This window comes from Lissotriton vulgaris, chromosome 1_1, assembly GCF_964263255.1.
Source record: "Lissotriton vulgaris chromosome 1_1, aLisVul1.2, whole genome shotgun sequence".
Lineage (NCBI taxonomy): Eukaryota > Metazoa > Chordata > Amphibia > Caudata > Salamandridae > Lissotriton > Lissotriton vulgaris.
The window spans coordinates 1,894,511,504-1,894,655,682 of NC_141685.1; the positions used below are offsets into that span (position 1 = coordinate 1,894,511,504).

General features: G+C 45.3%; 1 protein-coding gene and 1 pseudogene across 2 annotated transcripts; one reads left to right on the plus strand and one right to left on the minus strand.

The window, feature by feature from the left end:
• Nucleotides 1-23,113: 23,113 nt before the first annotated feature.
• Nucleotides 23,114-112,130, minus strand: GXYLT1 (glucoside xylosyltransferase 1). Of its 2 annotated transcripts, XM_086919476.1 has the most exons (8): nucleotides 111,740-112,098; nucleotides 89,975-90,067; nucleotides 70,212-70,386; nucleotides 54,275-54,400; nucleotides 48,170-48,421; nucleotides 41,687-41,810; nucleotides 33,440-33,612; nucleotides 23,114-25,458 (listed from the first exon to the last, which is right to left on the minus strand). In XM_086919476.1, exons 1-8 carry the CDS (start codon nucleotides 111,961-111,963, stop codon nucleotides 25,297-25,299), a joined length of 1,329 nt encoding a protein of 442 aa, XP_086775602.1. In that variant the 5' UTR covers nucleotides 111,964-112,098; the 3' UTR covers nucleotides 23,114-25,296. The 2 variants fall into 2 exon arrangements, with proteins under 2 accessions (XP_086775602.1, XP_086775606.1); XM_086919480.1 differs by lacking the exon at nucleotides 89,975-90,067 and having other exon boundaries at nucleotides 111,740-112,130.
• Nucleotides 99,165-99,595, plus strand: LOC147751355 (histone H2A.Z pseudogene; annotated as a pseudogene).
• Nucleotides 112,131-144,179: the final 32,049 nt, after the last annotated feature.

Genomic DNA, 144,179 nt, shown 5'->3' on the forward strand with positions numbered 1-144,179 from the left:
ATGCCACCTGTGGAACATATTTTAACAGAAGGCAATCATGATGTGGACAAAGATTCAGAGTCTCCAGTGGCTGCAATGGACAGCACGATCCTTAATATTCACAATGCAATGTTATTGTGATCGCCAAGGTGGAGTAAAGGTCATAGATTTTTTCTGATGCAAAGTGGACATGAAGAAAAGACTAAACCTTGCGCATATATTGAGTTAGAGCTGCTACTAAAATAGCTAGGTGCCTCCTTCCCAAAAAAAAACTTAAAATACTTATGAGACAACTTTGTTCCACATATTTTCCACAGAGAATCATTTTACACATCAGAAAATATTCTGAGGCAAATGTGCATTTTTTTTAGTACCTTCAACTCTGTAGAAAATGGCTGTAACACAAAAGGATTACCTGGGTGCTGGGCCGGCTACTCGAGTCATATCTGGCTAGCCAGTCCAGGTAGGGGTTTCTGTTGGCTGTTCCCAAGCAATGGTAGAACTTACAGGGAGATCTCTCGTATGCACTGTAAGTGGAGGATGAAGGGGTTACAGAATTTTTTCTGAATTGGCACTTTCCAGGCAAGAAACAATTGTGAATACTCTCTTATCTCTGGAGTCTTATTCAAGGGGCCATGTGGGTGCTGACATCACAACTGTGTTTTACATAGCGCAAGAGCCTGTATCTACTGGCATGGCTGTAGTGCTTTCTATGTGTGTATACTTGTAAAGCACACTGCCGCCCCATCTCGGGGCATCCTGGCGCTGTATACCGCTGTGGAACCCTTCCTGGCTTTCCCTGTGAGATGCCCCCTCCTGGGCACCCCCAAGGTGAAGCCAGGCATCTCAGCGCTGTTGGGGCCGTTGTGGAGATCAATCAATCAATCAATCAATCATGACATTTGTATAGCGCGCTACTCACCCGGAAGGGTCTCAAGGCGCTTGGGGGAGAGGGGTCCGTTACTGCTCGAAAAGCCAGGTCTTGAGTTGCTTCCTGAAGGAGAGATGGTCCTGGGTTCGCCGAAGGTGGATGGGGAGGGAGTTCCATGTCTTGGCTGCCAGGTAGGAGAAGCATCTTCCACTGGCGGTGGCTCTGCGGATGCGTGGAACGGCGGCGAGGGTGAGGCTGGTCGACCGTAGCTGGCGGGTGGGCGTGTAGAAGGTCAGGCGGTTGTTGAGGTAATAGGGCCCAGATCGTGGAGAGCCTTGTGTGCGTGGGTGAGGAGTCTGAACGTGATCTCTTGCTGACGGGGAGCCAGTGCAGGTCTCTCAGGTGGCTGGAGATGTGGCTGTGTCGGGGGATGTCCAGGATGAGTCGTGCGGAGGCGTTCTGGATGCGCTAGAGTCTTTTCTGTAGTTTGGCTGTGGTTCCGGCGTAGAGGGTGTTTCCGTAGTCCAGTCGGCTGGTGAAGAGTGCCTGGGTGACCGTCTTCCTGGTTTCGGTGGGGATCCATCGGACGATCTTTCGGAGCATGCGCAGGGTGTTGAAGCATGATGATGAGACGACGTTGACTTGTCTGGTCATCGAGAGGGAGGAGTCCAGGACGAAGCCCAGGTTACGTGCGTGGTCCGTTGGCTTGGGAGTGGTTCCCAGGGCAGGGGGCCACCAGGAGTCGTCCCATGCGGAGGGAGATGATCCCAGGATGAGGACTTGTCTGAGTTCAGTTTCAGACGGCTGTTCTTCATCCACTCGGCGACGTCTTTCATCCCTTCGTGTAGGCTGGGTCTGGCGGTGGCTGGGTCGTTGGTGAGGGAAAGGATCAGCTGGGTGTCGTCGGCGTAGGAGATGATGTTGAGGTTGTGTTGGCGTGCGATGGCTGCGAGGGGGCTCATGTAGACCTTGAAGAGGGTGGGGCTGAGCGATGATCCCTGTGGTACGCCGCAAATGACTTCGGTTGCTTCGGATCTGAACAGGGGAAGGCGGACTCTCTGGGTTCTTCCGGCGAGGAACGAGATGATCCACTCCAGTGCCTTCTCATGGATTCTGATGTTGCTGAGGCGCTGCACTAGGGTGTGGTGGCAGACAGTGTCGAACACTGCGGAGAGGTCCAGGAGGATGAGGGCCGCTGTTTCTCCGTTGTCGAGCAGGGATCTGATGTCGTCAGTGGCTGCGATGAGGGCGGTCTCGGTGCTGTGGTTGGCTCGGAAGCCGGACTGCTAGTGGTCGAGGGAACCGTTCGTTTCGAGGAAGGCGGCAAGCTGTCTGTTGACGGTCTTCTCGATGACTTTGGCAGGAAAAGGGAGGAGCGAGATGGGGCGGAAGTTCTTGAGGTGGGTGGGGTCTGCAGTTGGTTTCTTCAGGAGGGCGCTGAGCTCGGCGTGCTTCCAGCTTTCCGGGAAGGTGGCGGTGTTGAAGGAGGTGTTGATGATGTCCTGGAGATGGGGTGCGATGATGGAGTCGGCCTTGTTGAAGACGTGGTGGGGGCAGGGGTCGGTTGGGGATCCGGAGTGGATGGTGTTCATCGTGCGGGTGGTGTCTTCGGTGCTGACCGGGGTCCAGGCGCAGAGGGTGGTGGTGGGGGGCGCTGGTTCGGTGGTTGGGTGCGTGGTTGGTGCGCCGAAGCTGTTGTGTATTTCGGCGATCTTGCGGTGGAAGAACGAGGCGAGTGAGTCGCAGAGGTCTTGCGAGGGAGTGATGTCGTTGTTTCCGGCGCTGGGGTTGGAGAGCTCTTTGACGATGCTGAAGAGTTCCTTGCTGTTGTGGGCGTTGTTGTCCAGTCGTTCTTTGAATGCTGTCTTCTTGGTGGTGCGGATCAGCTGGTGGTGATTGCGGGTGGCGTGCTTGAGGGCAGTCATGTTGTCTGTGGTCTGGTTGTTGCGCCAGGCTTTCTCAAGGGTGCGGCAGTTCTTCTTGGAGTTCTTAAGTTCGTCGGTGAACCAAGAGGCTGTGTCTGCTGGGGGGGGGGGGGGGGGGGTCTTCAGTGGTGCGAGGTCATCTGCGCAGTTGGTGATCCACTGTGTGAGGTTGCTGGCTGCTTTGTTGGGGTCCGTTGTGCTGGCGGGAGGGTTCTGGCTGAGGCAGGTGGTGAGCTGGTCGGCGGTGATCTTGTTCCAGTTCCTGCGAGGAACCTGTTGTAGGTGGTGGTGGGTCGTGGTTCTTCTGAAGCTGAAGTGGACGCAGCTGTGGTCAGTCCAATGAAGTCCAGTGGAGTGGCTGAAGGAGATGTACTTGCTGGAGGAGAAGACTGGGTCAAGCGTGTGGCCGGCGTAGTGGGTGGGGGTGTTCACCAGTTGCTTGAGACCGAGGTTGGCGAGGTTGTCCAGCAGGTTGGTGGTGTTGCTGTCCTTGTTGTTCTCCAGGTGGAAGTTGAGGTCCCCTAGGAGGATGTAGTCAATTGTGTGCGTGGTCCCGGGGGTCTGTAGATGAGGGTGCCTCAGATTGTGGTCTTGGGGTCAGTGTGTATCTGGAAGTGGAGGTGTTCGTCGGCGGTGAAGGTGTCGTCAGAGCTGGTCGTGATACGGATGGTGTTCTTGTGTACGATGGCGATGCCTCCTCCAGTCTGGTTGACGCGGTCCTTCCGGGTGATTTTGTATCCGTCCGGGATGGCGATGGCGATGTCGGGCGCTGATGAGGTGTTCATCTAGGTTTCCGTGAGGAAGGCGACGTCTGGTGATGTTGTGTCGAGGAGGTTCCAGAGTTCGACGGCGTATCTGTGGACGGAGCGGGTGTTGAGCAGGATGCACTTGAGGTGGTTGCTGCTGGTGCTCGGCTTGGCGGGTGCGGTGCAGGTCCGAAGGCAGGTGTATTTGCAGGCTTGGCAGGTGAAGGGTCCGTGGGTGCGCATCGGGGTGGCTCGATAGCAGGCTGGGGTAAGGCCGGCGTTGAGGGTGGCGGCGTCGTAGGTCCGTCATGTGGTCTGGCGTCAGCGGGGGCCAGGGGTCCTGGCACTGGGCGCGGTCCAGGCGCGGACAGGCGTAGACGGGCTTGCCTTTGGCGTGCCTTCGGCGCACAATCGGCGCGCCCGCTGCGCGTACGCGCGGTCTCCATTTAAGGCGAAGTGGGAGGGAGGAGCAGCTGGGAGGCGGGAGCGGGGAGGACACAGAAAGAAAGGGTCAGGCCGCGATGTAACAAAGGCGGGAAGCGGAGGGGGGGTCACATCAGGGCACAAGCGCTAACCTACAGAAAAAACAGATTTACAGTGCAATACAAAAACGAAACAAAACAGAGGCACAGGAGGGGGCACCGAGGTCAAGGGCGGACCTGAGGTGCTGGGCACAGACTCGCCTACAGCTGGAGGGCCATGCGGCGTGGGGGTGTCCTGAGGTCAGGTCACACTCACCTTAAGCAAGCTCTTGCCCAGAGTTCTATGCAAGCACTTTAAGGATGCTGTCATTGCCATGCTGCTTTACATGCAGAGGGCAAATGAGAACCTTCTAGTGTCTGGAGATTTACTTGCTTGGGGTTAGTTGCAAGCACTGCCATGAATCTGGTGGTTTACACGTTGAGAAGACGTGTGAATATTGGCATAGACAGGGTGCTTTACATGGCAGCAGCACCTGCAGATACTGCCATGGCTCTGGTGCTTTACGTGTTTGAGGAGGTACAAGAAACTGACTGATGCTGTTGCGGTCTATTCTATGTGGGGTAGTAGTTGTCATCAAAATCACAGTAAGGACATTTCGTGCACACAAACATACACAACAGTAAAACTGATAAAACATCCTAAAGACACAGTGCTCATGGTCACCATATTAACAACCAATCACAATCCTCCATCACATCATAAACAAAATCCACAACTGATTAAACAACTCCTTTTCATATATCAAATCAAGACATTGTATGCTACAAAAAACGGTACAAACAATGTGTGCCGTCCTCTGACAAACTCTGAGATTGCATAACCACCAAAAGGTAAACACATTCCAACATATTGGTTCCTAACAACCGGCAGTGATAGTCTGCTGGGGTCTTTCTCTGGGGGAGAGGGCCTCTGTTTTCCCGGCAAGGTATTATCCTTACCTGATAACTTCTTACCATGTTTTGTAAATCATCAGCCCTCCTCGCCAGGTCACCCAGTGAGCGAGATCACAGCGTGTGTGCAAAAGCTGATTTCAGGCCGACTCGGATTCCCAGGTTGACATCTAGCCCCAAAGCGTTCAAGGAAAACCTTTGCAAACTGAACAGCTTGCCAGGCCATAGGCACCAGAATCAAGGGTACCAAAAAGGAGGGAGCAAAGCAAATATGTGGGGGTAATGGGCGATCTGGATGTGGGATCTGACCTGCATATTTCATATTTCTACACCCCTCCCACGAACATTCAAGGTCTCTAGCTGATCTACTGACTGCAATCTCTGGCCCTCTTGCTCATTCTGATAACATTGCAAACTTTTGCTGATTGTTATAACAAGAACTCCAAGAAGTAACTTCACAAATACAACGCTCAAAATGTTATATGTGATAGAATAAAATCTGATTTTTTTTTTAACTGACTTTTTTTATATTATGGCTTTCAAAGGCGTGCAACATGCAGGAGTACTAAACAGCTAAACCGGTGTCTGGATGACTGCAAATTGGAAGGGTCAATACAGCCTGCCCTTTTTTTAATGAGACTATTTTTAAGTGGTAGACCATTATTTTGTTGTACTAAAGTCAATGGAAAATAATTTAAAAAGAAAACTGTATTGAAATGAAGCGTGAATTAGTTAAAAGCAACTGCTTCTCGATCTCGCAAAAGCATGTTAGGATTATTATAGGCTTCATTAATAAAGTTAATTGGGGAGAAATGCTCCGCAGTTACCATGCTGAGTTACCGTCACATGGGAAAGGGATTACTGAATTTTCCCTACACTTACTAAAATGTTCTAAATAATACACGAGTACTTCTCTTTGCTGTGATTTTAAATATATTTAGTTATTAATAATTACAGAGTGTATTGTCAATTAGAAAACTTGAAGTGGTGTTGCTGATGATTATCTCTTGTATCACTGCTGTGTAATCGATGTATTGTTATTAGGACTAGAACATAATATTCTGAAAACATTTATGGGCAATTTTGGTCTCAGGTTCAGCTGGGGCACCAATCAGTGTCATTGTGGGATTGTGCAGCTCTGGGATTATAAAGAGCCCAAATGATGAGAAAATACTATAATGTAGCTACGACTTTCAAATACTGTGACCCCCAACCTCAGTGGCGGCCGGTAATTAAAGTATGGGGGGACGGGGAAGGTCACACAGGCACAGTTGCTCACACCCATGCATTCACTAGCACATTCATTCAACCACCATACATTAAATAAAAACAAATCACTTGCCTTTTGCAGCGTGTCTGGAGTGAAGTATCGGAGGTTCTAGGAGAGTTTGGACTGCTGCCTCCAGTCCCTCACCGTCGAAAAGTGGGATGGAGTCAGTGAGAGTTGGTGCCCCACCCCAATCTGTGACAAGGTGTAAGTGGTAGTAGACCCTCGGCGCTGGGCACTATAGAGCTTAAAACGGAAGCACCCAGGTCCAACGCTCTCAATCGCACTCCACCTTACCATGAGGGGGAGGACCGGCAAGCGCTTTGCTAGCCTGAAGATGTCACGCCACCAAAATCTGAGACAATTTCAGCCCGGAAGAATTGAGCTCAGCAGTTAGCAGATGTATAGTACCTGGCTGCCTGACCTGAACATAAAGAGTACCTGTCAGGCAGACCTTACCTCAGCCTGACAGATACTCTTTATGCTGGGGAAAAGGTGGGGGCGTGGCTCCTCCGCCTCTAAGGATGGGCATGCTGCTCGATAATTAAATGAGCCCAAAATTGATCGCACATAACACATTTTAATGCTTTCCAAGAAATCTCTACAGATGAATTAAAACAGCTCATCAACACATGCAAATCTGGCTCCCTTTTAGACCAACTGCCTATGTTACCGAATTATAACATTAGTTTAGAAGGTCATAATGAATTGCTGTTTGGAAGGGGTATGTTTAGGGCGCCCAATCACAACAGCAATTTTTTACGCTATGCTGTAATATTTTGCAGCTGTAATTTGGTCAAAAAAGTCAAAAAATGTGCGACTCCCAAGGTGCGGTGGTAACACATTCGCGAAAGAAAAGAGGTCGCCATGGGACCCTACAAAAAAAGTTTGATGAAGAGTTGGCAGTGGTCCACAGGGCCACTGCAAACTCTCAAACAAACTTAAAACAAGCATTGGCATAGCCAATAGGGCTCGCCTTTGGGACCTTATAAGTCTTTAGTTATGCAGCACAATATCCTGGTGCAACAACGTCAACTGTTGCATGGCAAAACACTTACATAAGGTCCCAAATGAAAGACCTTTTGGCTATGCCAATGCTTGTCCCTGTGAGGAGCTGGAGAAACGTTATCAGGGCAAGTCACAGGTTAGGTTGCGCATGATGCTTCCGGTAACGGAAGAACAAATCACTACTGATGAAAACACAGAGGCAACGTCTGACCTGCAAGAGCGACTCAAGAGCTGAAAAGCCACTAGGGCAGGAGCTTGGCACACATCCTGTACCCACAATCAACTATAGCAAAGCTTTGTGGATGAATGTAGCGCTTACTGTCACAGTAGAGGCATTGAAGCGCTTCACGGACCTATAGCACGTTAGCCCGTGTAGCCCACAGTTGGACTGTAGGGTTACTTGCAAGCATTGGAACTAATTAAATCTTATGCATCATTATTAGGGTTGTTGTACTCATTTGTAGCACGTAATTTTTAGTCTAGCAGTAAGATAATTGTAAATTGATAAACAATTTACAAGTACGACATAGCTCATGAATAATTTTAGAATATCAAGAACAGGCAGGAAATTTAAGTCGTCTTGGGGTGCAAAGCGGTCACGTATTCAAACATTTGTGGTCCCTATTTGATGGTATGCCATCAGTTACTGTGCCAAAGAATGAATGGGCCTAAAAACTCAAATGGGGTGGCTCTAATCAGTATGGCTGAGCCAATATCTAGAAAAACAAAATGCGGATGCCAGTACTGATGCAAAAGATTTAGTTTACAAATGTCAGAACCCTGGACCTGAAAAATTCATTCAAGGCTGGTCGCTCATTTGTAGCTTTGTTTATTTTCTTTGATTTTATCAAAACACATATATTAAAGGCAGTCAACAATATTACATGCTAGGTGCAAAAAGAAGGTTGTAGAAAAAGGGGGAGCCATACTGATTAGAGCCACCCCATTTGAGTTTTTAGGTTCTATTAGCGGGCGCTGGCCCGCGAGGTTCTGTTGTTCATTCACTTGAAGTAAGGATAGACCTTCCGCTAACCTTCCATGTTGCATTAATTGTGTGAGTGTTTTCCACGTACATGCTAATTTTTACCTTTCCCTCTTTAGGTTTTTGTAACCTTTCCTTTTCTCTTATTTGTTCCTCAGAGTAATGGCTGAAAAAGACACTTTCGCCTACACAGAGGATCACATTAGAAGCTTCCTCAGCGACCCACCTGTCTTCTCCTCAGTCACCCTAAGTGAAACAGCTACTACATCGAACGAATCGGATAAACTAATCCGCCTTAAAAAGAAGCAGATAAGGACAGACCTCCACGGTCACTTCTTGTTGCAACACCTCCGGGAAGGCACTATTCCTTCTGGTTTACAAATTAAAAATATACCGGTAATCTTCACAGAAGACCCAATATTTAAGAAAGGTTTTTCCATGATAGAGACCAAATGCAGTAGAGATTTGATGATTCTAACAGTTGAGACAGCTGCCCGAATATCCAAAGAAGAACTAGCCGAAATCTCTAAATTAGAGTCAGAAATAAGCACCAATCCGACCATAGCTGATGCTAAGGCACTCTTGGACAAAGTTAACAAGGAGGTCCAAGAATTTAAAGACTATACGATAACCCAAAAATCCAACCAATTTGAGAAGGACAAAAAAGGTTTTTCATTAGATAATATATACCCCTACTTGCAGACTGATTTCTACTCCAAAGTAGAATCTAGACGTTTCCTCCAAGGAAACCAGGGAAGGTCACGAAAGCAGTTTATTTCCTTTAGTGACACATCGTCATCGGGGACTGACAGTGATTCCACCGGAAACTACACCCGTCCGAATAGGAATCGCAACTGGAACGCCAACCAGCAACAACAAAACCAATCGTCAAACCCCCATTTTTTAGGGAGAGGTCAAGCACCACCCAGGGGCAGAGTGAGAATCAATATCCCATGGGAAATGAAAACCAGGAGGCAACATTACAAAAACTAGACGCTTCACCGATTTTCAACCTATCCAAAAAAGTTTTAACACCTGACGAAGAAAGCGTGTTGGCAAAAGGTCTGTCATTTGTCCCCTCCAAAAGGACTGACTTCGTTAAAATGAAGTCAGAATTCATTGAATTTTGTAGGAAACTAAGATTGACCCTTTTCTTTAAGGAAGCCCCAAATAACCAGGCAATGGAAGTCACTGGTCTCAGGAATAAATCCACCTTCTGCCCCCCAGCAAGTAAGGTCCCAAAAAACCTTTTGACCTTTGAAAAGAGTGTGTTATCGGCCATATCAACTATGGAAAAGGAAAGAAAATATGTAAAATTTAATACCACCAAAGCACAGATGACAGCCCTAAATAACCTCAAAACAGACAGCTCTGTCGTAATAAAACAGGCCGACAAGGGTGGTGCAATTGTAGTGTGGGACATTAATGATTACACCACCGAAGTCATGAGACAACTGGCAGATAGCAACTGTTACCGCAAAATTAATAAAGACCCGACGTCAGACCTCCAAAATGAACTCTTTAACATCATACAAGAAGGGTCTGATTTAGGTTTTATTGGGCCAAAAGAACTTGACTATCTAAAAATGCTACATCCGAAAGTGCCGATGTTTTACGTATTACCTAAGGTCCACAAAGATCGTGACCATCCCCCCGGCAGACCCATTGTGGCCGGCTGTGGCTCTTTGCTCGAGTCAGCAGCGAAATATGTTGATTGTTTTCTAAAAGAATTCATGATCAGTGTTAAATCCTATCTCCAGGATACAACTGATTTTATCAACCGACTAGAAAACATCGAATTCATTGAAAACAGAGACAGACTAGTTACCATGGACGTAACTGCTTTATACACTCAGATCCCTCAAGATGAGGCGATAGCAGTACTTACACACTATCTTGATTCCAGACCAAGGCCTATGCAGGTACCCACCGCATTCATCGTGGACTTGGCAGCCTTCGCCTTAAGGAAGAATTATTTCTGCTTTAATGGCGAATACTACTATCAAGTCAAGGGGGTAGCCATGGGCTGCCCCTTTGCACCGGAATTGGCGGTATTATTCATGTCAATGTATGAGGAGGCGTACATTTATCAAAATAATCCTTACACTCAATACATCGGAGCATGGCTCCGGTTTATTGATGATGTTTTTATGATTTGGACAGGCGATAATGACACACTCAACCAGTTCCACCAATGGCTGAATGATAGAACGGCTGATATAAAATTCAGCATGTCTAGTTCAACTGAGAAAATTGCTTTTCTAGACGTGGAAGTGTTCCCTGTTGAAGGGAAACTGGCGACGACCCTATACAGCAAGCCCACTGATAGAAACAAGTCTCTTTTGTTTTCAAGTAATCATCCGAGGAACCTCAAAAAAAATCTCCCATATGGACAGTTCCTGCGAGTTCGCAGGAACTGTACTTTCAAAGAAGATTTTCAACAACACGCAGCTAAACTAACATCTAAATTGTGTGACAGGGGATACCCCAAGAAACTTGTGAAAAGCTGTATGAGGAGAGCCCAATGGACACCACGTGAAACCACACTAGAACGCAAAACTAAATCAGAATTGAAAAGACAGGTTTGTGTCACGACATATTGCCCTAATACCAACCAGTTGAAAAAAGTCATAAAGCAAAATTGGCACTTAGTAAAAGATCTGGATGACAGTCTTGTTGACATACCCCTATTTGCCTTTAAAAAGGAAAACAACATCGCTAATCATATTGTCCGGGCTGCCATGCCAGCACCCAAACCGGCGACGTTGCGCCAAATGATGGGGATGCCCCCCATAATTGGGCATCATAAATGCGGCAAATGCCTGTGCTGTGAATCCTGTATTGAGGGTTCATTGTTCCAACATAACGGAATTTTCTGGAAACACGAGTCCTTCAGTAACTGTAAGAGCAAGTTTGTCGTATATGGCATTACCTGCCCTTGTCGCCTACTGTACATAGGCAAAACCAATCAGGAGATCCGCCAGCGGATCTCACAACACAAATCCAGAATTAAAAGAAAAATTGAAAACGCTCCTCTGGTGCTTCACTGGACGCGTATGCAACATGCAGTAAGTGACCTGAAATGGACCGTAATTTCCAAAGTGGAAAAGAGTCCTCGTGGTGGTGATCAAAATCTTGCATTGTCAAAACGGGAGGCCCTATTAATAGTTAAATTCGACACCGCGGTGTCTGGACTGAATGAATTAAGTGAAATATTTAAACTATAACTAAGTTTCACCCATATTCATTTCCCCCGCTCTGCAGGCTAGAGTAGCCCTTAGGAATTATATGTGGATCTGTCAATCCAGTTCTGGTTTTCCCTTTCCTAACAGGTACTGGGGAAACTCAGTGGGCGTGCACCTTTGTCACACCTGATGTATATATAGGCGGTCGTTTGGCAGCCCAGACAGCTAAGGTGCTTGAGCCAGAGTGCAGCCTTTTCGCCACGCCGTCGTGTTAGGACTTTGACTAGTTCTTTAACTGTAAGTACCACGAAGCGCTCGTCCCGCTTTTGCAGTCAGTATGATTTCCTCATCTCATAACTAATTCCCCCCTCCGTCTCCCCTCCCTTCTTTTACTACAGCAATCCAGCCCTTTTTAATCAAATGCCTTCAGCGTGCAGAGCCGCGTTGCCGGTAAGGTTTCAAGCGTTTTGTTCTCATCCTCGTTCACGCTAAGTAAGCTGAATAGTCTTTGAGGCCTGCCTTGTTACATTGTTGCAGGGCCTGTAACCCGTTGGTACCAAGCGAGCCGCGCTGAGCGGCCCCAGCCCGTGCAAATAGTTACGGTTTCTCCAACCTAAAGAAAAAAGCATCGGTGACTTGAATTCACACGTTGGACGTGCAACTAATAACGGTAAACCTAGGCTTTTCGCATGTCTGCCGTGGAGCCTTTTACAGCTAAGATTTGAAATGTACTGACATGCGGTTGTTAACTCCCCCCTCAGGTTTCCCTAACATCTGAAAAAACAAGCGCCGGTCATAAGAACTTTGGACGCTCCATGTGCTTCTAGCAGGTAAAAACTTTCAGCAGCCACTATATAAGACTCTAGTGTTTCTAGACCTTTTCAGTGAACTGAAACTTTCCTCAAACTTTCTCCAGATTTCGTCACCTCCCATGTTTCCTTTCCCGACGGTGGTTCACTGGATAATAAAAGCTCCAGTCGATTAGGTATGGATTGCTCCTGTGCGCATAGAACTTTTTGCCGCTGGATCAATAAGAACATTTTACTGATTATACATGATCCCACTGTTCCTTAGGTGCTACTGCTTTTACCATAACTGACTTCATCCCTGACAAAGCAGCCCCGCCTAGGCAGGTAAGATTAAAAGTCCTCCTTGCTGTTCTTTATGCTGTGTTCCTGAATAAGTTCTGTAGGTACATTATGCCCCCCTTAAAAAAAAAACCTCCCAGCTAGTCAGCTGCAAATCTGGTATTCAAACTAAGATGTTATTTCACTAATGTGGCAAGCTGTGGAGCAGTGGGTGTGACCTGAGTGAGGAATCTTATGTTGATCCTGTTTAAATCACTACTCTTATTATTTCCCCTAAAATCTCCCTTTTTTCTTTTCTCCAGAATAAAGGCCCTGAAGAGAATCCTCTCAGATCAGCAGGATTCGAAACGCGTAGGCCCATAGCCACCTTTGAGTCTGCATGGATGATAAGCTCATATGAATTGTCCTACTGCTTATCACTACCCTTTGTACATTACTTAGTATATGTTATTATTTTTGTTCAACTAAACCAGAGAATATTTAAAGCTGTTGAAGAAATGTACATGTGCTAAAAATAATTTTTCATGAATATCATCTAAAATATTTTGCAGACCGTGGCTTTTTCCAGAATTTTTGTGTTTGTTTGTCCACTGTAAATATTGTTCACTGTAATATATTACACATTGTCTTTTTTGTTCTTGAATGGTTGATTTTTGTATGCCTGAGACATGTTTGATTGGATGAAAGAACTCCCCCTTTTTCTACAACCTTCTTTTTGCACCTAGCATGTAATATTGTTGACTGCCTTTAATATATGTGTTTTGATAAAATCAAAGAAAATAAACAAAGCTACAAATGAGCGACCAGCCTTGAATGAATTTTTCAGGTCCAGGGTTCTGACATTTGTAAACTAAATCTTTTGCATCAGTACTGGCATCCGCATTTTGTTTTTCAAGAATGAATGGGCAGCACATGTCCTCGCTGGTTCTGGTGGGAGGGACAGGGTGCTGTGCAAAAATGGCTCATGTTACATTGGATGCCCTCATTACAAGTGCAAAATAAATCCTGATTCAGGATTCACATGCCAAACACTGATTACAGCCAATAAGGAAATTCTGCACCTGAATAATTTTAAATTCTCATCTCATTATTGTCCCAAAGATTTCAATTGTCGCTCAGCATTCCTTGGACCCATCAAACATTAAACGTAATATAGCAAGCATAACAATTTTCCAAAAGCTCATTTTGATTCCAAAAGCTCATTTTGATACTTATGTTGTTTTCTTTTTTCTCATATATAACCAGAGAGATAAACCAGAGAGATAAACAAAGGCATTGGGAACAAGCACAGACTGGGTGACTCGCAGCAGTGGAACATGTTTGTAAAATAAACAGGACCCTGCAGCGGCGGGCACGAAGCACTAAAATTAACAGGCATGGTGGGCAGGCGAGAGAGGGGACCATGGCATGGGATATTAAGTGACTGTGATAAGCACACGCGGCCACACTAATTGAAAACAGATGGCCCCTGCGCGCCGCTGCTCGCTCCCGTAAGGTGGATGCCTTTTCAAGCACGAGTGCTTGAAAAGAGTTGACCGATTTCTAAAGGTCCTCCCTTAGAGCAGCACGCTCGACCTAAACAATACACTTTTATTTTAAAATGCAGTCCCTTTCATTTCCATTGACATTTCATTTCCGCAGACAAATTAGAAAAATAAGTGGGCTTTTGAATAATGAGCAAGAGTGGCAATGAGGCCCATTTTAAGGCTATGTTGGATACAAAATATCTGTTTACGACCAGATAACTCACACTAAAGCTATGTTTTCCATGACCGCATACTGCACAACTGGAAGTTGGAGTTGTAAGAAAATAGTTGTTTTAGTTTGAAGGATATATGAATGCATGGAAAATCCTCCCAGCAGTAGTGGTGTAGGCAAAAGTAACAAATTAATTCACAAAAGCTTGGGAAAGGTACGAAGAACAAATGTTTTGAGTGAGCAAGATTACATCGGCAAGAAATAGAATGACTGGTTGCAGGGTGATTGATAAACCAGCATAAGGAAATACTTAGTAGAAGTCTGAGTGTATTCTGGGTTTTTGCCAAAAGCAGGGAAGAGTGCCATTACCCATGTGACCTTGTACCTATCGCCTTGATTGCAGACCCAGCAGCTGCATCTACAGAGCACTGCCCGGTTGCACCACTGCTGCTTCTTTTCCCTAACAACTCCCAACAAACAGGTAGTCAGGGTTTGCTGCTCACAGCTTCTTCCATGTTGAGCTGGGCCTCGGATAGGTTGACAGGGCTTGGGTTGTTAGTGACTACTGCTCGTCTCACCTGATTCTTCAGCTCTAGGACAAACCAATGGGCCCAGAAAAAACAGGGAGTGATCTGTGGACCTCACAACCAGACTCTGCCATGGCCCACAACAATAGGGTGCACCAAGGGTCCAGCCCAGCATGGCCTACTGACCTAGGACACGATGGGGGCACACTGCAGCTTGTAGCCTGTTACAGTGCCATGAGTCAGTCCGCAGGGCCTGAAAGGGGGCTCAGAATTGTGGTTAGGGACTCCACCACATAAGATTGTGTATTTGATTGCCCGATGGGGAGCGAAGCATATTAGCCTTTCAGGGTAAGTTCCTGGGTCAGGCTTTAGATACACTGTATTGTGTCACCAACTCCTGTGAAAGGGAGGGAAATAGGAGAAGTGCTACTACTCCAGATCAAGACTTAATTGGTAGTAGAATATAAGATATCGCTTATATGAAGGGCATGTGAATGAATGGAATGGTAAGTGCCGGGTCATGGGCATCCTGCATCATGAATATTTTAACTAAGACTGCCTTTGTAATCTACTATGCTTTAGAATGAACATGTTACTTACCTTCCCTAAAAATCTTTCTGGTGGATAATTAACCAAACCACAGACTCCTCACATTGTGAATACTCCCCCCTCAACCCCCAGGCGTCAGACTTGTTCTTGAATCTTTTTAGTAGTATATCTGCGTGCATTAAAGGGCATCATCCAGCTCCGCGCTAACGTCGTTTTGATCCAGAAGTGATGTGCTGAGCCAAAAATAAGCTCCATCCATGCACACTGACGTCAATTGCTTTCTAGGCTGTTCGCAGAATCCATTGGCAAATTAGTGTGCAGATCTCTAGATTGGGCATAAGGGAAAGAATTTGCTAAAGACAAGAACTGTGTTATTACATATACATCCCAGGCCTAAATTTAAATAGGGTCACTTACAGAGTACATATGCACATATTACACAAACACTTCTTATTAGATATTTGTTTCTTTTTTAAATAGTTTCTTCTTTTGTATGATTCATTTTCTCTTTTTTCTGTTTGTTATTCAGTTTCATGTTTCAATTTGTTCTTAATATATAATGTGCAACCTCATATATTTACAACATATACACAAATACATATACATTACATACAATACATAACAATACTATACATGTATAAAAAATGAGAAAGGGGGTTCCTAGAATTAACAATTCATTGCTATGGCCGGCGGTCGGATATCAAGATTGGGACCTTTTTAGATGGTAGAGTTCAATTCACAGAATGAGGAGGTGAGAGGGTCGATGAGTGATCTGTGGATAGAATAGCCACCAGAAAAGTTGTTAGCAAAGAGAAGTACCTGGTTCTTCTCATGGATACTTCTAACACCGAATTCCTCACATTGTGAACAGATATCAAAGCAGTATCTCCCAATGTGGTTGGTCTGTGAAATGGCTCATACCAAAATGTCCAGCAGGACCAATCGGGAAAAATGCCCTTCGCAATGGACCGGACTTTCGAGGCAGTGGTGCTTTGTGAATGTGTTTACTGAAGCCCACGTGGCAGCATGACTGACGTACAGAACAGTCACTAAGTGTGTGAGCATAGTGGTTGAAGTTTTGGCCCTGGGGAAATGAGCCCGTAGGCCTGGAGGCTGCTTCTTAGCCCATATATATCAGATCTTTATACAGAAAACAATCCATGTTTGCAATGACATACTCTTCTCTGCTCTGGAAAAGGCTACCTAGAACAGATCGTCCAATCGGTGTTCCTTGGTACGTTCAATATAGAAACTCGATGGAGGCTCTCTTCCTCTTTAAAGGCATGAGATGGAGCAAAGAATGCTAGAAGGGTGATAGCCTCACTGACATGAAAAGGAGTGATCACTTTGGCAGAAAGGAGGCTTGCTCCTCAAAACCAACATATCAGGAAAGAAAGTGGTATAATGTGGATTGACACAGAGAGCTTGATGTTCGCTCACACACCTGGCTGATGTTACGGTGATGAGAAAGTCTACCTTTAAGATCAGAAGTCTCAAGGTACAACTGAGAGGCTCAAAAGGAGTGCGCATCAAGAACATGAGGACTAAGTTCAAATCCTACAGCAGCATCACAAAAGGTTTTAGTGGGAACAAGTTTTGCAAAACATCAAAACTGGAGATTGAAATAACAAAGGTTGATCGGGCAACCACAAAAAGGCTGACAAGGCCAATAAATATCCCTTAACAATGCCCAAAGCAAGTCTTTGATAGGTGAGGGGCAAAACAAATGGCAAAACTTCAGACAACTTTGCCTGTAAAGGGTCAATTTGTCAGGTGCTGCACCAATCCAAAAATTTCTCCCAAAACCTGGCAACATACAGATTTTGCAGAAATATGTCTTGCGGCGAGGATGACCTCAAGAAATTCAGGTTGCACTTCGAAGAAGGTCCACTATTGCTGCTCAATCTCCAAGCATGGAGATACAAAGTGTGCAGACCCCGGTTGCAGAGCCCTGTCCTGCTGCTGTGACAGAAGATCCTCCCATAGTGGCAGCTTGATTGTAGGACAGTGTCACTAGAATTTCCTGGAATTTCAAGTCCCATTGATTTGCCTGTAAGTGGCATGAGGCACGTGGCACAAGCAGAATGTAGGTCAACAATCCCAGCAGCCTCAGAGTCATACGCACTGAGATCCATGATTGAGGGTGCAACATTGGGCTCAAAGCCCAAATGACCGGAAGTCTCCATTTAGGGGTAAAGGCACGAAAAATTACGTTGATGAAAGGGAGGATTTGCAAAGGAGTCAAGTGTGACTTCGGCTCATTCACAGGTAATGATGTTTGGAGGTTAGCCATGGTCTGGAGGCGGTTGACTGTCTAAGGTAAGCACACCTTCCGCAGCCAGTCATCGAGGTAGGGGAAAAGTGGTACCCCGGCCTCCAAAGATGTGCTGCAACCACCGCCATCACTTTCATGACCATCCAAGGGAGCACTGCAAACTGAAAATACTCTTGGCCCACCGTGAACTGCAGGTAGCGCCTGGGGGCCTGTAGGACAAAGATGTGAAAATAGGTGTCTTGAAGGTTGAAAACTGCCATCCAGTCTCCAGGGTACTGGGCCGACAGGACTTGGTGAAGTTTGTCCTTCCAGTGGAAGTTTTTAAAAGGACAGATATCTAAAATAGGTTGAAGGCCTCTGTCCTTCCTTGGCACAAGGAAGTAGCAGGAGTAAAACCCAGTTGCTACGTCCACGGCTGGAAGCCTCTCTACGGCCTATTTGTCCAAAAAGGGCCAACACATCCTGCCGTAATATGGACAGGTGATCCTCAGTCAACTTCCCTGAAGAACAAGGAAGGGCAGAAGGGTATACAGGAAAGGAAGAGTGTAGGTTCAGTGGGCAATTTGTAGCACCCACTTTTCTATCATGATGGCCTGCTACCCTTGGAGGAAATATCCGATCCGGCCTCTGAAAGGCTGGCTGTGTGCCAGAAGCAGCTACGGTGTAAGGGATTAAGCTGCATGTTGCCCCTACTGACCATAATGGCTCTGGAAACTGCATCCTCAGCCATGAAAAGGCTAAAAAGCCTAGTGGGCTTGAGGTGGAGTCTGGTGTTGATGGATGGGAAAACCTCTACCATAACAATGAAGAGGTCAACATTGCTGGTAGAATTGTCTCATGAGAGTACACAGGACCAAGGAACCTGCTCTTTAAAGAGCTGAAAGACTGAGTCAGCTTTATTCACAAAAAGGCAGGATCTGTCAAACGCCATGTAGATTAAAGCTACCTGGCTGTCACCAGAAGAACCGGTGGATCTCCAGGCATGGAGACGGAAGGCCACAATGGTGTCCATGGCACGTCACAAACAAACAGTTGTGTACAGTCCTGAGCGTATCACAGATGTAGCTGCATTGCAGCAGTCCTGAACAGCCTCGGTGAGAGATGCCCAAAGGTCACCTGGAACACTCACTAAAACCTGAGCCACCGTATCCCAAAGGGCATGGGAATAAAGGCCAAGGAGATAGTTGGTATTGACAGATTTAAAAGCATGACTTTTGGAGGAGAATATCAGATTGCCAAAGAGCTCAGTTCATTTGTTCTCACAACCGGAAGGTGTGGTAGGGAAAGTGCTTGGATTGACCCTGCTGATGGAAGGTACAACCGGAAGGTGGTGTAGGAAAAGTGTATGAATTGACCGTGCTGATGGAAGACTAGACTACCAGTCTCTCCAGACTGAGATGTTGTGTTAGGAAGACAGGGTCACCAGGAGCAGGTCAAGGTTGATGGGCAAATTGTCTATTGATGAGTGGTCCCGGATAGGTTTTAGCCCAATCTGAAAAGGATTGATTCACTGAACAAATAACCCAATCAGAAAATGCCCCTAGAGCTGTTTTCAAAATTAAGTCCGTTTTAAAACCCAAGTCTTGTAAACAGTGCACTCCGCTCTGTCAGCAGTTCACAGAAGATGTATCTTATTTTTTCCACTCTAAAGTGGAAACAATATGTGCAATCTTTGATCAGTCTGATAAGGCACTCCCCCAGGTCTACTTTTGCCACCCCTCACAAACAGGAATGTCCGGAATGCTGGAATCTGTCCAACGGATTTCTCAGGCAGATCCAGAATTAATCCTTGAAAAAGTGAAATCGACATCCTACCTTGATCCATGTCCCCTCGACACACTATTGCAGGTAGGTAACAGTATAAATCCTCAGATGAACTATCTCTTCAATCACTCTCTTGTTGGCCACCTTTTAAAAAAAAAAATGATTTGATCTACTCATATTGAGTAACTATAGACCATCTCCCATCTCCCTATTTTAGGAAAGATGTTGGAATCTCTAGAGAATTGTCAATTGCCAATTATGTTGAGTGGAACAACATCCTCCATCCTTCCCAGTCTGGTTTCTGTGCTGGGTTTAACACAGAAACTGTCCTCATGGAGGTCTCATATGCAGGTGATACACAGCTTATGCTGCCATTCAACAGCTTGATGATTCTACGGCCAGTGACTTCCAGGGCTGTCTTAAAGCCGTTGCGGAATGGATCAATAATACATGCTTAACACTGATAACATAGAAATTCTGAGATTTGTTGGACCTTCTCCTATTGATTCTTTAATACTCCGACCTCCTAAATTGGGTCAAATATCTACACCTTCGACAGTTGCTAGGAATCTTGGAGTGTCGTTGGATCCAACTTTATCCTTCAACCCCGAGTACATGCAACGTCTGCTTACTGCTTCAGGCTGTTGAAATCACTCAAAAAGCTTTTAAAATACCTCCCTTGTGTCACCTGGATTATACATGCCCTGATTACATCTACTTTAGATTATGCTAATGCTCTCTATCTGGGAAACTCTCAAGACCTGCTTACGCGGCTTCAGCGCATCCAAAATGCTGCTGCCTGTCTTCTACTGAATATTCCAAAAAGACATTGGACATAGATCAGGCATAAAATCACTTCAATGGCTGCCAATTGGGAATAGAATTCTGTATAAAACCCTTTTGATCATGTACTTTAGATTTTTCATAATGGCTCATCCTAAATTCAGAACAGCTAAAAAAATATTCACCCTCTTGGGCGCTTCGCTAGGCAATTCATAATTTATTTCATGTCCCAAAAGTGCGCAGAGCCGAATCGGTGGCAGATTGTTCTCTTTTCGTGCACCCAGCCACTGTTGCTCTTCAACGAGGCACTTACTGAAACCCATTGGGCACTTGAATGAATTAAAAAAAATGTATCGAGCCCAACTGCTGCTTCATAAGAAGTGTCCTGGTGCTAAAATATTTTCCTGACCAGGTTGCAATACTTCAGGTAGTACAATCATTTTATTTCTAAGGTCAGAGGGGTACACAAGAGGTTGGACTCCGGTTAGCACCAGGTACGACTTCATTTGAAGTTGTGACGGATTTAGACGTGTAGCACGATAGACAGCCCTTCCTCCTCCAGCACGGATGTGAATTGGATGGCAGGGATTTTAATGGCGAAGCAAACCACTGACGGAAACCCAGAGGGAGGTCATATGGTTCCTTGGGGCCCGAAGGCACACCAGAGGGAGAGGGAGTAAAGTGCAGAAGATCCGCAGCCCAACCCTGAATGCTCCTACTTGCCGGGACGTCGGTGCCTTCGCAGACACACCTGGAAAGTCAGGGTGCATCAGGTCCAGGGATGAAATCGACAGAGATGGGGAGTGAGAAGGAGGCACATTGATGACCGTGCGAACTCTATAGAATTAGAGAGTGGCAGAAGGGGCTGTTTCCTAATAGATTTTTTGATGTTTCTTCTTCGAGTTAACCAAAGATTTCAAGCACAACAAGGACCTGCCACTGGAATTCATTTGGAAGTGGGGACGGGACCTGACTTTTGAATTCAATCGGTCCCAGCAAGGTAGATGCATGGCGATGTAGAGCATGGCATCACATTACCGAAAAGCTTTTGGGTTCACCTGGGCACAGTCACTACAGGCTTTAGAGTTGTGGTTCAAACACAGGAACTGAAAACAGACTCTGCGCTTGTCAGTCACAGACATTTGAATGAGACAAGGGCAGCACAGATTGCATCCTGCCATTTTAGGGTGTGATATTTCCCTTGCACACGGAGTATTTTGTGAGAAAAAATCTGGTCAAAAGAACACGGAGAAGCTCTGGATCCGCATCTGGAAGGACAGAAAGAAAGGAACTGACATCAGTGCACATGGGTGGCGCTTACTTGAAAATTCGCACATCGCTTCCGGAGCAGAATGAGGTTGACGCAGACCCACACAATGCCACCTATCATTGCACAGGATTTGGAGAAAAGTTTCAGGGTCCAGTCTGATGCCTGGGGAGGGGGGGTGAGTAACCATAAGGCGAGGAGTCCGCAGTTAGAAGTATCCACCCGAATTAAGCAGCTCTCTTTCTTTTAATTTATGTATTTTTAGAGTTGTATATAGCAAACTAGACCCGAGACATCGGGTATCAAAGCGCTTTACATGAGCTCCAGTTTCGTTACAGATGAACACATTCATTTTTTGTTAGGCACGGCATTTTTTGTTTCACACATGATTTATAATTGAACTCTCCTGCTGTGTCCCAGCAAGTAGATCCAAGCACACACAGCTGTATTCCTACGTTTGAAGATAGCGCTTGGAGAAAATGCCAAAACTGATCTTCACAATATTAGGACTTTGCAAACAAGGCTGGGAGCACAAGTGAGTCGCCGTTGCTCTAGCACACTGCTAAACAGTCACAAAACAGCAAACTAGAGCTGGATGCGAAAAAAGCAAAGGTTATTTGCTTTCAAATTGCAGATAGTATCTCTTAAAGTAGCTGCCCCACCCGGTACCCAAAGAATATCTGCTGTTTGACCTGCATAGTAGTTAAACCTTCAACTCCATCCTTTAAAACAATCATACAGTGGTGGCAATGCAGCACGCCACCAGTCACTAACCATCTTAAGACTTCACAACCCCAAAGACAAGATGCATTTGTGCATCATTATGCAAAGACCAACAATGACTTTTTATCCAAAATACATTAGTGACATGATGTGGTGGCAGTCCGTTCATTCGCCCTTCAGCACTCTCCTTTCCTGTCCTCATCTCTGCATTGAACTAGGTTGTGGACTGTGCATGAGAATATGGTGCTGTCCACAGAAGAACCCGAACACTACAGACAGGATACACTGTGGCTTCTCATTCCTCCCGTACGCCAGGACTGGAGCTGCTATGCCCCCTGCCTCAGTCTACCCTCCCCGCAGTGAAAGACTTCTTCCTGTAAAAGCCACCATGCAGTGTGAGGGATATGTAGGCAGCCTTGGTGTCGGCATTTGAGAGCTCTAAAAATCCTCCCCCTTCCATCCTCTGTATGAAGCCGCAGTGGCTCATGGGTGCTGCTGACTGAGTCAGTCAACCGCCTGTGTGTATGAAGTCCACGCTGGTGTCCCCGGCCTCACCGTTCCCTTGTTTCACAAAGCATCTCCACAGAAGGCAGGAGGGGAGGCTGAAGACAGACCTCTTTCCAATCATGATGCAAAGTATATAAGAAAGCAGTACACCACAGGGCTGGTACAAAATGTGAAGAAGGGCTCATCAAGCAATAGCTGAGAGGGACGGACCGAAGCCAACTAATGGCTGAAAGTCGTTGACTTATGTCTCTGTGCATTAAATACAGGAGGAATTTGGCTATGCCTGGCCGAAAAAACAAAACAGAGAGAGGAAATAAGAGAGGTGGCGCCGCAGTGAGGATAAAATAACTCATCAACCAACAGAGAGCAAAGGGCTGGCACCAATCGAATACTTCCTGAGCGGCCCTATAACAGTAGGTAATGACTAAGGTTAAGGAAGCTAAGGAAGCATTGTGATTGACTGGCCAGACCTGAAGGTCAATTTCAGATGCCAATTAGAATTTTCACAAATCACAGTTAGTATAACAAACATCAAGACAATGAATTAAAATGAATTCACCATAAAACCAAGCAAAAACAATAAACATGCAATATTATTTTGATATCAAAATGTTTATATAAAAAAATATTATATCATATACATCTTCCAATAATACAATCAGATTTAAAATCTCATTCGGCTTCAAACATATTTCAATATTTGTTATAAAATATAGTTAGCATATTCCACACTTCAATAGTAAACTCACCTGTCTTTAACTATGTCACAATTTGTCATGTGCACAAACATTATCCAGAAACACCGAAAAATCTAAAAGTTAAAATAATTTGCAATTCTTCCACAGTTTGTATTGTATCCCATCATCATATCGCAAGTTGCCATTTACAACAGGTAATAAAATAGTTTAACAGAGTTTCATGGTTCAATTTCATGAATTAACATTTAAAAACACAATTTTGCTCTCATATCCCTCCACAACTGTATCAGAGTACACTCTAAAAATATTTCGACAGAACACAGTGTTAAAAACGGCATTCTTTCCTAAGAAACTATCACGAGGTCATGGAGATACAGTACAGGGATTACTTAAATATCAATTATATGAGATGTACACTGCAACACAAACGTTTAACAAGTACTTCGCTGTCCAACTTCGGACGATTACATAGCCACCTGAAGGGAAAACTACTGTCTAGTTGGTAAGTATGGTAAGAGAAGACAGTGTATGCCAGGAAGCTTCTCTAAACAGCTCTCTGATTGGTGGATGTAAGATTGCAGCATACTGGTCGACACACCTTAAGGAGCAAGTAGGAATGGGCGAATGTTATTTGTATGACTCTTGAGAGTTGGTCTTTTATATTCATCTGGAAGGATTTAATGACATTTTGACAAATACGTGCACTCTGAAGCAGCTATACATAATTTAAAAAGGGATTATTCATTTAAACTTGAGCCTGGGATGTGGTTAAAATGTGGACGCAGGTACGTCCAACAGTGTTCAAGGAGTAATTCAAATTATACTATATGTTCAAAAGTGTAACATGAAGACAGAAAAAAAGGAGTTGGAATTCGAGACATCAATCACATGAGACAGTGGGACAATGCTTGCAAATGGTGATGACATCGCAAACAAGCAGCTCCCCGTCCAATTTTCAATTCGATCAAATCATTCGACAATTGTGACAAATGTTATTTAAACATGCGCACATGTCTAGGTAAAAGCTCAAATTAAACCATCTACTCAAAGTAGTAAATATTTTCATTATTTAACTGAAGGTTTAAATGCCTCATTCATCACGGGTTAAAGATGATGTAAAGTTGTGGGATAAGACCACAATCAAAATGCCGGAAGCAAACTATGCTATTTTTATCACTAAACAGCACCTAATAAGGCAAAAAAGGATACATTCTTTTGCACTGTGATGAAACACCCAACTATACATTTTTTTAATTCTTTGTGATATGATGCTACTAGGACTTTTTAAAAATAATTTTTGCTAGGGAATGTAAACCTCTGCCTTAATTTGATTTGAATCTTTCCAGTATTGCCAGGATAGCTGAAAACTTTGCCTACATTAGCACGTATTTCCAAATCAATAGTGAAAACAAAATTCAATATAATGCACAAATAGATATATATTACTAAAATCATCCGAGTCGGTTTTATATGAAGGCTCAATGAACATAACACTTGTATGTTTTGTCACAGATTTCTGTAGGTAAAACAGGAAACACTTTCCCGATGGAACTGTCATTCCAGTGCTTTTTAAAAAAAACATCTAAAGTTCACTTAAGAGCGGCATAACATTTCTGAGATAAAATGATTGTCAACATAATGGTAGCATAAAAGGCACTTATGGATTATCAAATACAAAACACAATATAATACATTCTTTGATTGTAAACAATTCTCATCTCACGCTTTTAAAGTGAGGTTAGTGCTGAGTCCGATCACTGCTGCATTCACAGTTTAGCTGAGTGCTGAGGCTCGAGGCATGCAACCCATTGTTCACCCACCTGGACACGAGCCGCGGGGCATTAAAAGATGGAGTCTGAGTCTGGGTCTGCAGTGCCCTTTCTCCTAATTCCTCATACACCAAAACTACAGTCTAGTGTTTTCATAATTCTTTCTTCATTTGGTTACGCAGCAGCACATCAGTCAACACGTAACAGATTCTTTGAAACCCAGCACTTTGTCTGAGGGTTTCCATCTCAAACCACATTACGCGTCAGTTTCTCCCTAATTCCAGTTCTTCCTTCGTTTTCCGCCCTGTAAGATCACCCCCCGTTCGGTGTCCTATTGTAAATGTCTTCAATGCTTTTTGTGAGCTGCTTTAAAAATACGCTTGGTATTCTCCCACAGTAAGTGTGCACGGTCCGTCGCAGTTCCAGTTTTAAAGGGTCTAACAGGGTTTGGACGAGATCACTCCCAAAAGAGTACTGTCGAAAAAGGAAGAGATACATTTACTTGAACACATATAACATCAAGCAATTTGTCAGGAAAGATTATCGTAAATTCATGCACGACATAAAAAAGAAGGTATTTTCACATTCCACAATAGGAACACATGCCACTATCAACTTATTTTTTATTTTAAGTAGTTATTTATTGAAATATTTTTCCCTAGTCCACAATAATGATTTCACACAAGGGTCAATAGTAAAGTAAGATCTATGTATATATTGGCCATTCCTTTGACTATCGTACTCTTCACACATTTGTAGCAGGTCCTAAAATCCGAGGTGCACCATTGCCAGATCTATAGTCTTTACTGCCGTCTTGGGACCTTTGACTTTAAACTGCTTTAGACTATTGTGCGATTGATAGGGAATCAGGCTACTGGGGTAGATAAATGTGGAGAAGAGGGGAAAAGAAGTGCTTTGGGGGAAGGTGGGAAGGGACTGTGTGTCCCAATTTTTTTATTTGTGATTATCCTGTTTTAAAGTGATTGTGTGGGTGCTGGAAGAGTACAAGGATAAACCATTTTGCAGTTGGTGTTCCTCTACACGCGCAGTAGGTATATGTAGTTGGCTGATGGTGTATTAGGTCCCGCTAAATTGTTATTACTTGTCCTGTTTACAGTAGCTATGAAATGAGCCACAAATGGTCTGTCGCAAGACATTACAACTCTGTAGTCCATTCTATACCTGTTGTTTTCCAGTGTCAGAGGATACATATGTTGGCTCTGGATAGGGCAGTGGAAATCAATATGTTCCAGTGAGAATTAGAGCCTTCTGACCTGGTTGTGTCTTGTAGAAGTGTTAGTGTAGCTGAAGGTTGAGGGGGTGTCGTACTTGATTTTTGCAGTATTTGCCGAACGTCGTGCCAGTAGATGTTCATTTTGGGTCAAGACCATAAAAAATGTAGAAGGCCACATTTCTGTGATCTGCCTCTGCAGCAGTGGTCGTTTAGATTTAAACCTGCGATAAGTAAGTAACCTGGGCGGCGTCCAGTGCCATTCAAGCAGTATTTTAAAGTAGGTGTATTTAAGGTGTTCTTCTATTAGTTCTTTCTATAAGTGGGGTCCACACTTGCGTATGCCCACTGTTAGTACGACTGCCTGCCAATTGTCTTTAGATTCTTGCTCTACTGTGCTTGAGTATAGGAGGTGGGTTGGTATAGATGCCCAATACTACTCATTTTCTGTTTCCCAATGTCATCACATATAACTGCATCAGTGAGGGTTGTAGATCTGTGTCTATGAGATTCTGTCCTAGTTTACTCCAAAGACTGCGCATTAGTTGTCTAAACCACCAGCCCTTTGAGGGAGATATATAATTTGTTGACCTGATGTCTCCAAATACATTTATCTTTTCACTTTGTTTTATGTCACCTTTTGTTATAAGTCCACCTGCAACCCATACGTCCCAACAAACTGTTTGGCCTCCAAATAGCAAGGCGACGTTGTTCCAGTTTGCGGCAGTCACTGTTGTTGCTTGGATCCTGCTCATACACAGAACTGTGCACAGAGACCTAGGACATCAGTGAATTGTGGTGTACCAGAAACTCACCTCAGTACCTAGAAAACCCCCAACCAGCTAGCATCAGTGTCACATTAGCTCTTCGTCCTATAGTAAAGTAACCAATGATTAGACAACCTAGAACATACAACTTAGGACCATCTCAGGAATGGTGGGAAGTGAGAACACCCTTTTGTTATACTCTCATACCAGTCCACAACAGGAGTTAACGGCGTGATCTCATGTGCAGTATTTTAGCCAACATAATCAGATATGATTAAAAATAATATGGTAAGCATGGTTACAATTCCATAAAATACAAAAGGAGAAATCATATTACAACGATGGTGAAAACAGGCCCTGTAGCAACTAGTTTTAACACCCTCCCTATATAGGAACTATGTATTATAAACTAAAGAAGGTCTCTTAGGCTTGGTTTAGGGGACCCCATTACCTTTCCGCTCAGTAAGAGTAAATTACATCTGGCTCAGCATAATCTCTCTGCATCCCTGGAAACGGAAATCTTCCAAGTGTGTGAAATCATGGCAAGTGTGGAATAATAAAGGCACCAGAATCTTACTTGGCTCACAGCTGCCAAAATGTTGTGTCTAGAATGCGCTACACGGACATGTTGAAAAACAGCTAACATGTTTTGATAACCTTGACTACTCAGCACTCACTGTTCAGACTAGGGGCACGATGTAAGTCTAGAGATGTCGAAAACAAACATTTCCTCATGTGTAGACCTTCGTGAAGGCTAACATACAAAAACAGCTATGCAGTGCCATGTGCAAAAGCAGCAAAAGGTAAAATGGCGTTTAAACTTCTAATAAGCCATGCTAACGTAACATGCACGCAAAAGCAGGCCTTAAACCATACTACACTGTATAAATATCTGTGTCCACTGACTGCTTAATATTCTGTATTCCAAGCATTCAACAGGACTTCTGTGGTTGGTGGCAGTGAGGGTATAATATTTTGCTGTGGTAGATGCAGTCAATATTGGGTATGTGACGCAAGTGTGCTCTTTTAATGTCTACTCACATTGGAGGATCTTTCAGGTCCTTCAAAAGACAAGGGAGTTGGGATAGTAGGGGGTATAATGTGGTATATTCCGATACCAGGCAATCGCAGGCCCTTTTGAGTTTGTGGCTGCATTGAATTTTGATAGGTAGAGGCAGGAATTTCTTTCTGGCCACACAAAGTTCCATATTATGATGGTAATGCTGTTCAGAGTTTTGACAGCTGTTGGCATACGTAGCATTCCGAGTATGTAGTTGTATAGAGCTGCAACCATCATCTTCAAAATTAAGCCCTTCCCTTAGTGACAGTTGTGTGATATACCCACTGACAGACTATTGAAAGAACAAGGGAACCCACTTGGTAGGTAAGGACCAAGGGTATCAGTATCAACAAGCAACAACGGTCCTTACAGAGGGAATTACGGTGTCAAATAATTATAGGCCACAATATGCACTATAATGAAAAGAGAAGTCCAGCCGGACCTCAAATTTAATCGATAAGAAGATCAAAATTATGTCAAACAAACATAAATACAGTGGGACACAATCCTGTACCCAACAAGGCTAGACAAACAATAAACAATGTACAAGGGTAAGGAGTTTCTCAGGCAATTAACATATTGTGAGCAGTTTCGATCCTATCTGCTGGGGGTCGCGTAACTAGTTAGCATGGAGGAGTCTTGTTCGTTATCGGAATTAACCAGACAAATCGCTCCACCAACTAAGTTACGCGACCCCCAGCAGATAGGATCGAAACGCCGTCGACAGTATATGTAGTTTAAACATGAGTTCACTATTATGTGGCATCATTTTGTGCTTTTTCTACATGAGTCAAGCTAAATCAATTTTCCCAATTCTGTAGCTGCTCACAATATGTTAATTGCCTGAGAAACTCCTTACCCTTGTACATTGTTTATTGTTTGTCTAGCCTTGTTGGATACAGGATTGTGTCCCACTGTATTTATGTTAGTTTGACATAATTTTCATCTTCTTATCGATTAAATTTGTGGTCCGGCTGGACTTCTCTTTTCATTATAGTGCATATTGTGGCTATAATTATTTGACACCGTAATTCCCTCTGTAAGGACCGTTGTTGCTTGTTGATACCCACTGACAGTCACTCTCTGTTTTATCAATCAAAGGTGGCAGTCCGTCTCTTACCATGTGTTCTAATTGCCTATTTCCCCTAAAGTCAAGGTATTTAAGACACGTTTTCCAACCAAAGCTTCTTCAATACGTCTGGCTACTCTCGCCGATGCGAGTAGTATTTTGCTCTAGTCCCAAATACTTTGGTATCTAGAGAAAGAGTTAATTGCATCATGTAGAAAAATACTCAATGAAAATCTAATCTGAACTGTTTGTGCGCTCATAAAAGGGGATTCTTCTAAATCGCGAACACTGTTGAGGTGAACATGTGACTGTGTCCCAGCCCTCCTGGTGAGTTCATATGGGTTTTTGCTAACAAGACTGCTGGATTCATCTGAGAACATGTTACTTAGATTTCTGTATGTGTTTCATAGGGTGCGAGAAGGAAACAACAGATTATTTAATATGAAAAGACAATGAAAAACAAGGTCTATAGTCATTCACTACAGGTACACGAACAGAGCACATAAAGCATTTGGGTTCTTACACAAGGCAGCTCTGGCACTAATAGTTGTAATTTGTTAAATTATACTGCAGTGTTCCACTTGCCGGACTGGTACGAAACACGTTTCCCACTGTACCATATAGAATGACATTCCGACAACACAGAAGTGCAAGCACTCAATCTGTGGTTCACACATGTTTTTTTTGTAAAGATGGCTAAATCCAATAGAGCAAATGTGCTAAAGAGCACACATTAATTACTACAGTGCAAAGGTCAAATTCCAGGTTATTACCATAACAGAAGAAACTGAGATGAGAAGAGAACAGTCTACTGCCTCTCAGACAGCATGTTACAATTACTTTACAGTTACTTTATTAGTCAGGAGGTCTCTTCAATGTCTCTTCAATGTAATTTTACCTTATTGCACAAATGAGGCCCTCGCTTCCTGGTATTGATTAAATACCTTTCTTAAAACGAATACTCATGAAAAAAGGCTCATAGGTGGGGCAGTTGAAGGCCCTCAGGCAGACAGAATGCCTGCAGTAGAGCTTAAGACTGGTGGAGGTATGCAGTAATAGGGTAGAATTGTTGTGGGGTTCAGCAGGGCCCGTCCACAAAAGCTTCCATTATGCGAATAGACATTTAAATTAACATATTTTTAGACGGCAATTTTTGACATACTTTGCACATACATAATAACCTTCTCAGAGAGTGTTCTGCTTGCAAACACATTTCTTTGTAAGCATATTACAACATGTGTACACTCTGTTCAAGGCTACAAGGCTACAAGAGCACTGAGGATACAGCCCCTGCATGTTGTTGTCCGTTTGGAGGCAGCTTTGAATCGGAAAGATAAACACACACATAACCACAGCACCTCTGACACAGTGCAAGTGACATGCGGTTATTATTATATAAACTGCCTCTGAGGTAAGTTCCTCAGAGGAGAACTTCAATGGATTATCCTGGAACGTTCGCCTATGACTGAGATCTAGCCCTCCTGACTCCAATATATATCCTGCATAGGAGGGTGGCATGTTTTACACCAGACTTGCTTCCTGATACCTCACACACAGGACTTGGGGAGTTAGGTTGCTCTAAGCAATCTGGCAGAACACAGATAACGAAAGGGTAAATCTGTTTCCACAATTTCCTTGCGGGATAGGAGTGGTCATGTTCTACGGTTGCAGACACCACTTGGGAGAGGATGGGTTGGGTTTTTGGACACCTAATCAGTCTTGTGAGAATAAGTCTCAGAGTGTGATGATCCGCATACATTTTGAAAATGAGGAACAGAGGCTGAGTTGCCCATGGTTCATAAATGCCTCCTACATCATACATATGTGCAGCTAAGGACGAATCAGACCTTTTCAGTTCACGATATTCCATGTCCAGAGAAACTCCTGGATTCATCCGGGAGCATGTTAGGGAACAGGGACCTCACTGACCCAGGGAGAGTTGCTTATTATGGCGACCTTGAAGGAAATTCAACACACTTCAAAAATAATCAAGGAGAAGGTGTATGGTGGAATAACTGCTGGAACTTGTATGGTTGACTGAGTATAATATTGAGAATCTCAATCACTGCGCTGTAGTGCTTGAGTTATTAATCATGATGGTAAAGTTCAAGAGTGAGAAATTTGAGACGTGCACATTCCTCATTGGCACAAGATAGAGCCTCTGGGAAACAAGGCGATCGGACAGTCAGGATTTTGGTTCTATCCACTTCAATAGTAAAGGCTTCTACATTTAAGGGCACATGAATCAACCTAAATACCAGTTGTAAACGGGCTGATTCGCAGAATCGGCCCCTTTGCGACCGGTATTTAGGCAATTGAGATGCATCAACCCAAAACCCATTTACAATATACATAATCGCAAATTTTGTGATTACCTAAATTGCGAATGTTTTCAGGGAATCGCAAATTGTGGTTCCCTATTTGGGACGTCGCATTTAAGAAAGGCTAATTACCATTAACTGCAAGTTGATGGTAATATGCAAAAACTTTGAAAGATGCACAAAAGTGCATTTTTCAAAGTACCATATGCGCCCAGCGCACACATATGCCCCTAGGGCATATGTGTGTGCCCCATGTGCACACATGCCAAATTTGGGGGTGCAGGAGGGTGGCCTTTAAGGCTTCCTAGCACCCTTTAATTTGCATTCGCAATTTGCAAGTACCTACTTGATAATCGCAAATTGCGAATGACTTCCCATTCATTCCTGTGAGCCTCTAGGCTCATAGGAATGAATGGGAAGGCATTCCTTAATAGCGAGTTACAATTTGTGAGTCGCTAATAAGGAATATGTAGGAATCGAAAAAAAATGTGCGATTCCTACATGCATAAGTAAAGTAATTGCGATGCCTAAATAGCGATTTCTTAAAAATCGCTGTTTAGGAATCCCAATTCTTTACTTTGATGCATGTGGCTCATAGTGCTGTTTCATGACACAGAGTAGCCAAACATCATAGTGACAAAGGCAAAGTCTGTACTCACCAGGGAACCACTAAATAGAGCATTTGATTTACAGGCCCTGAGCACATTTAGTGCACTTTACTAGGGACTTACCAGTAAATCAAATATGCCAATCCTGGATAACCAATCACCAATACAATTTAGACAGAGAGCATATGCACTTTAGGACTGTTCAACAGTGGTAAAGTGCCCAGAGTCCTAAAACCAACAAAAATATGGTCCGAAAAATAGGAGGCAAAAAGAAATAAGTTTGGGGATAAACCTGCAAAAAGGGCCAGGTCCAACAGCATGTAAATCTACCTACTCCACTATGCACCCTTACAAGTATATGTGTAGTCATCTATTTCATTTAGGCCTCACCTACAGGTAAATGCTTATGGTCAGTGGGTAGGCATATATAGGACACCTTGGGATAATACTGAGCATCTTTTAAAATACATAACATTTAAAAAACAAATAATTTGAGTCAGGGACACAGAGTAACTAGATATATGATTAAAAACATTAGAGGGCGGCAATAATTAAGATTGAAAACAAAACACTAATTATACGGTTTTAATAGAATATTTAACATGTTTTTGTCAGCTATGGTATTTTTCTTTCGTATGTGCAGTAAATGAGTTCTGATTTACTGGCAAGTGGACTCTTGCAAACTGAGGCCGTGTGATGGGACTACATTAAGATGAGTGAAGAAAAAACAGGATCCTAAAATATAAGTGTATTGAAATCTCAAGTGCAATGCTGTTTTATTCATATGTAGAGTTACATGGTTGTTTGTGTGACTTACATTACATTAGGCGATATTTCAAAGGAAAATATTTGAACATCTTAATTTTCCCACAAGATCTAGTTGTCATAAGATTTCTCCCTAAACAATGTTAACATTCAAACATGAATATCGAATGGTCAGTGAACATTGCAACTGATTGACGTTCGAAAAATAGATTTTTAATTAACTATTCTAAGAATGTCAAAATCCGGTCAAAGAGTAAACTGTTTATTTCATAGGCAACACCTTATTGGGGAGAATTGCCTTAACTCCATGGCTGCTAAGGCAATTCCCCTCCTGTGCTGGGATTTGCTCTTTTATATTGTTTTATGACGAGCTGGGCTCGTCATCAGTGTATGAGAAGGCTACACCATGACGAGCCCAGCTCGTCATGAGTGTCGAAGGGGTTAGAAATAAAACTACAGGAATACTGGGATGAACTTTTTTATAATACCACCGCCAAATGTCACTGCGAAATAATAGTGGTTCATCACAATATTGTTTTAATGTTCACATATTAGAGATGAATTAAACATACTTAAAGAAATGTAACAACAACGTAAAAAAACTCTACTATTCATAGGGATGAAAAAGCCTCACCTTGTTTATAGCTTCGTATACAGCTCTAAAGGCTGGCTGCTTGTCATCATGGTAGACACCCCTGTTCCCATGTAGGATGAAGATTCCTTCTTCCTCTGATTCACGGCAGTTGCTTCCATAAATACAATGATCAGGGCGATAATTCCATTGGCAAGGGAAAACATAGAGGCTTTCTGTTGAAAAAAGAAGAACTAAGTTTCGGAACAAAAGTCTCTAAAAACCTGAATGTACCACAAGGTGGCTTTTTGGCACATGCAGTTGAAATATTTTGAACTTGCCCACTCTAATAAGTAGCATTTGGACTAGAATCAAAAGATGGAGTTTCCCAAACTACTAAGAGCAAAAAAAGAATATTAGTCCTTTGTGATACTATTCAAATACATAAAGTGAAGTCACTCTGCATGTTGCTTTACATTTTGTTAATTACGGGTTGGTGTAAAAAGCACATTAATCCGCCACAAAGGGCCTGGTGAGCCTTGCATTGATTCGTCTAGGTCTTCTGGCGTAGACTACGTAAGCTACAGACCAAGTCTTGATTCTGTTATTGAAGGTCCTTTTGTCTAGAACCATTGGGAGCATGCCCCATCAATTCACACTGCAACTGCCCAGTTCCGTCTGGGATGTGCAGTTTTGTTAGTGTTAGAGGGGCATAGTGCTATGCCATTTTGCTGGTCTTAAAACAGTGTGATTTACGTGCAACTAAAATGCATTGCTGTGTTTGTTGCCTTGTATGGCAATTCACTGCCATCAGCACTGTGGCCTTCATCACTGACCGGTATTTCAGGCCTGTGTAAGAGCTGACCTAAGGCCCATGGTCTCAAACCTCTGGTGTGTAATCTTTGTTTTTACATCATTTCAAATAAACTACCACAATGTATTGCTTATGTTTTATTATTGGCATCAATGTTCATGATTGTTTTCCCATTTTCTATGTAAACGCAGGTAAAAGGATTTTAGTGATGCTTACTATTGCAATATTTACTATCCGGTACATGAGACAAATGTTACAGGTCAATACAAGCTACACAAGTCTATTCTCACGACATCTCACACTACTGTTCTCACTTAAGTTATGATCATCAGAACACTTTCTCATGCATCCTTGTAAGGACCAATACAAATAGGGCTCATTGCTTTGTATAAGGGCAGAGAGGACTGATCTAACCAGGTGCCAGCATCTTCAAGACACCTTCCCCAGACACAGCTAGTGCAATTCATAGGCTGCGTGCGCTCAGGCTATATTCAGGCTTGGTGTATTCTGTGCCTCATCTAAAATACTGTTTTCCGGCAATTAAGACTGAGGGCCTGATTTAGATCTTGGCAAACAGGTTACTCCGTCACAATGGTGACGGATATCCAGTGTACTGAATATAAATCTCATAGGATATAATGAGATTTATATTTCAGTGGATGGGATCTCCGTCACCACTGTGATGGAGTGACCCATCCGCCAAGATCTAAATAAGTAATATAAGAGTCAAGGTTAATCAGTCCCTATCTAAGACCACGCCAGTCACACTATGGGCCCCGCAGGGTTCCTCCCTCCCACCCCCTCTCTTTAACCTGCGCATGGAGCCCCTAACAAAAATTCTGAGCTCATCCAACATCACCTATCACATGTACACTGATGACACTCAATTATACCTGAAAGTTTCCTCCCCTGAAGACATCGGATCCCTCAATTCAACTCTACAAAAAACCCCAACACTCAACACCATCAAAACAGAATTCCTACTAATGGCTCCATCCTAACGGTCACCCATCATTAAGGAATGGCTGAAACAACGAACAGCCATCAACTGCCTGCCCCAAGTTGTCGATTCAGCGAGGACATTGGGAATAACTTAACATGCAGAAGCACATCAGAGCAATCACTAAAGGAGCAAATCACCAAAGGAGCAAATCTCCAAATGAACATCTTGAGGAAATTAAAACCCTTCCTCCCCCCAATGACTTCAAATCGGCAGTGGAAGCCCTAGTAATTCCTAGGTTAGACTATGGAAGTGCAATACTCTGCGGCCTGTCCAGACTCAAAACGGCGACTCTAAGGGACTCCCTTAACTCTGTGCAAGAATCATCATGGCATCAAACAGAAACAGCCACATCTCCCCTGACTTTATATCCCTCAACTGGCTCCCTTATTCAGCAAGAATTCAATAAAAAAATCTATGACCTATAAAGCCCTACATTTTAATACCCTGAGATACCTTGTTCAGAAGTTGGAACTTTCTAGTGGCCACAGATCCTCCTGAAGCTCCAGCACCTTACTGCTGAAACCACAGAGATTCTCTAAAAATAAAAACCACAACCAAGCTTTATTAGGGATCGGCCCCAGAATTTGGAACTCCCTGCCCCCTGAAACCAGCCTGAATCCCTCAACTGTTTCTTTCAAGAAAGAAGTTAAAGTATTACTCGTGAACAAATTTATGCCCTAGATCGTACGATCTCTTCTCCGCATACCTCTCTTGGCTCGTCAATGACTCTCCTGACTACTGCTCGCTGTTATTGGTTTGGTTATTATTTATTGTATGGCTATTGTTTTATTGTTTTTGTTCTATTGTATCAATTTGTATTTATATTTTGTGGTGATCTCTTTCATATCTTGGTATTATTATTGGTTTCCATAAGTCTTTGCTCTCAGAACAGATGTAAAGTGCTATGATACCTGCATGGGTCATGTTTGCGCTAAATTAAAACGTTTTAAATAAAAATAAATAAGATTACAGAGACTAATATAATGATTGCCTTCTTTCTTCTTTATTCTACATACGTCCTTTCTGTTTGCTATTGTCGATATATTTGTGATTTTTATTCCCACATCACTACATGCATTCTGTATTAGGTTACAGTATGATATAAGCCTTTACTATTTGTATGTAAAGGTCTTGTGTTTGTGCAAGGCTGAGGGAAGGTCGCTAACGTGATCAGACTTTTGCAGGAGTGATTGGCTGTCACAAGTGGACCTTCTTCAGGTTAAATATGAAGGAGAGGTCATGGAAACCCGTCCATTTTCTCTGTTCCGCACGGTTGATATGTATACCTCTGCAGTCTGGGGTATGCAACCTTTACAATGCAACTTTTACCACGCAGTGCTGTTACAACGCATGTATTACAACGAAAACCATTACAACGCATTACACTGGGGGGCGCTCTAGGATAAGGAATAGTTTTAATTTACTATCCAACACCTTCCCTAGTGCCCACGGGGACTGGAGTTGGATTAGTAAATTAAACTATTCGCTATCCAGCACCCCCAAGTGTAATGCGTTGTAAAGGTTTTCGTTGTAATACTTGCGTTGTAACAGCATGCGTGGTAAAAGCATGCGTTGTAACGTCATACATCCCAGTCTGGAGTCCAAGAGAAATCTACCTGGTACCACCAAACTCATCGACGGGTATTAGTAACAAAGGCTTGATTTAGTACAGTGATCCAATGGATAACAAGAATAGAACACATGGAATTTCTACGGCACAAAAATCATGTATTCCCATTTCTAAGCAGGGGTTAATTTTGATCCAGCCTATCTCAAACTTCCAACGGCAGGCAATCTCAAGCGACAGTGTGACTTTTTGAGATCTTGCGTCACAACCGAACTAGAAAGGTTGTAACTTGAAAGTGTCACTGGGTTATGGCCTTGATATTCAGACTAGGCATGCCTGCCTCATGTCACATTAATGTTCCAAATTTTCCTTCAGGTCCCAAACTTTATTTCAGATGCCAGTCACCTTTACTGTGATATATGTAAACAATGTGCTATCCCTCTGCCCTCCCTTTCCTGCCAGACATTTTCACTTTCGTTTTTGGCAGGGAGTGATGTGTCATGGAAAGACGATACACATGTCATTTTATCAGAAGGCATTCAGTGCCGTATTCCGGAGCATTGCACTACTCCCATCGCTCTAGTAAGGGCACCGACATGGTATGGATTGGGTAGTAGGCTGATGTTACTTTCATTAACATATGCAATAATTTAAAAACGTTTATACACCTATTGCAACAAATCCTGCCTTGTAACTCTCCTGAATACTTTTATAGTCTTTCTGAAGGCTTTACCGCACTGAGGAAAGCTAATAACTTTCACAAAGAAAAGGAGGCACCAGACTGGCACTAAATCTTCTTAGATTTTGTTGGACAACCCATTTGAAATGCTTGGCAGCGCTATTCCAAGTCACACGAGTGACTCTGCCACATCCCTACTAGCCATCTATAAGAAGGAAGAGGTCAGGGATTCTCCGTATTTTCCTGTGGAGGGAGTCTGTCTCTGGCCCCTCCAAATTGCATTTGGACGGAGAGCAGGGCACTCCTGTAAGTGACACATACACAGTGGGAGCTGCTCCTGGGTAGTAGTGGTTGGGAGAGGGGGGCAATTAAAACAAAATTAAACAAAAGACCACGTATCTGCCGGTCAGCCAGCCAGCCGCGGCCCCTCCTCCGTTCTCTCTTCTGTGAACCGGAAGCACGCAGGCTCCTAGACCCCCTTAGCCAATCAAGACACTGCTGTCACCAGCATGACAGCAGCTCCATGATTGGTCTGAGTGCCATGGTTCGACGCTCAGACAGGGGAGTGGGAGCCTGTGCATGTTCTCCACCAAGGCTGTGCAATGCAGCTGTGTGGAGAACATGCTAAGTGCGCATGACTGTTGGCCGGACAAAGACGGCCGGCCAAACCATCATATGCACTTAGGTGCACTCACCACTCCTCCCCTTGCTGACTGTGACGATATGCAAACCCCGCCCAAAACTGGCTTCAGCAGAGAAACATAAAATGACAATAACATTGTGTTATTATTATTTTTTTCCTTTTTTGGACTGCTGAAAAGAAGTGGGGCAACGCTCCTTCACCTTAGCGGAGGAGCCGCCCTTGCACATACACAAAGCTCTACAGGATCAGAGAAGAATCTCTGTGCACATACTGTTATCCAGCTACTGTTGTCTTGGTGAGAGAACTGTGCTTAACAGACAACTTTCCAAGAAGATGCAGCTCACTCGTTGCTTGTGCCAAACAAAGATAAAATCAAACCTGCAGACAGCATTAACACACATAGCTTTCGGAGGACAAGAACATGTCTGTCATAGTTATGCTATAAGGCAACACCAGTAGCTGACACAAATACATTGTTGTGTAAAGTATCTGTGGCTCGTTTATTTTCAATACATGGGTGGGATTAACGTATAAATCACCCAGGTGTCAGCAACAAGTTAGATTAACAGCAGACATCCATCCTCAGAAAGCAAACGTATGTGTAACAAACCTTACCACGGTTATTATTTCCAAATATATTGATTGAATGGTCTTTACAAAATATTACAACATCTTTACTTTATAATGCTGGAGTGAAAGCTGGGGCATAGCCAGGCCAGTCCCACACTGCTCAGGATTCCAACTGTCCTTTGAAGGATTATGGAACACTGTGACGTGGTTTTCAGTACCTTAAAGGTTTCCTGTCAATCTTTGTGGCTCCAAAATGTACTACCTTTGGGATCTACTTGTAACTCCGAAATTTCAAGATTGTTAGACAAGCAGAAAATCTTTATTAGTTGGACAGGAGGGTTAGTAAACACTGACCGCAAACAAAGTCGGGACCCTTGAGATGAGCCCTTCTATGGGACTTGACTAACAATGCCTCAGATATGACGGCCCCTGGGGAGCAGCTTCAAGGCATACATACCCTGCCTGGTGCTCCTCTGAGGAATTAGCAATACTGTGTTGGTGCCACACCTGACACCTTACTCTCACTCCATGGTTGACATGGCCAGTAGCATGGCTTTGCTACTCTAACTGGATTACAACATAGTCATGCTGTTCAGCAACGACAGTACCTCACACAAACATATTGTTATGAAAAGTATTTCTCATAGGTTTATTCAACACGCAGGTTGTGTTAACTTACAGGTGACTGAAGTGTCAGTAGTGAGTAAGAGTAACCCGCTGACACTTATTTTTAGAACGATTCAGAAAAGGGGGTGGTGATGAACAGAGTGTCTGAATTGAGCAGACCACTCTTACCCAGTCCAAAGATCAGGGCTTGATCCATCACCGTTATTTATCTCACTGCCCCATCCCAGCTCAGAACCTGGCTATATGCAAATCAGTCTGTCCCTGGCCCAGTGCATCATGGGAACAGGGCAGACTAAACTACCAAGCCAATTCTTCACCAGAAAGGAGACAAGCTACCGGGGACCGGTTTCTGGCATTTCAGCCGTCTTCGGCCCGGCTTGCTTGAATCCTGATGGAGCAGTGAGAAAGGGACTCATGTCTGAGTATACCCTCCCACACCTATAGTGGCCAAAAACGATTCAGAAAAGGGGGTGGTGATGAACAGAGTGTCTGAATTGAGCAGACCACTCTTACCCAGTCCAAAGATCAGGGCTTGATCCATCACCGTTATTGCACCATCAGGATTCAAGCAAACCGGGCCGAAGACGGCTGTAATGCCAGAATCCGGTCCCCGGGAGCTTGTTTCCTTCCCAGTGTGAGAATTGGCTTTTGTAGTTTGGTTTGCCCTGTTCCCATCATGCACTGGGACAGGAACAGACTAATTTGCATACAGCCGGGTTCTGAAACTGGGATGGTGCAGTGAGCTAAAAAACGGTGTTGGATCTAGCCCTGATCTCTTGACTGGGTGAGAGCTTTCTGCTTAATTCAGAGACTCTGTCCCTCACCACCCCTTGTTGTAAATATTTTTGTCCACCCTAAGCGTGGAAGGGTATTCTCAGATGTGAGACCCTTGCTCATTGCACCATCAGGATTCAAGCAAACCGGGCCGAAGACGGCTGTAATGCCAGAAACCGGTCCCCGGGAGCTTGTTTCCTTCCCAGTGTAAGAATTGGCTTTTGTAGTTTGGTTTGCCCTGTTCCCATCATGCACTGGGACAGGAACAGACTAATTTGCATACAGCCGGGTTCTGAAACTGGGATGGTGCAGTGAGCTAAAAAATGGTGTTGGATCTAGCCCTGATCTCTTGACTGGGTGAGAGCTTTCTGCTTAATTCAGAGACTCTGTCCCTCACCACCCCTTGTTGTAAATATTTTTGTCCACCCTAAGCGTGGAAGGGTATTCTCAGATGTGAGACCCTTGCTCATTGCACCATCAGGATTCAAGCAAACCGGGCCGAAGACGGCTGTAATGCCAGAAACCGGTCCCCGGGAGCTTGTTTCCTTCCCAGTGTAAGAATTGGCTTTTGTAGTTTAGTTTGCCCTGTTCCCATCATGCACTGGGACAGGAACAGACTAATTTGCATACAGCCGGGTTCTGAAACTGGGATGGTGCAGTGAGCTAAAAAACGGTGTTGGATCTAGCCCTGATCTCTTGACTGGGTGAGAGCTTTCTGCTTAATTCAGAGACTCTGTCCCTCACCACCCCTTGTTGTAAATACTTATTTTTAGAAAGCATGAGCAAAAAGTACGATACAGTTTTAAAATTTCCACTGCCTTCCAAAGCACATAGACAGTAAAAACGCACTACAGTTGAGATTCACATACGAAAACACAGAAACAGGTTCTTAGCAACCATATTTCCAAATTGTAAATTTAGGTAGTACTCAACCCAACCAGTACATGGAAAGCCTGCTCCCTCCAACCCCCCAAAGCTTCTAAACGAATTCAATTCACTTTACACAAACGTCACTCTGCCCTCCCTATATGCCTGCAACTTCAAGCTCATTTCAACCGCATGCAGTAGTTCTTTACCTTTATCACCTGTGTTTACTACCACCTACCGCCATCTCATGACATATTCTGCAAAAACCCCTGATAAACAGGTTGGCCCTTCACAATCTGGACTACTAAAAAGTCTCCTCCCCTGTCTCGCACACATCTGCTTCAAACCTGTGGAACAATCCTGAAATTCCTGCCACACAGCCTCTTCAACATTTACTGTTCTCTCGTCCTACTGACATCCGACACACTGGTTGCAGTGCTCCACAGGATCTTATGAAAGTTTCTCATTCTAGCAAACTCCTTCCCTTATGCTGGCCCTGGCTAGAGCTTAACTCGCAAATACAACAGTGTCTTCCTAACCTATATTTTTCCCCTTTGCTCAACTTAAGAGCCGTCCCTCTCCTGAGAAATTTTAACATTGCATTGAACAGGACCTTCTAAATCTTGATGTGCTCCATAAAACCCCAAACAAGCACAAGTTTGCTGTATCTGGCACAGAGTATATCGAGGACAAATATTAGATTCTAATGTAAAGCATTCAATGGAATTGTTTTAGCTCTGACCAAGGCTTATATGAAATACTTTACCAGGATTGTGGTAAAACATGATGTTGAGTAGATCTTGGTCACCCCAAGTTATATTTAACTTGTATTTTTTGAGCAAGGGCATAAGCAATTCTCCCCATCGCAGACGTGCCCCTGTCATGTCATTCTATTAAGAAAGAAAGAAGAGAAAAGTGAAACGGTATTCGAAGTCAAAATAAAACAAATTAGACCTCAATACAAAATTCCATATTTTCATTAATGAGATAGTCTAAGCTTAATTTGTAAAATATTACATGCTCTGAACATGCGAATCATAACATCGGGCTTTTTTTCCTAAAAAAATATTAAATAAGCAATTACTGAATTCTCAATAAAGTTGCTGTGATTAATCGTCATGAAAAAGGAAGCATTTTCGTCAGTCAAAAATTAACAAATGCAAAGGTAATTCAAAATGCTTTACAATACTGGGCATCCAGCCAAGCAAAGCACACATTTTAAGTCTAAAATGCTGATCTTATCAATTCATTTTTTTTCTCCATAGAAACGAAAAAGATGCACGGAGATATAAGAATATAGCACTTCAAAATAACAAGACCTAAATATTTTGCAAGACTTTTCTAAAGGGTTCTATGCATCATTTTAATTTTAACACGGTATGGTGAAACAAAAATCAACCTTTCAAAAACACTGATGGTGAATGTCCTTATCTCAGGCGTGATCTACAGACCCTGCAGGGTTAATATTTCTAAGATCAAATAAACCACTGGTATAGACTCCATATATTACGTGTCAGCGCCCACCACAGTCCATCAAAACAAGAGAGCGAACAAGTAAGACGTGCATCAGGAACCGTCAGATATCTCATGGCAGTGCCATTAGATTCCATGAAGTGGTCATGAACTGGAGATAGCCTTCACCTGAATGTGAATCCCGCCCAGTGCCACACCCTGCACATTGCATCAAACAACATCACTTCGCTTTTGGAAGGAAAATAAATGCATTCTCCAGAAATAGATGAACTTTTGGATGGCCAAAATGATCAAGCTTCTGTTTTTTACGAGACAAATTGCTTCCATTTCTAAAATATACTTAAGGCTAATAATTTAGAAATAATTCACGTTGGTGAGTTAAGTAAACTTGTTGATGACATCACATGATGGCAGCCGACGACACCCCACACCCAATGGCCACCACCCATGGCGACCCCCTTCTCACCTGGACCAACATCAACGACGACAACACCATCAAAACCATGAGCACCATACACTCGGCTGCCCATCAGACCCATGCTCTCACCACATCTTCAACAAAGCCAGCACCACCATCTCACCCCACCTCCACAAAACCATCAACATCTCCTTCGAAACTGCGACCTTACCGGAGAGCTTGAAGCACGCCGAGATCAGCGCCCTGCTAAAGAAACACAAAGCAGACCCCAAAGACCTCAAGAACGTCCGGCCCGTATCCCTGCTCCCGTTCCTGGCAAAGGTCATCGAGACAACTGACCTGCTCACTCGAGAAGAACAACATCCTGGACCCGTCCCTGTCCGGTTCCGCAGCTACTACAGCACGGAAACAGCCCTCATCGCCGCCACCGATTAAATCAGGGCCCTGCTGGACTACGACTAGACCGCGACCCTCATCCTCCTGGACCGGTCAGCCGCCTTCGACACGGTCTGCCACCACACCCTACACACTCGCCTCCATGATGCAGGAATAAGATGCAAAGCACTGGACTGGACCACTTCCTTCCTCACCGGCAGAACACAGAGCGCCCACCTCCCTCCCTTCCGATACGAAGCCACCAAGATCATCTACTGCGTACCCCAACGGTCCTCCATCAGCCTGACGTTGTTCAACATCTACATGGCCCCTCTCGCCCACGTCGCCAGACTGCACGACCTCAACATCATCTCCTACGCCGACAGCACACAACTGACCCTCTCACTCACCAAGGACCCTCCCACCGCCAAAACCAACCTCCACGAAGGAATGAAAGCCTTCGCTGAATGGATGAGGAACAGCCGCCTGAAGCTGAACTCAGACAAGACGGAGGTCCTCATCCTCGGCCCCAGCCCTTCAGCCTGGGACTCCTATTGGCCGACCGCCCTGGGAGCAGCACCAACACCCACCAACCAAGCATGCAACCTGGGATTCATCCTCGATTCAACACTCTCCATGACCAAGCAAGTCAACGCCATCTCATCCTCCTGTTGCAACACCCTCCGCATGCACTGAAAGATCTACAGGTAGATCCTCAACGATACTAGAAGAACGTCACCCAGGCCCTCGTCAGCAGCAGACTGGACTACGGAAATGCCCTCTGCACAGGAACCCCGGCCAAACTGCTGAAAAGACTGCAACACATACATCACGTCTCTGCACACCTGATCCTCGACATCCCTCGCCACAGCCACATCACACCCCACATGAGAGATCTGCACTGGCTTCCCGTCAACAAGAGGATCACCTTCAAGCTCCTCACCCACGCACACAAAGCACTACACAAGACCGCCTAGCATACCACAACAAACGGCTCACCTTCTACACCTTGAACCGCCAGCTCCGCTCCGCCGACCTCGCCCTCGCCACCATCCCCCACTTCAGGAGAGAGACCATCGGCAGCAGATCATTCTCCCACCTCGCCGCCAAGTCCTGGAACACCCTCCTCATCCTCCTACGGCAGACCGAAGACCTACTAACCTTCAGGAGGCTACTCAAGACCTGGCTGTTCGAGCAATAGCAGCAACCCCCCCCCCCCCCCCCCCCCCAACCAGCGCCTTGAAACCCTCACGGGTGAGTAGCGCGCTTTACAAATATCTTGATTGATTGCTTGATTAGTGACAGCACTTGCTGCTACGGCTGTTATTTTATTACTCAAGTGAAGGCTTTTCACTTTCTTAATGCTTTTTACAACATACCTGTAGGTAACACTGCCTGATGCCCCAGGACAAGCAGTGCTGGAAATCCTGCAAGGCATACCTATCATGTAATCTTGTCAGCTGTGGCCACCAATGTAACCTTGATAATGTTTGTTAGTATTTCCGGATGATTTTCATTGGTGATCAAAAGTATATCTACTTACAAACGATGTGGCCCTCTGGATTAGAGTATTTTATGTTGCCAGCATGTCTAACATTTGTATGGTATTGTTGCACTTTATGGATTTTCAGATAATGACTTGTTTGGAATGTTGAAAAAATGTTTGTATGACCACGAGATTACAAGGAAATCTCGTGCGTGCTATTTGCGTGTGTACTTTATATGCCTCTTTTTTTAACAGGGAAACATGAGTATTTCACCTCATTTTGTGAAGCAACCCTAAAACTCTCTGCTAATCACATAGAGAGAAGCCAGTTGAAATTAACTGCTTACGAAATTTTCATCCATATTTCTATTGTGCAAAAGATCACTTGACAGGAGTCGTCTTTAGAAAAATATAATATACACATTATTCAATCAAAAGTTTTTTTCACAAAGATACGCAACCGATTGGAGCAGTCAACTTGATTATGGTATGCTGGGAGTAAATAATTATCTTATTGTGAACTAAAGGTTCAATATTTCTATGAAACCCGTTAATAAACACACTTGCTATTTCGTTTCCTCGCTATTATAACACTACATTTGAAAACAATATAAAAAGTGCAAGTGGTGAAAGAATTCCCCCAAAACACTCAACAGTTCATTTGGAATTAATGTTCTACGTAGAGATGTTTAAATAAACCAACTGATATGAATAAATATCACTTCATTGACATTTCGTCTTTTAGTGTACAAAGCAACCTTGCAGCGCCACCTTCTGTGCAACTCTTGTCATGGATATGTGTCTAAAAGGAAGCAACGATGTTATTCCGGCGAATTACAAACTTTAGTAGAAATAATTTCGTGATTCGAGAATATTGTGTCAAAAATACCATCGTGTTAAAATATCGTGGAACAGATTATGAAAGAAAACAGTAGTCTTTGTAGCTATATAGGGACGTTTATTAAATACAGTTGTATATGATATTGCTTACTTGAATACAGCTGTATTAAATATCATTTTCAGTACTTATATTCAATATATTATGCTTAGGTATTGGTATTATGATAACATTTTAAATGTATAATTTAATATATTTAAACTTAATTTCTTATTTTTAATTTAGTAGCAGGTTGTTAGGGTTATGCTGGAAAGTTATTTAAAATATACATATTTTTTTATGTGCATTCGGACATTAATTGGTAATTAACTCTCATTTTTGTATTGGTTTTGTTTTATTTATGTAGTATTGTGGGTCATTTTTAATTTGTAATAAAAATTTCTTAAAAGGTAATTAGTATTTTTTTAATTTAGTGTGGGTTGGGTTGTTTGTAGGAGATTACGGTGCGAAGTTCTAGATAATACAAATACGTTTTTATTTCGAATTTTTTAATGTATATTAAGTAATTCATTGGTAACTATGTACGTTGACTGTCAATGAAATTATTTTTGTATAGTTTGTAATTTATAATGAATAGATTAATAATGAATTACTAACTTTGATTTAGTATTAGGTTTTTGCATTTCTAGAGGATCTGAATGGAATGTAATTGAAAATATAAATTAATGTTTATTTTTTTAATTAATTGTTTATGTTAATTAAAATATCAATTTGTGGTTATCTATGCAAATTTGCTTATCAATTGTGTTACATTTTCATTATTTGTTAATCTGTTGACCAGGATATTTAATAATATACTTTAGGAAAATAGTTTTACATTTAACACTTGTTTTAACTTTATTTGTTTTATTCATTTTTTAGTTAATATTAATAATGTTTTATTTATAACTTTTAAAAATTGCATGTTGAGTATTGGGGAAGTGTATTTATGTTAAATATCTGTAATTTGTTTTATATTTTTAAATATATTTTGCAATACGATTTTTATATAACATCTAAATTAATTTATCTACAATGAATATATTTTTTGTTTTTTTAATATATTGAAATAGTTTTATTATGTATTTAAATATCGTTATTAACCTCTTAAGCGCTGCTGACGGCCAACGGTCGTCACGAGCGCTACCTCCCCAGTGCTGCGCACAACCATTGGAAGTCCATTCAGCACTAGTTCCAATGGACAGCGCAGCACTGGGGAGGGATATTTGCGAAGCAGCTAAGCTGTTAAAACGTTTAGGAATTGGAATGATATATTTAACCCCTCTAATGAGCAGCAGTAGGGAACATGTTGTACAGATCTGAGTGGGAACAGTAAATCCAACCCATCCAAAGTACGGTACTTTCCCGTGCTTACATTGTCATGGGAATAGTATTACTTGGGAATAGTAAATCTAAGCCTCTCAAATCCAACATTGTTCCTACGGTTACTTACATTGGAGTGGAAAAACTAAATCCAACCCCTCCAAAGTCCAATACTTTCCATGTATTTGCTTATTTTTGTAGTGTGAACAGTAAATCTAACCCCTGCAAAGTTGTACACCGTGCAGGAAGTGGGGGTGCAAATATATATGGGAACTGCATGTGCCCCCCAGCCCTAATCCGGCGGGGGGCGGTTAGGCACCACTACCTCAAGGATAGGCGCTGCAAATGTGCCATGGCGAGCTTGTGCCTTAGACATGGCTTAGCAATGGTTCCTCAGTGCTGCATTTGAAAAGACTCTATGAACTATCTATATTCTGCTCTGCACACCCATACCCTGATAAATCTTCACAATAAAGAGATTACAGCATACACAAAGACGGTAAGAATTTCTTACCACTCCTTCCATAAAAGCAGCTACAAGTTAATTGTAACTTGAACGTAGCACCCCTATGTGAGGGCACGAACACACTTCACAAACAAGTCACATTGCAAATTCAAGTTACTAATCAATCATTCATAATCAACTTTTAGCTTCTTACGCATCCACACACATGTACTTCAGAGCTTTCTCAGGGGTCTGAGGCATTATTAAACTGCTTTTAACTACAATACAATGGTGATATTTTTATCAACATTCATTTAACCCCTCCTATGCTCGTGACGGAACCGTTCCGTCACGAGCCTCGGGTGGGCTGTGCTGGTAACGGACCGGTTCCGTCACGGCACGCTCGCCGCACCTGCGCTGCGCGAATTCCGAGCCTGCGCTGGGCGTTCTAAAGAGCGGGCGGGGCCGTGACGGAACCGTTCCGTCAGAAGCACAGCTCACCCGAGGCTCAAAGACGGAGCGGTTCCGTCACAAGCACAGGAGCGCCGCGCGGCCCCGCCTCCCCCATAGCGCTGCGGTGGAATAGCCGCCGCAGCGAAGGGGTTAAATGAAATCATGAATGTGGGGAAAATGTGCAATATTTCTTATTAGAAGTTAGACCCCAGAAGAGTCTGTAGAACACCTTTACATTAAAGAAATAAAGTTAAATAAAAAGCGATAAGATTCATCGGCCTAAGAATGTCAGAGGTACTCTGAAACAAGTGCATGTAAATATATAACAATTATTTTGTTTTGTTTTGTTTATTGAAGAAAAAATGGATGTATTACTCAAAACATATGAAGGATTCATACCTTGAAATGCTTTCTCCTCATACGGGTCATGTTCATTAACATAACACCAGAATTAATTCCAGTTTTCCCATAGTATGGGTGCCTAGCAAAGCGATTATACCATCCAATGCGAGGCTCTTCGTGCTCTGGCGCCATCGCAGCTATTTGAGTAGCATTAAATGTTTTCAGTAAAGCCCAAATGTCATCCACAGGCCGTAAAAACAGGATGTCTGTATCGACGTACAACAAGGAATCGACATGTTTAAGTATTAGCTGTAAAAGGCGAAAGATAAAACAGAAAATTATATGTATACGTCAAAATACATGCTATTAATAATCATAAAAACAGAATACAGTTTCAAATATAACTTTTTTAATACAAAAAAGCGATGGCAAAAGGTCTTTCGCTGGCTGCCAAGATTTAGAAAGTAACAGAAAAAAACAAAGGTTAAAGGTATATTAGACTTAGGTGAAAATACCAATTAAAACATACCATTTTAAACTGACAAGACCCCTGAAATTCAGCAGTTATAGTTAACTAGAACTATAACTCGTGCCCTATATTAATGCTAACTCACCATGCATTGCTAATTACCCTACTTATTACATCTCTCATGACATGCTATATGACACCATTAATAACATCAATGCAACATCTGAAATGACATAATTGATGACAATACTTCATGGAGTGGGTTCGCTACCAGACATTGTGAGTTATTGCGAGAGGGGGAGTGCCAAGAGAACAGAGGGGACATACAAGTATCTAGTCTAGCTTTATAAATAGCTTTATGACAGGCACAGTGCTTTAAAAAAACTTCTATGAGCTATAAGCAGCCAGTGAAGCTGACAAATGTGTATGGAAGTGGGCAAACTTCTTTTATGTCCCAAAACTGTATGTGCTACTGCATTTTGTACTACCTGTAGCCAGTGTGACATGACACTGCCTTGAGAAACAATACCTGATAGCACAATTCAGATATCAAGACTATGAACAAGTGTACATACTACCCAGAGGTGAAAATATAATCCAACAACTGCATCAAAGTGACTTATATTTGACAGAATAATTTATAACTGTTAAATTGGTAAATTTTGCTTGCTCATCTGCCCGTTCGTGCTGTTTTTTTCCTGCCCCTTTCGCTGTTCCCGCTCCTTGCCCTCCTGCCTTTCTGTCAGGCCCTCCCACCTCCCAGGGCTACTTATGGAGGCAGCTGTGCAGCCATGCCACCAGCATACCAAAGGCTTGCTAAAGGCAAGTCGTCTATGCCAGTCCGTGCCTGGACCGCGCCCAGCGCCAGGGGCTCTAGCCCCGCTCCCACCTGCCAATACACAGCCACGGAGCTCCTGGACCTGAATACTGGACAACAAAACACAGGCTGCTTCACTTCCTCGCCACAATCTACCCAAGAACTCTTCACCTGCCGACACTGCCGCTTTTCCTTCAACACAGCCCCTGATGAATCCTAAGCCAACACATCCTGATCAATGCCCGCTCCCTCTGCAAACAGGCCACAGAAATCTGGGACACCCTCACCAGGGACATTGCCTTCATCATCAAAACGTAGCTCAACTCCTCATCGAGCACGGACGTCGCCACCGCCACTCCGACGACTACAAGATGACACACTGAGACCACTTCGACAAACACCGTGGAAGCATCACAACCATCTTCAAGGAAACCAACGATGACCCAACGCCTTTTATAGAACACCTCAACATCCAACTACAAACCAATGCTAAGACCACGATAAAAGACCCCAACCACCCTTCTGCTACGCCATCCCCAACCTCATCGCCCCACTTGTCATTGGGTCCCTTCACCATTTTCTGCTCCTAAACTTCAATTTCCACATCGATTACCCCAACAACGCCAACTCTACCGCCCTCCTGGACAACCTCAACAACATTGGCCTCACCCAACTGGACACCAAACCTGCATACAAAACGGGACACACACTCACCACCATCTTCACCTCCAGCGACAGAATCAAATTCACTCACGTCACTGAACTCACATGGTCCGACCATGCCATTGTTTACTTTACCATCCCCACCGCCAGGCACCAAAGCACCCATCACCGCATCTGGGGCAAGGTTAGCAAGGCCCTATGTATACAAGCCCTCTGCATAACACAACACAAAACTTCAGCAAACCTTGACCAGGCTGTCCAGAACCTCTCTGCCTTGATCAACAAATGCTTTGACATAGTCAACCCACATAAACCAGCAAAAACCAACAGAACCTCAAAACAAGCCAGTTGGTAGACTCCGGAGCTCAGAACCACAAAGCACAACTGCTATTGACTTGATAAGCACTGGCGCGCCACCAAGGACCCCTCGGACAGACCCGACAACAAAGCAGACCTCAACAACTACCCCTGCACATAAATGAAGCCAATAGAGAAGCCATCATCGCCCGCATCGATAACGCAGCCAACCACATAACGGCACTCTGCAAAATTGTCAAAGAATACTCCTATTCGATAGCCACAGAGAACACCATCCACCCCTCCCAAGAACTCTGCGACTGTTTCAGACTACTTCCACAACAAGATTTCCACCATCTACAACAACTTCAACACCAAACCCCCCACTCTCAGCTTTGATCAACGAGCGAACACCAGCCGAACGATAACTACGTGTTCTCTACTCATCACCCAGACCACCACAGCCATCGTGTTGTCCATCCACTCAGAGGCACCCAACGACTCCTGCCCCCCCTTTCTCTTAATCCTCGGAGCCAACCCAATCAGCGCGGAAGCCACGAGCATCTTCAACATCTCCATTTCCACAGCAACCTTCCCAGACCTATGGAAATATGCAGCAGTCAGACCCCTCCTAAAGAAGCCCTCAGTCGACCCCAGCGACTTCAAAAGTTACAGACCGATCTCCCTGCTCCCCTACCCAACCAAAGTACTTGTGAAGGCCATCAACCAACAGTTCACTGAATACCTGGATCAAAACCACCTACTCAACCCCTCACAATCAGGATTCTGTGCTAACCACAGCACTGTGACCGCGCTGATCACAATCACAGATGATATCAGGACTCTCCACAATTGAAGAGAAACTGTGGCCCTGATCCTCTTCGACCTCTCTGCTGTGTTCAACACCATCTCCCACCATACCCTCATCGACAGAGTCCACAACATCGGCATACAGCAGAACGCTTTCAAGTGGATCCCTTCTTTCCTTTCAGGGCACACTCAGAGAATCCAACTGCCCCCTTCACCTCTGCACCCAAGAACATAATTTGCGGGATACTCCAAGCTTCATCCCTCAGCCCCATCCTGTTCAACATCTACTTGACTCTGCTCGCAGATGTCATCAGATTCCACAGACTCAACATAATCTCCTATGCTGACGACACTCAACTAATCCCCTCACTAACGAGGACCTCTCCAACATCAAAACCAACTTCTGCAACACCATGGCCAATGTGGTTAAATGGATGAGACAGCTGCCTCAAACTTAACACCGACAAAACAGAATTACTGATCTTTGGTAGAAACAACTCTGTATGGGACCACAGCTGGTGGCTAGCAGAACTCAGACCAGCTCCCACACCAACAGACCATGCACGCAACCTCAGCATTATCCTCGACAGCCAACTTACCATGAAACTACAAGTAAATGCAGTCGCCCCTTCCTGCTTCCACACTCTCCACATGCTCCGCAGACTCTGCAGATTTATCCCTATCAACAACAGAAAGACCATCACACAAGCCCTTCATACCAATAGCTTCGAATATGGCTACGCTCTCTACGCAGGAATCTCCACCCAGCTTTGTCCATACAGAACACTGCAGCCTGACTGTTCAGGAGAGCCCTGTGAGCCACGTAGGCTAGTGGATGCCCTCTGTACTGTCAAAGTTGTTGTTTACCATCGATTCCCGAGCGCTTAGAGGCCTGTAGGTGATTGAGCGCGCTACAAATCAAAAAAATAAAAAATAAAAAATAAAAAAAATTTTTTAAAAAAAGAGCAATAGGGCAAGAAGGCCTGCATGTATTCTGAAGGAAACTAATTTTAAAAAAAGGTTAATATTAAATCTCAAAATATATGTCTCATGGGTTTTTGTTGTGCGAAAGGGTAGAGAGAATCTTATTAAATCGTTCAAATAAGACCGGACAGCCCCCAAACTAGTGCCTAGATTCCGGCGGCAGAGCGGCCCTGATTTTACTGGGCGTCTCTGCGGCGTTTGACACAGTACCGCTTCGCCAACTTCTAGCCCATTTGTCCAATATCAGAATCTCTGGCTTGGTGTGGGATTGGATTGAATCCTTCTTGGAGAACTGAACGCAGCAAGTGTGACTGCCTCCCTTCTCTTCTACACCGAGAACAGTGACCACGGGCGTCCCTCAGGGCTCCTCCCTGAGCCCCCTTCCTTTTTAATGTTTATATGATGCCGCTAATCTATCTGGCAGAGGAGCTGGTTGCTAAGATCATAGCGTATGCTGATGATACCCAGCTTCTCTTTACGTGGAAGAAAACTATTTATACCCTGATTTAGCTAAAAACGGTCTCGCTGAAGTCTTTAAATGGCTAGCGCAGGCCCAACTCAAATGCAATGAGGACAAGTCCAAGCTTCTCCTCTATGGGTCTTTCCCGCCGCATTTTAGGGATGCCCTTTGGCCCGAAGGTTACCCCATGGCCAAGATAATGGGGAGACCAGTAAAAAACTTGGGAATATGGTTCAGTGAGGACCTCGGTTTTCCACCGCAGATTAAAAAATTGGCCAGAGTGTGCTTCGGCACTCTGAAACAACTCAAGAAATTTCTGCCCTTGCTGCCTAATGCGGCATGTGCAATGGGGACCCGCGCTCTTATTCTTTCGCGTTTAGACTACGCCAATGCGTTATACATTGGCCTTTCTGACTATCAGTTAAAAAACCTCAGACTGTCCAGAATGCAGCCGCCAGAGCACTAGGTAGCTTGTCTCCTTTCTGGTGAAGAATTGGCTTGGTAGTTTAGTCTGCCCTGTTCCCATGATGCACTGGGCCAGGGACAGACTGATTTGCATATAGCCAGGTTCTGAGCTGGGATGGGGCAGTGAGATAAATAACGGTGATGGATCAAGCCCTGATCTTTGGACTGGGTAAGAGTGGTCTGTTTAACTCAGACACTCTGTTCATCACCACCCCCTTTTTGTAAATCGCCAGAGCACTACTGGGCATCTCTGGAAGTTCTAGCACTAAGCAACTTCTCCGGGACCTGCATTGGCTTCCGGTAGGTCAGCGCGATGTGTTCAAGGCTCTCACTTTTGCGCATGGTGCCTTATATAAATCGGGTCCATGTATCTCAGGAGACGCTTTGATTTCTATGTGCCTCACAGACATCTCCGCTCCTCTGGGCGATGCCTTGCTGTTATCCCTCGCTACCGCCTTGCTAGAACAGGAGGTAGCTCCCTCTCTGTCAAGGCGGCCAAGGCCTAGAATGCCCTGCCCAACGAGCTTCGGAACATCCACGATCTTAGGCTGTTTAGAAAGCAGTTAAAACCTTGCTTTTCAACTAATCAACCAGCCTCGGTCCTCGCCTCCTGTTCTCCTGTAAACTAGCTTTCGCGCCAGGACACTCCGTGTATCCATGCGAGCTATAAATGCTGGATAAGATAACATAACATAACATATGTAAAGAATGTAGTATAATGCAAGATGTAAACATCACTGAAATAAATAGGAAAACTGGAAATTGTATAGTTGCAGACTTCCTGTACATGGCACACTGCGGAGAATGTGTACATTAATATCAATCAATCAATCAATAGAAATAATAGAAACTAATATGTTTGTGAGAAACTCTCAAGCCCTTCTACAGGACCAATTTCAGAACGTTTAGAAGTCCCATGATTTAGCATGGTGATACACAGTAGTTAGGGAGTATATGATAGATTAAAAAAACGTAGAATTATAGCTGCAGCCAACAAGAATGCAATGCTAAACTTAGCATCCCCTAGTCTGAAAAGCAAACACAAGCCGACCATCACATACCCCACATAAACCTCCCAGCTGATTTTTTATATCCGGTATGTATCCATAAACCTAAAAAAAAAAATTATTAATCATGAAGAATTTGACTTTTAGGACAATATGGCCTTACGTAAAGAAGTTACAAAAGATATCTTACCGGTAGAAATAACCTTTGTGATGCACAAGGTTTGAATAGCTTTTTCCATTCTGCTGCATTCTCCGAAGGAAAGGTAATCGGGTATAATGTGTATGTAAATTTCTCTGGAAAAGCCCAGGTATTAAACTACAAAACAAAAACAACACTCAATGTCAGTTTAAGACACTGTGTAAGCTGTGTGCACTAAAGACCAACATAATAAAGGAAATTGGTCACTTACCTGTAATACATTTCTGCAACGTAATATCATTTAAACAGTAATGTGCTCTCATTTATTCTGACATCTATTGGTTGGATCAGGAACCGATTTAAAAATGTGTTTTTATACATTTTTCAAAAAAAAATGTGTCCACTCGAAGGGGAGGATATATTGAAACTCTCCTATGATGACATCTAGAAAGTCAGAAGGCTGCACACTACATCTTTCAATTCTTCTTAGGCAGCACCTTTTCTTCAGTGGGTTCAGAATGTGAAAATAATGTGCATCTCTTTCTGAAGGCGAGTGGGCCAAAAGTATATCTGTAACAAAACTGAAGCTGTAAAACGTTTCTCAGAGATGGTGATCTTTCTTTTGCTTTGCGAATCTGATCTAGATTCAGAACCTTTGCACAAAGTACCAAGAAGTATCCCCCTTGCAGGTGGTAACATTCCTGAATACATTTCCTCACCTATTCGAACTCTTGAATCTGAGTTGAGACAGTGATGGCCTCCTGTCTAAATGTGACAAATAGTTCAATAGCCTCCCTAAATTATTTTGCTTATGTGGCCCTTAATGTATGCAATCCCGTATCTGCTGGAGATAGTGAATGCTCAGAGAATATCACTAATCCCATTGTCAGAGTCAAATCTGAAGCCTAAATCATCTTTAGGAGGACCTTTACGTGTGGCCTTAAAACAAGATGAGCAGGAGTGAGTGGATTGGTTATCTGTCAGTGGGACCACATCTCTGGTTTGCAGCTAATCAAAAGTCCCCCCAAATAAAGGAATATACTCTGCGGATGATTGTAAAAGACCATGAATCTTGTCAGATTTCCAGCGCTGACTCAATCAAACTTGTCTGCTAAAGCAACTAAAATATAAGCAAAATAACTGCTTATGCGCTGTATAAGATGCGGGAGGAGTGATGCAATGACTCAAGTGGGCAAAAGACGAGAGGGCCATAGGACTTGGAATCTGGCGCGGTCTGCTACGACAGTACTCTGGTCTTCCATTTGCCACAGGAGGCTTTCTCTCAATTAATAATGGATGACATCATGTGATACTAATCCATGATCGATCCCCTGGTGGATACGATTTGTGTCATGGGTACAGATGGGCACCAGTTATTTTTCAAGCAATTGAGCAAGAATGCATCTTGCTGTAGTTCCTAGAATTCGGCAAACTAGAAGCGGGGGACGTCGGGTCTCATACAATGCCGCCAAATACTGGAACTCACTCCCTCTTTGCCTGCGTAAGAAACCCAACCACCTTGCCTTTCGAAAGTCTCTAAAAACATGGCCCTCCCCCTAGTTGGCTGGCTCTGCTGCCTGCCGCAACCAGCGCTGGGATGCCCTCGGGTAGCCATGCACTCAATAAATGTATTTTTCATTTCATTCATTCATTTCAATTGATTACCGCCAACGGAATCCGTGTGATATCTTATGGTTGGAGGATTCAACAGATCTAATGCAGGCTTTGCAGCAACCGTCGAGGTGGAACACGCAGATACTTTCTAAAACGCTGTCAACCTGCAGGTACGGGCTACCACCACTTGTAGAATGGATGGCAAATGCAGTGGTCTGCTCTATCATAAGCTGCTGCTGATAAATTACAATTAATTCGCTTTTTTGGTGCCTTCGGGAAAGGTGATCGGTGACCAGACAGCAAAGTGGGGGTAGTTTTAGTTTGTCTTAGAGGCTGGATTGATGGTGGTGAAGCCAGTGGGTTTGTTGGAAGTATTCTTGTAGATATTCTAAGAGCACTCTTTTAAGATTCCTGCCTCCGTATCTGAGAAGGGAAATCAGGCAACAGTTGACAAGTATAAGGGGCCCATTAAGGAGATGCCCACAGCATAGTGATGACAAGTAGTGACGTCCTTGGGGAGAAGTGTGGCCAGGTAGAGCAAGATGGCATTCCCAAGGCTTTGAGGCTCCGAGCTGTGCTGCGTTTAATCCTAAATAATCATGCTGGTGAGGGACCCCTGGACAGCTCAGGTGATTGAACGGCCCTCTTGAGCAAACTGAGCAAGGGCAGTGACTCCGGGCTGATAGGAGGAAGCTCTCTTGCCTGCAGAAAGGCTCAGCCGATACAACTGAAACTGTGAAGTTGGAGCAGAGCTATGAACAACGTGACCCCGAAAGCGCTGCAGCCCTACTCTAACTCGCATTATAGATCACCACTGAGAGAACAGGGAAATGGACAGATCCCAAACAGGGGACCCAAACTTAAAACTGTGACGACGACCCCACCTGACACGTAGTGTCCAGAGAAGGGACGAACCATGGCCATGCAGATGTGTGGCTAGAGTGGGACTCACAATGAGTGCAAAGGGGACAGGCAGGCCAGGGCAGAGCCACTAGGATGACTTGAGCTAGTCGTTCCTCATCATCTTCAAAACTCAAGCAGGAGAGGCAGAGGCAGAGAGGAGTACAGGAATCCTGTGCTCCACTCCAGCAGGAAAGCATCTCCTCGCAAAGGTTTTTGCAGGAACTTCAATGTTTTGACACTACGCATTCTCGGCTTTGGTAATAATATCTAGCCAGGATTCTTCTCATTATTGGAGATGCCTTGTCCCACCGCACAATGCAGATGCTATTTATGATCTGCCGGTTGAGCTTGTCCTTGCTGACATTCAAGCATCCCGCCAGGTGGTTCTCAGTCTGGGAGATGTTTTAATGCTCCAGTCAACTGCAAAGGGGCAGAGCCTCTTGGCAAAGACCCCAACTCTGCTCCGCCTGTTGCATGGCAGGGGTGATGTCCGTGAGGTATTATACCAGTCTCCATTTGATGGATGGTGAAAAGGCCTTCAACGCCAGATGAATGGCCACAACTCCAACCGATTGATTTGTAGCCAGGTTTCCCCCAGACACCAGAATCGTCTCATTTCTATCTCCTGCAGATGACCTTCTCAACCCAGTAGAGATGCATCCACAGCCATCGTCAGGTCTAGCTGGGGAAAGGGAAAGGGGTCTGCCGCTAGTCTAATTGTGGTCAAACAGCCCCCGCTACAGATTATGTACAGTCACCTCCGAAACTTGAATGGCATCGGACAGGTTACCCCAGTGCTCGGTCCACTGGGACTTCAGATTCCACTGCAGAGCACGCATATGCCTCCTGGTGTAGTTGACAAGTAGGATGCAGGAGGATAACAGGCCAAGTATTGGACCTGCTCTCATTGCCTGAATGACTTGTACTTTTTTAAATGGTGGGAAACCCCTTAACTCTCTCATGTCCAGAACAGATTCAGTAATAAGAAGCCTTTGCAAAGGAGTCAGGTGTTACTTTGGCTATTTAATTGTGAATCCCAACAATGTCAAGAGGTTTGCCGTCGTTTGGAGGTGGTCTACGACTGACTGTGGCAAGCCAGTCATCGAGGACGGGGAAGACTGGTTCCCTGGCCCCTGAAGATAGACGGAGACCACCTCCATCACTTTCATGAACACCTGAGGGGCACTGGTGAGGCCGAAAGGGAGCATGATAAACTGGAAATGATAATGGCATACCGTGAGCCGAAGGTATTGTCTGTGGATTGCTAGATAGATATATGAAAATAAGTGACCTGCAGGTCCAGGCTACCATCGAGTCATCCGGATACAAGGCAGAAAGAACCTAGGCCAGTGTGAGCATTTTGAAATAGCCTTTCCATAGGAAGGCTTTTAAAGGATAAATATCTATTATAGCCTGAAGCCCTCCAGTCTTCTTCAGTAAAGGTAAAGTGAGGCAATCCAGAGTAGTAACCCTCCCCTATTTCGGAACCCTCTTGATGGTTCCTTTGGAGAGCAAATCTTATACCTCCTGCAATAGACTGGGTAGGTGTTCCCCTGAGATTCGCACTGATTGTGGGGGGGGGGGGGGTGGGGGGGGGGTATTCAGAGGAGCAGAAACAAACAATCTGAAGGGACGCCACTCTAGGAAGAATTGATAGATTCTGCCTTCAATAGGGTGGTTGTGCTCCACTGGCGGCTTGTGGGCTTGGCCGCTGATGCTGGAGGTGAAAGGGACCGAGAAGACTGGTGCCCTTGATCCTGCACATTGTGTACCAGATCCTCATCCCCGGTCTCGAAAGAACTGGGGTGACTGCAGCAGAGGTTGGGGATACTGTGACTGCCTATACACCATTCACTTAGAATAGACTCCAAAACTGATGAAGAAACTGTTTGGCAGCTGTCAAGAGCTCCAAAGAGCATACTGTGGCCCTATTTTCCTTAAGGCATCTACAGCAGAGTCTGCTTTTCTACCCAACGGGTATGATCCATCAAAAGGCATGTCCATGAGAGAGGCCCATACATATCCAGAAAATCCTGTGCAGCGTTTCCACACATGGCAGAAGAGCACCACACCTATGCCAACCGCCCTATCCAGGCAATCAGTGGTATGTATCAAGGCCAGCACGAATCATGCATTTGGCTGCATCTTGACAATCCAAATTGATTCGAGCCAGTGATGCCCTAAAGTCTTTAGGGACCACCTTCAAGATCTCGCTGGAGATGTCCCAGAGGGTGTGAGAATATCTGCTCAACAAACAAACTGTGAGTACCCATTAAAGTATTACTCAGGGTCTTATTGAAAAGGTCCAAGAACCGCAAGATCTTCAGAAAGAAATTTGTCCCAATCTCAATAAAGGGTAGTTGTAGGTCGAACAACTCAGCTGCACGTCAAAGTACCATTGCAAATAAGGCACTCTATTCCATTGGAAGGCTAAATGATGAGTGAGTTCAACCCTGTATCAAAGGAATTATCAAGCCCACTTGCCTTCCGTGAGTCATAATGAGGGAAGTCGGGCGTAAATCATCCTCATCTCCACCATCATCATATCTGGTTGGTGGCAAGCTTTCATCAGAATCTGAGCTGGAAACACAATGGAGTCTCTGAGGGTGTGTCTGTTCCAGAAGAGGAATAGGACTGGAATCAGGCTGTACAGTGACTGGATGCACTTCTGTGATATGATAGCGCAGCATCTGCTGAGATCATGCGACAGTGGTTCAGGGTCAGATATCACAACCAGTGATCCCTATGAGGTGTGCACGCGCACACCTGCTATCCCAAGCACACAGTGGCTTGTGTGAAGCGTGTGCACACTTCACTGTACATCAGAGACCATTTTTGCGCCACTACTTTTAAAACGCGAGTGGCGCGAAAACTGTAATTTGCTTGTTGAGGGGGAGCAGCAGTGATCTAGGTGGAGCAGAAAGTAAGTAGCAAGTAGCTCTGTTGACACAAAGGAGAAGGAAAATGTGTTTTGTCTAGGATCACAGCATGCTGGGTAAACTGGCATGCCACGATTACAGACAGCTCATGTTTCCAAAATCAGGAATTTAGCCACTCAGTTGGTACCCTGCCTTCATTGCCTGAACCGGTAGTTAGTAAAAAAAAAAAGGCATCCCCGCTTTTGGATTGCAGGTAGACCCAACACTTGCACCCTTAAACTCACCGCTCTCCTTAACATTTGCCAGAGTGGGAATACTATTTTTTTTTTTAATTCTGGAATGTGCGCACTTTCAAATTGCCTTTTTGAGGGCAACAATTCAGGAGGCACGAGAATGGAATTTACCCTTGCAAATGCAATTTAGCGCTTTTTTTTTTAAAGGGACCGTTATTTTCTGTATTAAGAGTTTTTTCACTAATGCACTAATTTGCTGCCACCTTGTGGTTATTATCAAACTTCTTTTCGGGAGCAGGCATTGGCCAAGAAGGAAAGCATTTGCAAAGCCAATAGGTCTTGCTTTTTGAACCTATTAACCTTGCTTAGGATTTTTAGCCATGATGTACAGCATCCCGATGCTTTGCAACATGTCTAAAGACAAGCATTTGCAATGCAATAAGTCTCGCATTTACGCGAAACAATGCCTTTTATTTTTGTTTTTGTTTTTAAAACACAAATAAAAGGCATTGTCATTTACAATTCCAATAGCTGAAACTTGCATAAATGCGAGACCTATTGCATTGAAAATGCTTGTTATTTGAAGGTCACTCCAGCAGGCCCTAGTACTCATTTACTTTGCTAAATTAAATGCTTGTTTGCAGGGTTCTCTGCACAGTGGAATAAGACTTCGGATGGGAGCATACTGAATTTTTTATGCTTACACTCGAACAACCAAGGACCAGAGGAGCTAGCAAGTGCGAGTGCCACAGTGAGTGTAGAATTGTGCCTCCAAAATGTGTAGTGTTTATTAAATGACACAGACACAGTATAATGATCAAATTCTAAAGACCACGCCTGGCACACAGCGATCTCTGCTTTTATTGAGCCCCTTACTTTGGATGCCAGACTGAACTAATCCATGTATGCCCACGGGGTAGACATTCATGTTACCCACGTGCTCACTCCCCCCTAAACTTAGTGGGCAAGTCCACTCGACCCACAGCACAACAGTGAGAGCCAGCAGAGACCGTTTCAATGCAATAGACAGCTGGCACTCTATTTAGATAGTAAAGATAATGCTTGCTATGCAGCCGTGACAAGCACTGCATGACAATTTCACACCTTGCTGTGAAGCGAAGGGAAAGATTAACAAGCAAATCCCAGTCTGCAGAGGCAAACATGAATGAAATCATGCATGAGAGCTGTGCGCTGGGGCGCCTGAGGCGTGAAAGAAGCCACGGCGCCCAAGTGCCACCCCTGAACCCATTGCAGAGCCAGAGGCCACACTCTGCAGGTAAACAAGTGTAAACAAATAGAAAAAAAGGTGGGCCACTGTTCTTTTTCTATTTGTTTACTTTTGCTACAATCGCAGCCGGCACCCACGCTTTACTAAAGGTAAAGCACGTGTGCCGCGATTGCTGCAAAGGTAAAGAAATAGAAAAAAATATATATTTCTTTACTTTTCTAACAATCGCGGCACCCGCGCTTTACCTTTAACCATGTTAAAGTAAAGCACGGGTGCTGCAATTGTAGCACAAGTAAACAAATAGAAACAAAATCTATTTCTTTACTTTTCAACAATCGTGGCACCCCGCTTTAGCTTAACATGGCTAAAGGTAAAGCGCTTGTGCCGCTGAAGTGCAAAAAAAAGTCCATAAATACCAAAAAAAAGTAAATATATAAATAAAGCAGTAGACAATAAAAAAAAGCAAGCGCTGTGCTAGAACGTGGCGCCCATGCTTACTTAAGTTATGTACATGGTGCCCGTGAAGTGCGCGCGCCCTTGCAAAAGCAGAATGAATACAAAAGAGTGCTTACCCACTAATAAACGAGACAGTGTAACGCCGTAAGTAAGAGTTCCAGTCCGGATGGACTGTCCCAAAAGGAGACAGGGCGGTAACAAGGAGGGACTAATAAGTCTCATTTTCAATCAAAAGCCAGCATTTTCTTCTCTCCGCATCTCTATCTTTCTGCATTCTGTCTGCTTGCAGCGCCGGGACGCCCCTTGGCTGGGGCAGCCGCGCGCTATACAAATCACCATAACATTAACATTAACATTTAGCATAGACGATGCCGCAAGCGAATGAAAACAAGGGGCGGGGCTTCCACTCCACTTCTAAAACCTACCCATCTACAATATGCCTCGCAGAGCGAGTAGCACATGCATGCTGCAACACTAGGCGAAACCTAAAAAACAAAAGGTGATGTGACACTGTGGTTCTGTCATTTTGCAAACATGCTCACCATGCATGTGAGCGTCTACAAAATGATATGAGAATTTTTTTATTTACCAAGTTAAATCAGTAAATTAAAAAATAAGTAGCACAAATGTTTCTTGATTTTTTGGGGGAAGCACAGGAGGTTGGGTGAACGACATGTAGTGTGCAGGCAGTGGGACAACAAGAAGGGCTCAGGTAGGGGAACCACAAGCTACACAGCGGGCAGGGTGGGACAGAGAAGCAACACACGAGGGAAAAGGAGGGTCTGTGGAGCAACACGACACAGAGGGTGTGGATTGGAAAGAGGAGCAAAGAGCAAGAGAGGAGGGCAAGCTTGCAGGGAATAAACAGAAGGCAGGGTTTGGAGGAAAAGCAATGTGGAGTGGGAAGGGGAGAAGCACATGGGTAGGGGAGAAGCACATGGGCAGGGAGAAGCCCTCGGGCAAAAACGCAAGGAAGGTGACATTTACTTTTACCTTTATTCACATGTAAAAAAGAAATATCATGGGAGCGTTTGGGTCACTTTTGTATCTTCTCACCACAGGATGACGCCTATATCAAGTGGGTGTAAGTTTAGCGCAAATGGGCCCTTTCGTCTTCAAGAGTCAAAAAGTGTCTAGCACTGCTATACTTGGAGAAAAGTGCCTGGTCTAGAGTGTCAAGGCCAAATATGGAGACACTTCTCTCCATTACTCAAGGGGAAAGGCAGAGATCAGGGTCCGATTGGGAAGGCAGGCATTTGGCGATAGACTGGTGTCTTGGGGTGGCCTGTGGTCTGTTCCGTTCAGGGCCTCTGTTAACCAGCCCTTAGCATGATCTTCATTGATTGATTTTGCGCGTGAGTAAGTGTCACTCATAGTCGTTGAACTGTCACTCATAATTATACTGAAAATATGAAAATGTCACACAAAACAATCTGAAACCTTGATTGCTATCAACAAGTGGTTCCTGCACACGCCACTTGCTGAATGTCTTTCAATATTAGGAGCGCAGCGACGGGGGCTTGTTTGGCTTTTTAAATGCATCAGTGATCATGAAAGAGGCGTCATGATTTGAGATGGCGTTGTTATCTTGCTTTCAAGATCACTAATATCTCTTGTCTCCTTTGGGCCTCTTTGCCGGTGAGTTGTTGATTTGCAGTGGAAGTTACTCGCCACTGACCGACCCTCCATGAGATTAATTAATCTCAGTTTCTATTCAGGGAGATTTCGCAGGTTTATTTTTGGTTTTGAAAGCACCGGATGCTGCGTTCCTGGCCTAAAGCAACTTCCAGACAACAGTATACATGTCAAAATAACTCCAGTGACCAATGTTCTTCCTGGAGAAAGATGTTTTTTTTGTCTAGCTAAGGTTTTGCCCGATCATTCAGTAGTACAAAGGGTTAACCCCTTCGCCGCGGGGCTAATTCCCCCGCGGTGCGGGGGGGGGAGGGGGAGGCGCGCACGGTGCTGCTGTGCTGATGACGAGGACAGGCTCGTCATGCAGCACGGTGCTCGTGTGCTCATGACGAGCCTGGGCTCGTCATGAACCCGCCCGCGCAATGGAACGCTCAGCACAGCGGGGGAATTAGCCCCGCGTGGGAGCGTTCCACGGCTCATGACGAGCCCAGGCTCGTCATGAGCACACGAGCACCGTGCTGCATGACGAGCCTGGGCTCGTCATCAGCACTGAAGGGGTTAATATGCCTTCTGCAAAGAACATGTACCATGCAGATCACTAAGTACAAATAATGTAAATAGTTCACTGGGTTTCTGTTTTTCTAAGAGACATCCTTTTGTTACTTGCAGTTTATAATTTAAAATCCTGACATCGAACAGTGATCTAGTAACTGCCCTCAAAGACCTGCATGTACTCTCCAAAACATAGCTTAGAGCATATATTAATGCTGCAAAAAGGATTCATTTGGGTAGCAATCGATTCCTATTATTAAAGAAATCACTTAACTATGGTGACTATTAGGATGCGTGGCTTCCGCAGGCCCGGAGGATGCGGATTCACTGCAATCCTAATCAACCCCTATGATGTTCAGTTTTCAATTCCTAGTTTGTGCTTCTCTAGATCAAGCACTCAAACTATACTGCCTAGCAGTATGGATGACAAATCACTCCTACACCTTGTAGAACTCTGGCTTATGTAACATTTCATATACGCTGATTTACACGTGTATGATTGATTGTCTTTGTGAAATATGTGCGTGACACAAAGTGCTCTAAAACCCTACACTGGTATGAGTGGCGCTATATAACTAATTAAATGCATCTGAAAGAGAGATGTTATGAAGTCTTGAGGGGTACTGTTAAAGGGTCATCGTGAGGGAATCCGTGGTGGAGGCGGTCACTACCTCCACCATGGATGGAGGGGCGCAAACACATATGGTCACACCGGGCGCGACTAGCGCTAAAGCTTGCACTGTGCAGGAAGGCAGAATGGCTCAGCAAATAACTGGAAATGCTGACTCAGATAAAATACGAAAAACATGAATTATATGCACATTTACAGTGACTTAACAAGCCAAACATTACTAACCATTACAACGGATTTACAACCAAATACATATAAAAGAATGATTAAACGCAGTAAACTATCTATGGTCATACTCACGCAGACTCAGGTCTGTGACCGAATCCTCGAGAACCTCATGTGAAGATACCCAAATGCGCAGCTCTGTGCAAATGTCTGGAAACAAAGCATTGTGGGAGGCATGCAGTCACCGAGTCTACTCAAAGGGACTGGATTCAAGTCTGTGATCCTCTACTCTACGGCAACGGTAACTGACCCGCGGGAGCAAACTACAGGTGATCAGCGTAGGAAACGAAACTCCACGCACTGCCCTGCTTTAAAGCCAGGTGCACACAAATGAAAGCTAAGTGTTAATTTATTTCACCCCTTCCAGCCCAAAAAGACATTTTCGTGTCTCAAAAGGTTAATTTAAACATAGCTAGAAACATTGGAGAAAATCTCAGACCAGTACCAAACTCAAATATTCGTAGGTACAAGTTTAAAAGGAAAAGGGACTGTCAAAAGGCTAAGGAAAATGCTGGAGCGAACAGAAGTGGCTTTGAGTCTCGCTATCCGAATCTGAGAAGCTGAAATGTAGCTGATACAGAGGTAAAGAAAGAGCATTCTAAACGGAGGGCCAAATAAAAGTTGCTCTCATCCTTTGGAACGGCAGAGCGAGTTATTTTCGCCTGAGATATTTAGTGGTTGGAATCTGCGGATTCGTAGTATGTGGATCTGGCACCATCTTGTGGCAAAATAGCATAACAGATTTGTGAGCGAATGATTTTCCTCGTTCCAAAATATCCGAACATAAAAACTATACTTACCAATGGTATTTGTCTATATATAAAATATGTCTTGTGTGTTGTACATGTCCATACTTAAGATGCTAAAAGTTCATCACTCAGCCATATACACATATTCACAGTTTGCTTAAGTGCTCCTCTCAACTAGTAATTCACGGTACAGAACTGGACTAGCTGCTTGTAATATGTTTCATTAGGTGTGTGTATGTTATGGAAGTGGCCAAATCACAAGTTTGCACTCTTTGTAAAGAAGTGTAAATGGTTATTACAAGAGAAAAAGCTTTGCATGCACACAGATTTCTCTTGCAACTTTTTTCCCTGGCGTGAACCAGTAAGCAGGATATTTAAAGTGCACAACAGCATTTGCAAGTTCTAGTGTTCTGTTTATGGAAGAAGCCATGAGAATCTCTAGCCGACAGGAACTGAACAATGCTATTGTTTTTGGATGTGTTTTTGGGTTAGCATTGCTCACCAGAGAAGAGACTGATAGCCTTCAGTTTGAGCCTTTTCTTGCAGAGCCATGGAACAATTGTTAACAAGGGAGTGTAGACATGGAGCGTTAGAAATCTAGATGAAACACATTTCCAGAAAACAACTACTGGAAGACAGATGGAATATACCTCGAGGAAGTCATAATCTACTGACACTGCCTTAAAATGTCACAAGAAGGATGAACTGCTATCTGCTGGTGAGTACCCACCAGTCAATCTCCCCACTGTTGACTGTAGCTTTCCATTGGCCGAGAAGAATCCGGGAAAAACGAAAAAGAGACCATTATGAAGATATTAAAAATGGTTCTTTTCTGTTTGGATAGCATCTGACAGTTACAGCTTTTGGGTTTTATTTTGTTATTTTTTTGGCATTTAAAAACCAACGGTAGTTGATTTGCCCGGCGCTCTGCCACGGTTCTCTGCCAGATTGGTGAATTATCCGTTTACTGTGCAAAGCTGAGAAGAAACAGTAAATACATCAACATTTAGAAGCTTTCAGGCAAGGTATTCTGCTTTTTAAGGACTAATAATGCTAACAAGACCCTCATTTCGGCTATCATGGTAATCATGTGTGGGTTGCAAAGTGAAGTTTGTGCTCACATCGAGAGCGACATGATATTTACGGTATCATGCGAATTTTGGAGCGTTAAAAACACCAAATCCCAATCTTATTCCCCATGAACCTGCAATAGGTGTTATTTATCGCACCCGATAAATAATGTACCCTGTGGTAAATGTATTTATCAGGGGTGATACATAACAACTTAACTCCTAATCAGGCCCTGAGTGGGCATGTAAATTTACTAAGTGCGGTATTATAGCAGAATAGGGTTCCCGACTGAATTCTTTTCACATTACTGTACCAAGTTGGCAACTCGGTTCCTAAGGTGTATGAGGCAGCGGTGGCCAATGGGACCATACTGACTTCCATGAGAAAAGCAGTCATTATTGTCCGTCCTAAACCTGGGCGAGTCCCTGTGACCATGAAGTCCTCCCGCCTTCTGTCCTTCTTAAACCTAGACTACAAGGTCATTTGCAAAGTCCTGGCCAATTATCTGACTACGGTGGTCTCCTCTCTAGTGCACTCAGCTCCAAACGGTTTTATACCTGGGTGCAACACGTTCATTAACCTACAGCAGTTGTTCCACACTATGGACTGGGCGAGGCGTACGGGGACCGCAGGTTGTGCCCCCTTCCTTGATGTATGGGGTTCGGGCAGCCCTTACTTAAATGAGTGGTACCGCTGTACACTAGACAGGTTGCCCGGGTACGCACGAAGGGATATCAGACCAGTTCCCAGTGGCTAAAGCCAGGGCGGTCCCCTGTCTCCATTGTTGTTCGCCCTGGCGATGGAACCCTTAGCATGCATGATAAAAGACCGTGCACCACAGAGGACCTTGTGAAACTAGGACGCCCTCAGATTATATGTCTTTATGAAGATGGCCTATTGATTTACCTAAAGGCAGCCCACACTGTATTACTAAGAGCTATGGCAGTGTTAGACGATTTTGGGCTGATGTCGGACTCCAAATTAACTCGGTAAGTCCTGCCTTATCCCTGTGTCTCCAATACCCGATGACCAGAGAGAGGAACTACCCCGCACAGATTCAACCTGGCAGTTTGATTCCATCAAGTATTTCGGGGTACAAATATACTATAAGGCACACGCCGTCATGGAAGGAAATCTGATGAAAGCGGTAGCCTTCACCAAAATGTTGGTTTTACCCAGATTATTATATTTCTTTGCGGCCATCTTGCTGATTATCTTGCTGATTATACGAAAGGCATTCTTTAAGGATCTCAAGAATTTGATATGGGGTACCGGCCAACAGCAGATAGCACTTAATAAACTATTTACCCCCTTGAAGGAGGGCAATCTTAGTGCCCCTGACTACGAACTATACTATGCAGCAGCCCAACTACAGTGACTGATAAAATGGCTAGTAGGTGCATCATCAGTCAAATGTGCAGGGATTCTAGACGAGCCAGCAGGACCATCCCTTTTGAACAGGCTCTTAGACACTAGTTCCCCTGGAAGCTCGGACTGCGTGCTATTGCAAACAGCCCTCCATGTCTGTACATACGTACGCCTGCAGGGGTCCATGCTCGACACCAGATGCACTCAATTTATCGATTGCCTGAATGTGCAGGATTGAATGACATGTATTGCACGAGTGACAGGGAGGAAGCGGGGCTCGAGTCCTGAGGAAAAGTGGTGACTGAGGAAGGATTCTGTACTTTTGAAGCCCGGTCACTTCATCGCAGGCTGGGATCGGACCAGTTCCTACTGTATTCAGCATTAAGGGATGTAATGAGAAGGACACGGGGGTCTGACAGGGTATGGCTTCTTCTAGGGGTGACGTCAGGGGTGAGTCGGACCGGGTACGTCCTCTTCTGGGGGTGCCTTTGGTGGCAGTTCTGACAAGGGGGAACTCTACCAAGGCCATCACGTGCCAATACTCTGCACTGCTGCAGCGCCCGAATGGAGTGACTACAGGACTACGGGACTGGTGGAACTTGGCGCTTGGAGCAGACTTCCCCACCAAGCAGTGGAACTGATGCCTTCAAGTGGTTAGGCAGGTGGCATGCAATGCGCGGTTTCGCCTTATTTAATTTCAATATCTACATCGTGCATATCTCACCCCACAGAGGATTGGCAGGATGTTTCCGGGTGCACCTGACATGTGTCCCCGGCGCGGCAGAGGCAGATTTTCCTCACATGGTATGGTTGTGTGCGGTGGTGCCCCTCTTTTGGGTGCAGGTTACGCAGGCTGCTTCGAAGGTCACGAGCTGCTGGTGCCCGTTAAACCTTGTCCGATGCCTGGTCAATGTGGGGCATATTACCAGGAGAACGAAGGGTTTGCTGCTATCCCAAACTCTAGCCCTGATTTTGGCTAAACGCATAATCAACATGGTCTGGAAATCAGCAGCGCGGCACCTGCATTGGAATGATGGCTGACAGGCATGCATAAATGGGCGCAGCTGAACTAGCAGTCCACAGATGATTATGCACGAGAGGCAAGGTGGTGGACTCAGGAAGCTGAGACACCTATTTTGAGAAGATAGAGGCGTGCACAGAAGACCACCCACCTTGAGGACATTATCACTGATCCTACCCAGGTAGAGAGGGTGGGAAAATCACCTGGCTTAAGACGCAACTGACCATTAAGAGGAGAGGGGATCGGGGAGAACGGATGACTATGTACCGACCAGACCCCGAGACGCATCCCTTGGTCCATTGGCTTTGGGACAAACCAATCAATGCGTGAAAGCTAAATGGGGCCCACTAGCGACACAGATTATGGGGTAGGCTGAGATTCTTCACAAGGATACACACACACGGTCTGGGGGAGGGGCAGATGCGCAGTTGAATTTTAGCCGTATTATTACGATCATCATGAGATCTACAAGTACTTGTAACGGTTGCCCTCTCATTGGAGAGGAGATGCTATTTTCGCTTGATATTGGCAATGACTTTGTGTCATCTTGAAAGGGCGTGATGGCTCTCCTGGGACAAGACCTATGTAGGAGGGTACACAAACTGTGCATGCTATATTAGAAGGTGATAAAGACAAATGTGTTATGTAATGTACCTGACTACCTGATTCCTACTGTCCATAAGGAGTGTTATTTCTGTACACTAGAAGTGGTTCTGTTGGCAATGGAAACGAAATGGCAATAAAGAATAAAATAAAGAAATTATAGCAAGAAATAACGGAGTACTAGTATCGAGGAATGAGGAGCCATGTGTTATGGGGAATGGATCTGCACTGCCCTGTCCAGTTTTTCAACCCATGCCGGCAGGTTATTAACAATGATAAGGGTGAATGAATGTTTACTAGATGGGGTGTTAACAATGTGCTGGTATCCAATCTACTATTTTATGTACCCCCACCTTGATGGAACTCCACTGGCTTCCCTTGCCAGCCTGCACCATCCTCACAACAAACGTTATTATTTACAAAGCCAATCACAACCGGCACACTCGATTATCTTGCAGAAAGGTTTCCCATCTCTGGGGGTTCTCAGCACATCCGCAGCCAAAAACCATCAGACTGCAGTCTAAGAAGTGTAAAAAAGAAAAAAACAAGACAACAGGCTTTGTCGATCTATGCACCCAGGACCTGGAACAACATCCCCGTATCCATTACAACCGCCTCAGCGTTGCGCCAATTTAGAAAAAGAGTTGAAGACTCACTTCTTTAAGAACACAAAATCAAAGAACATTAATCGTTCACAACTCAGCTTCCTCTATACTTTCTGGCTGTAACCAGGTACAGCACTTTGTTGCCTTCTGGCAAGGTTAGCGCAATAGTAATACCATATACAGATACGTATATATATATATATATATGCACTTACGATTTCTTTAAAACCAGCGTGCAGTTGGTCCTCTGCAAAAATGTGAAAGTGAAGTAGTGTTTTACTGAAGATAATTGCAGACTTTAGCATTGTAACAGTCTCCTCCAAACGTTCTCCACAGGCCACCACAGCTAGATGCATAGCTTCGACAGGCTGAACTGTGGTAACATTGTACCTGTAGAAGTGAAAAAAACATGGTAAAGAGCTAAGTTACTTTTAAATCAAATGCCAGACTTTACAGCATGATTTCAAGGTTTGCTGTAAACGCTACGAAAGTGAAAGAGCACAGTGTACAATGCCATAAGCATCATGCTGGATCTATGCCATTTACATAGGGGCCTGGAATCTCTGTATAAAATCCTGTCTCTAATCTCCTTATTACAGTTGACTTGTGACGTCTCAAGTCACTTGTAATAATGAACTGGAATACCTGCTCAAGTGTAATAAGCTATTACAGTTGAGTTGTAGCATCATATATCCTGCCAGCAGCCAGAGTGAAAGGCAGGCCACAGAACATAATTGTATCTCAGTCTCAACAACAAAAACAAGAACTGTTTTTTTGTTCTTCTAATCCGTTTTTAAATGAACAGTGATAAACAGAAAGGAGATATTTATAGCAACGTGTTTATTTTTCCCACAGTGTTGCCAACGGCAGGAAAGGTACAATCTCTGTATCTTTTAATACATTGTCAACTGAAGCATTTTTTTTTAAAGCTGATTTACATGAAACATTTTCTAAATCTGACTTACATTCAACTGATTCACGTCCTTAATTAAATATCTGCTAATACATATACAATAATTTCTTCATATTGAAAGTTGCCATGCAGGCTGTATAGTGGGCTAGAAGGTCTGAGGCAGTTGATACAATTTTCCATCCTAATGACAGACAGCATAACCTTAGAGAAATGTTGTTAGTTTACGAATTCTCATATGGACTTACAATATATACTCAACACACATAAAAAACACATGACTAGATCGTTATTGACGAAACTGTTCTGGTTTTGGATGTTTGTAACATCTGTATTTCATGTTTGTGTGGGGCGGCTCGTAGTGCAGGAATTTTAGCTCTGCTACATGGCATGCACCAAACTGGACTCACACCCATGACATCAACTGAATTGTCTAAATGGAAAGGCTGAAAAACAACCATCTTGGGGTGGTAACATTTCTCAGACACATGGCGGTCAAAGACAGATAGTACACTGGCTGAATAGATAAAAGCATTGAGACTCACCGGGGGCGAAACAACCTTTCGGTCAACAAGCCTCTTTCCAAAATACATCACTAACCCCGAAACATCTGGCTGACACTGCATTTAGTAACTGTAACTGGAGAGTGGCAAGCACGGTCTGACCCTTTTCGCACGCTTTTTACTACAGACTCAACGCATGAAGGAGTTAGCAATTTCCAAATAAGGGCTGCCCTAGACCCATATGTCCCCACAGTGGGCATTCTATCAAACCATACTTCATTATCACTTACTCAGAGCAAGGTGTGCAGGAAACAAATCACTTGGATATGTCATAATACAGGAATTAGCTACGCAACCATCTTTCTGAAAGCGAGAATGAGCCACTGAGCCGTAATGGAAGATCCCAGATGAGCAGTGCACATTTTAATGCAAAGTTGCTTGAGATGTATCCCTAAATATGCTTAACCAAACTTTTACTTTTTTTACTCCTGAAACGGGAGTGTAGTGTCCAAGCTGCACCAACCACCCAAATGCAACGACCGTACATCTACTATGAGACTATCCAATCATCTTCAAGCTCTGAAGTTATTGTGAGAGATCCGCAATACACTAGGGAGCAAGATTGAGATGGACCAGAAGACACAGTTATTGGTCTTAGGCAAGAGGTGTATTATAGTACCATGGATAAACAGAACAAAAACACCTCCACATTACTACGCATGGTAAGGGATCTCGTATGCTCCGGCAATAGGGAGAATACGATAGGTTACTTGTTCACGCCAAACAGTACCTATTTGGAAGTAATATTGTGGTGACTGAGAAGGTCAGTGCTTGGGACTCCACTGATGATGGAGCGTGGTGTTGAGGATACCCTCCAGGTGGGACGCAGCATCACCAATAGATAAGCAGAGTTTGGATTAGTATTAGAATCACAAATCTACTGATAAACATGTCAAGTCCTAAAGGCATGGGATGATTCCAATTGTTCCTTCCAGAATGCAACTGTGTAGTGTTTGTGTAATGCGGTTAAAACCTTGGTAAATAAGAAGAAACTTAAACTTGGAAAAAGCTGTTCTTAGTTTCAGTCGGAGATTTGCAGCTGGAACATGTTCATATTAAAATCGGTGAATAGCTGGAAGCATGCTCTTGTTAAGATTAAACACAGGGTTAGAGAACAGGAACAGGAGCCATTTACAGAATTAGCGAAAGCAGCCCTACATAACAGCATTCTCATTCTTTATTTTGGCATGTGTTTTTTGCCATCCATATTACAGTTACACTAGTTGTGTTGGAGCAGTCGTGGGAATAAACGGTTCAGCAACTCGTTAGGTCTGGCTTGAAAGTGCAGCTGTCGCCAGACCTTATGTGATCAAGTTAAAAAAGCTTTCAGTTGTACTGCAGAAAGAGGTTTGACTCCGCCCATGTTAGTGGGAAGGAGTACATGTTTAGATAGAGCAGATGTTCTGAGCTTCCACGGAAATAGTTCTTGCACTCCACGGGGCTGTGATTCTTTAGTTTGTTTATCCAGCTGCCTACCCTAGACTCACTGGTAAGCATAAAGTATCAAGACTGAAATGGGATGGAGTTTACATTTTCGGAGACACATACATGGCACTGCATGCTTTAAGCGTGTCCTAGGAAAGCAGATCATTTATGCTGTTGTTTTTCTTTGCCAGTAGCAGAGTTGGGAGGAGGGCAGGTATGAGAAAAGTACTGCTGTTTTCCAGTCCCAGAAACCACCCCTGCCCTATCCAGAGTGAAACTGAGTGGTTGAGATCAGCGGCACATTGATCTGCATGCATTGGTACATACTCTAACTAGCACTGCTTGAAAGAATGGTGTTTTTTCTTTTTTATTCCCACAAAGCCTTTATTTGTCCAAACCACTTAACTTGCCTGGCTCCATGTCAGAAATGCAGAGTGTGTGAGATGTGCTCATGTTTATGAAATGCTTCAAAAATACCAGAAATTTGAAACTGTTCAAAAAACATATGGACAGTGAAATGTTTTTAGGTCTCGCTATGTAATGTTTGCTGCCCCATGAACAGTTCATAAGCTCTGCCAAGAAGTGCAGTTTTTTCCATCCACACATTTTATCAGCGCATCACATGGGAGTATTTTTGAAACTGGCAAAATACGAGTTGGCGCTAGGATGGAGAACACCCTTCTGTCCTACAGGTTCATATTCTAACACACACTCTGTGCCAAAGACGTTCAAGAAATGTAGTTAATTACTAGTCTGCATATCTACCTTTAGGTACTAATTTTTCAACATTTTAAAATCTGTCACATGAATACTGGTTGATAATTCGGTGCAGTGCACGCTACTGCATCTGCACACATGCTGTACAACCAGCCTGTACAACACTTGCATTTAAGGGTAGATAACCGTGCATTGAATAATTGGACTTGCATTGGATACATATATTGGACAGTATGTTGCACTGATTGCAGTGAAGCTTCTCTCCGTGCAGATCTACTTTAGTTAGTTGTGGAGTAGGTAGGGCAAGCGGTTATCTTCCCAGGGCAAGTAGATTTCTGTGACATTTTGTCCCTTGGCCAAGTAGATTTTTCAAAAATTTCCACACCCCTGCCTTATTACCTCCATGCCCCCCCTTTGACACAGAAACAAGTACGTGCCCTTATAGGCCTCACTTCCTATTGCAGACAATGGATCCCTAACTTCTCGGCCATTGTCAAACCTCTTTTAGCTCTCACTACTAAAGATATGCCAGAAAGAGGTTTTCCATGGACAACTGAGCATATGGCTGCTTTTCAGACACTTAAAGATGCCTTATGTACAGCTACAGTGTTAGGCACTCCAGACTATGACAAACAATGTTTCCTTTTTGTCCATGAGACACATGGCTGCGCTTGAGCGATCTTAACTCAGATTTTTGGAGACAAACATCGCCTTGTGCTTATTTCTCGACTACACTTGACCCAGTAGCCCGAGCCCTCCCTGGATGTTTACGCGCAACTGCTGCTGCTGCACTTATGGTCCGCCAGAGCGCAGGTATTGGTATGTCTTCATCCTTGACCTTAATGGTCCCACATGCAGTAGATAACTTGCTCAACAACACCTAGAAACAACACCTTACCAGTGCACGACTTACAGGTTATGAGCTCACTCTTTTATCTAGTCACATTGACATTAGAAGATGTAATATTCTAAACCCAGCTACACTACTCCCTACTGAGACACAATGGAAAAGTTCTGACCATCAAGATTGCATATTACGGACTGAAGAAGAAACAAAGGGTCGTTTGGACCTACAAGACAGCCCCCTAACAGACGCTGAGGGAACAATATACATAGATGGTTCATGTCTTAAAAGATCGGATGGAACTACATCTGCTGCATATGTCCTCACCACTCTTGTTACAGTAGTTGAGACAGCACAAATTCCACAGGCATCGGCCTAATCGGCTGAATTAATGGCCTTGGCACGAGCTTGTGAAATCAGTAAAAACATGACTATTAACATCTATACGGACAGTTAGTACTCAGTACAGTCAGGTGGCTTACAATTTTTGTTAGACTCTGGAAAGAAAGACATTTTCTCACCTCACATGGGACCAGAATACAGCATGGCCCCTGATACACAGACTTCTAGACACCTTGACATTACCTAGAAATGTTGCAGTGATTAAATGTAAAGCCCACCAGAAAGTGACTAATGATGTAGGGCAAGGCAATGCCCTTGCAGACCAAACAGCAAGACAGACTGCTCTAAGTAAATCTGATGGAATGTTTGTGACAGGACCATCCAGATGGGTGGTGGAAGGAGGAATGTTGGAAAATACTAGCCAGAGTGTGGTCGAGATTCAATCTCATGCCACTGCAAAAGAACTGCACACATGGGAGGAACATCTGGCAGAAAAAGAGATATAGGGATGTTGGGTGCATTTATCAGAAGGGAGGCAATGGATGTTACCAGACAGTCATGTCCCGCCAGTTGTCACTATGGCCCATGGCCCTGCCCATATCAGTGCAAAGGGAATATGCAAGTTACTAGAGCCAACATGGTATAATGAAAAAATACCCCTATATGCTGACCGAGTGGTTAAGTCATGTATGATCTGCCTTATGCACAATCCAGGAAAAGGTACAGTTACCCCCGCTGATGGCTTCTCCCCACCTACGTTTCCTTTTGAGGCCATCCAGATGGATTTTATCCACATGGACAGGTGTGCAAATTTGAAATATGTCCTTGTAGTGGTCTGTGCCTTCAGCAGATGGGTAGAGGCCTACCCCACCAAGGATTGCACAGCTATTACAAGCTCCAAAGTTTTGTTGAAAGAATAATTTCCCCGATTTGGGTTGCCCCGTTTGATTTGGAGTGACAATGGCCAACATTTTACAGCCAATGTGGTCCAGTTTGTGTGTTCCGGGCTTGGTGTCAGACAAAAGTTTCATGCTGCTAATCACCCCCAGTCAGCCGGATTGGTGGAGAAATACAATGGGGTACTTAAATTAAAATTGGCCAAAATAGTGGAGGAAATAGGCGTTACCTGGGTAGATGCCCTACCCCTTGCTCTATTGTCAGTAAGGACGACTGCCCACTCTAGGATAGGATTATCACCCTACGAATTGGTATTCTGTACACCAGCTAATGTATGGGGCGTACCAGTTAACCGATTCTTTTTGTACTCTTTATCATCAGGTACACTCTGCTATCCCCAACAAGAGCGAAGGCCCTGGTCACACCATTCAACCAGGTGACTGGGTGGTGATCCAAAATTTTCAGCGTACCAAGTGTCTGGTCGTACCCCTGACAGGTTCTTCTGGCCATCCGCACTGCTGTAAAAGTCGAAGGGAGAAAGAACTGGATACATGCTACCCATTGTAAAAGGGTGCCTTCCCCCGTATGACTAATGGGTGAAAGAAGGACTGCCGGATTGCGACACAGAAGTAGTACCGACCTTTGTCCCTTTCAATGATGTTCAGCTTCATTACACCACTACGGAAGCGGAAACTGATCGAATCTTAGGGGGTCCAGTCATTCCTCCTCTGCAGGACCAGAGGAAGGAACAAGAAGCTCTCTTTCCAGACCACTCCATACCTTCTTCCACTCGCTACAACTTGAGACCAAGAAAAGGGGCTGGCCCTTGACTCTGTCTGGTGTCTAATAGGCTGTAGGGCTGTGATATCTCCGGCTGAGACCGGTGCTGGTATGCTGGACCAATGGGAAGTCCGTAGGACTCTTGGTATCCACATCCAGTGAAGCAACCACCAATCACAGACAGCCGCTAGTGACAACAGGCTGAGCACAATGGCAGCGGTCCGAGGGTCTGAAGCGCACAAGAAATATGTCAAGAAATATGTCAAACTTCTGAACAATAAATGCTTCCTTTCCACGATAGTTCTACTTTTTGCTCTCCTCGTCCTGCTGGTTGTGGGATGGTTTCGGTTACTGACCTCTCCCCCAGCTCCTCTGGCTACGACACCGACACCTGCAGAACATCTCCACGCCACCTTGTCACCCCATGAAATACCACGACGCCTGGAATTCATGAACTATACTTTTGTACAATTATTGCATTATAATCATAATACCTCGAACTGTTGGGTATGTGGGCTCATGCCATACTCTATGACACACACTGTCCCCTATTTTGTCTATCCATTTTCTGTTTTTGGGTCCCGTCTGGCTTGGAGGATGCTCGTCACCGATGCATATACGATCAATGGAACAACGAGCTCCAACATTGGTGATTTTTATGACACTTTCACCCGAAACAGAACAGGCAATGTCAGTAATCCTTTCTGCCCTACTACGACATCTGACATCTTGAACATCTCTCGTGCTGAACGCAATGAGATGGTTGTGTTCAACACCTCAAGTAGAATAATCTTCACCCGCTTTCGGTCCAGAAGCAAAGTTCCCACCAAATTGCAGGCTTTCAATGTGATCAACACGCATGGCCAAGTGTGCATAAAAGAACTGGGGACTCGGGAGGTAGGAGTCAGTGACTGCGCAATAGTCAGTATGCTGAATATTACCTCACCATACTAATCGCTTCTCCAAATACCTATTTTGTTTCTGGACAGTCTGCTTATACCTGGCTTCCAGGAAATTGGTCAGGTGTGTGTTATTTGGCCTTTCTTCTTCCCCCTACCTTTACTGCTGTTGGGACACATCACTTGGACAATCCCCACCTCCACCATCGTATGCCCAGGGGAGTCATTGAGGCCGATGACACTGCAGGACAGGAGGCGGGGTACTTCTTCAAAGGTTTCCTGCCGTTCTTGGGTCCTATTGTCAACAGCCGCAACATACGACACCTTACCCGAGTGGTGGAGGAAACCATTAATGAAACAGCAGGGGCATTGGGCAACATCACCGCAGAGCTTCAGGCGGACCGCCTGATGACACTACAACATCGAATGGTACTTGACATCATCCTTGGGGACCGTGGTGGTGTATGTAAACTAATCGGCTCCAGCTGCTGCATTTACATACCAGATAACGTTCCATCAGTCCATCAAGCTATCCAACGTCTGCATAAACTTTCCTCTGAGATTCATCAACAACAAGACCACTGGTCCCCAATGGGCTGGATTTGGGGCCTCCTTTCCAGATGGGGATGGGGCATCCTAATTTTTTTGCCTGAGGAACAGCAGTCATCATCTCATTCTGCCGGTGTATCCAGTGCTTGCCTGTGCTTTGTACTATGTGTACACAGGCCCTTAAAAGTTCCCCGGTCAGTACACGTGACACCAATGTAAGGATAATGCTTCAACAAGAGATTGGCGACCTAATGCTGATAGACATTTCCTAAGAACATGTTTTGCCACTCAATAATTTCCTTACATTCCTCCATTTCTTGTCATCTCTTGACAAAACCCTGCCTACAGCCTCCATTTCTGCTGATGCTAAAAAAAACTATCACATACCCAAGCCCCCTGTTCTTTGCAGTTAACCAATTCATCAACAGAGAGCCATGAGACACCTACGCCCTGTGTAAACAAGCTTGTTTTTCATCTTCTGCTCCCTGCTTGGTATACATTCTTGACGCCGTGATCAGGTCATCTGGACAATGGTCTGACTGACCGAGCCTTGATCAAGCTGATTGAACAATGGTCTGACTGACCGAGCCTTGATCAAGCTGATTGAACAATGGTCTGACTGACCGAGCCTTGATCAAGCTGATTGAACAATGGTCTGAATGCAGAGTCTTGATCAGGTCATTAACTACAAACATCGCCTTGATCAGGTCATCAACTACAAACACCGCCCTGATTGAACAATGGACTGAATGCCAAAAGAGTGGAATAAAAATGTATATAAGGCTTGTAAGCTGTGGAGTAAAGCTGCAGCCTCCTGGGTTTTGTCTCCGACTAGCTTGGGACTCTGTTCCATAGCCCGGGCTATTGTAATTAAGGTGGTTCTCTCTGCATATGAAGGTTTCCGGGTCCACTTTATTATATAAGGAGGTAAGAGTAAACTCGGATGATTCCCGCACCGCCAAGGCCCCACTCCTCCTTGAGGTGGGCTTTTCTTGGTTCTACACATCTCAGGGATTCCTTACTCAAGGAAAAATGGATGTCCCACTGGGATCTCCAGCATGCTTACCTTGCAATCCCAGTTCACATTTCGTACAGGAAGTTTCTGCAGTTTGAATGGGGAAACACGTTTCCGGTTCAGAAGCCTCCCATTCAGACTTTTCTTTGGCACTGTGGTGCTTCAAAAAGGTCATGAGCACAATGATGGCTCATTTAAGAGCCCATGGAGTAAGTCTAATTGCCTACCTGTACAATTGTCTCATTTAGGCTCAGGACAAATATCTATTACTACCTCAACAGACAAACTATCTCGATTTGTTACAAAATTAACTGGGGCAAGTCTACTCTGATGCCACCAAAACAGATGGAGGTTTTGGGTTCCCTTTTGCCTCAAATAGATCAAAATTACAACTTCTTTAACAGAAAGTCATAATGATAAAGAAAGAAATTGAACAAGTTTTAAAGATGTTGCCCTTATCCCTATTAGAAATCTGGTGCATGTGCCCTCTTCAATACAGGCTATGTTTCTGGGACCTCTTCGTTTGTGTACCCTTCAATGGTTAAAGATTTGTCATCTTTGTATGATTCTTTCGTATTGCGATATAATAAAATTGGATCAAAATTTTCAGACAAAACTCCAATTGTTTCATGAACATCTAAACCAAGAATACTCAATGTACAGGCCCGGAGGGAGGAGGCAGGGAGCATATATGTGGACCGCCTGACCTTTACATATGGCCCCTGGTGTCTGACCACTAATGCTAAGATGTAAAACAAATGGACTAGCATTTAATTAAATATTAACTGAAACAAAGGAAAAGAAGCACAGGCGTACTGCACTATTTAGCTGTAGGAATACAGAGATGTTTAAAGTCATTGTGTTACATACATGAAAAAATTATACATTTGCTTCATAATTTAAACAAGCATTTACAATGCAACAGTCTCGCCTTTGCAAAAGTTAGAGCTATTGGCATTGTGAATAACAAACTTTTGATTTATGTGTTGGTTTTGAAAACAGATAAATAAATGACATTGTCATTTACAATGCCAATAGCTTAATCTCTCGCAAATGCGAGACCTATTGCATTTGCAATGCATTAGGTGGCGTATTTACTCGAGTTTGAGCTATTGACATTGCAAATAACAATGCGTTTTATTTATGTTTCAAACACCAAAACATAAATAAAAGGTCTCACACTGCTGTTTCTCTCACACTACTGTCTCTCTCACACTGCTGTCTCTCTCACACACACTGCTGTCTTTCTTATTTTTTTTTCTTTCTTACAGACAATGCTGTCTCTCATACTGCTGTCTCTCATACACATTGCTGTCTCTCACACTGCAGGTGTGGGTTGTGGAATGTGGGTTTCCAGCTCATATCACACACACACACACACACACACAGAGGCACACACACACACAGAGCCACGCACACACAGAGAGCCCCCCCACACACACACAGACACACACACACACAGACAAAAACACAGAGACACACACACACAGAGACACACACACAGAGAGACACATACGCCCGCAAGGTTAAAGTGCAAGAACTCACCGCCGTGACCACTTTAAGGGAGTCTGGTTACTGGGAGAAAACCAAGTGTTTGCGAGGATGGGAACAGTAAGGCATCGAGCACCAGAGTAAAATGGAGGCAGGGAGATCTACTAACAGAGAGGAGGAGAGCATGAGAAACCGGGAAAGAGAGGAGGAGGGATGCAGGTCCCTTTTAAGTTTATATTGAAAACAATAGATTTCTCAAGCACAGGCAAGGGATTGTGCAGTTGAAACCTAATAAAGGAAACCAAATAAAACAACTCAAAAATGCTATCAGATGCGTTTCACAGAAAGAACTTAGCGGACAAAAAGTCAGAATAGAGGGTTGTGGGTAACACTAGTAATGGTGTCTAATCAATAAAGTGGACGAACAATAACCCACGATGTGGTAAATCAATGAAACAGATAACCTACTGCAAAAGAGAGTACCGCCTAAATCTAACAGCTACACTTCGTCCCACTACTTAGACGATCTAATGATGCATATTTGGTTACAACGTTTTCTCCCTGTCATATAGAGGTAGGGACAGAATTGGTAATTGACCACCACGATGCAGCGGTTTGTCACTCGTGGGATATACAGCACCCAGCGTGAGAGCCAGTAGAAACAGATGAGACATCACAGTAAAATTGCTAGTTGCGATCGGGCTAGTATCGCCCATTTGCCCCTACTGGCTTTGGAACACTTTAACAACATGACAGGGCAATATTATAACACGCAGTCGGAAAGAGAAAGTCTTGCCACGTGTCCCTGCGCATGTGCTTCAGCCGATGAGGAGCACACTACACTAGTTAGTTTATAATGCAATTTATGGTGGGCATTTTGTTGGTAAGGCTCAACTAAGTTCTCCCAATCTTCATAAGCATTTATTGAGAATTGTTAACAGTTTATATGCGCTGAGCAGCCAACATGACCCATCTGAAAAGACTATCAAAACAACCAAAATAGTGTGTGAGGTAATGACATATTACCTCCGGGGGTACAGTGTGTGGACGGACTGCTTGGCTTTCAGAGGAAGTAGTTTTGTTACTACCAAGGTAACAGCAAGAAAATCTGCAAAAACCCTTCTTAATCAATCAATCAATCAGAGTACTTGTAGAGAGCGCTACTTACCCGTGAGGGTCTCAAGGCGCTGAGGGGAGGGGAGAGGGCGGGGTGCTGCTACTGCTCGAAGAGCCAGGTCTTGAGGAGTCTTCTGAAGGCGAGTGCGTCTTGAGGCTGCCGTATGTGGGTAGGGAGGGTGTTCCAGGTCTTGGGGGCGAGGTAGGAGAAGGATCTGCCGCCAGAGGTCGTTCGTTGGATGCGGGGGACAGCGGTGAGGCTGGCGGAGCGGAGCTGGTGGGTGGAGATGTAGAAGCTGAGTCTGCTGTTAAGGTAGGCTGGTCCAGCGTTGTGGAGTACGTTGTGTGCGTGGGTGAGGAGCTTGAAGGTGATCCTCTTGTCGACGGGGGGCCATTGTAGGTCTCTCAGGTGGGGGGTGATGTGGCTGCGGCGGGGGACGTTGACGATCAGTCGGGCGGAGGCGTTTTGGATGTGTTGTAGTCGTCGTAGGTGTTTGGCTGGGATTCCTGCGTAGAGTGCGTTGCCGTAGTCCAGTCTGCTGCTGACGAGGGCCTGTGTCACTGTTCTTCTTGTTACGGTCGGGATCCACCTGTAGATCCTGGGAAGCATGCAGAGGGTGTTGTAGCAGGAGGAGGAGACGCGTTGACCTGCTTAGCCATGGAGAGGGAAAAGTCGAGGATGAATCCTAGGTTGCGTGCATGGTCGGTGGGTGTTGGTGCTGTTCCCAGTGTGGTTGGCCACCAGGAGTTGTCCCAGGCTGAGGGGGTGGGTCCGAGGATGAGTATCTCCGTCTTGTCCGAGTTCAGATTCAGACCGTTGCTCCTCATCCAGTCGGCGACGGCCTTCATTCCCTCGTGGAGGTTGGTTTTTGCAGTGTGTGGGTCCTTGGCAAGGGAGAGGATGAGCTGGGTGTCGTCGGCGTAAGAGATGATGTTGAGGTCGTGATGGCTGGCCACTTATGCGAGGGTGGCCATGTCGATGTTGAACAGCGTCAGGCTGAGGGATGAGTCCTGGGGGACGCCGCAGATTAAGTCGGTGGCTTCGGTCGGAAGGGTGGGAAGCGGACGCTCTGGGTTCTGCCGGAGAGGAAGGACGTGGTCCAGTCAAGGGCCATCTCTTGGATTCCGGTTTCTAGGAGGCGTGTCTTTAGAATGCGATGGCAGACCGTGTCGAAGGCGGCCGACAGGTCTAGGAGGATGAGGGCTGATGTTTCGCCATTGTCTAGTTGGCGCCTGATGTCGTCTGTGGCGGCAATGAAGGCTGTCTCGGTGCTGTGGTTTCATCTGAATCCGGACTGGGACGGGTCCAAGATGTTGCTGTCTTCCAGGTGGCGGGCCAATTGCCTGTTGACGATTTTATCGATGACCTTTGCCGGGAACGGGAGCAGGGAGATGGGCCGAAAGTTCTTGAGGTCCTTGGGGTCCGCCTTGGGCTTCTTGAGGAAGGAGTTGATTTCGGCGTGCTTCCAGCTTTCCGGAAATGTTTCGAAGGGGATGTTGATGACCTTCCATAGTTGGGGTGCGATGGCTGCATCTGCTTTGTTGAATACGTGGTGTTGGCACGGATCTGACGGAGATCCTGAGTGGATGGAGTTCATGACCTTGCGTGTCTCGTTGACGTTGGAGCAGGAGGTCAGGCGGATGGCGCTGGCAGTGCTCACAGGGGAGGTGGAGTCTGGCATAGTCGGGCGGTTATGGTGCTGGAGCTGTCGCGAATGTCAGCGATCTTGCGGTGGAAGAAGATGGCTAGTGAGTTGCACAGTTCTTGTGAGGGCGGGATGTCGTTGGCGTTGGCACTGGGGTTGGAGAGTTCCTTTACAATGCTGAAGAGTTCTTTGCTGTGTGTACGTTGTTGTCCAAGCGGTCTTTTATGGAGGATCTCTTGGCTGCGGGCTGCGGCATCTGGGAAGGTGGGGTCGGTGGGTGGGTTCTGGGCAAGGGTGGGGATCAGCCGGTCTTCAGTGACTTTGCTCCAGCAGCGGTGAGGCAGCTGTTGGGTGCGGTGGTGCGTGGTTGGTTTCTTAAAGGTGAAATGAATGCAGTGGTGGTCGGTCCAGTGGAGTTCGGTGGTGTGGTCGAAGGTGACGTGGGTGCCTGTGGAGAAGACGGGGTCTAGCGTGTGGCCGGCGGCGTGGGTGGGTGTGGTGACGAGTTGTTTGAGGCCGAGGTTGGCGAGGTTGTCGATCAGGGTGGCGAAGTTTGCGTCGTTAGAATCATCGAATGTAATCATCTCAGTTCCCATGATTCAACATGCAGACATTCCCAAGTAAACTATGATCTGTTAGGGAATCAAGCAGCTTCACATAACTTCTGTGCAACCCCACCAGGGGCCGGTACACCTCTTCTGGCAGATGCCTGCAATTTAATTTTCCCTCCACTACACACCGCATCCGGACAGTTGAAACTTGCTTGTCACAGGAGCACTGCCAAAACCAAATCTTAGGCAGTCAAAAATTAGATGGTATCCTTTTCTAAAATAGACACTTTGAGGCATTCACCACAAGAACAACAAATGTACTGTTACAAGATCGAAAATTTAAAACCATATTGACTCATTTAACGAAAATAACATCGAAGCGCATACTGGGTGCCGATTTGTGAATTAAGACCCTAATTTCACCAGTATCCACAGGGATAGGTGTAGGGAGACCTGGAGACGTCGACATAGCGTAAATCAACGTAATAGCATTTCAGAAATAAGAAAGTAGGTCACCACCAGGAACAAGAACACTCTGGGGAATAATGGAAATGTTTCTCCACAATAGTAAGTATCTTTGCTCGCTAAAACTTTACACTATAGCCTCTGTGTCACTGGGGACACCATTTCACAATCCTAACATTTATTTATACAAACCATTGTAAAGGAGGAGTATTTGGTTCAGTTGAAGTGAAGAAAGACTAGAACTCACAGAATACACCAGTATAGCCCAAGACTGACTTAACGTTTAGCCCCCCCAAAGAAAAAAAAAAAGCATAGGTCTCGCCTTTGGGACCTTATAATTGGTTAGTTATGCATCACATTATAAACAGGCTATGCGCCATGGGTGGGACAAAGAGATGCTAGATGCTGGGCAGCCTATAATAAATAAAGGCAGCAAACAGAAAGCAAGTAACTGTAATTTACAAAACATGAAGCCACCTGTAAGTAATGGGCAAAATGTATTCTGAAGGAGGTTTTAATGCCCTGTGTATATATGTGTATGCATGTGTATATACTGTATGTGTGATCATACCGGTGTGATATGTGGGTGTTTGAATGTATATGTGTGCATATGTTGCATGTGTGTTTGAGTGCCTGAATGTATTTATGTCTCTATGTATCTGAGTGTAGGGATATATGCTTTGAACGACTACAGAGCCTGTTCATGCATTTGTGCCAGGGTGTCGCGTGGGCGTGTACAGGCCTATATCGGTGTGCACATGCATCAGTGTGTGTATATTTATGTATGTGTATACGGCCGGACAGGAATGTAAGTGGGTATGTGTGTGCACGTGTATATGACCGGACTAGGATGTAAGTGGGTATGTATGTGCGCGTGTATATGGCAGGACTGGGACATTACATTGTGAGCTGCACATTTGATAAAGATGTATCTTAAAATATTTTTTCTCATTTAGCCCTTTTATTTATATTACGGAGAATATGTGCACTGCATGCAGTAAAATACAATTTTTGTACTTGATAATGTTGGACTTCACACTGTTGGCTAATAATGAAACACTTATGTGCCAGCATAACAGTCTGTTGCCTTGCCCGTTAATTCTGGTCCGTTGTCATAGGAACGTCCGGGATACATTTGTGCACAATTCATATTTTAGCACTCGTTCATTAGGTAAGGGACACTATTACAGTCAGTGGAAATACGACACAAGGGAAGCTGAGATTGTTCACAACTGCTGTACAGTGCTTTCACTTATCGTGGTGAAAACTAGCACACGGATACATATGTTTAAAGAGAATGCAGTGTAAAGAAGGGTACCAAGATACTCCTGCTTCACTGTGACTCAGGAAGGAGTTTACACCAAGCCAGGATACTACCATCCTTCAAACTCCACTGGTTTATTTCCCTCGAATCATGTTCACAGGTGGCGTTTGTGTAGGAAAAAACAGCAACATTTAGATTTTGGCACCTAAGAACGAGGGGAAAACACAGAGTTTGTTGTCAAGAGGTGCAGCGCACTAAAAACGCGCTTGTACATACTGCACCCTGTGGTATCACCTAAAGTATTAGCAATGAATTAAACATAGGGTGAATCAGCAATTGCTTAGCAGTGCTGTGTAACTTCAGCATTACTGCCCATTACTGCAGGCCTCAGCAGACAGAAGCCCGGGTGATTGCTTTAACAAGGGGTGGGACCCTGACGTAGAGGGAGCGCTTCTGGCTGGTGCGCAGAGACCCCGAGCTGATAATGCTGTTTATCATCTGCTCCCGGACATCGTGTATGTTTGCTTCAATGCTGTTGTACTTGGAAAGGGAAAACACGAGGATAAAATGCTTGCAACACACAGTGTCTCACACACACTGCCTCACACACACACACACACACACACACACAGTGTCTCACACACACTGTCTCACACACACACACACAGTGTCTCACACACACACAGTATCACACACAGACAAACACACACAGTGTCTCACACACACACACTGTGTCTCACACACACAGTGTCTTACACACACACACACACAAGGTGTCTCACACACACAGTGTCTCACACACGACTTTCCGCTCTTGTCCCCCACCTCTCTATACCTTCTGTTCCTACCCTGCCAGGTCTCAACCTTGCCCCCTACCCGGATCTCTTGCTGCCCGTTGCCAGCCTGCTCCGCCTTCCTTCACTGCCAGCCCCCCTCCCTCCCTGCAGCACCGCCAGGCAGCCCTCGGTGCGAGCCCAGACATGAATACAAACCCCCACCCAACACCTCTCCTCCAATGCGAGACGCAAGAGTGAGGGGCAGGGGTGAAGGAAATCGCACATACTCGTAAGAAGGGAGGGCATTGAGGCGCTGGACATCCGCGACAGGGGGGTGCGGGGGGGGGGGGGGGAGAGTCTTGTTGCAACACAGACTGGTGGCGTTATTTTTGTTGGAATAAAAAAATACATAGGTTCGCGGATCCTCGGAAGCCTGATGCAAGCAATTGTAATCCGTTTCTACGAGCCGGGGACGGGGTGCAGAAGGGGTTGGGGTCGAACAAGAGGTAGCACCAGTGCTCTTTCCACCCCTCTTCCAAATACATTCATTTCTCGGGATCAAATTGCTCTTTGGTGGTATGAAATCTCCCGCGAACCAATCCCACCAGGTCGGGAATGGCGACCCTGCTTGGAGCAGAGCTCGAGTCAGATATTCCCCGCAGACCGCTTCCGCCCGGCTGCCCGTCAGAAGCCATCTTGCTGCGAATGCCTCACGCCGCCAGGAGTGCAGCTTGTGGAACTGATGAGGGGAGTAGCACTGCACAGCCGTGCGCTGCTGCTAATCCCGGGACTGAAGAAACACATACATCATCTGCCACATAGGTTGGCATTTCAAGTAAAAAACCTTCACATTGTGTAAGATGTTGGACAAATGATGACCATATGCATGTTTGTCTCGCTGCAGATAGCTCGGCCTCCTCGGCTGGGGAAAAGCTGAGCTAGCCTTTTATCCCCCTCTCTCTCTCTCTCCACAGACACAGTTTAATATCTGTGACACAGTTTATGTCCTCTGCAAAAACAATAATGGAGAATAAGGTGACATAAATTATTTGCAAATCCTTTGACATATGCAGGGCATTGTCCTTGCAATAATCACCCGCAGTCCGTCAGTTTAAGATGTGTACCGTGCCACAGCCGGTTTGTGTCATTGTGCTTAGCTTTCACATGCTCTATTTTCACAGATTTGTTCTTTTGAGAACTTCCGCAGCACAAATCAAGAAATGGTATGAAGGAATGAAAATAAGACGTGGCGAAAGAGAAAAATGCAGTCCGCTAACAAAGTTAATAATCAGTGATGTATGGTATGTGGGGTTTTCAAGCCATGCTAAAAGCAGTAATTCAAGCACTACCCACGACGCAAGTTTTCTCTTTTAGCCCCGTCCGCTTCCATAACTTACTGCTGGGGTAAAAGGTTCCTTATCTTCTTTATGGGGACATCTGGACCCATAAACCTTTAACCTCAGCAGTAAGTCAAGGAGCCCGGTCTGAAAAGGACAGGGCTTAGAGAGAAAGAAGAACGTCACTGGGGCCTCTTCTCCAATGGCTGACCACCATAAGGACGCCTGCCAATGGAGAAGAGGAGCGGGGTTTAACCTCACTAGTAGAAAATACCCTTTATCATTAAATCTCGCCAAGTCGACTGCGCATATGCGCAGTCTTTCGCAGGCCGAGACCTAAAAAGTGCATTTTTGTTACATGTGGAAGTGTTTCACCTTTGTACAACAGATTATATCACAGCATTGAAAGGCATTTATTAAAAATGATGATTTTCACATGTGAATTTTGAAAAACTCATGCCCTCCACATCTCTTTGTTACGTCTAGCGATGGAGTTTGGGTGTTTGTGTCTGCCCATCTCAGTGAACTGCACACCTTGTAGTGGGGACTTTGTGAGGAAGATATTATAGCAAACACTACTATCATAACGGAGTCTTTTTCTAAGCACTCCTAATGTTTGCAGATAAGTGACTGAAGGTAAGGAAACTGGGAAGCCTAAGATACTATTTAATTCCAATTCAATAATCAAGTTACTTTCTTTGAACACTTGACTTACCGAAGGTAGAGACAGCAAGTAGAGAAGGCTTAATCCAGGGTGGGGTAGAGGGATAACAACTCAGATACAAGGTAACACAGTATTATCATATCTGTCTCTTCTACAAATTAGGGGCTTAATTGAGAGAGCAGTAGGCAATAAAATACTTATAATGACTTAAGGACTCTCAGTTTAGACTCATATGCTCACATTACTACCCCTGTCCTCATCCCCAATTAATGCAGGCATCAATGCACCACTTAAGCATACCACAGACCATACTTTTTGTCCATTGGGTAAATGTTTGGGAGTACCCATGATCTAGATGAATGGAATTGGAAGGTAATTCTTTTTCTATAGCCCCATATCATGTATTAGAATCTGATGCAATTCGGATAGGATGAGGTGCAAGATGCGGTCAGTACTGAAAGGCAGTGCATGGTCACAGCAAGACTCCTCTTTGCACGTAAATTGTTTAGAGATATTTGCAAACACAAGAAGTTGTTTTCATTGCTCTATTTACCACTATCATGAGTTCCGCAATTGTAAGCCTTGTGTTAGTCATTTGCAGTATTTTCTCCAATCATAAGATTTGCACTAACAAATCAAGTGTAGCGCCCTCCTATAGAAATGCACACCCTCTGTCTTTGCCAAATACAATGGAAAAGTACTACAAGTAAGCAAAGACTTCTGAATAGAGCACAGTAATCAGATAGGATACAGATGAGCTTACCAGGCTAATATTAAAGGATGAGGAGAGATATATATTCAGATAGCAGATGGAATCACGGTTTACCATATCAAATATCTTGAATGGCATAAACAAATGTAAATACGAGAAAGCAGTGGAATAAGGGAGGGACACACAAATGGGGAGCTAACAAGCAGACACAAAATAATGTTTTATTACTAATCTAGAAACCCAAACAAAGTCTCTCCTAAATAATAAGAATTTAAGTTAAAATGTGCCCCCTGATGTATGTGGTGGTGGTTGTCCCGAACCCATGGCATTATTTGTTTTCAAGAACCTTCTTAAAGGTTTTTCAGTTTGACTGCAAAATTGTCTGCATTACCTTCTTTCAAGGTGCAGTGCTCATTATGAAAGTATGTTTTAAGTTAATCTTTGGGTACCAGATACTTGGATAAAAGCACCTTTTAAGTTCAAATAAATAACCAACTGACATAATACATAGGAGAAGGCCTTATTCTTCTCTTGAACAGACCTTATTTCTTACTCAGCTGAGTCAAATGGAAAGCGACTCATATGGCCTCATTGGGACCAGTTGAGTAAGCAGGGCGAAACATGGGTATGCATACGGTTGGGTTATTGGCAAAGCATCAGCTAGGTCTTAGATATCCAACTCCTTGGATGGAAAACTCACCTAATCAATCCTCACTCAAGCCCAAAAGGGGTTTTCACTGGGGTATTATGAGGGGAATGGCGATCAAAAGGGAGAAGCACTTTTCATATATGTTCACAGAACACAGGAGTATGAAAATTTAAATCAAACATTTAGAGAAATCTAAGAGTCTAAAGGGAAAACAATGATAACCATCTGCAAGTCCCAGAATGAGCCTCCACAAAACACCATGTCTGCTGCTCAAATCACTAACTTGATGATACATCTTTTGTAGTGTCTTTCTCTCTACACTGAGATATCAATTAAGTAGTAAGTCTGGGTAACGATATAGCCTACCTAAATGCAGCTTCCCAAAAGCAGTTCATTCCACAAACATCAGAGGGCAGCATCCAATAGGGATTCCAGTTAGAGACTGATAAATCTTTACACCTGATAACATAAAACACAAACAAACCTACATGAATTATTTCAGCAAGTTTCCTTTAGCTTTCTACAGATCATTTCTTATATTGCACTTGCATAGGAGCAATTGGGCTTTTAATGTGCATATCAACTTGCAAACAACTTTTTTTCACACGAACGGTAAGACCACGAGTGATGTTGCAGGAAGCTGTTCTTCAATGCCATAAAATACTGGAGTGCTCCAAAACATTTCCAAGAATTTTGACATGAATTGTAACACCTTTAATCCACAAACTATATTAACACAAATGTCAACTAGATTAACACAAATGTCAAACAAAAATAAAAGCCAGACATCAAAGCATGAATGAAAGAAAGTGAAAACACAAAACCATGACCAATTACAAAAAGTAACCTTTCTAATGACTCCAGAAAATACACCTATATCGAGTCTGAACCATGGAGCACCTTTTCCTACTCCTTTTGCTTTTGTAGTCTCTCAGGTGCTACCTGGTCGATCGCCTGACTCAGATTCCGCGTTATGTCATTATAATCCTGTTCTAAATCCCCACTAGAGGCTAATGATTGGACACGATCAGGAAGACTACTTATCAAGGATTGTGAATCAACTTTTATCCACTGCCGGACTTTTTTCAGTTTTGGAGGTTTTTGGGACGGACAACCTACAATTGGGATCTCACAGTTCACCAAGTGATGGTCCGACCAGATACAGGGTAAAATGTCCACAAGGTTTACCTTTGGGTCTGAAGTCCAAATAAGATCAAGGGTGTGCCCCTTAACATGTGTGGGGGCATCTACAAGCTGTCTAATACCAAGTGAGGACATAGTATTTTCCAGGTGTCGAGTTGGCGGGTCATTCTGGGCTTTATCCCAATGCATGTTAAAATCCCCGGTTACCACAATTTTTGGGTATCATGTACATAAATCAGACATAATAGGGGCAAATAAGTCATTGAATGCTGAGGTGGAGTTTGGAGGGCGGTAAACTGTAAAAATCACTAGACATGAATTATTCAGAGTGATCTCACTCCAAGTATGTCGGCTAGTTCTACGGTCTCAGCCGCTATTTTAACAGCCTTTAGGTCTTTTTTAAACAGAACTGCTACCCCCCCCCGACCCCGGGCGTTATCCGCACGATTGTGTCATACTGCATCATAATCGTTGGAAAGGGCAGCTATAATGTCAGGCAGGGAATTTTTGCCCAACCATGTCTCCGTGAGAGTTAAAACATCAATGTCCTCATCCTGAAGAAGAGTAAACATTTCAAGATGGTGCTTTTGCAGTGACCTTGTGTTTAGGCTGGTTAATTTCAGAGAAGGCGGGACTGACCCAAACCTCCCCCTGCACGGTCGAAGAATATTCAAATCTTCTAGCTTAGTCATGATGGTGAGATCTAACATCTGCCTACCAGTATCCAAATCTAGTAGATCTCTAGAGGAAAATACCTGTCGACGACCAGAAGGCCAGGCCCCTGACCCCGACCGAGCGCGGACGGGCGCAGAAGGGCTGGACTCTGGCGCGACTCCGGCGAGAGTCCGGCGAGCCCGCTGCGCGTGACCGCTGCAATATAACCTAGTAAGGGTCACACGAGGAAGGAGTAGTAGGTTCGTCGGAGCTTGAGTGATAGCAAAGGAGCTCGCTAGTGAAACTTTGAACTTAGTATATATCCCGGAAAGAGTGGATGAGTCAAAGAAGTAGCAGATTCTCTAATGCTTGCGTGAAGGGTAGGCTGGAGGGTCTATCCGTAGTGTATGAAAAGTAGACAGAAGAAGTTTACTTGCAGTGAAACAAATCTTTCTTTCTAGACACTCGAGTACAGTGGCGAATGTTATACGTTGTAAACTAAATAGAGCACTTGCACTTTAAGAAAGAAATCAAGTGTCCGTTACCTTGTGAAGGAGGGAGTCAGTCGCGGAGCTGCGCTGACGTCACTCTGTGCTGCGCTAGTATTGGTCGAAACAGTAGGTGTGTAACGGAGCTGGAATTGTAAAGGAGGGGTGAGTGCCGGAGCGTGAGACCGCGTCTCACGAAAAGGCTGCGCACCCATTGGTTAAAGTTGCTTGCAATCACAGTATTGATTGGTTGTTGAAATCTACAAGACGCGCTAGCATTGGAAGAAAAATTTGTAAACAAAAGTACGTACTTTAAGCCCGAGTTAGGTTTTACGAGGTATATGTGGTATTCACTTAATCCCGAGACTCGACTTGATCCTAGGTACTTAGGGTTTGCGAAAGATCAGTGGAAAGGTCGTAGATTAGACGGAATGTACGGGAGCAAGAGAAAAATGACTTTCGCAGACAGAGTCAAAAATTACTTCAAGAAAGATAAGCCCATAAAAACTTGAGAAGGTGTAATCATTCCACCACCATACTCCCGCATTGTTTATGATGTTTGACAAAGGGTATCATACCTATGTATGGTTGGAAAATTGGGTGGAATATACTAAAGATGACGGAGTTTTAGCTTTTCCTTTAGATGGTACCTTTAATGGTAGAATTTTGTTTAATTTGAGAACCCGAATGAATGACTTACACCCCAGACCAAGACTGACACAATATGAGGCCCTAGAGGAATGGGAGATTGAGGCCTTTGAGAGAGACAGACCCAGAATGGATAAAGGGATAGCAACATTTTATACGAAGAATCAGAGGGAGACCCGAGAGAAAAATTTAAACAGTGGAGACAGAATAGGATGGTAGAAGGACTATTTCCAGTACGTGCTGTAGACGAACCCATAGGAGGGAAAAGGACAGAGAAAACCCGACACTTAATGACTGCGGGTGATTCGGAAGATGAATATTTGGAGGATTTATTAATGAAAAATCCACCGCCATATGATGAGGAATCTAGGTCTTTGAGTTCGAAAAATCCATTCTTTAGGCCTTCCAGTAATAGAAGGGCCAGTGCATCTGATACAGCAGGTCCAGGTTATAGGCCTAGTGGTAATGAGGGATTTAGCATGCCCGATACAACTGTTCCATGTTAAAGACCGTCCTGTGGTGAGAGACCAAGTACGACCGTTCCAACTGCCCCGAATCTTTATCCACCTTTAATTCCACAAGTAGTACATGAAACCTCCATTGAAAAGGTTTTACAGGATCGAGAGAGAGAAGCCTTAGCTAAACAGAGAAATGAACTTATCCAGAAAACATAGCAGTTAAATTCAATTCCTGAAGCCCTGACAATTCCAGTAACTATTGGCCCTGTTGTTCCTCTTTATGGGGATAGACAGGTTAGTCCAAAGACTCCAGTTATTACTCCAGCTGTAGTGCAACCAAGAAAGGAGCCCTTAATAGTCGATGACCAGACAAGTGAATGTGAATCTGTAATTTCACTGATGGATTTGCCCATAAGGTAACCGGAAGTTAGTGCACCAAGGAAGAACACTCAGACGAGTGCCAGAGAAGTTCTGATAGAAACAGCTACAGGTACTCGAAGTGCCACGGTACTGACTCCAGAAGAAATAGATCGATGGACCCGAGAATTAGAGAAAGTAAATCCTCAGCTAAAACCACTAGATATTTACAAGTTAAGAATAGAATTGGAAGAACTGATGGCTGGAAATGTGGGATTAGATAGGCTGAACACCCTTAGTGAGGATGAGCTACTGTTCATCTGTAAAAGTCTTACCAGAAATACCAGTGTTCCATGAGAAACTGATGGACACCGCAAATAATATGGGAATAGATGTCAGCAAATCCAAGGTATTGCAGAAACCATACAGAGCAGAATTTTCTGACAAAGACGTAGAAAACATGAACGTGTCAGGGAAAAAGTTGCAGATAAGAGAACTGCTGAACCTGTTACAGAAATGGGGCGACCTAGAAAAATGGAAAACAAGGTGGGCGAAGAAAAAGGAAGACAGTAGGTCCAGACGCGTGTCCTCTGAATATGTCCTAAAAGAAACTGACAAGGCTGAAACATTGTATCCCATGAGAGAAGTGCCAGGTGGAAAATATATACATGTTCCATGGTCCCGACAGGATATTGTGTCATTCACAAATGATTTCCCAAAATTACGAGAAAAACCTGTAGAATGGTACAGGCAGGTTGGGAGATTTATTAAGGTTCAAAAATGTCTCCTGAAAAATCTAGATGGGTTCTTTGACATTGCAGTTCCCGTGGATTTATGGACAGAATGTAAAATTGCTGTGGATTAGCCCAGTGAGGAGTATGCGAGAGACCCAAGGACAGGAGCCCCCTCAGGGGAGGTGATGAGAAAGTATGACCAAGTAATACTGTATTTAAAAGGAAAAGTGCCTGCTAAAGAAACTGATTGGACCCTGTGGGATTTTACTGGAAAGGATGTAGGATTAATAGCAAATGTTGACCCAATTAAAATAGCTATAAGAGAAGATGCAGTTTACCCAAATACCAAACAGTACAAAATGAGTGCAGAGGTAAAGGCAGGGGTTGTCATCGAAATAAAAAGATAATTGGAAGCAAACATCATACAGGAGGTATTGAGCAGTCCTTGTAATTCACCCACAATTGGAATCAAGAAACCGAGTGGCAAGTACAGAGTAGTGCAGGGCCTGCGCAAGGTAAACAAAATCGTCGTTCCTTGCTGTCCTATTATACCAAATCCTGCTGTGATCTTGTACCAAATTCCATGGAATGCTGAATGGTTCACCGTCATTGACCTGTGTCACGCATTCTTTTCAATCCCATTGCATCCAGACAGCAAATTCCTTTTCTCATTTCAATTTGACAGTCATGTCTACGTCTGGAATCGTGTCCCTCAGGGGTACACAGAGAGTCCTTCAATCTTTATTCAGATTATGGCAAAATGCCTCGAATCTTTGGTCTTACCTAGAGAATCAGTCCTGGTGCAATACATAGACGACCTCTTGGTGGCGTCTAAAAGTCGGAAAGACTGTGTTGTTGACACCATTGCTTTACTGAACCATTTAGGTGAAGGAGGGCATAAAGTATCACCAGACAAATTGCAGTTCTGTACGTCTTCGGTGAAATATCTGGGGCACCAGATAGAGAAAGGTATCAGGAAAGTAACCACAGAAAGAATCAGGATAATTAGAAACATGCATCTACCCAATACTCAGAAAGAGATCAGAACTTTCATTGGGGTTGTAGGATACTGTAGACAGTGGATTGTGGGATTTGCAGTTCTAGCAAAGCCATTAATAACAAGCATTTACAATGCAATGGTTTTGCCTTTGTTAAAGTTAGAGCTATTGGCATTGCTCTTGACATTATTTTTATTTATGTTTTTTTAACATAAATAAATGGCATTGTCATTTACAATGCCACTAGCCTTATCTCTCGCAAATGACACACACAAACACACACAGAGCCCCCCCCCCCCACACACACAGCCACACAAGGCTTCCCACACACACAGCCACACAAAGCTTCCCACACACACAGCCACACAAAGCTTCCCACACACACAGCCACACAAAGCTTCCCACACACACAGAGCCCTCCACACACACCCACACAGCACAAGCAGGCAACAGGGGCACACGGAGGCACAAGCAGGCAACAGGGGCACGAAAACGGAGGCACAAGCAGGCAACAGGGGCACACGGAGGCACAAGCAGGCAACAGGGGCATGAAAACGGAGGCACAAGCAGGCAAAAGGGGCACACAGAGGCACAAGCAGGCAACAGGGGTACACAGAGGCACAAGCAGGCAACAGGGGCACACAGAGGCACAAGCAGGCAACAGGGGCACACGGAGGCACAAGCAGGCAACAGGGGCACACGGAGGTACAAGTAGGCAACAGGGGCACACGGAGGTACAAGCAGGCAACAGGGGCACACGTAGGCACAAGCAGGCAACAGGGGCACACGGAGGCACAAGCAGGCAACAGGGGCACACGGAGGCACAAGCAGGCAACAGGGGCACGAAAACTGAGGCACAAGCAGGCAACAGGGGCACACGAAAACTGAGGCACAAGCAGGCGACAGGGGCACGCGGAGGCACAAGCAGGCAACAGGGGAACGAAAACAGGCACAAGCAGGCAACAGGGGCACGCGGAGGCACAAGCAGGCAACAGGGGCACACGGAGGCACAAGCAGGCAACAGGGTCATGAAAACAAGCACAAGCAGGCAAAAGGGTCACAAGCATGAATTGTAATTTAGACGGGGGTGAAGTGGAGAACGGTCAGTAGGGAAGTAGTGCGGCTGGTGCAGTGGTACCAGGCCGAAAGGTGAGAGGGGCTGTCGCACCCCAGTTTGGACAGTTTCCACTACCTAACAGGGATTGGTGGGAGGGGGGCGCAGTTCTTGCTTGCTTTAGGGCTGTTACTTCAGGGACGTAGTGCACGCTGCTGCCTGGACACGACAACAGGCAGGGAGAGGACAGGCTAGGAGAGGGCAGGGAGGGGACAGGCTGGGAGAGGGCAGGTTGGGAGAGGGCAGGTTGGGAGAGGGCAGGTTGGGAGAGGGCAGGCTGGAAGTGGAAAGGCTGGGAGAGGACAGGCTGGGAAAGGGCAGGCTGGAAGTGGACAGGCTGGGAGAGGACAGGCATTTGCAAAAAAATAATCAGACTATTGCTAATCCCTCCAGGCTTCCATGACCACAGAGATACGCGAGGGCACCGGCAGAAAGTAAGGGCCCGTGGCAACAACTCGGAGGATAAAAGCAAGAGGTGGCTCCGGTGGCGCTTGAATTATTATCTGCACACACTCTGATATGTGGCAAGGTGCAAAACCAACTGAGCAACTTCACCACTGGTGCACATACATGGGACAGCAAGCCGCGCACCCGGGATTTGAACTCGGGGTACCGGGGCAGGCAGATAGACTTCCTGAACTCGACATTTTAAATGAATTAGGAATTAGGCTGAAAAGCAGTCCTGCGATTGTTCTGAATACAGTCCTGAGCGGGCCGTAATCCGGGGCCGCCTTTAATTATCTTTCCTGCGGTCATTGTGTCCTCCTAATTGGCATGCCAATGAGCAGGGGACAGTTGGGAAGTGGTTCCCAGACCTTGCTTGTGGTAGGGACAGTGGGCAGCACAATAGGATCAAGAGAGATGTGGGCAGGGGGCAGGATGATCCCATCAGAAACAGTGCAGGGTTTATCAACTGGCCCCCTGGGGGGCCGGGGCCCCTGATCTCACAACCTGGCCCGTGGCAGGGGGCGCCTCATTAAAAGGCGGAGGTTTACATAATTTCTAATTTAAAACATTTATAAAGCGCAGCGTGGACCGAACGGTTTCTTGGCGCTAGTAAAAGGGATTGGCTACAGAGATGAAAGTGGAGCCCGGGATTGAGGCCGGGGGAGGAGGATTACACTGGGAATGCCTGTTTAAAAAGATACGTTTTTAGATCCTTACGAAAGGATACATAGTGGGTAGACGCGCGTAGGTGGTCTGGAAGAGAGTTCCAGAAAGTGGGGGCCAAGGTGGAAAAGTTAGACCCACCCCACTTTTTGCGTCTGAAGCGTGGGATCTGGAGGAGGGACTTGGAGGAGGAACGGAGTTGTCTAGAGGGAACGTATTCTTTTATTAGTGAGGAGATGAAGGCGGGCGCGGTGCCTTGACGAGCCTGGAAAACCATGCAGGCGGTTTTGAACAGAGAACGTTTCTTGGTCGGGAGCCAATGAAGCTCCCTGAGGAGGGGTGTGGAGTGGTGGTAACGTGGGAGACCAAAAACCAGCCGGGCGGCTTGGTTTTGGACCACCTGTAGCCTCCTTAGACTGTATGCAGGTATGCCATTGTAGAGGGCGTTGGCGTAATCCAGTCGTGATATGACTAAAGCGCCCATGATCATTTTGAGTGCCTGAGGGGAGAAGAAACGAGCGACAGTGCGGATAGTTCGGAGGGTGAGGAAGCAGGAGGAGACCACGGAGCTGATTTGAGAGTGGAGGGAATGCTGATTATTCATTTTAACCCCCAGTGTTTTGACAGTGGTAGAAGGAGTGGGGGCAGGACCAAGGGTGGGGGGCCAGAAGAGAGAGTTCCAGGGACTGGAAGAACCTCCGGTAAGAACCAGCTCGGTTTTGTCCGGATTCAGCTTGAGATGGTTGTGGTTCATCCAGTCCCTGATGAATGTCATGGTGTGCTGGAAGCTGGAGACAGAGAGGGGAGTAGAGGATAGGTCAAATATGAGCTGGAGGTCATCCGTGTAGTTAAACACGGTGACCTCCAGCTGTTGAAGAGCGAAGATGAGGGGGAAGATGTAAAGATTGAATAGTAGGGGGGACAAGGAAGAACCCTGGGGGACACCACACGTGACGGGGAGTGGGGTGGTTGTAAAATCTCCGAGCCGGACCGCCTGAGTGCGGTCCCTCAGGAAGGAGGAAAGCCACACCAGGGCTGCTCCCTCAATTCCAGCCGCCTTGACACGGGACAGTAAGATGGTATGGTCTACCGTGTCAAATGCGGCCGAGAGATCGAGGAGTACCAGGGCCTGGTGTTTGTTATGATCCATGCCCTTCCTGAGGTTGTCCAGGACTGATACCACGACTGATTCAGTCGAGTGCCTAGGTCGAAAGCAAGCCTGGCGGGAAGCCAATCCCCCATTGGCCTCTACATGGGTGCTGAGTATCATGGTGACATAGCGTTCCAGCACCTTGCCCAAGTAGGGCAGCAGGGAGATGGGGCGGTCTTCCTAACAAAACGTACAGCTCCTGTTCCGCCTCCACCAAAAGTACGAGCAGTTTTATTTTAACGTAGCGCTGCCAACCCGTGTTCAATGTTTCTAAGCACTCCTCGTTTTGCACATAAGGCACAGCTAACGCGCAGTCCGTGTCACCTGTGACACGTCTAACTAGTGTTTGCACGTCAACCAACCGTGCATTGCATTCTGGAACTTGTAGTTTTCCTTTTAACATTGTAAGTATGGTCTAACAGTCCCAGCAGACACTGTGTTCTACTTTGAAAAGCCAGGGCTCACTTTCAGGCATAGCCATGGTCAGCAGCTGCTGTGGTCTTCTAAAGATCACAGGGTTTGTCGGGGGGGGGCAGTGGGGGCAGACCACATTCAATAGTTCTTCTAATCTCGCACAGACAAAGTAAAATGCCTTCCGATTGTCATGCATGCGATCAGACAGAAAATACACTTGTCTCATGCAAGCCAATGTAATTCCAAAATCAAAGCATCAAAGCCTAGGAGTTACCTGTAGCCTTTAAGAGTGTTTTGAAATGGCTGGCGGTAAAGCAGGAAAAGACTCCGGGAAGACCAAGACAAAGGCTGTTTCCCGCTCACAGAGGGCCGGTCTTCAGTTCCCGGTGGGCCGTATCCACAGACATCTTGAGTCCAGGACCACCAGCCACGGACGCGTGGGGGCTACAGCGGCCGTGTACAGCGCCGCCATCCTCGAGTACTTAACCCCCGAGGTTCTTGAGCTTGCTGGTAATGCATCAAAAGACTTGAAAGTAAAAAGAATCACCCCACGCCATCTGCAGCTTGCTATCAGAGGTGACGAAGAATTGGACTCCCTCATTAAAGCAACTATCGCTGGTGGTGGTGTAATTCCACACATCCACAAGTGTCTCATTGGGAAGAAAGAGCAGCAACACACAAATGCAGTTAACTTCAGTGATATATCTACACGTCAATGACTTGCCTTTTAGTTCATTAGTGGTATTTTTGTCAGGTGGGCAGAGGCATGAATTTTTCTACCTTCCCGTTTTAAAGCTGTCATTTTAAAAAATATTGCTGAATTCAGTGATATAATTTGATGTATTAATGTGAAACACATCTGCGTGGTGAAATACACAATTTTGAATTTTGAAGAGCCTTTATCATATTTTTACAGTTTTTGTTGCAAAATGTTTCTTTAAAGGTATAGGTTCCTAAAGTTAAAAGGTGTAGGAAACCTTATTTGCTTCTTCCCTTTTACTCCAGTTAGTGTAAATAAATGCTGGCCTGTTCATTGCACATCTTCCTGAATGTTACTGCTTGATCAGGTGAGCAGCAGCCCAGTGCAGTGGTTCTGCTGGGGGTCACAAGTAAAGGTCAGGAGGGCCGCATACGGCTCCCGGGCCCTGCTTTGCGTAGGACTGTGTGTGACCACTTGCTGCTCCGCTGACAGTTTGGAATTAAACAAGATCATTGCTGCTGAGATGTGCATTGATTTGCAGTGTCAAGTCCGCACGCTGATAAAGGCCACTGAGCAGTCTGTCCTCCCACGGTCGGTACCCGGAGTACCATTAATTGGGCAATAGGATCACCTGTTAATTACAGCGCCTAGAAACGGAATAAGCGGATCATATAGTGCTACATATGAAAATGCATTATTAAACTGGCAACGTCCTATCATGAACTGGCAAAAATCCAGGATGCCCAGGCACCCACTGGAGCTGATTTTCGGTATACAGCAGTGCATCACTAAATGAATACATTGAATCAATGTGTGTTCTCTGCGCCATGCGGTGTGGCTTGAAAAGCATGCAGTGCAGCCTGCAGCGTTTTGAGCACCAGGGGTGTGCTCCGTCTAATATATGTGCTTCCATCTGAAGAACCGCGGCTGGCACCAAGCCTTGGAAAAAGATGTGAGACCCCCGCCCGACCTCCCGACCTCAAGGGGTGATAAGAAAGGGCGGTGTACGGGGGCTCGAAGGCCTGAAGGTAAAAGCCACACTTCAAAGAATAGTCGAGAAGAGCAGGAAAGGGAAGCCTTTCATGACGAGTTTTCGAAGCATTTGAAAAGCTTTCTTTCGTATGGATAAGTCAGTGTGAGCACGCTTAAGATAAATACAGAAAAGAAAAGTCATACACAAAGCTTATTTCAACAATTACATTAAATAAAAACATTTCAAACAAGCACTACCTCTATATTATCACTAGAAGACAAAGCTTTCTTTAAACATTTCGGGAAGCGTGTGTGCGCGCTTTCGAAACCGATTTTCAAGTGTGAACAAGCATTTACAATGCAACGGAGGGGGGCGGAAAGGCACGGAGAGCGGGAGGGGGGCGGGAACGGCCACACACTGACAGCGGAGGGAGGGGGGGGCGCGAACAGACACACACGGACACACTGACAGCGGAGGGGGGGGGTGGGGGAGCGGGAACAGACACACACGGCAAAAAAAACAAAGCACTCACGCAAGCAGGAAGGCGGGTGCCGGCTCAATGCCGGACCAGATTCGGGGGCGTTCCCGAGGGCTTTTGGCTGACGTAGCGTGACGTCGCCAAAAGCCAAAAATTCTCGGGAACGCCCCCGAATCTGGTCCGGCATTGACGGACAGGCCCGTCTCCCAATGGCTAGCCTCCATTTATGGAGCTAGCCAATGAGCGAGTGGGGACGGTCCAGTCCTCACACACACACACACATCATTAAGTTTTTTCTAGCGAATGCTTACTTCGTAAGCATTGGCTAGTCAAAACCTAAAAATGACAAAGAAAGGAGCAAAGGACCCAGTGGAATGGGATGGGGAAAGCATGTCAGCTTTTACCAAATTACGAGACTGTCTGTGTACAGCTCCTGCATTAGGAATGCCTGATTACTCAAAAGAATTTGCATTGTTTTGTGACACACAAGACAATTGTGCACTATCAGTCCTGACCCAAGCGCATGGTTTGACTAGGCGGCCTGTGGCATATTTTTCTATTACCTTAGATCCAGTGGCTGCTGGATTACCTGGATGTCTGAAAGCAGTAGCTGCAACTTGCATGAGTCTTGAGCAGAGTGAATCCATCATTATGGGACATCCTGTAACTGTGTATGTTCTACATGCAGTTGTAATTTTACTGACCCGATCTAAGACCCAGTATCTCACTCCTAGTCGGCTGACTAAGTATGAAAGGATTCTGGTGGGTGCAGCAAATGTAACCATTACTCGATGTAACATATTAAATCCAGCTACCCTATTACCAGATTCCCTCATTGCAGAAGTGAAGGGAGAGGTCAAGCATGATTGCATAGACCTGACCGAGTTCAGTACAAAACCACGTCCAGACATTAAAGAAATGCCTTTGCCTATTGAGGACTTCGAACTGTTTGTAGATGGCTCGTGTCTAAGACATGAGGAAGGAGGCCTAAGTGCTGCTTATGCAGTGTGCACATTAGAACGTGCAGTAGAAGCATCCTATTTGTTTGGAGTCAAATCTGCACAAGTAGCCAAATTAATTGCCTTGACAAGAGCCTGTAAAGTTGGGAAAAATAAGAGGACAACCATATATACGGATAGCCAGTACGGCTATGGGGTTGTGCATAATTTTGGCCAATTGTGGCTGCAAAGAGAGTTCCTGACTTCTTCAGGTACTCCTATCAGAAATGGGAAGGTTGTACAGGAGCTACTGGAGGCAATCCAGTTACCAAAAGAACTGGCAGTGGTCAAGTGTGCTGCTCACAAATCTGGCAATGACGATGTGACAGCAGGTAATCGATATGCTGACCAACTAGCCCAATATTGTGCACGGTATCAAATGTCAGTCAACATCAAGTTGGGGGGATATGGAAACAGCTGCCAACTTATGGTGTTTGAGGATGTACAATCAAGGGAAGAACTGAAAGATTTGCAAAACGCAGCAGGACCAAAGGAAAAGAGAAGGTGGAGAAAGTCTGGTTGTCAGGAAAGGAGTGAGGATGGTGTTATGGTTTACACTGATGGTATGCCTGTATTGCCTGACAGCTTGCTTGCTCCTATGGCCCGGCTAGTACATGGAGATGGACATATAGGCAGGGATGCTATGGTTCGTGTCTTTAAACAGACATGGTACAATTCGAAATTCAGGAACATTGCAGAGGCACTCTGCCAGAGGTGCTTAACTTGTCAGCAGTTTAATCCTGGGAAGAAAACTGTAGTTTTACCAGGTACAATCGGAAAAGCAAAAGGTCCCTTTGTCAGATTACAAATTGACTTTATACAGTTACCCCTCTGTAGAGGAATGAAGTACGTCCTTATCATTGTCTGCCTATTTTCAAAATGGGTAGAAGCTTATCCTGCAAAGAAAAATGATGGCATTACTGTAGCCAAGTTGTTGCTAAGGGAACTGATACCTAGGTTTGGTTTTCCAGTTACAATTGAATCGGACAGAGGTGGGCATTTTCACAATGAATTAATAGGCCAGCTCTGTGAAGCATTCAAGATTACCCAAAAATTGCACTGTGCATATCGCCCAGAGGCTTCTGGAGTGGTAGAACAACTGAATGGCACTATCAAATCCAGATTAGGAAAAATGTGTGAGTCTACAGGAATGAATTGGATAGACGCTTTGCCCCTTGTCCTGATGGGAATCAGAAGTATTCCAGAACGGAAGACAGGCCTGAGCCCTCATGAGATACTGATGGGAAGAGTAATGCGACAAGCATGGGTACCAGGACACAACCTGCTAAGCATTTCTGATGAGGGGATTGGGTTGTGCTAAAGAAACACACCCGGTCGAGTTGCCTTGCACCGAAGTGGGGAAAACCGAGACAAGTGATTCTTGTTACCAAAACAGCGGTGAAGTGTGCGGGTGTGCCGAAGTGGATCCATGCCAGTCATACGAAAAGAGTGACTGAAGATGAAGAAACTGAGGCTGAAGGTTGTGCAACTGAGGGGTCTCTTGACGTTGGTCCTGAAGTAGCTGATGACGAACAACCGAGCACCAGTCAAGATGAATGGGTCCCAGTAATCGACCTGGCATTTGATCCCATAAGAACCAGAAGACAAACCTACTTAGCTAGAGAGTGGGATAGTGAGGACGAGACAGGAATAGAAAAAGATAATCAGATCATCGAAATCCATGTCAAATCTGATAATGAGGACGGTCAGATAGGGACAGAACAGGTTATCGACACACCTCCAAGAACTCCTGAGATTGAGAAGGGACAATTAGAAAATAGGGCAAAGGTTCAAGCGGAAGAAAACCAAGGGTTCGAAGTGCTAGAACAGGATCAGATAGAAATAGATAAATGTGTTCAGGAAGAAGAAATTGAGATCAAACAAAGTCAAATCCAGCATACACCTGAACAAGGCCAGCTTAGTTACCAGGCAGAAGAAACAGACCCAAGACCTGGAACTAGTCAGACAGATAGGGAACAAGAAACCATCGAAGCAGAGGTGCCACAACTGAACGAAAATAAAAGATCACTAGAAGAGAGCCCAGTAACAGTACCAGTCAAAAGATTCAAGAAAAAGAAAAGTGAACCAAGATTCATCAAAAGACTGAGACTAAGACTAAAAACTGTAGAGGAAAAGCTTGAGGAAAGGAAACAGGCTTCTCAAGAAAATGAGAAATCTGGAACCAAGCCTAAGAGAAAAAGTGCCTGAATAAAGAGACAAAACAGTAAATATTAGGATCCTGAATGGACTTTTCTGGTATTGGAAGAATTTGAAGCTCTTGATATAAGTGACGAAAGTGACGAAGAAGTGATTGCTAATCAGAGCACTGAAGAAGAAGAGCAAACCTGAAGTTGCTCGGTGTAAGAAAACCTGTATAAAGTTACAAAGAGGGGTTGGAAAACTTCTTTTGAGCCAAAATGTCTGATTCCAGTGTAAATGGAAGACCTAGGCGTAATTGTTGCAAAACATGTTGTCAAATATGTGTATGTAGTATAGCACTAATTCTGATACTCTGGATAGGACTGACTAGAATTCCTTCTATGATGAGCGAAAACCCAAGTCTGTACCCCAATAATAACTTACCGGACGACACTGTAGAATCACATACTAGAAATACACCACAAAAGACTAGATGCACTAGACAGACCACTTAGCCTGAAACAGACAAAACTAGATTTAGAAGCATCAGATGAGGAAGACTTACACTTTAACAAAATCCGGAACAAAACTCATTTAAATGTTTTTGCAAACCTATTAGTACATTATGTAGAGACAATGGAAATAGATGACTGTTATGTCTGCATGAAGCTACCCACTTCAGTAGCTGATGGTGTGACTTACCACCACTTACCCTTAACCTATGGAATTTCCTGTAGTATACTGACTAGCTTATTTTACAGAAGAGGACCGTTACAGTATTATTACTCAAACTTTGACGTGACATTTTCTGAACTTCCTGTTCGAAGAAACCTGAATCCTGTACATACGACTAGAGATGTAGCTAAATATACGGGTGATTATTTTCGAACTGTAGGAAAAATTAACATAGATGACGCACACATTGCTCTCTACATGAGAAGGAGAAAGAATTTCTAGATATGGCAGAGAAGAGAAGAGAAATTTTCCAAAGGAAAGCCAAAGATAAAACTCAGAAAGTTCCTAAATGGGCAGAAAATATAGAGAGTACCTCAAATGGTAGAGCAAATGCTGCTTTGTTGCTGGATTTCGAAAAGAAGGGGAAACTTTGTCTTCACAGAGAAATGACTAGTTACTATAATAACATATTCATTGGTTCCAGTGAGTGCAAACATAATTATAAGGTAATTGGGGGTTTGGGATTCAAAGATGGGTCAGAGCCAGTGTTTCCTGGAATTTATTTTATATGGGGAAATAAGGCTTACTTCAAATTACCGGACCATTGGTACGGAAGCGGTTACTTTGGTATTGTCTTTCCAAAGATATACAATGTGGGGGAAAGCACTGGATGCATTGAAAAGACTAACAAATTAGCACGCACAAAAAGAAAAAGTGCCGGAGAAATAGTAGGAGATATTTTTAGTGCATTGATACCTGCAGTGGGAGTGACTCTGAATACACACAGAATTTGCAAATTGTCAACAGTAGTGGATCTGTTATCTACTGACACTGCTGGAGGTTTCCTGATGGTCAATACCGAGATGGTTGCGATCAGATCTATGGTTTTACAAAACAGGCTTGCTCTTGACACCTTATTAGCGAAAGAGGGCGGAGTCTGTAGAATGTTGAAAGCGCGACATTGTTGCACTTACATACCTGACAAAAGTGTGGAGATCAAAAGGTATGTGAGGAATATTACAAATTTGGAAAAAGAGCTCAAACCACTGGAAGTTGACAGTGCCAGGAAGAGACTAACTGATGGTCTCTCCTCTGTAGGTCATTGGTTTTCTAGCCCAGGGAAAAGTCTTTTGAGTAAAATACTATTGCTAATCATGGGTATAAGTATAGTAGTGTTTATCATATTCATTTGTTGCAAATGTCGCAAACATCAGAAAAAGTATACTGTGAATAAGAGAGGAGTGAAGAGAAATGTGGATGAATTGGAACTGGAGGAATTCAATAATCAAATTTATAAAAGGATGAAAAATTCTCACCCTAATAAAGAAACGAAAGAAGAAGTGCATCGAATGATTGAGGAGATTGAATTGGGAAAATTATGACAAGTTGGCATCTGGTTCCATTTATAGTGATGATAGTAAATATCATCAAAGAGGGGATTGATGGAGCAAGTATTCCCATGTGACGCGACTGCTTTTATCAAGAACCTCGGATAACATTAAGAAGCTAATTCAATATGTAGGTCTTACTAATATTGCACTTTTACACTACACGGGGGTGTCCCAGAGACACTTGCCTATGAGTTTACTAAAAGTAATAACGCTTGCTTCTAATATGGTCGCTGCTTTGCGGGAAGCTAGTCTGCGCATGCGTTGGTCATACCCACGTGATGTGACGCACTTGCAGTTCTGGCGGGAACTTGTTGCTAATGCGCAGTATTGCTAAAATGGCCGCTTTGTTTTTCACATGCTCCGTGCTTGCACTGCTGCTTTTGCAAAGCCGTTTTGTTCTGCTTAACTCCTAATGCTATAGTTATTATAAAGTAAGGGATGTAGTATAGCCATTCAAGGTATACAGTGTATTCATATTTTTCCTGTGTTTCTAAATTGTTTTTGCTTACTTTTCATGTACCATCTTCGGGGCAGTCTGGGAGGCGCTGCTACTCCATCTTGAAGCCCGTATAGATTCAGTCATGTGATGGGGGGAAAGAAAGTCATGCAGCAGTGGAACCCAGCCAGCTGGCAGCCGAAGCCAAGATGCTCCTGGGAACCTGCACTCTAACCTAGCTGAAGAAGCTGACTTGTACCTGCAGTTGCTACATTTGTATAAGTTTACAGTATACCCCATTGTCTGCTAAAACTTCTCTTGCCATGGGAACTTGAATGTAAGGGGTGGGTTTGAAAATGAATATTAAGTCTGAGAAAGTCTAAATTTTAGGAGGTACCATGACCTAACCACCTCTCTTGCCCAATCAGAAATTAGGGAACCTTTCACTTGCAACATTTGTGGGTGTTACATTGTCCCGAAAACAGTATAATTTGCCTAGGTTTAGCTAGAGAAATTGTCCGACTTGTCCGAATAGCTGACCTGTCACTGACCCAACGAACTCTATAGGTGATTGATACAGAGAGCTGCGGAGCACTCTGTCTGTAATTTCCCCAGACTCAGCCGGAGTTTGAGAAACCTTAAGTGCTAGCGAAGCACTTTGCTGGGAGATTCACGAACCAAATCGGGGTTATTGGCAGATTCCGTGCAGAGAGGGGGTAGCGCAGGCGTTGCATCCGAAGCTGCAGATGTTGGTCGTACCCTTTGGTGAGCCCAGTCCTGATCCAAATCCTGAGGTTATCCTGTCCTGACTGTCCATGAGTTGTACCTGCTTGCCTACTGGCAGCCTAAGTCCTTGAGGGTCCTTTCCCGCCTTTTCCAACCGACCCGTGGCCAGGGTTGGTCTTCATTTTGTCCTAGGTAAATATAAAATTTTGCGTGGGTGTTTGTTTTGCTTAAACTTCTTTCCCTTTTCCTGAATAAAGCAAATTGCCTATTATCCTTTATCCTGTTTTTCTCTACAATAAGATTTTCGTGCAAACTGGTGTATTAGCATGTTCCATTCTCTCCCTACCCTTAGTCAAATGCAGAATCATATGCATACATAGTTGTTCCCCTCCCTTTAGTGAATACGAATCAAACAAAGTTTTGTTTCTTATAGACCGTTAGTGATAATCGAAAGTCTGCTTGGACTATTATGTTCCCTTTTCTTACCCGCCTTTAGTGAAGTTGAGAAGTCTGCTGATCTAAATTTAGCATGTTCCTTATTTTTCCCCTTCCTTTATTTTTCGGTTTCTAAATGTTTCTTACTTTAATTCATAGTTATACTATCTTCTTAATCTTAGCAATAGACAGTTTGATCTGTATAAACCTGTGGCTCATGGAACATGAAGAAATCGAGAATTAGATAAAGGTTTTGAAAACTTCTTGCGTTTGTGGTTATTATAAAGTACAACTGTTATTTCACATGTTGCGTGTTATTTAGTGTTGTCTACCTACTCCCAATCTAGCTCCTGATCCATTGAGAGCTTAGGTACCTGTTACAAGGATTTGTAAGTCAGGTACACGGTAAAAGAAAAGGAAGAAACTGAATTGCTGATATCAGCGTGTAGGTTACCTGATTAAAATATATATGAAAATTATTTTTTATGGGCCCGAGTGTGCATTGTGTTTGGTCGGGTGACCTGTGCGCTGTATCATAGCAACCATGCCACTTTTTAGGTCTTGTCTAGGCAGCACTTGTGCTATCTCTTCGAGACATGCTGTATCTAGGATACAGGCTTGAAAAAATGCCTATCCTTTTCATTGGTTCCTGTTGCTGACCTTTGGAAATACGAACTTGTCATTGGTGTATACACTTAGTAGTCCCTCCTTTTGGAACTGTGTATTCACCCATAAACACTGCCCCTCTTACATGTTCCTTCTGTTCAAGTTGTTTATACATAGAGAGAACTCTTTTTTTAGTTTGCCTGCCTCTTTGTTGGTTAACTGTTTTGTTTACTTGTGCAATGAAACTTTGCCGCATCATTTGCTTGCTGTCACTTTATCTCCCATGCCTCCCCCTCCACCTTCCCACAGTATGGCTTCGGTTGCTTTATATCCCTTAATCTCCCTGTGCCTCCTCCTCACACAAGACTGCTCGCAGGCCCCCACCACTCCTCCTAGGCCACTGCTGTTGTGCTAAAAATGTTTACTTTACAAATGCATTTATTTACATAGCGCAACTAGCCATGGGCTCGGGGAAATTAAAAAATTAGCCCATTATGACAGGATGTTGAGCCTGACAGCAAACTCGAACACGGATCCCCAACTCACCAGTCGACAGCCCTCACTATTTGGTCATATCCTTTGCCTACCCATGTTGCAGGGTGAAGTACCATATGTGGCCTAAAGAGGTCCAAAGAGAAACGTTGTGAAAGCCTGTGGTACTGTACCCTCACAACACTGCTTGTTTAATTTTGGAGTCGGAACTGACATTTTCACTCCCTACTCTAGGGCACCATTGCAGGTGTACTACATAAAAAAAACACAACTGAGCTTTTCATTTTATTAAGGTGGGGAGGACATATCTATCGCATAGGTAAAAACATTGGCATTTATAATAACAATAGCTCCAGCTCCCAACAAATGTAAGACCTATTGCATTTCCAATGCTTATTTCCTTAATGGCTAAATGGCAGCGTGTTCCCAGGGAGTCTGATGGGTTTAGTCAATTTTGCATTCGGACTATTGAATCATTTGAACATGCTGTACTTTTTTTCCTGTATAGGCGGAGTAGGGAAATAAATGAATCCTCCCAATTTGCCATACCCTGAGCATATGAGACCATGGAGTAGCCATTAGGATCCTCAGAAGTGATGTTAGACAACCCACAGTGTTTGCAGTCTCACGATTTTTGCTATACACGTCGAGGCTCAAGCACAAAACACATGCAGTCTAGTGTCATCCTATGTAGTCTGCCACAATATGCACATTTTGTATTCTATCCTTTAAACTTTGTACATGTACATTGCACTGATGTTAGGGGATTAAATATTTTTTACCTTATTTATGTATTTGTATTTTATATAATTTCACTGCAATGGATGTTCAGTGCTTTTATGGATATAAAGCCGAATAAAGATTTAATGATGATTATGAATCACCTGAAATGAAGAAGGATGGTGAAGATGTGCTTTTTTCTGCTAAGGCCGTCAATAAACTAGGAATCACAGATTCCTATTGTGTACAAGCAAAATACTTACAACTGAACTCAAATGACATCCCTCCAACATCACACATACAAGCCTGTTGTTGAGACTGCAAGCACCTCATTCTCAACAACTTTAACCATAGCAGAACCCATTGAAATTGATCCACAAATAGAATAAGCACAAGGAAATAACAAGCACTGTCAAATCCAATAGGTCTGGGATTCACATGCAAACGCATCAGCCCGGAACACACATGGTGGAGCCAGCAGGAATACAGTTGTAACGTAGTCCTGTAAGCTTCAATTCAAGCACTAAAGTTTAGGCTGAAGAAGGCTGTTCGAAAAAAAAACAAAGACGTGGACTCAAAGCCTACTCAATGTAGGTTTTGAACAACAGGTCTGTTTGACAGCTGTACTTTAAAAACCCTAAAAAGGGTATTGCTTCACCACCTGGAGTTGTACTGCTATAATACAACAAAAATTATCAAAGCCATCTAAGAAACTGAAACCAATGCTGCATAATTTTACACACTGCATTACAGTTGTAAATGAGGTACTGCTGGAATTTACATGAACTACAATCATATGTATGAATCTTTCTTCCTAAATATCGATTTGCTATCAAAACACAAATGTATACTAAACCTCTCAACGTCTACATCTCTCTCTGATGCTCTAAGTAACGTAGACTATCACCACAACCAATGGCACTAACAAGTATGCTCTAATGGCATGACACCCACACCATAAACAGCATTATAAATAATATATTCTTTATGCATGATAATGTTCCTAATACTGTTAAGCATCCTATAAACGCAAATACATGAAATTGTCAACACACACACGACTTCTCCGCAGTTATTCTACTATAAACTCAATGAGATGAATAATACTAAGTGCATGGGACGAAGTCTAAAGGACATAAACTACAAGTCTTTTCCTAGACTAAATCAATAACATGTGTGCGCCTAAGGAGTAGTTTTTCACCCATCCATAAACCATTCTTGCGCCTTTTGAGGGGTTGTGTGAGCCAGATAAATACTAACAACTAACCATTCCACTTAAGGAGAAAGAGAAGTGATACACAAAAGGTAGACATGTGAGAACTGTCACATGTATAGCAACTAGAAACGAATATTTCTGCGCTAGAGCCAGAAGCTGGCCACAGACCCGTCTCATTTTCGTGGCTGTGCAGCGTTCATTCACGTCGCTGCAAGTGTGCTCATCTGTCAATGTAAACAAGATCCAAACGCATGCAAGTGAAAGGCTGAACATGTCCAAACCTTATTACATGTAGAAGGTATAAAGGTTGGTCGACTGAGAATACACTTGTTTCATGCTTATCGGGTATCTCCCCTTAATTTATAAATATTAAAACACTTTGATGCCGACTTAAAAATACGCCTTTCAGTTGATTTTTGTTCCAAGGTTTTAAATAGACCATAATAAATTAGCATAGCGCAGCTTGCGATGTAGAAATGTCATAAATCCCACAGCTCTTTTTAAAGTAGCTTAACGTTCAAGGCTGTCACTTTCTTCGACCAACCAGTTTGAAAGTTACCGTTCTGGTTTCTAGACGTCTGTAATAACAATTATCTATTGTTTCCCTCAAATTGTGTCTATGGTTTAAAATGCGCTTTTAATCGCCTTCCGTCACATTGGGGTCAGGCGTTAGCCATCTTTAATACTGGCATCACGTCACATGCTTTGAGAAACCCTTTCCAATAGAACAGCGACAGGTTTGCCAGGATTTAAAATGGAGCCGCACAGCAGTCACCTTTCGCCCCGCCCTGATGCACAGCGTAATATTTAAAAATGTCTGCTGTCCGAGTTGCTGATAGCAGAGAGGGTGTTTGTAGCTGCTCTGCGGCGGCATTTACCTTCGCCGATGATGGTCTCCGTGATTAGTCTCGAGCTCTGCCGCACCATGTCCTCGCTTTACATTTCCGCCTACATAAGCCCTCTGGAGCATCCAGTCGCGCTGAAGGTGTCCGCTGGCCGCCGCTGCGTGCCCGGAGCCTGCGAGTTGGCAGAACGCGGCGTAAAGAAGTGAGCAGAGTCCACCGAGCAAGCAGAGCAGCGCCAACCGCACATAACGTCGCATCTCCTCGGGCCCGGCAGGTTAAAGGGAGAGCGGCACTCCGGGCAAGCGGTAGCGATCCCGCCCGCGTGGAGTGGAGGTACGCTCCCGGGAATACGTGCGGGCAACGACCCCAAACAAGTAATAGGGCAAGAAGGGGGCGGGTGGCCTCTGAGGTGTCAGAGGCGGGTGAGAGGAAAGGGGCGGAGCCAGTACTACTTCAGAGCTGCAGTGCCAAGTGACAACCTCCTGCTTGCGCACTGAATCCAGATGTCAGTCAGAAAGGTAAAATGCTCAGTTCTACAGGATCTACTGTGCACCTGGGCATTGAACAGGGACATTTTTTGATATATTATATATTGTATGATGCTGGACTTGCGATCTATACATTAGAAACGGGACATTTTGTGGCCAAATAAGAGAGAAACACGCATTTGCACAGACAATACGTTTTGGCTAAAAAAGCGGAAATAAAACTATCACCCTATTTACAAGAGGGTGCTAACATGCATAATCGCACGTTACCACCCTTTTTCCCAACGCCTCCCTTTACATCTCTAATGAGATGCAAAGTGGGTGTCACTGGGCGTACCCTGGATGGACAACCTTGCAAATATTGCTGATGTTCACATCGCAATATTTAGAAGGCTGCCCCAGCATTTTAGCACACGTTAGTTTTTGGAGAAAACTGCTAACGTCTGCTAAAATGCAGACTTACCTATCCCTAACATTGGGGTGGATTATGCTGATATGACCCATGTGGGTCGTATCAGCAAGGTTATTGCCGTTTTGCAGGGAACATAGATGGAAATCGAACATTTACAAATCCACATAGCCACAGGAGAGACCCATTTTATCTGCAATGCTTGTATATTTTGGGGCAATCCTTATTTAAGTATATATATATTTTTTGTAAAACTTTCAGCCATACTACACAGAAGACGTGCTGCTGTGCAGTGGTTAAAAAGGTTAAAACAGTACCTCATGTTGGCAAGACAGATTGGTTTAATAAATACTTGTTTATTTTTTAAGCAATGTTATGTTATGTTATGTTAAATTAACTTATTGAGCGCGCTAACACCATTAGGTTTCTTGGCGCTATACAGAGGGAGCAGGGAGGAGAGACAGAGGATAACATAACACAGAATGACGGCTAGTAATAAGCTACAGTGAAAAGGTGAGTTTTGAGGGAGGATCTGAATGTGGTGTAGGGGGAGGGCAACCTAAGAGAAAGAGGTAAGGTGTTCCAAAAAGACGGGGCTAAGAAAGAAAACCTGAGGCCACCGTGTTTCTTCCGCTTGAATCTGGGGACAGAAAGTAAGGCCAATTGAGATGACCGAAGAGTGCGGGAGGGAACATAAGGATGAAGCAAAGAAGAAATGAAGGAGGGACCATGACCAGTGAGGGATTTAAAAATGATGCAACCAAGCTTAAAGTTGCAGCGGGCAGAAACCGGAAGCCAGTGGAGACTTTTTAGGAGAGGTTGGACGTGCTGATCTCTAGGTTGATGATAGATCAAGCGGGCAGCTTGATTTTGGATCAGCTGGAGTCTCCTAAGTTGGTATGCAGGAATGCCTACGTAAAGTGCATTTGCGTAGTCAAGCCTAGACATGACTAACGCAAGCAGGGCCAAAGTGAGGGCATCGGTGGTAAGTAGGCGGGAGATTTTGCGTATTTTCCTGAGCTGGAAATGGCTGGAGGAGACTACAGCGCTGATCTGGGGTGTCATAGAAAGGTCGTTGCTTATGACAACTCCCAGACTTTTTGCTGAGTTGACAGGGCAAGGGGGGCTGCCCAGACTGGCAGGCCAAAAGGAAGAGTGCCAGGGATTAGAGGGCCCCCCGACAAGCACCAGCTCAGTCTTGTCGGGGTTAAGTTTCAGATGGTTTGTGCCCATCCAATCGCTGATGAAGCAGAGGGTGTTTTGGAAAGTGGAGATGGATTGGTCACTGGAGTCGATAGTGAAGACCAGTAATCCTTACCCCATTCTTCGTCTGCTCATTTGGCACAGGCTGCACCATTTCTAGAAGCTGGTTTAGGCCAAAGAAATAAGTAGGACTCTATCTGCAACATAAGTTATGATTTTTTTTTAATACATCGTTTTATATTGCACTTGGTGATGCAGTGTCGCCATCGTTTATTTCCGCCTAACCCCTTAACTGCTGGGCCCTTTTTTTGGCTATTTGGGGTAGTTTGCGCTTAGGCCCCTGTAACTTTTTGTCGACATAAGATATCAATGTCAAATTTGCCTCCTTTTCTTCCAACATCCTGAGGATTCTAAAGGGACCTAGGGTTTGTGGATTTCCCTGGAGGGGACCCAGAAATTAGCAAAAACACAGCTATATTTTGGGGTTTTGGTGAAAAATTGGAAAAAGTGCTGAAGAAGAAAGCGTCTTTTTTTTTTTCCCTGCAAATGGTATCCATGAATCGTTTGCAATGATAAAAGCCCCATTTTCCTAGATTTCAGAACATGCAGATGTTTGTTGGACAACCAAAATGTTCTACACAGTTTTGGCCTTTTAGTAGGAGATAGCCTATTTTTTTTGTGTGTGTGTGCTTTCAACCGCCTTTCAGTTAGTGCTAGAAATTGATGTAAAACCAATAATGGATCCCAGAAAGCCATACATTTCTTAAAAGTAGACAACATTCTGAATTTGGCAGGGGTCATTTGTGTAGATCCTTCAAGGTTTTCCTATAGAAAGTAATAGTTCAATTTAAAACATATTGAACATAAATTGTAAAAGACTACTTTTTGTGTCTGCATTTTCACTTGTTTTTTTTTGTTTTATTTTTTTTGTCCTCATCTTACCTATAACCATCTGCAGATCTTGCATAACGCCTTCATACCAAACTGTGCACCCTAAGGCGACTGCACTCGCTTAGGTCTAACCAGACCAGCCCCTTTGATGTAGGCTTGGCGTAATCATTGGACCAGGATGTATCAGGGTTTTATGTCAATCTCAAGTCCAGGCTCCAGATCACTAGCGCCTGCTAAATGTTTACTTCGCTCTCCCCAGTTTCTCCCTGGTCCAAACGGACCATATTGAATGCAGCTTTAAGCCAGTCCTCACATCTTGGGGGTCGCGGCTCTTTCCATTTCAAGCAAATCTCTCTCCGGCCAACAGCACCAGATACAACAACAACCCTCTATGTAGCTGTGGTAAACTTCTCCCAGACACTCCGTCCTCTCCAAGAAATGTTCACCCCTATATTGATTTTAAAAATATCTCGCAATGTACCCTCCACTTCCTTCCAAAACGCTCCAAGGAACGGGCATTCACAGAAAATATGTTTGTCGTTGGCATTAAGGAGGTTACATCTTGGACATTTTGGGGAGGAAAGGGGGGCAAACCTGGTAATTTTTGCTGGTGTGTAATAGTCTGTTGGTGACAAAAAAATGGTTCTTCTTTAAACTGGCCGGTTTAACATATTTATAAAGAAGTTTCAGAGAAGGTTCATAAAAGTCTGCAATATTAGATTCTAATGGAGACTGGTACCAGACCTCATATTGCGGGGGTTTCCATGTCATCGGCTTCCAAGAGCTTCCCATACCAAATCAAAACTTCTTTCTTTCTACCCTGCATCGCTTGCAATAACTGTTCCATTTCCCAATCTCCCTTATATCTTCCTTTTCTGATGTAAACCAGGAGGCAAGTTGCAGATATTTAAACCTAGAAAGACTCCCCCCCCCCACCTTGGCCCTTAATATCTCCCATGGATGAAGTCCTTCTTCAGACACAAGCTCTGCCCAGATGGTCATTCCTGCTCTCTTTATTGGAATTGCAAGACTTTCCTTCAAACAGGGCTGGGTGCCTTGGGAGTCCGAGATAGGGGCAAACTCTGAGTAATACCCAATTCCCCATCTGCATCTGACCTTAAACCTAATATCCAAGGCAGACCTAAGAACCTTCAGACGCACCTGTTTAAAAAAACTTTGGTGCCCCAAACTTGTATAAGAAACCTTCTTCTCCATGACCCCCCTCCATCATAACCATCTCACCCAGTAACCTCCCCCATAATGACTCATCGGGTTTCACAAGCAGCATCCAGATGTTTTTAAACAGGAAGGCAATGGCATACCCACAAATATCTGGAAGCAAGCCACCCCTTATGAGCCTGCGTCTCAGCTTTATCTAAGACAGTCTAGCTCGCTTTTCAACCCTAATAAAACTTCCAATTTTACTTTGGATTTTACTGATATCCTTACTGGGGAACCCTAAATGGATCATATTAAATAGATATGTCAACTTGGGAAGGATGACCATCTTCACCAAGTTAACCCTACCAAATATTGTCAGTGGGAGGTTCTTCCATCTGGAAAATAGACGTTCTATCTCTTTATTGATCCTATTCAAATTGATCTCAGGGATTTTATCCAACTCTTTAACAATAATTATACCGAGATACTTTAGCTCTTTGCTCATGGGGCCCTCCCAGTCATTGATATTCCAGCACATCACCTCAGTTTTGGATGTATTGGCCAAATATCCAGAAAAGGAGCCAAGTTCCTCCAGCAGTGCTTCAACCCTCGCAACAACCACCCCAGGATTACTGGTATATAACAGCAAGTCATAAACAAAAAACTGTGATCCAGCACACCACATGGTGATTACAGAATACAATAGTTCATTCAACAGGTCTGGTTTCAAGTTTCTTATTTATATTCTTCTTTAAGATCAGCGTAGCCATCGCTTTTCGTCCCTAAGGACTTCTTCAGGGCATAATTGAAGTAAATGGGGGCTTTTTCTTATGTTCTTTCAGTTCTGAAGTTATGGCAAATGCTCCCTTAAAAACAAACTTGTATGCAACCAAAATTGAACTATAAGGGGCTTATTCTTGTGCTTCTTCAGTTCTAAGTTCTATGACCAATGCTCCCTTTTATAAAACAAACTTGTAGTTCATGGTGCGGCCTAGTCTAGCCAGCTGCATGATCCACCTAATGGGTGCTTCATAGGGCCATTCTTTTTCTAGCGAGGTGTTCGGTGACTCTTAGACTTTCCTCCTGGGGGTTGCTTGTGTACAGTGCCTCAATGTCCAACCATATCATGAGTTAACATCATATTCAAGTCCTAAGAGACTGTTGAGTAGATGTTTTGTATCCTTTACATATGACCTGACAAGTGGTTTTAGGAACCAATCGGCACATTGGGATAGTGGCTCTAACGCAGACCCGATGCCTTTAACTATGGGACAACCTGGTGGAGGGGTTCACTGTTTATTGATTATGGGCAGCATGTTGAAAATAGGGGGTGCTAGGATTACTGTTGTCCTTCTGTGTGATCCACACATTCATTTGCTTCATCAATCAGTCTTGCAATTTCTCCTCATAGTTAATCTGCTTGGTCTTTCTGCAGCACTTTGTATTCCTTGCGTCTTTTATTAGGGTCAAGCATGCTTTCAGATAATGATCCTCAGTCTGAATTACGTCACTGCCTTTTTCAGCCTATGTAATTACCAGGTGTGTTTTCTTTTGTAGAGATTCTAGAGCATGTCTCTCTTTCCTAGTCAGATTCTGGTATCCTACCTTACTGGAATTTGTCTTGTTCCAGAAATTCCCTCCATTGCCTGCTTCGATAATTGGTAAAGTCTGACAAAAAATATACCGAAGAACAACTCCATAGTATAGTGCAGAATGGTACATTTAATTCCACACTTTCATGTCCTCACTGGTGGTTATTATGGCCAGTAGACACAAATGGTTGCCATTTTACACCTGGGTTTAAATCAAGTCGACCCGGCCCACGATGTTCCCACTCACAACATTCAGGTTTTGTTACCACCTATTATGTAGGGAAATTGTGTCAACAATGGTTATTCACCCACGCCTACAAATGCCTCCACAACACCGGAACCCAATACCTCAACGAGAGGATCAACTTCCACGTACCCACGAGAAACTCATATCCGCTGACCTTGCCCTCGCCGAAACCTAATGCCCCCGCAAAGCCAGGACAGGCTGAAGGGCTTTCTCCTACATTGCGGGCAAGACCTGGAACGAGCTCCCGATTGACATCAGATGCGCCCCATCCCTGGACATATTCATGAAGACACTCCAGACCTGGCTCTTCGACTGAACAGAGCTGCAACCCCCCCCCCTCTTCACCCCTCCCCCTCCCCCCCCCCAGTGCCTTGAGAATCTCATGGGTGAGTAGCGCGCTTACATTTCCCTGATTGATTGATTGTTGGTTGGAGCATTCCACACTGTCTGCAGTGAAACATCTTTCTCTCCTGTCCAAAGACAAGGATTTATCATTTTTTTTTATTAGACCCTAAACCTCCACGTCCTAAATGATTTATTTATACCGCATATAATGAAATTTGGAAATTGTTCCAAATGGAAGCTGTTCGAGATAATTTGGATAAAGTGCTTGCTGTTGTCAATAATAGTATTAATAATCTGTCTTTTCACATTTATAATTAGAATACCATTGTGTCATCTGTTATTGATATGCAAAGTGACATGTTGACATTGTATCATGGGCAAAGTCTGCTTCGATCTATCATGCTGGGGTTTTTTATTTATTTAAATACCTACATTTTATAGTGTTTAACAGTACAAAGCATCATCCACTGAGATTTACATGTAAGTGGCATAATATTTCTCGACCTGATTATTGAACATTGGTATTCTCCCAGCATAATTACACAGTTTACATTGCAGTTCATGATAAGTACACCATCAACCTCATGTTTTCGGGGGTATCCCTGAGCCTCATGAATTGAGTGTTTCTGGCATGCACACCAGTCGACGCGTCTCTGCCATATCACGTGGGGGGGGGGGTTCAAGAAGTATCCAGTAGCAAGCAATATCCAGTTTAGCCACTAAGAAAACTACCCCTATGAAAATCCTCTCCGAGCAGAACTCAACAACTCCATCAAGAGCGCCTCCCGAGGGCCCAAATCAACATGGTGGCTCATGACCCATCCCACTCCAAATGGTGTCAAAGCCGGACACGACCAGGCCACATGATAGAAGTCAGCAGCCAGGGCCGAGCAGCATGCACATACAGTCTGGTCTGCTTGTCCCATCGTTGCAGTCCCTGAGGGGACAGGTATGTCGCATGGAGATAGTTAAGCTAGAAGGTCGAAAATCCACAATAGATTGGCAGATGTTATAAGCATAATCTATACCAAACGTATCGTGAGGGAAGGAAAGCGTGTCTGTGGATGACTGAGTTGCAGTGCAAAAAGGAAAAAAGTGAAAGTGAATCAGTAAACAGTAAAGAAAGATTATGTTAAGATTGGGTAATGACAGGAGAAAAAAACATTTATTCTGTACCCCTTCAATCCCAAAGTCAATAAAAACAGTGCAGGTAGTAGTGTAACAAATAACTACTAGGAAGTATCTTAGGTCGACATGTTTCTGCAGACAGACGGAGCCAGGTGGTCTCCTGCTGCTTCTTCAGGACCATTAATGCTACTGCTAATGATAAAAAGAAGTAATATCACCTTAGACAACAGAATAAATGGGGTTTTCCCCTGTCACTACCCAATCTTAACATAATCTTTCTTTACTGTTTTACTGATTCACTTTCACTTTTTTCCTTTTTGCACTGCTACTCAGTCATCCACAGACACTCTTACCTTTCCTCACGATACGTTTGGTATAGATTAGGCTTATAACATCTGCCAATCTATTGTGGATTTTCAACCTTCTAAATATGAGGGTCCCCAGATGATGAAGGGCGGTCTCGTTAGTTGACTGATGGGAACTCGCACATTTGGATGATTTTCCACAGGCAAGATCTCACTTTCTGCTTTGATACACATCAAGGTTCACATACAGATACATGCTTTAGTTAGTTGTTTGACTTACTGCTATTTGTTGTCCGTGTAGTTACGTAATTAGGGGTCATAGCAGACTAGGTCGGTAAACTTTCCCCTAGGACCCTCCACCCTCAGTGCTTTTGTTGATAGTTAAGCTAGACCATCCACAAGTGTGAAGAAATTGCCAGTTCCCTCATGGCCAGACATGCCTCCCGCCAGTCCTCATCATACAGCTCAAACCTACGATGGAGGGGCAAGAAAAGATCTGGCGCATTGATCATTAGGGTGTGATAGAGCACCAAGATTGCACCCTTGCCCAAACGTCCCATCATCAGTTTCGCCTCGAAGGGGCTATATTCAGGGATGTGCGCATTTGACAGGAGGTGAGCCAGCATAGCATGATGTGGCTGGAGATAATGGAAGAGTTACATGTGAGATAGGCTGTATTGACCCCGCAGTTCCTGAAAGGACATTAGGGGCAACCATTGGCGAATGTCACCCAGGTAATACCTATGCGATCCCAATGAGAGAAGCCAGCGAGGCCCTCCACCTAACCCAGGCAGGTACTGCGCCACAGCAGTGTCATGTCTGTGAGGCAGCGAGTCCATTGAGTGAGATGCACGGCCGCTCTCCAACAGAGCAGTGTCACTTGAATTCAATAGGGTGTCGTTGAAGGCAGAGGACTACCATAAAGTAAGTCAAGAAGCACTTCAAAACCCATAAGGTGTAATTCGAGGTGATACGCGGGTTCGTTCACAGGGACATGGGGTGCTCCAAGATAACGCTAGGGATCTGGAATGCTGAGGCCTCCATCAAACAGTGATTTGGGAGTGGAGGCGAAAGCCATACAAAGCTGCCCACCTGCACAGATAAAGAATGTCAACCTTGAAGTTAAAAAGCGAAACAACGTCCAGGGAATGGGATGTAGGTAATTCGTCAAAACATATTGCTATTGGGGTAAACACATCATTTTAAATTGTAGGCGGCTCCATCTGCACAAGTCTCGGTTCAGCGCTGATGCAAGAAGGCAAAAGTTGAGGGGCCAGGTCTGGAAGGCAGATAATGTGGATCCCCAAGTACATAAAGGAGTTCCGTTTTGTTGGAATAAAGGGGCACCAACATCGTTCCACAGCATTACCAGTTACCATTACTAGAACAGATTTGCTGGCATTAACACACAGGTCGAAGTCGGAGGATGTCAAGGCATCTAGGACCCAACATCTGTGGTTCACTATGGAAAAGCAGGACATCGTTCACGTACAGCGAGATTTTGGCCTCCATGCCACCCCAATCCACCATCACCAGCTCAGAACCCTCGCATCACATCTTATCAGGCGTGGCAGTGGCTCTAGAGCGAAGGCGAAGAGCAGCATGATAGGCGGCTTCCCTGGCGCATTCTCCTGCAGATCGGGAAAGGTGGGTAGAGAATTCTGTTTACCCAAACCTGAGCAGTGGGGTACTGTACAGCAGCCCCACCAGTCTGCAAAAGGTGGGTCCAAAGCATGCCAGTTGAAGGATGGTCTCAAAAAATGACCAGGAGACCGTGTCAAATGCCTTTTGGAAATTGACCAAAAGGAGGGCCAGATGATGTTCCAGGCGGTATGCCTGAGAGAGGGTCTGCTGCACCCTCTGAATACAATGCTGGGTGCTCCTACCCGGCATGAAGCAGAACTGGTCTGGGTGTATGAGGTATGTGAGAATTTGACTCAGCCTGGTTACCAAGGCCTTTGCACAAATCTAGATGTCTGTGTTGATAAGGGAAATCAGACGAGGAAGAGCAACAGTCCGGAGGTCCCGCCTTGGGTATAACTACAATGGAGGTAATATTGGGGTCTGGGGGAAAAGAGCAACGCTTTAGCGCCTCAGTATAGGGGTCCAATAGAGATCTTGGTAGCGTGTAAAAAATTAGATGAGGAACCCATCTGGACCAGAGGTGTTACCGGACTGTAGATTCGATAATGCCTGCCCAACTTTCTCCATTGATAGAGGCAAGTCCAGTTCTCGGGCCAGGGAGGGAGGGGTAGATGGCGGGGCACATCATTAAGAATGGGGCGTTCAAGCTCACCCGGCGGAGTCGGGCGTGCCGGGTACAGTCCCTTATAAAAGGTCGCAAACGATTTATCAATTGTGGCAGTTCATCAAACAGGACGCCAGAGGGGTCTCTAATGGTTGGAACTACTCTTTTGGAGACCTCCTGAGCCACTAGCCAATATAGCAGCTTGCCCGATTTGTCTCCGGAGGTGTATACGCTCTGGTTGATGCCCTCCAGCATTGCTGAGCCTTCTCTAAAGAGAACTGACGCAGTTTGGCCATCACCATCTGCACTGGATGATGGACTGCTTCCGACCTGGAGTCACCTACTCACCGTTCCAAATTGAGGCTCTGGGACTCCAACATTGCTACCTGTTCCTGCCGTTGCTGCTCTCTACACCGCACATACCCCTTGAAATGACCTCACCAGGTGAGTTTAATCGCCACACATAAGATCCTCGCAGAACGAACCAAGCCCCGATTGCTTTGAAAGGTGTATATCTCCTCCACAAAATCTGCACAGTCCTGGTCAAACATGTGCCATGCATTGAACCTCCACATCGTATGAAGGGAGCCGGCTGGGATACCCCACTCAAGAAGAAGAGGAGCATGATCAGATATGCCTCTTGGCAAGATCCGGACACACTGCACTTGCAGCACGTCACATGCCGGCAGCCAGAGAAGGTAAATTCTGAATTTGGTTTTATGGTCTGTGGATAGGTGTTTATAAGACCGCTGATGCAGGGTTCCAGGAAAGCCCAGCATTTCAGAGACCCATAGAGCCTGCCCATGAAGTGAGGCTCGCAGAGCATGTAAGCCTGCCTGGGCGTGGAGCGTCCGATGTGTCCTGCCTGGGGTCTGGGACCACGTTAAAGTCCCCTCCGATCATGGTTGTCCCCGGAGGGAGGGACAATATCAAGTATTGGAATGCCCATAGTGCGGAGTGCAGGAATTGTGGGGGAACATAACAGGAAAGAAAGTTAAGCTAGTTAGCCTCTAGGCATTCCTTAGTGCCCACATACCATCCCTGAGGATCCTCATGGACAGCAGATACTGCCAATTGGAAGGTTTTATGTAAGAGGATCGCAACCCCTATCAAACCTCTGGAGTGGCCCTCAATGTAAACACAGTCATGCCCAAATCAGCCCAAAAAAAGAACATTGAGCTCTCTGGATGTGTGTCTCCTGAAGCAGAACCACATCGGCTTGTGTCTCCTAACATATCACAGAACCTCTGATCTCTTAATGCGGTCCAAGGGACCATTCACATTCCAGGAGACGACTCAAACCATTTGGGAGTGGTGCTAGCAAGGGACCGAGCTGGTCCAAGTTCCCCAAAAGCGGGCCTGGGAAGGTGACCAACGCTTCAAGATTCTGCTCAGAGGTTAAAAACTAGTGCAGTGGTGAGCTTGTGTAGTGAAAACCTAAAAAGAAAACAATTCAAAATAACATTTCTGTATGAAACTTACCCTCCATCCCCATACTTCCACCCTCAAAGCATCTGTCGCCTCTATAAAGCTTAGGGGAAAACCACATGGTATGGTCAAGAGCCTTATATGCAGATGAAAGGATAGCTTTGCCTGACCACAATATCTAACTACTTGGTGATGGGTTCATACTTACAGCCATTAAGGAAATAATATCCCCTTGCCCCAAATAAGTTTGGCAGTCCAGCCAGTAGTAATGCATTACCACCTCCGTTGTGGCCTCAATCGGGTCATCATCTCGGTGCAAGGCCCTCATCATGTGTCTGGTGGCGCTCACAAGGCATCTAGGTCACTAAGTCTGGCAGACTGGCTAAAGAGTGCTGGTGATGGAAGCCTTATGATCTGCAAGGCGCAGTGTTTTAGCCGCTGGAGTTGGACACAATGAGGCTCTTCTCCTGCCCTGTGTCAGTCCAGTCTACAGGATTGGGTGCATCTTTTGTGAGGCACTCAGGCAGGAAGTGGCGGTGGGTGCTCCTTCATTTCAGAAACCACGAGCTCCAAGAACCCAGCATGGTCAGTGGTGGCTGCTCTGTAGCCCATTCCCAGGCCTGCTCAGGGCTATCCAAAAAGTAGGTGCAGGAAGCAAATAAGACTTTGAGCAGGGCCGGAACCAGGAGTATGCAATGGATGTTAAGTGTCTGGAATTTTTGTTTGACCTCTTCAAACGAGCGATGGTGCTGCTGGACCTCCTTAGTATAATCTGCAATTTTGCATTGGAATGTCTCAAGTCTGGTTGAGTCCAGGTCTCTCGTAGAATGGTATCACTGTCATGGTGATTAAGGATGTGTGCACAGGACTAGGAAGGGACCCTGGGGGAGCTTCTTTGTCAGGGCTCAATGTGCCCATACCACCATATAGCCGCGAGATAGCTTGTCAGCTAGAACCCAGGACCAGAACCACTACTCCAGAAGGTTGTCCATCCTGGAGTCTTCAAGCCCTTCCGGAAAGCCAATCAGGGGTAAATTATTTTGCATTGAGTTATTCTCAGCATTCTCTGCTCACTTGTCAAGAACGGCCACTGTTGACAGCAGTTGGGAGACCTGACACTTGAGAGTCACTACATCGTCTTCGGTTATTGATATCAGTGCCTCTGCTTCAGCAACTCTCTTTGCAAACTTACGGAGGTCTTGTCGAATAAGGTAAAGGTAGACATGGACACCATCTACTGTGCACTCCACAGCCTCCCTAGAATTTTGGATCGCTTTAAGGATGGCTGACAGGTCTATAGAGGGTTGGGCTGTGGGTGCAGGTGGAGATTCTCCCCAGTTTTCCGGTACTAAGGTGGTGGTTTGGTCCATCTTCATTTGGGCTGCCTTCGGTTGTGGGGGCTTTTCACTGCCCATCCTCAAATGCAAGGTGGCAGCTAAGATGGAACAGAAACATATCAGAGAACTGGCCCACTTTCCCCAGGGCAAAATGTGCAGCCTGCTCCAACAAGCTTGGAGGGCTTTTCCCAGATAACGGGGCTGTCCCCGCGTGGTCTCAAGAAAGGTGAGGCTGGACAACCAAGCCATTTTAGAGGCATGTGATGCCGACCTGCTTGCCCTCGTGAAGCACGAGTAGTAGGCGACTGGTAATCCAGGAGACCCCCCTGGGGGAGGCATCAATGTTGTCCAGACAAAGACGACAGGTTTAAAGGTGGGCAAACCTCAAGCAGGGTTCCCGCCAAATCTCTCCCAGCAGCGAATGTGGGGAGCAGGACATGACCCATAGCCTACTAACTTGAAGGAAACCCCGCAATCTACAGGAGAGTCCAACAGTTGTGGAATGGGAGCTGGTCCAGCGGGCACCGCACAGCAGCCTATCGTAGTGAAGAGCCGGCACCAGCAGAGAGCACAGTTCACCTCCCCTACTCGGGCACGATGAAGTTGCAGCACCAGCTCCATGATCAGCAGGGAGGCTGACACAACATACCTTACCTGCTCCCATACAGTGGTCAGGCCGCACTGGATATTTGTGTGACCTCACTGGTTCCGCATCTGCCCCCACCCCCTGCTCTTGGGGGTGGGCTCACTCCCCACAACATGCAGCCAGTGATCAATACCCTGGCGGGCTCGCTTGGCAGACCTGGTATCTCAGATAATTCACTCACCGGCCGCCAAAAAGGAGCACTGGGGCCGCCATTTTGGTCGCTATCCCTTCAACATGCGGGCCGCACTGCCATCGCCAGTTTGTCGGTCTCAAAAGGGGGCGCAGGGGGGTGCGCAGCGTGTCCCAGTAGTGGGGCAGTCAAAAGGAGGGGGTTCCGACTGGTGCTGTCAGGCAGGATGTCGGGTGACTGCAGTGTGGCGCACTATTAAGATCCGACTGCCATCTTGGCCACAACCCCATCTATCATTCAGTTTAGCTAGACACCTCAAACCCTGAAGAATGGATGTGTACCATGGCATTATCTAAATTCCAGTAGTTTATTTTTGCCATTCAATTTAACATGCAAACAACAACTGATGGCAAAGAATGATGTCACCTATACAAAGTTGCATTTAGAGAAGTTAGAACAACTCCCATTCACAATAGCCAAAACCCCTTCAGCTGTCTGGTTAATACACAGAGTAATATCTTTACCCATCTCAACATTTCAATTCAAGGCATACATGAAACATTTCCCTGTCGGTAGATATGAACCCCTAGGAAGCAGCTTCAGTCATGAATTATGGTCACTTCCTTTTTCCTATCATTGTGAATGTGCCCGCAAAGCGGTCTTCATTACTGGAAAAGAATGAGACTCTTCTGTCAGGCACCCCTCGCTTGCAAACACGTAACAGTTCACAGTGCCTGTAATGCTTCTGTAGCAAATTTGTCCTGTTTTGTTAAAGGAATACCTGCTCCCTTCAAGACTTCCACTTATTACTTTATTTTCAAATGGAAGTTATTTAATGCACAGCGATCAAGACTGCTGCGGAATGCAAGCTGGATTTCTATACATTGTATCAGTTTCCTAAATGTTGTAATAACCTCCTGTTTTCTCCCCACGCAAGGAGTTGTCGATAGCCTGTTGTGGCCTTCCATTCCAACTTTGAAGGTAGACTTTAACAAGCTAAGCAGACTCAAAGCACTATTGTTTCAAAAAGAAGTAGCTCTCACATCTGCCCAAGAAACATTTGAATTACAGGTTGCAAGGGCTTCCAGTGAGATACTGTCCTTCTTAAACACAAACCTCCCACTACATTTTGGCAAATTAGTTCGTGTTTTTAACGCATTTCACACTGCCAGTCTGGCGCATTTCTTTAAGATTATAGGTTCTGGCCTGGTTAGCTCATTCCAAACTATCTTCGGAGTAATTCCGGCTTTTATTCATTCCCTTTTTAGGTCGAGGCTACTATCCGGTTCGTCAGAACCGGAAGTAGCGAGATCTTATGTCTACTAGAGGGGCTCTTCATCCCGCCTCTAATTTTGGCTCTCTCCCATTGGCTGGCTTCCTAAATGGAGGCCAGCCATTGGAGGAGAGAGCCATCACTCCAAACAGGCTCCATCCTTTTCGGATTTGGAGGTGTGTTCGGTGTTCTTCTTTCCACTTTTTGGCCACGCCCCTTTTGAACACGCCCCCAAATCCGAAAAATCTTCGAGCTTTCAGCAGCCATTTTTGCCCATCTCCTCTGCCTGCCAGTGCCAGGCCCTTGCTGCCGGGGCTGGCTGTTCCCTTTCGCCTGTAGGAAATCCTAGTTGCAGCCTTCCATTCATTGCCCGATATCTCTGCCTCGGTGCGAAGGCTCCGCTTCCAGAACGAAGGGGCTGCGCACTGATTGGTGGACGGAGACGAGCCCCCTCACCAACACGGAGGCGGGGCCCGTCCATGCCGCGCTGGGATTGGTCGAAAGATCGACGCGTCACCACCTGCTTGTTTATGCCTCTAATTTGCGGTTTTAGTATTTTGCACACAAAATACAGTTAAATTAGTCCATCGTTTATATGAGCATATTTGCGAATAGAATAAAAGTGGTGTGCAGATATTCAAAATGAGATCACATAGAATGTCGGATCATGATCTTGGTGTAACAAGACATTGTGACGTTATTTAGAAAATTGGAATTTGCCGGGATCCCGTTGAGTCACTGGGGCGATATTGGAGGAGGAATGACAACAGAATGCGATAACACAGGATGAAGCGATAGGCGGCTCTCTCTTCTCTTGACTCCTTTCTCGCCATGTTGAGCTGCGCCTTCCAGCGTCTGCTGCTTTTGCTGCTCCTCTCCCCGGCCTCAGGTAGGTGCTCTTGGTGGACTGCACTCGTGCAGCACTAGAATGCACTGAACTCCGCTGCACTGGTGCTGCCACCCGCGTGTGGACTCACGACCTCACTATCCTCTAAGCTTCCTCCCCCAACCCCTCAAATCCTTACTTTACTCTTACGTTTGTGGCTGTATCCTTCCAAGAACCTTACCCCGCAACCGTACAGTAAAGTTGCACCCGTGTGCCTCTTCCCCCAGCCTGCTCTGCTCCCCATGAAGTGCTCCCAAAGTAACTCACTCGAAAAACTTCCCCCCCCCCCCCCCCCCCGCCTCCGGTTTATCAGCTGTGGGTGCAGACGTTGTTTTTGGTGCATCTCCCTAATGCAAGGGGGGGAAGGGCGTGCATAGACAATCATTACCTCCAGCTTCTTTTTAACTATATACACACACGTACGGCTACCTCTAAGAGGACAAGATTCACGCAGAATTTCCCTCGTGTACACGTGGACGCACTTCAGTGTTCCGAGGCTGTATCGAAAATATCATTCCTAGCCACAAAACGTCCACGACTGCACGCCCGCTGGTTCCAGCGAGTGTCCAAGTGTTTCTTATTTGCGCCAACTAGCCTCTTTACCCACACGTCATCTCCGGAGCTCTGAATGCTCCGCATTTATTTCGCTTTCTAACACCAACTTGGTATGTGCTGGGTCACTTCTTGAACCGTAATGTTAAAGGGCTTCTTGGCGCTGTGCAGTGCAGTCACTGAGGTTCTGTGTCTGGTGCGTGCACGACAACCACTGGGGGCTCTGAACTTCCGTCGCTGCCCTTCTGCTTCTGTTGTCGCTGATGCAGGGCTCGCCTGACACGGGGAGGCTTGTATAGTAGAGTGCAACCCTGGGACTGTGGGGTTATCAATAGTGCAGTGCACGTCAGTCACTTGGGGCGAGAGTTGGTTTGGCTGTGTTACAGTGAGGTGCTGTCTCTAGTGCTGTGCAGGACAACCACTGGGGACGGGGTGGCTTATCTCTGATACAGTGCTTGACTGACAGTGATAATCTTTTATTGTGCCGTGCATGCCCGTACTCACATGCCTCGGGTGGAGATCACGACGGTCAACCGGGGAGGGTGTTATTTCTAGTGCAGTGCCCTGTACACGCCTGTTAGTTGGGTGCCGGTTACAGGTAAGAGTGGTGGGGTGGTGGGGGAGAGGCAGGGGGCTGTCGACATACAACAGGATAGGGAAAATAAAATAAATAAATAAAACCACTTCCCTTGAGCTTGCTGCATCACTGAGTCGGCGATGCAGCAAGTGCAAGTTGTGTTTTTTATTTATTTCTCAGATTTAAATAAGCATTTGGTATAGCACTATTATGTGTTTTTTCAGAAGTGCCTTTTACTAGTTTATTTCAGTGCGGTTCAGATTTGTGGTCTTCACCCATTGTAGCCTAACTCCTATTGAAATAGTTGCATTGAATGAAGAAGCAAAGTATAAAGGTCATTGTGAGGTGGCTATCGTTACACAAATGACAAACGTGGTCAGAAGTCTGGTTATAAAAAATAAGATCTCCTAAAAGACTGTGTCTGCTCCCAAGGCCAGACTGGCAAAAATGCGAAATTCAGCCACCATGTGCAGACAAGCTAATGAGCGCTAGAACAAGAGCAACTATTTAAAGTTGCTGCCAGGATCATGTAAAGTGCACCATCACTCCCGGAGGCGGAAACCAGCCTCCAAGCGTCAACAAACATTTAGAATGCAATGGTCTTGGCATTATTAAAGGTAGAGCTATTGGCCTTGCTCATGAATTTTTTTTTTCATTTTCTTTTAAAACATAAATAAATGGTATTGTCATTTACAATGGCAATAGGTGAGCATTAGACAGTAGTAGAGAGTATTCCCAGACACAGAACCACGCACACACACACACACAGACAGAGCCACGCACACACACACAGACAGACGGCTCTGTCTGTGTGTGTGCGTGGCGCTGTCTGTGTGTGTGCGTGGCTCTGTCTTTTTGTGTGTGTGTGTGTGTGTGTGTGTGCGTGGCTCTGTCTCTGTGTGCGCGCTTTGTGTGTGTGTGCGCGGCTCTGTGTCCGCGAATACTCTCTACTACTCTCTACTACTCTCCAATGCTCACCAATGCTCACCTATTGCCATTGTAAATGACAATACCATTTATTTAGGTTATTAAAAAAAAAATGTCATGAGCAATGCCAATAGCTCTACCTTTAATAATGCTGAGACCATTGCATTGTAAATGCTTATTTTCTAGTGAGTTCAGAGGATTCCCACTGCATTTTGGTACTATTTTTGCTTCTCTACAATGGATGTTCCATTTGCAAGCCCCCTGGAACTACCACCACTCCAGCAGTGTAATGAGCGTATGCTTTGATACTTTGGAATCATGTTGCTTCAGAAACTGGACCTTGATTAGTCACTAACGTTCCGACCTGCCTAGTTTAACTGCGTGCAACCCATGGTCCACTGCCTCGGGTGCCAGGCGAATGGGCACTAGATATTTGCCTGACTTTGCAGACGCTGGCTGCCATGGATTTGAACTGTTAATGAGGTTCCTTTGTGACCCATTTTCAGAACTGTCCCTTGGGTTTGCAGCTTCTCCCCAATGTAAGATGTGACCCACTCCTTTTTAGGTCTCGCCTGAACCAGCGCATGCGTTGATCTGGCGAGACATTTAGTATATGGGCTTTAAAAATCCGACCACACGCTTTTGCTTGTGGCCTAAAGCTTGGGCTACGCGCACAGCCGCCATCTGGCTTTCCTATCTCTTCCTCATTAAGCACATCGCTCGCAATTACTTTCCCTTTCGCGGCAGCGTGGCCGTGTCACTTTCACAGCCACATGGCCAATGCTTGTTATTTTAACTTAACTGGCGTGCTTGTTCTTTTCACTTTCACTTTAGCGTGAGGCGTACAAACCACTCACGTGTTTCTTCCTGTTTCTTTCTTGATTGCTGCAAATCTGTCTGACGTTGGCTCGAAAATACAGTTAAGTATTTTGGCTCTAAACTCTGTTATGAAAACATTCTACAAACACTGTATGTGTCTCCCATACAAGACAGAAATTTAGACTTGGCGGATGTCATCCAACTTGCCCTTTAATGCAGGATATAATTCACTGAGTTACACATCCATTTATGCGTGACAAACCCAAAAAATAATACAGCAAAGCCAAACATTTTAGGTCTAGAGACAGTGCCTCTGGACAGACTGGAAAAGTGCTGACTGAACTTACAACTGTAAACAGACACACGGCGAAAGCAAGTGGGTACTCTGGTTAGTGTTTTCGTAGCAGCTGTGCTCCTGTTTGGCAATGTGCACTTTCGCATTAAAAGAAAAGGCAAAACTCAATCACCTCCAGGTTTTTCACCAACATCTTAATGTACAGTTCCGAGATCCCCAGCGAGAAGCTAAACATGGAGGGCACCATTATCATTATGAGAACTAACGTCACTAACACACACACGAACAGCTAGCGCATGCAGGATCACAGCCACAAAGGACCCCGCACCACGAGAACCCAACCGCCGACTACACTGACGGCTCAAATCCAACGCGCAGCGAGTTTTCCCTGATCTTTGACTCTAGGGGAGAAAACAAAGTTGCAGGAGAGTTGTGTTCCTCCTTCCCTGACACCCCCCCCCCCATTACCCCTCCCAGATAATGACTCGTGGCTGGCAACTTCAGTAAGTGGGTGGGGAGAAATCCAGCAACTCTATTATTCACTGACTAATGGTTTAAATTAAAAAAGCATGACTTGCAAGCGCTGGAAGGAACTTTTTGGCAAGTGCAAAACCCTGAATTTTAATCTGCGCAGGTCACGTGTGAGTGGTTTATCCAGACCAGTTTGTTGTTACATTCTGGCACTGCCACGTTCAGATTCTCTATTTAAAACTGCAAGCGAAGGACTGAAGATAAAAAATATATCTGCAATGAGGACCCACGCATGGTACGTGTGGCACTGGCACCTTTAGCCAGCCCTCGCTTTTCATGCTGATTTTTGAGGAACTAGTTGCAGTTTTAAAAGTGAAACTACAAGTCCCAGAACACACTATGAGAATAGCTTAAAAAGCTAGGACGTACTGCCTGATGTGCCACTAGTGTTCCGATAAATGCACAATTACCACCTTTTAACGCTTTCTTTAAAAACGTGGGTAATCCTTAACTTTCCCCACAATATTCCAGGTCTAGGACTGGAGTTAAAATAGTAAATATGCTGCCAGGACTATTTTGGGGAAAGTTGCACATTCCCTACGTCTGAAGTTAGAACTAGTAAATTTGAATTCCCAGTGCCCAGGGTCAGACTTGCCTTATAGGGCATTCAGGAAGATCCCAATGGACTGTTCTGACAAATCAATAGGTCTTGCCTTTGGGGCCTTATAAGTGTTTAACCATGCAACGGGTAATGTTGTTGCACCAAGGATATTGTGCTGCATAACTACATACTTATAAGGTCCCAAAAGCGAGACCTATTTGCTATGCCAATGCTTGTTGAGATTATGCAACTGCACACGGATCACTAAATACTGGCTCTACTAACACGGATGAAGTTTACCCCGTATCTAACTCAACATCTTCTGAGAATGAGGATCATGTTTGTTCTCTTAAACTTGTGACTCGGGCTGTTGATCAATAATTTTCTGCGGAAATTGACTCCTTTTTAAAGTTCCTGGCCTTTGAACTTATGAATGGCATCATGGATACCTCCGACACATTATAATTAGATTTTTTTTTAAATGACATGTTCGTTTTTAAAATAATTATAATCTTTCTCCTAACAAGCTTAATAGACTTGCTTTGAATGTGCTCATCTTCTGATCACATTCATATTATTTAGTTACTTTTCATGCTATTGCCCTGACCAAAGGGAAGGTGTTGTGTGTTCCCTCTATAGCCCATTGTCGTTTTCCCTACATTAGCCTAAACACATTGTAGGCCACATTTGCTTTGCGCACGTTACCAAAAATCACACTTGTTTTGGTGTCACCTTGTATTTTTACACATAGGCAGCACGTGTTTTAGTATTTTGTTCCCCTTCTGGGATTTAATCAGAACAGCCCATGCAAGGTCAAACAACATTACTCCTTGTTAGTCTTTGGGGTCTGACACTAGCACCTAGATATAATAGAGAAACCCAGCTGCTGTTTTTGAACACACGTTTTGTCATAAAGCCTGGGAATTGTCGTTTTAACAACACACAGAGTGGAGACTTGCAGGCAGAGCAAAAGTCCAGAGACTAAAGGACTGTGTCAGCTAAGTTGTAGAGCAGCCATCTGTGTATGCCAAGATATCGCGTTCGCCACTAATCCCATATATCTAGATTCACTGTCTTTGTATATTGGGGAGTGGGTTTAAGCAATTCTGTCACCTAATATGACAGGGCTTTTTATTGTATAGGGTCTTTTACTCATGCTAATGACATTACTGACCTGCGCATATATATTGTAAGCTTCCTTTGTGTTCTTTTCTATTTATTGTGGACAAGTATGTGTGAAAGAATGAAAGGAGATGACCTGCTACTCTGATCCCTGAGAGGGTTCAGAATGTTGTGTTCTGGGGTGCCAAATCACTTGTCTCTCTGGGAAGGTTAGGAGGGCAAATGAGTCCCTATAATCTAGTCGGATTCGGGCGCATAGGTGCTGATGTGGTGCAGTGGCTCAGTCCCTACATAATTATGTTATATGGTCCCAAGCATAGTTCTTTTTCTGAGCAGAATCCCCGCAACACCTCCTTTTTCTTCCATATACCCCATATGAGCACCTTGAAATTTGTCAGTCTTGGGTGTACAACGTACAACTCCCTCTCTTCTATTTGATGTAATGAATAATAAGGTAGCTCCATGTTTAAGAAGAATCTAAACCACATATGGGTGCACAAGACAACCGATTTGCCTCTTAGTTCACTAGTTCATTGTCATCCTGTGGGGAAGGAAGATTAAGACTTTTTCTAAATTTTCATTTCAAGACTATCACTTTCAGTAAACACCTCTCAATGCAGTAATATAATCAGATGTACTAAGGGGAACTGCTTCTACAGATGAACCAGAATGCAGAGCGAAATGTGTAGAGAAAAAAAACAAAATTTATATATATATATATATATATATATATATATATATATATATATATATATATATATATACACACACAGCAGTGAGAGAGTTGATGCAAGAGACAATCGAGAACTCCCTACTTTTCTAATTACTCCACCTGAGTGAGAAGCACACCCTATTTTTGGAGGTGACTTTTCTGTAATTTGTAACTCCAAAGGGAATTCAAATGGGTTTTCCCCTGAAGCCCAAGCACTGATAACATGTGACTAAGTTGTGGTTGGTAGTGGTACAGAAGAAAAACCTTAGACCAACAAGAACTATTACAAGTCCCAAATATTTTCACACTACAATAGCGTACCCATGCTAAACACTCATTTCCAAGTGAGTTTGTAGTATATCTAACTGATTTGCTACTGCTTTAAAGACTGGGCAATACCCCTGCGGGATATGATTCATAGGCATAAGCGTTATTTGATTATTCAAAAACCATCATAAAAGAATAAGGTATATAGAAATATCATTATAAATATATATATAACTTACAGGAGGGCGAAAAGTATGCGCAACAGATTAGTGAGGTCGAGTCCGGAATTATGTAGTGGTAGTACCTGCTTAAAACCCAAAGATGGGTTTTATGAGTGCTCAGTCTGTCGAGCATGCAAATTTGGGACAGCTACAACCCATTATGATACTCCTTTCTCCAATTTTCAGACTGCGATCAACAGGGCCGGACTGAGAACCAAAACCGGCCCTGGCAAAGTGCTCCGCCGGCCCCCTGTGGGTGCGACCGAGGTCTTTGCAGGTGTCGGTTTTCAGACGATTTTGTTACAGGGCCGATTTTGCAGCTATGCTGCAAAAACGGCCCTGTAACAAAAACGGCCCCCAGGGCCCAAAACCGGCCCCACCCTTGCGGCGCACCAGGGGATTGCCCGGTGCCTGCAACGACCAGTCCGGGCCTGGCGATCAAAGGCAACTAAAGTTGTCGTACTGAGTATGCTGTGTATGTCCTGGAGTGCACCTGTTGGTTGCGTTTTGTGGGCAGCACCAAGCTGCAGGTGCACGTCAGGATTTTGCCTCAGGGCAATCGTAAATAATGATAATACCTTCCCGGTTGCATGGCATTTCAGAACTACACATAATAATAATCTAGCATGCCTCTCATATTTTGTGATCGACACAGTTGCCCCCGTTAGAAGAGGTGACAACAGAGAAAAAATGTTAAGGAGACAGGTTACATAGTAGAACTCTAAAGGGTTAAACACAACGGAAGACTTGCATAACTTTTTATAACATCACTAAGATTAATATTAAGTTACTGAAGCTTTACTGAGACTGATATTCTGTACACAAATTGGATAACAATTGTTACACTTACCTGATTAAATTTTCTGTGATAATCATATATAAGGATAATTATCTATTGATGAATATTCCGATAAGACCAGATAATACAAATTTTTTAAATCACTTTGAATTTGTATATTCACACTTTGTGAGGGTTAGTGTTTGAAGGTTTTTTTCTCTTTTTTTATTAAGTACTATTTAATATAAGATGGACCTTTTATGGTAAAAGGTTGTGGTTAGCACAGAGAAAGCACGTAACAATAGCATAAACACATACCACATTGACTCATGGATGTATATTGTATATAAGTATTAGTAAAGATTTGACACAATAGGATCATAGATTGTTGATTTTTATTTTTTTTAAATAATTTTTATTGTAAGCATACCTGTACAGGCCTTTACATATAGAAACAGCGTCATAAGAGCGAGCAGTTATACAATGTGGTTTGTCGGACAGTACACAGCCGTTATGCCCACAGCCCGGAGGTTGGGCGGCGATGATGTCTCTGCTCTTCCATGCCTGACGTTCGAGATAGAGGAGTGGCTGTCATTCGGATCTTGTGCATGCCTACTTTTATAGTCCTACCCAACTGTGCGCAAATACCCCCAACTCCCACCCCCTGCGCTAATCCTAGAACTCCCCCCCCCCCCCCCTTGTCCCATCCCACCCACCACCACCCACCTAAGGCTCCTCTAGCGGATATTCCTGGAGTACTGGCAATAGCCCCCCTGCATAACTGCTGCTCCTGGGCGCTCAGCTAGCCTCCCCCATCCTATCTTCTTCGGGGGCCTCCTCCTCCTCGTTAGCCTCGCTATCCCTGAGTGCTTGAACCATCACTTCCCACGAGGTCGCAGTGTCTGCCGCAGTCTGGCTAGGGGTCCTGCGCGCAAGCTGGTACCTGTGTGTGCTGTCAGCCGCCGCCCATTTTAGGAATTCCTGCTGCCACCTCCGTGGAGTTGGTCCCACCTTCGCCTTCCAGTTCCTAGTGATCTCCCTCTTAGCCACCATCAACCCCATATCGATGAACTTGCTCGTGAGTTTGGTCTTGGGGGTATGGGGAAACCAGTGCAAGAGGCATTCCGCCGGTCCATAGTCTATGGCTCTATCTGTCACCTCATTCAACACCTCCCCTATTTCCTGCCAGTAACCCCGTAGGGCCGGGCACGCCCATAGCATATGCACTAATTCCGCCCCTTCCTCTGGGCATCGGGGACAGGTCGCTGTTACCGCACCAAAATACCGCCTGATCCTTCCCGGGGTCATGTACGCCCTGTGTAATATGTAATAGTGGATTAGTTGGAATCGAGCGTTTCTCGTGCTGTTGCGAGCCCTACGGATAAGCTGCGCCCACGTTGTATCTGGTATGTCCTTACCCAGGTCCGCCTCCCACTTGGCTTTTAGGGTTGTAAGAGGGGGAGCGGTCTCTCTAACCATTGGGTTGTATAGGCACGTTACCGCCTTGATCGTGCCCGCCGCCATCATAGTGTACTGGCACGCCGCCGCCGTCTCAGGTTCCTCAAGTCCAGCACCCCAGTGGGCCTGCATTGCTCTGGTCACTGCCGCATGAAGCAAAAATCCCCCTCTCGGGATACCAAAGCGGTCCATTAACTCCTGGAACGGGAGCAGCGCGCCATTTTCGTAGAGGTCCCCGACCACCTGTACTCCCGCCTCCTCCCACCCCTGAAGCTGCGACCAGTCGCCGCCATGTGGCAAGGCCGTGAGCATGCCCAGAGGGATCTCCGGTGCGTATGGGCGCCGAACCCCCGCCCTCCTCTGCACTCTGTTCCAGCATTGTCGGTACGTGCGCTGTTCTAGCGACAAATCCCGATTGTCCAGCCGCTGCTGGAGGGTAATATACGCTAGGACGTGTCTGGGTGTTCCCCGCAAGCTGTCATCCTCCGGGCCCCGATATACTCTCGCTACCTCCTGCGTGAAGATCTGCAGTTGGGCTGCTAGATAATAAAGCTCAAAATCTGGCACCGCCAGTCCCCCCTCATCTTTCGGGCGAGAAAGCGTGGCGAGCGCCACTCTGCAGCGCCCCGCTCCCCAAATAAACGTCGTTATCAGAGACTTAAGCAGCCGAAAGAAGGAGCTGGGTAGCCAGATCGGGAGCGTCCGGAAGTAATACAACAGTCTCGGCAGGGCAACCATCTTTAGCAAAGAGATCCGGCCCGCCACCGATAGCGGCAACGTGGCCCAAAAGGCCATGCAGCCCCGCAGTCCTCGCACGCATCTCCCCAGGTTGCCCTCAAGCAGGGCCTCCGCCGTATGATAAATATGGACCCCCAGGTACTTGATGCAGGCAGGTTCCCAGGCCGCCTCTGACCGGTGTTGTGGCTGGGCTGTGCCCTCCTGCAGCGGGAACAGACTCGTCTTGGGCCAGTTGACCCTCAGGCCCGACAGTCCTCCGAAGCTTCCTAGCAACGCTTCCGCTCCCTGCAGGTCCTCAACGCCGTCGCGGAGGAATAGCAGTAAATCATCGGCATACAGCGAGATAAAATGCTGTCCGTCTCGGGCTCGCACTCCACGGAAATGCCGTCCCGTCCGGGCCTCAGCCGCCAGCGGTTCTATAGCCAACGCAAATAGAAGCGACGAGAGGGAGCAGCCCTGCCGAGTGCCGCGCTCTACCGGGTAGCGGAGGGACACCGTCGACCCTACCCTCACCCTCGCCAATGCCTCCGCATACAGGACCTTCGTCCAATGAATATAGCCCGTTCCCAGCCCAAACCGCTCCATCACAGCATAGAGGTAGTCCCACTCCAGGCTGTCGAAGGCTTTCTCAATGTCGACCGAGAGGACCAGCTCCGTCCCAGCCCCGCCGTCCAGCCCGTCCATGAGACGGACAAGCCTCCTGACGTTTATGGTGGTGTTGCGTGTCGGTATAAAGCCGTTCTGGTCTTCGTGCACAAGGCTCGTCATGTGAGGTAGGAGCCTCGCCGCTAGTATGGAGCTCAGGATCTTATAATCTGCGGTGAGCATGGAGAGTGGTCGATAGGACGCGGGGTCACTACTCTCTCTGCCGGGCTTCAGCAGTGGAACCACTAACGCCTCCCGCATTGACTGAGGTAGCCGGCCCGCTTCCTTGGCCTCTTTATACACGTTCAGTAGTCGCGGTGCCAGAGCGTCTAGGTACTTACTGTAGAACTCTATGGGGAGCCCGTCAATACCCGGCGATTTGTTCCGTGCCATGCGCCGCACCGCCGCACCGCCGACTTGATCTCCCCCAGCACAATGTCCGAGCCCAGATCCTTTGCCTGTTCTGCCTCTAGCCGAGGCAGGGGCAATCCAGATAAGAAGGGTTCCGCCAGCCTTGTCCTGTCGCCTGGGGAGCTCTTGTACAGTCCCTCGTAATATATCTGGAAGCCGTCGACTATGCCCAGCTGAGTGTGTTGCACCGCGCCCGCCGCAGTCCTCAGTTGGAGTATGGGAGCGCATCGTCGAGTGGGGTTCGAGAGCCACGCTAGGAGGGTGCCCGCCTTATCGCCTTCCACGTGGGAGCGCAGCACATAACGCTTATAGTCGAAGGCTCGGAGCCTCTCCACTTCAATGGCTACTGCCTCCCTAGCCGAGCAGAGCGTCTCCTGGAGTTCTGGGCGCCCTGGCCGCTCCTTCTCCGCCTCCCTCAGCCTGGCATCCGCCTTGGCCAAATCGCCCAGCAACACCTTCCTCACGCCCACATAATCCCTAATACAGATGCCCCTGACCACTACTTTAAAGGCGTCCCATTCCGTCGCCCTAGTGGACGCCGTTCATTCATTCTCCCCGAAGTATTGAGCCACCCCCTCCGCTAGGGCCGCCCCGAAGAGGGGGTCTTCCAGGGTCTCAGGCCGCAGTTTCCAGGTAGGGACCCTGGGTGGCTCCGCCACCCACGCTAGCCGGATCAGGAGCGTTCTCGTCAGGTACTTAGACCCCGTAACGTATGCCAGCACCCCTCGGGAGCAGAGTATCGTGTCTAGACGGACATGTAAGTCATGGAGCCCGGAGAAAAATGAGTAGTCCCGGTCAGTCGGGTGCTGCCCGCGCCAGACATCCACAAGTTCCCAGCTCTCTTGCCACTCCCTTCTGCCTCTAGATAGCCTGTGGACCGGGGAATCGTGTAAGGGGGGGTGAGACCTATCTAAAGAGGGGTCCGCAATGGAGTTAAAGTCGCCCCCCAGAAGGATCGGGCCCGCCAGGGAGTGAGCTAGCTGTCCTGAAAGCGTTGCGAGGAAAGCCAGCTGGTCCACATTCGGGGCATATATACTAGCTAAGATAACCTCTCTACCTTCCAGCTTCCCCTCCACGACCACATACCTCCCTTCCTGGTCTACCCATTGACGCGTAAGCTGGAAAGGTGTGCCTGCTCTAATCCATATTAGTACCCCCCTAGCATAGGCTGAATAGCTGGTGTGGAAAACCTATCCCTGCCATCTCCTCTGTAGCGCCGCCCCTCCTGCCGTGTAAGATGTGTCTCCTGCAGCATTGCAATGTGCACTCCCCTTCGTACTAAATAGGCATGTACCTTGTGTCTGCGCTGCATAGTATGTAGGCCCCGCACATTCCAGGTAATACAGTTCAACATTTGCACATTAGCCATTGTCCCAGTGATCCGGTCGAAACCCTCCCTCCAGTTCTCGCCCTTCGGTGGTGGTGGTGCCCCCCCTGAACAAAACAAAACATCCCAACAGTCCTACCCATGGTGTACCCAGGGTCAACACCTGCAAGAAGAACAAACAATCCCCAACTGTGGAACCCCCCCCCCCTCCCCCAGAACAGGCCCCAATATCATGATATCAGTCCCCATCCAAACTCCCATACCTGATTGACCCAGGTCTCAACTACACAGCCGCAGCTGTGGGTGCCTTAAGGGCCTACGGAGCGCGGACTCGGCCAGAGGGGGGCTGCGCCGCCTAGCTCCCTGCCCCCTCCCCAATTACCCATGCCCTCCCCGCTCTGAGCTCCCTGGTGTGCCCCGGTCCCCGCTATACTCGTAGGCATGGGTTCTCCTCCCAGCTCCCAAACATTACCCATCGTCTTCTGCCAGTATTTCAGACATTCAGGATCTCGTCCGCCGTTTGCGGTGTCACCAGCGGCCCTTCAGTCCGATGAATCCCAGAGAGGTCCGACTCTGAGCCCGAGGCCGATACATGAGTGTCCGAGTCCGTGGCCCCTCTGGAGTCGGGGCCCTCCGCCCGTCCAAGCTTCTCCACTTCCAGTAATGCGGCCTGCCGTTCTGCTTCAGTCTGGGAGGCCGTCGGCCCCAGCCTCCCCCTTCCTCGCTTCTTCAGCCTCTTTGATTTCCGCAGCCGTGCTGGTGAGCGTTCTCGCTCCTTCTCCCGTTCCTCTTGCGCCTTGGCTCCGTCAGTTCCAGCTTCGTATGTCTCCCACCAGTCCCAGGCCTCCGCCGACGTGCTAAAGAAGATCGCCTTGTCGTCTACCACCACTCGCAGCCTGGCAGGGAAAAGTAAGGAGTAGGCAATCCCTTCAGTCCGCAGCTCTTTTTTGATTGTAAGGAAGGAGGCCCGCTGCTTCTGTCTCGAAGGTGAAATCCGGAAAAAGTGTGACCCTGCTGTTCGCAATCTGAAAGGGGCCATCCTCCGAGCCTTCCGTAGGAGGAGATCTCTGTCCCTGTGGTGAAGCAACTTGGCTATTATCGGTCTGGGTGGGAGCCCGGGCTTGGGAGGTCCCGAGGGGACTCTGTGAGCCCGCTCCAGAGTGAAGAATGGCGAAAGTCCTTCCGGTGCCACCACTGTTTTTAGCCATTCCTCCATGTAGGCAACCATGTCCTTTGCTCCCTCCGTCTCCGGCACGCCTACGATCCGCACATTACCGCGCCGGCTCCTATTTTCAGCGTCTTCCGCTCGCCTTTCCAGGGTGCGTATGCGGTCTAGGGCCTCCGTTAGCTGTCTCTCGATCACCTTGTGGGCCGGCGCTAGCTCCTTGATCACCGTTTCGGCATCCTTGACCCTGTCCTTTAGTTTGTTGTGGTCCGCCCGGAGCAAGCCCAGCCCCGACGCCACCTGCGCTATATCGTTGTGGAGCGCGTCTCGAGTGGCCGTTATGGCATCCAATATTCGATCTTGCAACCGCTGCAGGTCTGTCTGCTCGGTGGGGCCCCCCTCCGCTGCACCAGATGTTGCCGCCTCCTCCGCCTTGGTTCTTGGCTTCCCCATCGCAGTAGGCCTCGCCGCCCACGACCTCCCCTGTAGTCGGCGTTGCCCTGGGCCTCAGCCACGTGGCCCTCTCCTGTGCGCTATGGGGTCGCTTTGCGCTGAAGCCGTGCTCCAGAGGTATCGTCCACCTCGCAGCACGTCCCCCGGGGCCTGTGGCAGCCTGTCCTCACCCCCCTGGGCTAGTGTTCCTGGTGTAACTCGCCACAGGGGACCCGGCGCCGCCGAGGATCCTTCGCTGGTTTTTGGGCTCCTCCGCTATGCCCCTGCACACCTCTATAGCGTCCGCAGAGAGGCGAGGGGGGGGGGGGAGAGGGCCCAGAGTTATGACGCACCGTGCTCCGTTCCTCGAGGTGCACTGCTCTAAGTGGCCCCCTCTCACCCGCTGGTATGACTAGGGCTCAGAGCTGGGACGCTGGTCTGCTGCTCGTCCTTACGGCGGTGGGGGCCGCCTGCCTGCACCATCCGCTTCGGCTTCCCCGGGCGGATCCTCTCCTCCCGCATTCGCGGTCTCAGCGCTCCGCTGACGAGGGTGAAGGAGCGGCTTCCACAGCGGGAGTATCGCCGCCGGGGACACCCGAGCCGGTGATCGCGCCCTGTGCTCAAGCTCCGGCAGCGCGGACCTCTGTCTGTCCCCCGGACCCTCAGGGCTCCGCCGTGGCCGCCATCTTGCGTGCCGCTCTCGATCTCTCCGCCCTGGTGGCCGCCGCGATCGGCGGTCGTTCTCGCCTCTGCTTTGCCGCTAGCCGTTCAGATTCCGCCCAGCCAGTCCCCGTTAAGGTTCAGATCGGCGCCGGGGCACACCCTGGCTCTTCGGCCTCTTCTGCAGGATTATTGTGGGGAATAGGCACGGAGCTCCGGGCTCACGCCGCCATTTCCCTCGGCGCTCAAGCCACGCCCCCATCATAGATTGTTGATATTGCAATTTGTGTAATTTGGTTCAATAAATCATGAAGTGGAAGGTGTCAGTGTAAATTCAATGTTGGCAACAATCAATGTATTCGCTCTAAAATCTGAAACACAAACGGAACATCTTTCATAGACTATTTGCACTAATGGAATAGGGTGCATACATCATAATAGTTTAGTCAATTTATATGATAAATAGTAACTGCACCTTATTTTGTTTGAATATGTTTATAAGATTTTTTAATGATGAGTCGAGAAAAATGCATTAAGCAGTGATATTAATCGCCATCTTTGATTTTAAAATATATTGATGCATTTTAGGTGTATATATTTTAATGTGTATTTATTGTGCATCACAAGTATTTATTGCACTAGCCACTTTGACCCCCTTTTTTTTACTAGCATTTATGCTGTTTAAAAAATGTATTTATGAAGTATAAATTACACATTGCCACTCTTTGATCATATAATGCGATTCAAAACATGTATTTATACAGTAATAATTTTATGTTTATAGTAGCAATATTGAAGGCTGCTAAACATTGTGAAGCGGAACGCTGTAATCCAACAGTATTCTTTCTATGTCCATGAGTGTGGTCATGTGACTCACAGAAGGAGGTGACACACAAAGCAAACTTTAAAAAGAATGGCTGACGCAGTGCTCGTTGTGTGAACAAGAGCACTTGATGCTCGAAACGCGTCAACTAGAAAGGTTGGAATAATAAAAACATTTCCTTGCCTGAAGCCGTGGGGTCCGCTTCTTCATTTCGCCCATGTGGAGGTTTTGAGGATTGCTGTGCTGAGATATATATATATATATATATATATATATATATATATATATATATATATATTGACAGCTCGCGTGTTTAAAGAAACACACAGCACTCGCTGGATAAGTTCAAAAGGGATTTATTTTTCGAGGACGCGTTTCGGCTTTGCTGCCTTCTTCCAGCTCGTAAATCCTGACCAGTTTACATTGAGGGCTCTTTTGAATCACAGGATGGAATTCCATTGGACGCACGCAGCACTGAGACAGGATTGGGTAAGTTCATGTTGGATCCCATTACTGGTTGTGCTTATTCATGGGTGAAAAAACTCCTGTTCACTGCTCCCGTTTCGTGCAAGGTTTTCCCTCAGTGTCACTGGTGAACATCCCTCGTCCTGCCAGAGGGCTTCGCGTAGTCACGGACCAGGGGGCGGTGACATCCAAATCCCTGACTCCAATGACTACAATGCCTGTCTGGTGTTGCCATTAAGTATGGGCGGAAAATCCGTTCCGCTCGCGGATTTTGCGGATTTTCAGTAAATTCGCAATCCGCGAGATTCGCGAATTTCCCGCAAAATCTGCAAATCCGCGAGCAGCGGATTTTATGGCTTGCTCGCACTGTTCGCGTGAGTTCGCGGCTTCCCAGTTCAACTTCGCGCCCCGCGAATAAGCGCTAAATTGCAGAAATACGATCTTAGCAAAACTGAAACTACTTACCAGGTTCAAAAGTTCAAGCTCATCATTAGTAGCCATTTCCTGTAGTGCTTCCTGAGGGGCCCCTCCAGAGTTCAGTTGCCTACTTGCAACTATTATGTGACCCTGCTCTGACCATCAGAATAGTTACACATATGCCACAAAGGTCCTGAATTACAGCTAAGGGAGACAAGCAGGAGCCAGGCTGGAAGTTCAAATCCAGTGACACATTAATCAGCCCCTAATTCATTATTGTCAGTTGGGGCAGGGCAGGTGTTGTAACTAATTTTGCAACAATGAAAGCACTTAGCAAGTGCAAAAGATCACTAATCAGGAAGCACTAAGGAAGCAGGTGCCAGCTAAAAAAATATTCTGTGACACATTAATCAGCCCCAAATTAATTCAGGTCACTTGAGGCAGGGAAGGTGTGCTTTGCTTTGCCACAATAATGTACACTGGACAACCAGAGGGTGCTGTGATGAAGCAGAGGGTGGCATGGGTGGGCCAGAGGGTGGCATGAGTAGTCAGAGAGTGGCAGTGGTGACAGAGGGTGGCAGTGATGAAGAGTGTCCCAAACAGGCTGGACACGTAGAAACAACAAGTTCGCAAAACTTGCGACCCGACAGGTAAGTTCGCGTTTGCGAAATTGTACAAAACCCTTGCGAACTGGCAGAAACCCGCGCGAACACAAAAAAAATCCGCAAATTCGCGAGAATTCGCAGATTTTGCGGATTGCGAGTTCGCAAATCCGCAAAATTCGCGAACGCGAGATTCACAAAATTCACCCATGCTTAGTTGCCATGCGTTAGTAGTCAAGGTACTTCGCTCCGTTTTCCACCAGGACGCGGC

Excerpts from the sequence above, each read along its gene's own strand:
- GXYLT1 (XM_086919476.1), bottom strand. The coding sequence starts at position 111,963 with ATGCGACGTTATGTGCGGTTGGCGCTGCTCTGCTTGCTCGGTGGACTC. Across the intron at positions 48,422-54,274 it reads CACAAAGGTTATTTCTACCG|CTAATACTTAAACATGTCGA; the intron begins GTAAGATATCTT and ends CGCCTTTTACAG. Across the intron at positions 25,459-33,439 it reads TATACGAAGCTATAAACAAG|TACTCTTTTGGGAGTGATCT; the intron begins GTGAGGCTTTTT and ends CTTTTTCGACAG.